The 144,179-nt window shown below is 33.2% G+C and overlaps 1 protein-coding gene and 2 pseudogenes across 1 annotated transcript; 2 read left to right on the top strand and 1 right to left on the bottom strand.

Annotated features, from left to right (window-relative positions):
* Nucleotides 1-81,106: 81,106 nt before the first annotated feature.
* LOC149568472 (putative anthocyanidin reductase) lies at nt 81,107-82,996 on the top strand. The gene is made up of 5 exons (XM_089816732.1): nt 81,107-81,221; nt 81,307-81,476; nt 82,058-82,427; nt 82,517-82,730; nt 82,828-82,996. The coding sequence occupies exons 1-5, from the start codon at nt 81,107-81,109 to the stop codon at nt 82,994-82,996; spliced, it is 1,038 nt and encodes a 345-aa protein (XP_089672858.1).
* Nucleotides 82,997-85,613: 2,617 nt separating this feature from the next.
* Nucleotides 85,614-98,417, bottom strand: LOC149568471 (type IV inositol polyphosphate 5-phosphatase 9-like; annotated as a pseudogene).
* A 4,522-nt stretch (nt 98,418-102,939) lies between these two features.
* Nucleotides 102,940-136,702, top strand: LOC149568470 (putative anthocyanidin reductase; annotated as a pseudogene).
* The last annotated feature ends 7,477 nt before the right edge of the window (nt 136,703-144,179 follow it).

Genomic DNA, 144,179 nt, shown 5'->3' with positions numbered 1-144,179 from the left:
TGCGAACTAGTAGTCGTAGAGTGCTGAAAATTTAGATCCCACTCTCAACTCTCTATTCCCAAGAAAGAATAAAATTCTAAGAGAGATATACCATGAAAAAAGGTATCAGGAAGATTATAATGAGACTGTAAATTTTGCATTATTTTCTCATAGTGATCCAATTTATTTTGAGGAAGCTGTGAAGGAAGAGAAATGGAGTAATGCCATAGATGAGGAAATAGATACTATTGAAAGAAATAAGACATGGGAGTTAACTACGTTGCCTCCCAAGAAGTAGTCAATTGGAGAGAAATGGGTTTACAAGACAATGTGCAATGCTAAAGAAAAATAGATAAGCATAAGGAACACTTAGTGGTCAAGGGATACAAGCAAAAATATGAAAGATATTATGATGAGACATATGTCTTAGTTGTAAGAATGGAAACTATGCATGTTGTCACAACAATTGTTGCACAACACAAATGGAACGTATATCAAATGGATGTGAAGTCCACCTTCTTGAATGATGTATTGAATGAAGAGGTTTATATGGAGTAGCCACTTGGTTATAAAGTTGTAGGTGAAGAATACCATGTGTATAGATTGAAGAGAGCTCTTTATAGAATTGAGAAAGCTCCGTGGGCATGGTACAACAAGATTGACACATATTTGATGAGAAATGAATTCAAAAAAAGTGACGGTAAGCCCACTCTTCACATCAAGGTAGAAAATGGTAAAGTCTTGATTGTTTTCTTGTATGTCGATGATGTAATATTCACTAGAAATGATAATTTTCTAATTTTTGAGTTCAAAGAAGCCATGAGGAATGAATTTCAAATGACAGACCTAGGCCTCTTGAAGTATTTTCTAGGCATAGAAGTAAAAAAAATGCATGATGGTATCTTCATCTCTTAAGAAAAATATGCAAGGTAGATTTTAAAGATATTTAAAATGCAAAATTGTAAGGCATCTTCAACACCAATAGTAGTATATCTAAAGTTGAACAAGGAAGATTGTAACAAAAGTGTAAAACCAACACTATACAAGAGTATGGTAGGAAGCTTGATGTATTTGATAGCAACTCGACCTAACCCAATGCATACATTAAGTTTGATTTGTAGATTTATTCAAACACCAAAGAATTCCCATTTGCAAGTAGGAAAGAGAATCCTAAGGTATGTGAATCATACCAAGGGATTTGGGATTGTGTATATTGTAGATAATCATTTTAAGTTGGTCGGTTACAATGATAGTGATTGAGCTAGAAGTTTAGATAATAGGAAGAGAACTTCCAAATAGATGTTCCATATGGGATCAGGTACAATTTCATGGGCATCCAAGATGCAACCTATTGTTTCTCAATCTACAAAAAAGGTTGAATACATGGCAGTGAATATAGAAACATGTCAAGCTATTTAGTTAAGGAGGATATTGATAGATTTGAATGAAAGACAAGAGGATGGAACCATAATCTTTTGTGAAAACATCTCCTCAATTGCACTCTCTAAGAATCTAATCTTCCATAGGAGAAGCAATTACATTGATATCAAATATCACTTCAACAGAGAGTTAGTGGAGAATGGAGATATCAAAATGGAATTTCACAAGTGTGAGCAGAAGCTAGTAGACATTTTTACAAAGCCTTTGGGAATTGCAACTTCTATGCACCTAAGAAAGAGTCTTGGTGTAGTTCATTTGGATCAAGAGTGATCCTTTTTTTGTTTGACTTGGTAGGTGAGTTTGAATTTCAAATGATAGGGAAAACATTTTGCAGTAAGACAAAAGGAATGAATCTCATTTATGTTGGAAATCTGATTGAAAAGATCACTATCAAAGAGGGGGATTGATGCAAAGAAGGAAGAAGAATGATAAAGAATGTTTTCATTATTTTGCTATTGATGTCAAAGCTACTATCTGTTGGAATGATAATTTCTTATAAGATCCAATTATTATAACTTAGTTGATTGATGAAGAAAATTTTATCAACAAGATGTAACAAGAATACCTAAGGGAAAGGTTGAGTTATGGTTTTGTAATGAAGCACAAGGATCAGTTAAGACATTGGTAAAATGATGTATTGATCATATACTTGAAGATACAGAGGTTGGCCCCACTTAGAAATAGTTAAAGAATGAGTTGTAACAAGGATGTCTTTGAAGTATAACTAAGTTCATTAGTGAGTGCCGAACAAGCTAGTTGGAGCCAAGAAATTTTTAGTTAGTGCCGAGCAAAAGCAGAATCTAGTATGAGGCAAGTAATATAGAAGGAGTCGAGTAAACTTCAGTTGCTAAGCATGTTCAGGTGTCGAGCATCAAAAAAACTTAGTGGATGTTGAGTGAATCCATAGTAGGTATTGAGAATTAGTAAAGCATAGTTGATGCCAAGTAACATACTATGTCCTAAGCACCAAAATTTTAATAGTGTTGAGCTACTACATTATTAGAAAAGTAAAAGATTTTCCAAATCTAAGTTGACAAAATTGTTACCTTGAATTTTTTGAACTAGATGGAGGATAAGGATGATGAACTGGTGGCATAGAATTTTATGTAAACCATTTTTGAGGAAATTATTGCTAGTCTCTAGCAATTGTATCAGTTAGGGTAAAATCCTATGGACTTAGGTTGGTTTAACAACCATTTGTAAATCTTTTAATAGGGTGACATTCCAAGTGAATGTTCTAAAGTCCTCTAACTGGGCCCACTTCTAACAAGGTAGTTAAATCCTTTAACCAAGTTAAATTTAATAGTGTGTTGTAGCCTTTAATAGGGTAGGCCTTTCATAGGGCATCACTTCAAAAGAGTGAGTATTGAGTAGCATGTTACCAATGGTTCTTTAAAAATTGGGTTTCCACATAAATCACTATGTTATGAGCTAATCTTTCATGTGTTATGCTTGCATGTTGATTTATAGTAACTTACTAAATAGAAAAATTTAAGTTTGGATAAATGAATAGGCTGATGAGCACACTTTATTTGATGATAAAAATTTATTAGGACATTTGGACCTTGAATAATTGATTTACCTCCCCTCTCAATTATTGTAAAGAATTTCTAACAATTGGTATTAGAGCCATCTATAGCTTTATTTTAAAAGTACTAGAAGTAGGAAGATCAAGATCAAGATAGAAGTTCCCAAGCTCAACAGAGATAACTTCACTACATGGAAAATTCTAATGAAGCTACACCTTGGATCAATAGGTGATTATACAAAAACCTCAATTGAAGTGGAAAATGTAGATCCATCTGGAGCCCTTACTATAGATGATTTGAACAAAAGGAAGGAGCATAATTACGTAATGCTTGAAATTGCCTATCACTCAACTATATTGAATTTGATGACGTCAAAGAATGTGACTTTACATTCAAGATGTGGAAAGCCTTGTTATATATCTATGGAGTAGATCAAAATGTTCAAAGAGAAAAAAGGGAAAGCCTCAGAGGAAATTTTGATGACATGAGAATGGAGGAAGTTGAGAATGCTTCTTAATATGCTTCTAGAATGAAAGAAGTGGTAAATGCAATAAGAAGTCTAGGTGGTCATTTGGAAGAAGATACTATCAATAGAAAATATTTAAGAACCCTGCTCCCCATCTATGCTATTAGAGTTTCAACCATCCAAGAACTAAGGTGTGTACAAGGAAACACACTAACTTTTGAAGGAATAGTGGGAATACTTACTACATTTGAGCTATCCAACTTTGATAACTACAGACCTGGGAATCTTGAATCTTCTTTCAAGGGCAAGCTTCCATTAAAAGATATTGAGGATGTAAAATCAAAGAAGAAGAGTAGAAAAGGAAAACATGCATCCAGTGATAGCAGCATAGATGAGGAAGATGTGGATTAATTGGAAGCATTATTGGCCAAAAGATTTCACAGAGGAAAAGGTAAATTAAAAGGTAAATTGCCTATTATTTGTTTTAATTGCAATGAAGTAGGACATATTGCTACAAGGTATACATAGAAGAAGAACTTCAAAGAAGGAAATAAGTACAAAGACAAAAGAGATGATGATAGCAGAGATTACAAGGACAAAGACAAAATATAGTACATTATTGAAGAGGATTAGATGTAGTCTATGTAGCCATGAAGGATGAATTAGATGAAGATAATGTAACAAGATTGGTAACCTATGGGAACAAAAATGACAAGTGGATGCTCACATCACATGACATGAGATAAAAGTAAGTGTATTACCTTTGCCCAATATGATGGAAATAGTGTTAGATTTGGTAATGATGCTCCATGTCAAGTCAAAGGAAAATGTTCCATTAAGCTTATAGAGAAAATTTCATGTGATAATGCATACTAATTTGAAGGTTTCAACTATAATTTGTTGAGTGTATCATAGTTAGGCAATATAGGTTGCAAAGTAGAATATGGAAACAAAATTGCCAAGGTCTATGACACTAATGGAAAAATGATAGGATAAGGTGAACAAACTAGGAATAACTTGTTTTACCTAGATATAGAAGAAGCAACCTATCTTATTGTAAAACTTGATGATGTGTGGCTATGTAACAAAAGATTATGTCATGTTAACTTTGACAGTCTGATTAGCATCAGCAAAAAGAATAAAGTCAAAAGTTTGTCTAAGTTGAAGAAGCCTGAAAATATAATGTGCAAACTGTCAACTAGGAAAGATGACTAAGTAAAGTTTCAAAAGAAAAACCTACACTTCCAAAGAAGTATTTAAGCTAGTCCAAACAGACCTATGTAGCCCAATAGAAGTGAAAAGCTACCAAGCAGATAGATACATAATGCTAATTGTAGATGACTATTCCAAGATGATGACTATCATGTTTTTGAAGCAAAAATCTGATGTAGTCCAAATGTTTAAGTGGTATTTAGCTAGAGTTGAAAAGGAAATAGGAAAGAGTCTAAAGTGCTTAAGATTAGACAGAGGAGGAGAGTTTACATCAAAATAATTTGAGATAGTTTTCAATGATAAAAGAATCAAAAGACAAACATCAACACCAAGAACTCCACCTCATAATGGAATTGCAAAAAGAAGGAATAGATCAGCAATAAACTATGCTAGAACATTGATGATGGATAAAAATATTGCTCTCAAATACTAGAGAGAAGCTGTAAGTACTATTGTTTACACCCTGAATCGAGTACAAGTCAAGAAAGCTACAAATGCAACACCTTTTGAACTATGGTATGGTCACTCACCCAATGTAAAACATTTCAAAGTATTTGGTTGTAAATGCTATATTCTTAAAGACAATAGAAATGGCAAGTTTGATGCAAAAAATGATGAAGGTATATTCCTTGGATAGTGAGCCACTAGAAGCAAAGCATATAAGTGTTTGAATAATAACACCCAAAAGACTGTGGAAAGTGAAAATATAAATTTTGATGAGCATGCAGAAGTCCAAGTTGATGAATCTAGGAAACTTAAAGATTATAGATCTTTTATATACTTCTATGAAGGAATGCCTAGTAAAGATCAAGCTACCAATCAAGTTGGGAATTAAGAACAAGTTACAGTATTAACCGAGTCACAACTAGTGAATGTCGAGCTACATTCGAAAGCCAAGTTACAGAATGAAGAAATTGAACACTCTAAATCTTGAAAATAGTACATATGAAAGAGAAGGAGAAATTTCAGAAAGAGAAGTGCAAAGTAACTCTGAAGCTGAAGAACCAAACATGGAAAGAAGGGAAAAACCAAGACCATCCAAGTATGTGAGAAGACATCACCCTGTAGAGTAAATCATTGGTGACAAGGATGCCTAACCAATGACAAGGAATATACTAAGGAATGAATCATGTCTACTGAACAAGATTAAACTAGAAATAGTGAAAGATGCACTGGAAGATGACAATTGTCATAAAGCTATGGAAGAGGAGATAGATTAGATTGAGAAGAATAAAACTTGGACACTAGTTACTAGACCAGCTGACAAGAATGTAATTTGTACCAAATGAGTATTTAGAAACAAGCTTGACAAGAATGGTAAGATCACAAGAAATAAGTCCAGAGTAGTTGGCAAAGGTTATGCGCAAGAAGAAGGTTTTGATTATGGGGAAACATTTTTCCCTATTGCAAGAATGGAAGGAGTTAGAACATTACTTACATATGTTGCTTACAAAGGTTTCAAGGTCTATCAGATGGATGTCAAGCCTATTTCTCTGAATGGCATACGGGAAGAGGAAGTCTATATAGAACAAACAGAGGGATTTTTTGATGACAACAATAAGGATATGGTTTGCAAACTGTATAAAGCACTCTATAGTTTCAAGCAAGCACCTAGAGCATGGTATGAGAGACTTCACAAATATCTTGTGAAGATAGGATTTGAGAGAATAGATGACAAAAATAACCTATATATCAAGGTAGAAAAAGGTAAACATATTCTAATATCTAAAATCTTTGTTGATTATATAATATTTGGAGGAAAAGATGTTCTATGCAAAGATTTTGCTGATCAAATGAAATATGAGTTTGAGATGTCAATGTTTGGGAAAATTAAATTCTTTTGTGGATTGTAAGTACATCAATTGAATCATGGCATATTTATGACCCAATCAAAATATATCAAGGAGATACTCAAGACACTTTTCTTAGAAGATTCAAAATCAATCAGCACACCAATGGTAACAGGACATAAGTTATCAAAGAATGACAAGTTAGCTGAAGTAAATCAAACAATGTACAAATTAATGATTTTAAAGTTGTAGTATGTTTTACATAGTAGACCAAACATTGCATTAGCTATTGGAATAGTGACAAGATTTTTTGCGAATCCAAGAGAGAATCATCTAATGGTAGTAAAGAGAATGCTGAGGTATCTAAAAGGTACTGATGAGTTTGGATTGTATTACAAGAGGAGTGAAAAGTTTGTGCAGACTGGGGAGGAAATATTGATGGAAAAAAAAAGCACCAGTGGAGGAGCACTTTTCTTAGGTAAAATATTGATCACATGGACTAGAAAAAAGAAAATTTGTACCTCATAGTCTACAACTGAAGCTGAGTATGCTGCAGCTACTATAAACTGCACTAATATTGTATGGATCAAAAATCTATTGCAAGGTATGAAGGAAGAGGTAACTGAACCTGTGATACTTTATTGTGATAACATAGGTGCTATCAACATATCAAAGAATCTTGTGATGCATGCCAAAACAAAGAATATTATAATTAAGTATCATTATATAAGAGAATTATTAGAAGACAAGCAAGTGAGAATGGAATATGATAATTCAAAGGAATAGATTGCTGATATCTTTACAAAAGCACTACCTAAAGATGCATTTGAATATCTTAGAGGTAAGTTAGTGGTGATACCCCCTATAGCTATTTGAAGAAAAAGAAATATTGCCCTACATCAAATGAGTTAATTGTTGACATACTACAAATTGATGCAGAGGATATTTACTTTAGGATCATGCTTGATGTAATTAAAGTGTTGAAGTTCCAAATCAATCATAAGTAAGGTGACAAAGTGAGAAATTGGAGTATCTACAAATAATACACTTGCATGATAAGATGCTAAGATAATAAGTCTTTTGCATTGTTGTCAAAGAGAGAGAAATAGAAAAAATTAGTCACTAACATTTAGTTGGATAAAGGGAGAAGTAGCAAGAAATTGATCAAATCTATAGGATCAAATGGATAAAATGAGAAGTAGTTGATAATAGTGAAGGAGAAAATGATCAATGCATATAGAGGGAGAGATAATGAAAGAGGGAGTTAAAAGTAGCATTAGATAAAAGTAAAGAAAGGAAAGAAAAAGAAAACAATAGCTAAGAGGGAGAAGAAGAAGTAAAATAATCAGGATAATAGATCAAAGAGGGAGATGTGAAAATTGATGGTAACACATTTTTCTTTTTTGGCATTTGATTTATTGTTTTGACTTGGTTAGCATTTTGATAACCTAGTTGATCAGTTTGGTTTGCCAACAATGCCAAAGAGGGAGATTGTTGGAAATCTAATTGAAAAGATCACTTTCAAAGAGGGAAATTGTTGCAAAGAAGGAAGAAGGATGATAAAAAAATGTTTTGAATCATTCTTTTTCCATTGATGTCAAACCTGGTATCTACTCAAATGAAAATTTCTTATAAAACCCAAGTACTATCACTTAGTTTATTGATGAAAAGGATCTAATCAACAAGATGTAACAAGAGTACCTAAGGAAAATGTTGAGTTATAGTTTTGTAATGAAGCACAAGGATTACTTAAGACATTGGTAAAATGATGTATTCATAATATACTTGAAGATACAGAGGTTGGCCACACTTAGAAATAGTGGAAGAATGAGTTGTAACAAGGATGTTTGCAAAGCTTAACTAAGCTCATTAGTGAGTGTTGAGAAAGCTAGTTAAAGCCAAGCAAATTTTTTGTTAGTGTTGAGCAAAAGCAGAATCTTGTTCTTTAGTGTGGAGCCTGATCAATCCCCAAGTGGGAGATTATTAATATTGTGATGAATGATAAGGAAAGTATTATACATACTTCATAAATTATTTGGGGCTCAGGGCATCACCCAAAAAGAAAAAAATTGGACCCTATTTTATTGGGATTTTGGGCCGGCATATAATTATTAGTTATAACTCTAAAGTGGTAAAAATACTTGTATAAACTAGGGCCCAATTTTATTTTTTAGGATGATGCCCTGATCCCCAAAGAATTTATGAAGTATGTACAGTACTTTCCTGATTAGTCACCATAATCTTAACAATCTCCCACTTGGAGACTAATCCTATAGCTATGTTGCTACTCCATGAGGCTCCTAGTAGATCAAACTACCCTAGACTCTACTATTCTTTTATTCATGTTGAGTCTAGAAGATCAACCAAAGCTGAAAGCGAGTTCAACTTCTCCCTTGTTACTACCTTTATCAACATATATTTTGGATTATTGTTTGTTTGTATATTCTCTAGCTTTAACTATCCATCCTCCAAAATTGACCAAATGAAATGGCATTACAATTGTATTTGTTTGGTCTTTGAACGTAGAGCTAAATTCTTTGCAAGATGAATGGCACCCTAACTATCTATGAACAAATAATTATCCTTTTGAGGATGTTCCAATTCTTCTAAGAAGAACTAAAGCCATATCATCTCCTTGGCTACCTCTATAGTAGCAACATACTCTATCTCTATAGTGGATAGAGCATTATTCTTCTATAACCTAAAAAACTAGCTCATAGTTGTCCCAACAACAATAAAGACATAATCTATAGTAGTCTTCCTAGTATCAATATCCCTTGCCAAATCGAAGTCAACATAGCCCTATAAACCAATAGTAGAGCCCCCAAAATGTAAACACTTATTGGATGTTCCTCTCAAATATCTGAGAATCCATTTGACTACATTCCAATGCTCAATTCCTAAATGACTCATATACCTGCTAACAACTCCCACTGCATGTACCATATCTATCTTGGTACATACCATAGCATACATCAAGCTTCTGATAGCTAAAGCACAGGGTACCTTGGACATCTTATCCTCCTCTTCTTGTGTCTTGGGTCACATCTCCTTAGTTAACTTCAAACAACAAGATAAAGGTGTGCTAACAACTTTAACATTCTCCATAGAGAAATGTTACAACACCTTTTCCACATAATCAGCTTGAGATAGCATCAATGTTCTATTTTTCCTATCTCTACAAATCTTCATACCAAGAATTTGTTTTTCTTCCCCCAAATCCTTCATAGAAAATGCATGTGCTAACTGGCATTTTAGTCTCTTAATATGATCTATGTTAGACCCAGCTACAAGCATATCATCAACATATAAACTTAAAATAATGTTGCTATCATCATCCAACCTCTTAAAATAAATAAAATGACTAAATGACACCTTCTATAGCCATGCTCATGCATAAACTTTTCAAATTTTAGATACCATTTCCAAGGTGCTTACTTCAAGCCATACTTAACTTTTCTAAGGAAATAAATCGATACTTTTCTATTTGCATCATCAATAAATGTAACATAATAATGAGAGCCTCAAAGGGAGGATACCTAAGCTGGTCAACATACATTGGTATGCACAAGCTCTAATTTCTCCTTTTTGTTTTCCTTCCCTGTCTTTACAGAACTCACTCTCTTTTGTTTTCCATACACACAACATTCATAAAAATCCATATTAATAGATTTTAGACCTAGTAAAAATTTCTTTGAATGAAGTACTTTCATACCTTTCTCACTCATAAGCCAAATTCTATTGTGCCATAACATTGTATCAAAACCTATAGCAACTATTTGTTCTCCCTGCTCAACTGTAGTAATTGTTCCTAAACATTCATTTTTCTTTGAAATAATCAAAGTAGAAGGAATAATATAACCTATACAAAGATATAAGGTGCCTACTTTCATACCTTTTGCTACTACAAGAGAACCTTTTGAAACCTTCCAATTTTTATCATTAAAAGTAACTACACAACCCTCATTAGTGAGTTTCCCTACTGAAATTAAATTCCTACTTAGCCTTGGAACATGTCTTACCTCATGTAGCAGCCAATGATTCTCATTTTGCAGCTTAATCTTAACTTTTCCCTTTCCAACAATCTAATAGGGTTCATTATCCCCCAAATAAACAAGTCCAAAATCCCCTTGGACATAATTAATGAAATAGCCTCTATGAGATGTAGCATGAAATGAAGCACTAGAATCTATAACCCAGGAATCATCAACACTTTCTAAAGATAGAAGCAAAGCATCCTCTTCAGATTTGTTACTTACCACATTTGCCTCATTGTCTCCATCTAGTTTATCTCCTTCATTTTTCATTTAATTCCAACAATCTTTCTTTTTGTGCCCTAGTTTCCCATAGTACTAGTAGTTTTTTGGTCCTCTTCATCGAGACTTCCTACCCTTTGACTTTCCTCTTGATTTCCCATGATTTCTAGAATTACTTCATCTCTCAATTCTTCTACCTCAACTTTGTGTGTTCAAAGAACTTCTAGATGTAGATCCACCTGAGGATTTCCTACAATTTTCCTTACTCAAAATAACACTAATCACATCATCATATTTTAGGGTACTAGATCAAGGAACATAATTACTCATAGTAATTACCAAGCCATTCTAGATTTTAGGCAAAGAACACAAAATCAAGAGAGCTCTAATTCCTTCATCAAAATTGACACCCACAGAAGATAAATGACTAGTAATAGTATTAAGCTCATTTAAATGGTCTGTAATAGATCCACCTTCTACCATTTTCATATTAAATAAAAATTTCATGAAAAATACCTTGTTTGAAGAAGAGGGCTTTTCATACAATGTCACTAGGGTTTTCATCAACTCTTTTTTTGTCTTTGCTTTTGTAATATTAAATGCCACTGATGGTACCAAGCATAATTGAATGCTTTCAAGTGCCTTTCTATCTAAAAGATCCCATTCATCATTTGACTTAGATCCCTAATTCTTGGTTTTTCCTTCCAATGACTTCCATAAATCCTTCTGATACAGATAGTTTTCCATTTGCATCTTCCATAACTAGACGTTCTACCCATTAAACCTGTCAACCCTTAGCTTACCCTTGTCTACCATCAGTCCCACTTGACCATGAGACTCCCACTCAACCATGAGAGTTTCCTACAGAGGATAACTTAAAAAAATAACCTGGCTCTGATACCACTTGTTAGGATTAAACCATAGATAGAAATAACAATTACATGCATATTCAACCAACACCAAAAAATAATAGATCACATAGAAAAGAATGCAAGACACCAAGATTTAACATGGTTCACCCAATCCCTGGGTTACATCAACCAAATAGAAAGTATGATATTTTTATGATCCAGTTATTACAACCTGATTACAATCTGTAATCTCTTATAGCTCATTACCACTACAAGAACCAATCTCACATCACAACTATGAAACAATCTCTAACCCTAAGCTCTTTTGTACAAGTATTTTTACTACTTTAGGGTTATAATTAATAATTACATGTCAACCAAAAATCCCAATAAAATAGGGCCCAAATTTATTTTTTGGTGAGCACCTAGGAATTTATGAAGTATATATAGTACTTTCCTCATTAGTCACCACAATCTTAACAAATCTAGTGTGAGTCAAGTAATATAGAAGGAGCTAAGTAAACTTTAGGTGTTATGCATGTTCAGATGTTGAGCATCAGAAAAATTTAGTGGATGCTAAGTGAATCCATAGTAGGTGTTGTGCATCAGTAAAATGTAGTTGATGTCGAGTAATACAATATGTGCTAAGCACTAGAATTTCAATAGTGTTGAGTTGCTACATTATTGGACAAGCCAATGATTTGCCAGATCTGAGCTAAAAAAGTTGTTACCTTGAATTTTGTGAACCAAACAAAGGATAAGGATGATGAGCTGGTGGGAAAAAAAATTATGTAAACTATTTTTTAGTGAATTCTAATGGATTCTTCAAGATGTTTCTAGAAGGAACAAGATATGGGTTAGATTCAATGAATCCTACCTAATCCATTTGAACTAAAATTAAAGGAGGGAAGAATCAAGCAAGAAAAGCAATTCCAAACTTCTATTTAAGGAGTCATAGGCTAGGAAGCAAGAGTTGCTGGGGTGCCAAAATTGTGAAGTGGTTAAAGGGTCTCAAGGAGAAGGCATCAATGATATGGAAGAATAGAGCACAAAGACTCTACTTCAATAAGTGGATAGAAAGAGGATTGCACTGGTACATTGAGCAAGGAGACTCAAGGAGAAAAATCTTGAAAGGAGGACAAGCTATCAATGTCAAAGAGACTAAAAGCTAGGAAAATTTGGAAGACTTGAACAGAGACCTGAAATCTACAAGATAAGTTGTAAACTGCAATCAGTTCAAAACCCCTTATTCTTACTCTCTAGCAATTGTATCAATTAGGGTAAAATCCTATGGACTTAGGTTGGTTTAACAACCATTTATAAATTATTTAAAAGGCTGACATTCCAAGTGAATGTTCTAAAGTCCTCTAACTAGACCCACTTGTAACAAGGTGGTCAAATCCTCTAACCAAGTCACATTTAATAGTGTGTTGTAGCCTTTAATAGGACATGTCTTTCATAGAGCATCATTTCAGAAGAGTGAGAATTGAGTAGCATGTTACTAGTGGTTTTTTCCAAATTGGGTTTCCATGTAAATCACTTTGTTATGTGTTGATCTTTCATGTGTTATGCTTGCATGTTGATTTACAATAACTTGCTAAGTAGAAAATTTTAAGCTTGGATAAATAAATAGGTTGATGGGCACACTTTATTTGATGATAAAGTTTTATTAGGACATTTGGACTGTGAATAACTAATTCACCCCCCATCTCAATTATTCTAAAGAATTTCAAACAATTCATTCGATTAGTTAGAAAGACCAAAGAGTGAAGAGAAGAGAAGAAGATCAAAACATTAGAGCAAAGGAAGAGTATTTAAAACAAAGATTAGACGATAGGAAGAAGGTTCACTTTTAGTTTTTGCATTAGCACATGTTGAACCTCCTTGTCATTTTGTAAGTTCATATTGATTTTTCCTATGAAGCATTGATTGCTCTAGGTATCATTGTATGTAGCCATTGGAGCTATAAGTTTATGTTTAAAGTTTTATCAGTTTAAAGTTGAAGCTGAATGCTCCTAGATTTTGTAGTAGTTTAACCTAGTTGAATAGAATGCAATCAAGTAGCCATACAAATCTTTGTTTGTCTCCTCTTTATTCCTCATTGCATGGTATTTCATATTTGATAAGGTTCATTATTATGCTCTCTGTATTTTAATGGTGAAAATTTTTAGATAGAAAGTCTGTTGTTAGAATGCTCAGTTCACTCTCGAACAGAGCCCACTTGGCTATTATGCTAGTTGCATGTTGAACCTAGCAAGATCCAACTCCCTTTTTTTTACTGAGCTCACTTAGCATCCTCTGTGCCAAGCTCCACCTTGTTGCAATGACCAAGCTTAATTGACATCCATATTGCTAAGCTCACTTGACATATATTGTGGTGAATTTCCCTTTCTTGTAGAGCTCACTTGGCTCATTTGTGTGCTAAGCTAACTTGGCACCGTCTCCTTATCACTCGCACCCTCTTTTGTCAAGAAAAATTGTCACTCAACACCTTTAGTTACTGAAAAAACTTTTAAGGTTTGTGATTTATTTTTCACAAATAGTTGCTGGAAATTGAATTTGAAATATTAAATTTTGATTGGAAGTAATGGACATTTTTTCTCTATCATATTACAAACAAATTAATGAATTTATTCTTTTTCTCTTTTGACTATTTGGAGGGTTGTAATTTTTATTTCACTTTATGATTTGGATCATAAAGAATATAAGGAAAGTCTTATTGTAGAGTGATTTTTTGGCATCTTATAATATCTTCATTACTAGATTTTAACAGTGTAGTGTGTTTCCTAAGTTTTTTTTGCCTACTTGAAATTGAGTTTGATGCATAACCTCATAGAATTCTCACAAACTCTAAATGCATAGTGCAATAAGTACCTTGCACAACTTAAACATTTAGTTGTTATCATTACAAATTCATAATATTTTGAAAAGACACTTAGACAATAGTGATATTTTATCTAATATATTGCACACAATAAGTCAAACCTTAATAGTCATTTTATCAAATGTTTGACTTGTTTCCTTTGCATAGCCCCAAAAAAAATGCTCATTAACTATCTAAAAACTATAAGAAAGACTCTGATTATACAATAAAGATGATTTTCAAAGAAAATAATGCAAACTTTCTTCCACATTGTGCTACCACTAGGAGAAGATGGAATATAATTTAATTGTGAGAAATTTGGCACCTACTATTGCTCTTTTTATAGTAGAACACTTAGTAGTTATGTTTTGGGTGTTTCATTCTTTGGGGTGAGATAATTAAAGTATTTGGACAATTCATTCATTTCTAACATGAAGTAGAATATAGCTCCGTGTATGATCATCACAACTTCTTGTTGGAAATACAATAGGAAAGTAAACTCTGGGGGGGGACGCTGAATAAGCACTTAAAATTTTCAACCTCAAAAACATTTAACACACATTCATCTCACAATCTATGCATATAAATTTAAATACCAAATTAAGCATATACATCCATAGCATGAAAGTAAAAAAATCAACACATGTATGACACAAGATATTTGGTTACCTAGAAATCCTTCAAGGAGAAGGAAAAATTGGGGTCGGGATAACACCCACAAATCTTCACTACTATAATAATCAAGTGCATCTAATGAAGGTTACAATGTTTTGATCATGAAACATGATCTAGCCTATGAAAGGTCTACCCTGTTAAATGCTCACAAGATTGTTAGATCTTACCCTATTAAAGGATTTCAACACTATATTAGAACGTGTACCTCATAAAAGGACTTGAACTTAAAATGAAGTAGGCACCTTGTTAAAGGATCAAAAACAACCTGTCAAGACTACTCTATTGAAAGAATTAACTGATTCACCTATTAGAATGTTTTAACAATAATCCTTTGGTTAGCACTCAGTTGCTTGATGTCAGATCACCTCTTTTCCAATGTGTACTTGATCCTTTTTGATTAAATGTATATTTGCTATCTTTTGATTCCTTTCCTCTGTTCGTCTCTTAACAGATTCTACAATGTATCTGAAATTATATCTCCTTAGTCACCATGAATGTTGTATTTGTGCATAAAAACTTCTCTCCTCTCTCCTTACAATATTCATAAAAATTTTAGGATTTTTCATCCTTAAGAAGACCTAGGTGACTTAGGGTTAGGTATGAATCAACGATTGTGATTCACTCATATTTCTATGTAATCCTTCCCTTTCTCTAAGTGGATGCATTTAATGCACAAAGATTCAAAATTAATATCCATCCTTATCATCTAGGATCATAAAAAAATCCTTAAGTTGGAGCAAAAAAGGTTTACATACAAGTTTGTGCCAATTCAAATAATTATGTCAAAACTATATAACATGGGACTTGAAGTCCCTAATGCTCATCATCAACTGCAACTTCAATGTTGTAACTTGGCCTCTAAATGAATCAACATCCATTGATCACTTGGAATCTAAATAAATCAACACATACTATCTACTCACCTCTTGAGTGACTTGACACTTACTAGTTACTCAACACATACTAAATATCCATCACTCAGTATATACTATCTGACAACTTATGCTCAACATGTATTACTTGTTTGACATGAACAAATTAAATGACTTAAGTATATTGTAAATCATATGTCAAAACCAATATGAGATTAATAATTTCCCCCTTTTACATGAGTGGCAAAAATACTCAGTCATGCATGAATAACTCTAGCCTTTGAAGCATAACTCAGATAATATCCTACTACATACAAAATTTCAAAACTTTAAAATTTTGCAAAAAATTATGACTCATTAGTCATACCTCAAAATTCAATAACTCTACCTGAGTTGATTGTGTTCTTTTTATCTAAACCAAAATCATTCCTCCTACTGATTGGATTTGCATAAGCTAATCTATGTACTTTGTTTCTAACATTGACTCCACTTTTCTCAAAAATAGTGGCTTGCCTCAAAAATATTATCTCCTCCATTATCTCCCCCATATTTATTTCTCCCCCTTTTGGACATTGATGTCAAAGGGTTATACAATTATACTATGTTTGTCCAAAAAAATTTTGTAGACCTCAAGCATAATTTTCAAAGCAACATCCCAACTGTCACAAGCTACCTCCTATGATTTGATTTGGATGTCTAGCTTTGCAATAAGGTGTACTAAGCCTTCATGAATAAAAATATGTAGATCTTTATTCATAAGTATTTCTACAAAGGATAGTTCCTTGTGCAATATCTCCATATGTGGAGTTAGGATAGACTAGATGTTGACCAATTTATCCTTAATTTTTGCTTCATCTATATGTAGAATTGTTAACTGACTCTAGGAGTTTAAGAGATTCCAAATAAAATTTCAATTGGGCTGGAGACCTTGGTAGAGTTATACCAGATGACTACATATGACTCTCCGAATACATTATGTGGCTTCTGATTTCCTGTGTGAAGAGTGTTGGATTGCACAATTTCATGTATAAAGAGAAAATATTCTCTAATACCTTCTTCACATTGTCAATTTTGGTTGCTAACTCAATAGGTATGATAGTGCAATAACACTTGATATCTTTTCATTGACCTTATTTTGGAATTTCTTTTAGATTATTCAAGTAATTTCACATTTTACTCCAAGTCTGTGTCATTAACATTCTCAACTAATGTGATTAGCTTCACTATGATAAGGTTGCTTTCTTCTGGTGTTGGTAGGTCAAATGCATCAAGAAAAAGTTTCTTGATATCTAACAAAGCTTGCTTTTACCTATGCTCCCTTCTAAGTAGTTCTTGTTACCTTTTCCTTACAAGAGGATCTTGTAGTTTGCCAATCTATTCAATAGTGATGGTTTCAAGATTGAACTTTTGTAAAGCAATCACTTTATCCAAGTTCACATCATCAAATGATGTAACTTTTGCTACCTTGGATGTGCTTGGACTTGGCCTTGATAATTGTAAAGGTATAGTTTCTATGATTAGACTATGAAGAGCTTGACATGGAGTAGTAGTAGATTCTTACAAAGTTGCCAGTGTTTGTATTGCAAGTTGTTCCTTAGGTTTTGTAATCAAATGTGGCTCTTCAGTCCTATCTTGTGCTTACTCTACATTCTCATTTGTACCTTAATCTTGTGTCATACATGTAGGAGTAGCATCCTATCCTTTTTGTGCTTGAGTTCCTCAATTATGTTCTATTTCATTTTATTGCTCTCTAGTTGTCTCACCCTTGTCATTTTCTTTGACCTTTTCATGTCCTAAGACTAGAGTACTTTGCACCAATTTACTGACAGTTGTCTCCTTCCTTTAATATACCACAATACATAATGTAGTTTGTACCATGGTGAATTGAGGAGGGTCCATAGATGTCTCTTTTATCTAAACTTCCACCCCTATAGATGCCTTTTCTACCTTCTCAATCTCATCAACACTTACTAGAATAGGATTTTCACAAAGTTTGGCCTGGGTAGTGGATTCTACCAGTATCTTCTTCAATTCTTCCTCTGTAAGGGGATTGATGTTCTGAGTGATAGTATAAGAAACATCCTTTATCTTTACAATATGAATGTATGTATTCAACTCATGTTGAGGACTAGAATTTGACACTAGTGTATATAATACACTCTATTATGTCTATTGCTCATCCTTAACTAGTGCCTATGTATCTAAATGTGTCCCAATTCCTTCTTCATGTGGAAATGTCTTAGTGTCAACTATGTTAACCTTAGTTACTTGTTTTTCATCTTTGTCCTCACCTACCTTAATAGGTGTTTTCATTTTTTCCTTGGGTGTTGTTAAACCATATAATGACTTCCACAACTATGTGGTCTATAGTACAACATCCTCAATATTATTTTCTAATATGTTGAACATCATGTATTCTTCTCAATAACTTAATTTACCTCACTCCTCATGGTTTAAGGTTGATCAAGGGTTGGAAACACTATTACTCTATATATAATCTTCTTTGTGATCTTTACATATCCATTATCCAATCATATAGAACTATCATGAATTCTTCTTAGAACTATCTTTATCCATTCTATTCTAAAGACATTAGGGAAATTAAGGGCATAGGTTAACCCTTGTCTCTCTACAATTTTTATTTCATCTTTCAATGCTCCATTTTCACATAGTTTCATGTAGGTTTCTCTACTTTCCATGTCACCTATGATACCCACCTTGTATGTGTAGCAACATCTCACTTCTTGAATCATTAGAACTTGTGGTGGTATCATCAATAATGCACTAGATGGATCTTACTTCTTAAAAATATTAGGGATACCTCTAAATTTTGGTTGTATGATCTCATTGCTTATCAGTTGTATATTTAAAACATTTTTACCCTCTTTAACCTTAGGAGCTAAACAACTAGACACCATTATGAAAACCTAGGGTTTGTAAAAATTCAAATTATGTAGCTTGGCACACAATAAATACCTTTGTAATTCTATCAAGATGATGCCGAGAAACTATTCAATCCTATTTGCAAATGATTGGAATGATCTCTTCAATTCACCTTTCACTCTTCATGCTCCACTTCAAATTCAAATGATGTCAAATAAGTAGAAATTGATCATATAGACCTTAAAACCTCATATTTAGTGCTCAATTCTTGCATAGTTGTTAGCTTGGATTTACTATAAATTTCAACTCACTCAGCGTCCATGAGGTTTCGTTTATGCTCAGCAACCACTATGTGCTTAGTCAACACTATCACCTTTGATAGCTTGACATCAACTAACATTTTAGTCAACAATCATAGTAAAAATTTCATGCTCGATAGTGACATGAAAACTGACAAAAATTTAAGATTTCTTATAGGTTATAATCAACATCTTGCATCTTTCTTCATGCAACTATAATATTTTCAAAACTAAATCCTTGGAACTGATGTATAGTATATTTTACCATCTAAAATTGATGTGCTACAATCTTCCTTTCTTTTTGATGTCTTGTTCATTTCATCTTTGACATTTTGAACATCTCCCTTTCCTTTGCCATGTTTTAACTCATTGCTTGGTGACTTTGACCTTGTTGGATAATTCTTGCCTATGTGACTCGTCTTTCAACAACTAAAATATGTAGTTTGAGTCAACCATCTTTCATAGTCACTTTTGAAGTGTGTTCTTATGCAATTTTTAGCAACATGTTTATACTCTTGGCAATAGTGACAACTATAGCTATTATTATAATCTAAGAGTTTCCATTATGCTTTAACTCTTTCTACTTGGTTGATGATCATTTAGGTTTGGATCTACACTCATATGCTCTATGTCCATAATTTTGATAAGTATAGCAATATCCTTCAAATATTTGTGTTCTTGTGGTCTTGGTTCTGCATTCATGTACTTGATGTCTTTTTTTGTTATATTTGTGGCAATGACGAGCATGAACTTCTTCTTAGGATTCTGATTTGCAGTCTTGCTCCTATAAACATTGGCAGAATGACTTATCTTACCACAATTATTACAAGTAGATTTGGAGTTCTTACCATTTTTACTTCTTTCTTCACCACTTTTGGATGATTCTCCTTCTTTAGTACTAGTGTAGCCCAATCCAAATTACACTAGTACTAAAGAAGGAGAATCATCCAAAAGTGGTGAAGAAAGAAGTAACAATGGTAAGAACTCCAAATCTACTTGTAATAATTGTGGTAAGATAGGTCATACTGCAAATTAGAATCCTAAGAAGAAGTTCATGCTTGTCATTGCCAAAAATATAACAAAAAAAGACATCAAGTACATGAATGTAGAACCAAGACCACAAGCACAGAAATATTTGAAGGATATTGCTATACTTATCAAAAGTATGGACATAGACCATATGAGTGCAGATCCAAGTCACTATTGGATCTAAGAGATCTCATCAATTGCTCAAAGTACTTGATGGCTTCATTGTGTTTGTTGAAACTTTTAGCAAACTCATTTTCTCTTTTTTTATCATTTATCAACTGTTCATGCTACAACTTCAGTATTGTGATCTCAATATCCTTTGCATTCATTTCATGATTTTTAATTTTCATTTGACTCAAAGTTTCCAATTTCATGTTAGCAATCTTATTTACCGATGATGTTCTCTCTTCTAGTCTATTGGTCAAAATAATTTTGTCATCTTCAATCATGACTTTGTCCTCTTTAGCTTTCTTCTTTTGCTTAGTCACCTCACATAGCAATATTGATTGGACTTCTTGTTCTCTCTTAAGATTTCTCACCTCTTTAGTTAGGGCTCCATTCTTTTCCATCACATCAACAACTACTACATCAAATTTATTGGTGTGTCTATTTGAAAACAATTTAGTTGTGTCAATTTCTCAATAATGTGTGTCATTCTCTTCAATAGTTATTTCCTTCCTTCTCTTCAGCAATCACTTTAGCCTTTAACTCATTTCTTGGTTCATTTAGTTGATGTAGTGCAAGTTGTATTTCAATCTTCTAATTCTCAATAGTCTTTCCCAACTTCTAGACTTCAATTTCCATGATCTTTCCTCAAAGCTGAAAAGCTTTATTTCAAGAGCACTCAAATTTGATACCAATTGTTAGAAATACAATAGGAAAGTAAACTCTAAGAGGAGGTGTGGGGGGTGAATCAGCATTTAAAACTTTCAACCTCAAAAGTGTTCACCACACATCGATCTCACAATCTATGCATATAAACTAAAATAGAAAATTAAGCATATATATCCATAGCATGAAAGTAAAACATTTGACACATGTATGACACAAGATATTTGGTTATCCAGAAACCCTCCAAGGAGAAGGTAAAAATGAGGTGGGGATGACACCCACAAATCTTCACTACTACAGTAAGAAAGTATATAAATGAAGGTTACAATGTTTTGATCATGAAACATGATCTACCCTATGAAAGGTCTGCCCTATTAAAGGCTTACAATATTGTTAGATCTTACCCTACTAAAGGATTTCAACACCCTATTAAAGGTAGATTCTGAAAATAGAACCAAACTAGAAGCTAGGTCAAAGAAATGTGTATTTGTTGGATATGGCATTAATGAATTTGGTTATAGGCTTTAGGATTTTGAAAATCATAAAATTGTAAGAACTAGGGATGTTATATTTAATGAGAAAGTGTTGTACAAAGATTTGTTGTAGCAACATGAGAAGGAAGAAGATGATTATGTAGTACTAGATGATACTCCAAAAGCTAATGTTCTAGCCATTCCTTATGATGTGCAAAAACTACAACAAAAAATACCACACACACCAGTGAATGTTGGTTGGTCAACAAGGAAAATTAGACCTCCAAAAATATTTTCTCCCTCTTTGTATTTTACTTTACTTACTGATGCTGGTGACCCTAAATGTTATGATGAAGTTGTGTAGGTGGATACTAAGATTTAGTGGGAGTCTACAATGAAAGATGAAATGGACTCTTTGGTAAAGAATAAGACATGAGATTTTTGCAACTTGCCTGTAGGTTAAAAGGCTTTATAGAATAAGTGGGTTTATAGGTTAAAATAAAAGGAAGGAGGTAAGAAAAGATTTAAAGCTAGGTTTGTTATAAAAGGATTTGCACATAAAAAGGGCATTGATTTTGATGAGATATTTTCTCTTGTTCTTAAAATGAATCCTATCCGTATTGTTTTAAGTCTTGTGGCTACTGAAGACTTGCATTTAGAGCCACTTGATGTTAAAAGGGCCTTCCTTCATGGTGATTAGGATGAAGAAATATATATGGCTTAGCCACAGAGATTTGATGTCTAAGCTAAGGAGAACTTAATGTGCAAATTGAAGAAAGATTTATATAGCTTGAAGCAAGAATCTCAGCAATGATATTTGAAATTTGATAGGTTTATGCATGAGCATGGCTATAGTAGGTATCATTTACATCATTGTGTTTATTTTAAGAGGTTGGATGATGATAACTACATTATTTTATGTTTATATAGTGATGATATGCTTGTAGGTGGGTCTAACATGGATAATATTAAGGGGCTGAAATTCTTGTTAGCACATGCATTTTCTATGAAGGATCTGGGAGCAGAAAAACAAATCCTTGGTATGAAGATTTGTAGAGCTAGGAAGAACAAAACATTTATTCTATCTCAAGCTGATTATGTGGAGAAGGTGTTGCAACATTTCTCTATGGAGAATGATAAAGCTATCAGCACACTTTTATCTACTCACTTGAAGTTGACTAAGGAGATGTTTCCCAAGACACATAAAGAGGAGGATAAGATGTCTATGGCACCCTATGCTTTAGTTGTAGGAAGCTTGATGTATGCTATGGTATGTACTGGGCCAAATATTGCACATGTAGTGGGAGTTGTTAGTAGGTATATAAGTCATCAAGGAATTGAGCATTGGAATGCAGCCAAATGGATTCTTAGATATCTAAGAGGAACATCCAATGAGTGTTTACATTTTGGGGGCTCTACTATTGATTTATAGGGCTATGTTGACTCAGATTTGGTATGGGATATTGATACTAGGTGGAGTACTATACGTTATGTCTTTACTATTGGTGGGGTAGCTATGAGCTGGTTTTCTAGGTTACAAAAGATTAATGCTCTATCCTCTATAGAGGCAGAGTATGTTGCTACTACAGAGGTAGCTAAGGAGGTGATATGGATTCAATTATTCTTAGAAGAATTGGGACATCCTCAAAAGGATAATTATTTGTTCTTAGATAGTTAGAGTGTCATTCATCTTGCAAAGAATTCAGCTCTATATTCAAAGACCAAACACATACCGTTGTGGTAGCATTTCATTAGGTTAGTTTTGGAGGATGGACAGTTAAAGCTAGAGAAGATACATACAAATGAAAATCTAGCAGATATGTTGACAAAGGTAGTAACAAGAGAGAATTTGAACTCACCTTCAGCTTTGGTTGGTCATCTAGACTGAACATGAATAAAAGAAGAGTAGAGTCCAAGGTGGTTTGATCCAGTGGGAGCCTCATGGAGTAGTGGCATAGCTATAGGATTAGTCTCCAAGTAGGAGATTTTTTTTAGTGTGGAGCCTGATCAATCCCCAAGTGGGAGATTGCTAAGATTGTGGTGACTGATCAAGAAAGTACTGTACATACCTCATAAATTCTTGGGGCTTAGGGCATCGTCTTGAAAAAAACTTTGGGCCCTATTTTATACAAGTATGTTTACTTCTTTAGTGTTATAATTAATAATTACATGTCAGCCCAAAATTCCAATAAAATAGGGCCCAAAAATAATTTTTTAGGATGATGCCCTAAGCCCCAAAGAATTTATGAAGTATGTATAGTACGTTCCTAATCAGTCATCACAATCTTAACAATCTCCCACTTGGGGACTAATCAGGCTCCACACTAAACAACAAGATTTTGCTTTTTCTCGACACTAACTAAAAAATTTCTCAGCTCCAACTAGCTTGCTCAGCACTCACTAATAAACTTTGTTAAGCTTTGTAGACATCCTTGTTATAACTCATTCTTCCACTATTTCTAGGTCTGGCTAACCTCTATATCTTCAAGTATATTATCAATACATCATTTTACTAATGTCTTAAATGATCCTTGTGCCTCATTAAAAACCCATAACTCAACATTTCCCTTAGGTACTCTTGTTACATCTTGTTGATTAAATCCTCTTCATCGATCAACTAAGTGATAGTACTTGGATCTTATAAGCAATTTTTATTCAAGAAGATAGCAAGTTTGACATAAATTGGAAAAATAATGATTGAAAATATTCATTATCATCCTTCTTCCTTGTTTGCAACAATCTCCCTCTTTGATAGTGATATTTTCAAATAGATTTCCAACAATCTCCCTCTTTGGCATTGATGGTAAACCAAATTGATCAACCAAGTTATCAAAATGCCAGCTAGGTTAAAACGATAAATCAAATGTCAAAAAAAAAAAAATGTTACCATTAGTTTTCACATCTCCCTCTCTAATCTATTATCCTAATTATTTTACTTCTGCTTCTCCCTCTTAACTATTTTTTCCTTTTTCTTTCCTTTCTCTACTTTGATCTAATGCTACTTTTAATCCCCTCTTTCATTATCTCTCCCTCTATATGCATTGATCATTTTCTCCTTCACTGTTATCAGCTACTTCTCATTCTATCCATTTGATCCTATAGATTTGATCAATTTTTTGCTACTTCTCCCTTTATCCAACTGAATGTTGGTGATTAGTTCTATTATTTCTCCCTCTTTGACAAAAATTCCAAAGACATATAATCTTAGCATCTTATCATACAAGTGTAGCATTTGTAGGTACTCCAATTTCTCCCTTTTTCACCTTACTTGTGATGGATTTGGAACTTTAGCACTTTAATTATTTCAAGCATGATCCTAAATTAAATATCCTCTACATCAATTTGTAGTATGTCAACAAGTAACTCATTTGATGTAGGGTAATCTTTCTTTTGCTTCAAATAGCTTGGGATAGGGGTATCACCCCTAACTTACGTCTAAGATATTCAAATGCATCTTTAGGTAGTGCTTTTGTAAAGATATCAGTAATATGTTGCTTTGAACTATCATATTCCATTCTCACTTTCTTGTCTTCCACCAATTCTCTTACATAATGATACTTAATTGAAATATTATTTGTTTTGGCATGCATCACACTATTCTTTGATATGTTGATAGCACCTATGTTATCACAATAAAGTATCACAAGTTCAGTTACCTCTTCCTTCATACCTTGCAACAAATGTTTGATCCATACAATATTAGTGTAGTTTCTAGTAGTTGCAACATACTATGCTTTAATTGTGGACTGTGAGGTACAACTTTTCTTTTTGCTGGTCCATGTGATCAGTCTTTTACATAAGAAAAGTACTCCTCCACTGGTGTTTTTTCTATCATCAATATCTCCTTCTCAATCTGCATTAGTGTAGACTCTTAACTCAAACTTTTCACTCCTCTTGTAATACAATCTAAAGTCATTAATTCATTTTAGATATTGCAGTATTCTCTTTACTACCATCAGATGATTCTCTCTTGGATTTGTAGAAAATCTTGCCACTATTTCAATAGCTAATGCAATGTCTAGTCTTCTATGTACAACATACTACAAATTTTCAATCATTGATTTGTAGATTGTCTGATTTACTTTAGTTGACTCATCATTCTTGGATAACTTATGTCTTATTATTATTGGTGTGCTAACTGATTTTGAATCTTCGAGGCCAAATTTCTTGAGTATCTCCTTGATATATTGATGGGGACACAAGCCAAGAACAGAATGAACACAATAGAAAAGGGAAATTGTATTAACTAAAAAATAAGCTAGTACATTCAGTGCAGAGAAAATAAACTTCAAAACATGCCCTAAGAGCTTACAATAGCATAAATGTGGAGATAATTTCTCCTTTCAGTACCTCCTCTCAAACTCCACTCTGAACTACCTTTTACAATGCCAAGAATCTCCTTAAATAGACCTCAAAGGGTTAAGGACTAGGAATACATTCTAGAAGGTGCTAGTAGGCATCCACCAATCAAATAGAAGGCTCTAGAAGCTGCATTAGAAGTCAGTGCAAATCTAGAAGAATCCAGAAATGGTAACCAAACTTTCTGGAGGCATAACTTTTGAACTGTAGCTCCGATTGACGAACTGTTTACATTTTCGAAAAGCTATCAAAGCTCTCTATAGCCCTATGGACAAGTTTTTCACATCCCCCTTTTTTGGCCCTTTTTGAGGTCATTTAATGCCCCTAACTTGACTTTGAAGCATTCTTAGGAGGTCTCCAAAACCCAAAAAATTGTAATAACTTTCAAACCGTGGGGCCTTTTGACTTGATTCTTTTTCTGGAATGTTCTAAATCACAATTACATTCATCTGGCCAATTCACACCTTCTAGTTTACCAAAATGATGGCCCAATTACATGCTCCTATTTTTTAAAGATTTTCTAGCACACTAATAGTGGGACTGTGAGAGTTGGAACCTTTATTTGACCCAAATGGGTGTCCAAAAATGAAAACACATGAAACAGAAACTAAGTCTAAGTACATTTTTTTGGGTGACACAGGATTGCCCTTATACCTCTGGAGGTTCCTGCATTAGACACCCAGGGTAGATTGAAAAGTGACCCTGTCACTTTATGAATGGTAGAGGAAATCCCAAATGGGAAATCTTAGCTGCTAAAATCCAAGTTGAGTCCTTGATTGGTCATCCTTTCCATTTGACCAAATACTCTTCATCCTGCCTATTTCTGGTACTCCTACCCACATGATGATCTAGAATGTCTTCTATCTCCTCCTTCTTAGAAGTAGGAATTGGACATGGCTCTAACACCAGCTCCTCATCTGCACCATCATCATGATACTCTGTTAAATCTGCAATGTTGAAAATAGGAGAAATGTGAATACCATTTGACAGCTCCACCTCTTATGCATTTCTTGAGTCATGTTTCTTCAAAATTTTGCAGGGGCCAAATTTCTTCATTTTCAGCTTGTTACAGTATCGGCTAGAAATATTTCTTTTTGTAAGTGTACCATGAGTAGATCCCCTACTTGGAATTCCTTATGTCTTCTCCTTTGATCAGCCCTAGCTTTATACTCTTGATTCATCTTGGTAATGTGTGTCTGAACCTCCTCATGTAGACGCTTGATATGTTCAGAAAATTCTTCCACTTTAGCACTTGTCCTCTCCCCTTGCTCTATCTTCCTCAATTCTGGTGTAGTCATTGGGCTATTCCCATATACAATTTGGAATGGTGATTTTCCAGTACTCTTATTTATAGAGTTATTGTAAGAAAACTTTGCTTGTGGTAGAATCAAATCCCATCCCTTGGGCTTATCCCCAACTAAATATCTCAGTAAATTGCCCAGACTTCTATTTACCACTTCTGTTTGGCTGTCAGTCTGCGGGTGATGCGTGGAACTAAATTTTAGGTCTGTTCTCAACTTCTTCCACAATGTCCTCCAGAAATACCCCACAAATTTAGTATCTTTGTCAGAAACTATACTCCTTGGAAGTCCATGTAGTCTTACCACCTCTTTGAAAAATAAGTCAGCAATATGGACAACATCATGAGTTTTGTGGCATGGAATGAAATGTGTCATTTTGGAGAACCTATCAACCACCATGAATACTGAGTTATTAGCCCTTTGTGTCTTTGGAAATCCAAGAACAAAATCCATACTTATGTCCTCCCATGGCCTTGATGGAACAGGCAATGGCTAATATAGGCCAGTATTGTGACTAAACCCCTTGGCAACTTGACAAACCTGGCAACTCTGTACAAACTTCTTCACATCCTGTGAAATTTGAGGCCAAAAATAATGTTCTCTAAGAATGGAAATGGACTTATCTTGACCAAAATGTCATGCCATCCCTCCACTGTGTTTCTCCTTAATCAGATTTTCCCTCATGGAGCTCCTTGGAATGCACAATTGACTACCCTTGAACAACATGCCATCCTGAATAAAATAGTCTAACCACTTGGTTCTATCTATAGAAACAGGTTCTTTACAAGCTTTCCATGCTTTAGCAAAATCAGGATCCTCGAGGTACAAATTCTTGAGTTCATCAAACTCAACTACTTCAACCTGCATTACTGTAAGCAACAACTGTCTCCTACTTAGTGCATCTGCAACCCTATTAGATTTTCCACTTCTATGCTTCAACACAAATGTATAACTCTGCAAGAACTCTACCCACTTCATATGCCTCTGATTCAATTTACCTTGGCTATTTAGGTACTGTAATGCCTGATGATCAGTATACAAAAAAAATTCTTTTGGCAATAAATAATGCCTCCATTTCTTTAAGGCCTGAACTATTGCATAGAACTCTTGATCATAAACAGAATACTTCTTCTTTGCATCATTCAATTTTTCACTAAAATATGCAATAGGCTTACCTTCTTGGCTTAATACAACCCCAATAGCACTACCACTGGCATCACAATCCACCTAAAAAACCTTTCTAAAATCTGGAAGTGGCAACACAGGTTGTTCTGTTGCCTTCTTCTTTAGCAATTCAAAACTTCTCGCAGCTACTGTAGTCCATTTGAACTCTTTTCTATCCCCTCTTATTGTATCCGTTAAGGGTGCACATATGCCACTGAAATTCTTAATAAACTTCCTGCAAAAAATAACAAGACCATGAAATGATCTTACCTCAGTAGTAGACCTTGGAGTAGGCCATTCCAAGATGGCTTTTCCCTTCTCTGGATCCATTTTGAGACCTTCGGGTGATATAACAAACCCCAAATAGACTAACTCCCTTTTTGCAAAGATACACTTCTTCAAATTAATTAACAGTTTCTCTTCCCTTAGCCTTTCAAGGATACTACAAATATGCAGTAAATGTTCTTCCAAAGTCTTGCTAAAAATTAAAATATCATCCAAATAGACAATAATAAATTTTCCCAAGAACTTCTTAAGTACCTCATTCATGAGCCGCATGAAGGTGCTTGGGGCATTCGTCAATCCAAAGGGCATGACTAACCACTCATAAAGACCTTCTTTGGTCTTGAAGGTTGTTTTCCACTCATCTCCTTCTCGAATCTGTATCTGATGATAGCCACTCTTGAGATCTATCTTTGTGAAGTACTGAGCTCCACTCAAGCAGTCCATAAGATCATCCATCCTTGGCAAAGGAAACCAATAATTGATGGTTATCCTATTTATAGCTTGAGAATCTATACACATCCTCCACTCTCCATCCTTCTTTGGTGCGAGTACTGTAGGTACTGCACATGGACTCAGGCTCTCTTAAATCAAGCCCTTCTTCAACAGCTCCTGAACCTGTCTATTTAGCTCCTCTGTTTCAGCAGGAGTCATCCTGTGAGTAGCCTTGTTAGGCAAACTAGCTCCTAGAATCATATCTATCTATTGACTGATTTGCCTTACTGGTAGCAATCCATCTAGAACATTATCAGAGATAATATCTCCACATTCCCCTAGTAAATCTAAAACTTCAAGTGGTATTTTACTACTACCTTCTTTATCTTTCCTAGAAATCAAAGCATAGCACATATTCTGATGTTTCATGCCATCTAAAAACTTCCTTTCATCAACAAGACAAATCCTAGCACTGCTACATACCTTTTCACCTTCCTTTTTCATGGGTTTCAATTTGTGGCAAACTCCATCCTTTGTTAGAGAGTATGTGTTTGCATGTCCATCATGTACTGCATGTCTATCAAATTGCCATGGTCTACCCAACAATAGATGGAAAACATCCATCAGAATAACATCATAGAGAACTTCATCATGGTAACTCCCAATTTTGAATTTTACTAAAAATTGTTCACTTACCAGGACCTTATGATCATCTTTTACCAAAGCAATATGATAGGGCTGGGGATGTTTCTCCCTCTTGAGCTTCAACTTAGAGACCATCTCTTCTAATACCAAGTTATCAGTGCTACCACCATCAATGATCATATCACAACATTTATCCTCACACTTGCATCTAGTACGGAACAAACTCCTTGGTTATCCTAGTTCAATCTCACCACTTAGTAGGAATCTTTCATTTACCAAGGTCTCTCCTCTTTCTGCATCCTTTAAATGTGATGATTGTGCATCCTCATCCACATGAGCAACCCTAGCTTGGCCCTCAGCTCTCCTATCTATCCTTCGTTATCATTGAGGGCATTCAAAGGCACAATGACCTTCTTCATTGCAATGGAAATAGGTACCATGGAAGCCACCTCTTCCTTGTCCATGTCCTCTACCTCTTCCTCTCTAATTTCCAAAGTCTTGATCATGGGAGCAGTTGAAACTCTCATTCCTCTAGTTCCTGCTAGTACCCACATCTTCATTTTTCTTTTGGGTTTCATTGCAGCCTCCAGATGATCTACCACTTCCCCTTCCTCCTTGACCGTGCTCTCTTTTTCTTCCTTCAAACCTTTTATTCAGCTTTGCTTCAACTCGTAGGGCAAACTAGTATGCCTCTTCAATGCTGGTCATTCTTACCAGACTTAATTCCTCCTGAATGCTAGGTCGCAACCCATTGATATAACGAGAAACTTTCTCCTTATTTGCTTTTGCATGCCCTACTCTAATCAAGAGTCGGTAAAATTCCTCTATATATTCTTGGACTGATCTTCCTGCTTGCTTTAACCCATGCATCTTCTTAAACAAATCAAGCTTGTAGTCCACAGGAATGAACTGCTTCTTCAATTTGTCCACCATGCGATCCCATCTTGTGATCTTCTCCTTTCCTCTTCAGTTTCTTTCCAATTGAACCTCTGGCCACCATATTTTGGCATGGCCTTTTAGTTTTTTCTTTGCAAACTTAACCCTATCTGGGTCCTTGATATCCTCATACTCAAAGTATTCTTCCAATTCATTGATCCAATCGATCAACTCATCTGGTTTCAAATTTCCTGAAAATACACCCACTTCAATTGTGGGTCTTTTTCCAAACTTTGTAATGGCCCTAAAAATCCTTTCCTCTGCATGATTTAGAACTTCCCCATTAAATTCCCCTTTTGGTCCCATTTCTTCTTCTTCATTTTCGTCCTCACTGTCGTCACATGTGGCAACATTTGCTCCTCTACGGAGCTCCTCTTGTAATGCTTGTACCTACCTTTGGAGGGCTCTAACCTCCTCAAGATTAATAGCTCTGGCCCTTCCACCACATTCTCTTTGTGGAGGCATCTTCTAACTTGAACTCACAACCACACAGTCTTGGTGCAAACTACCTCACAGTCGGCGCTCTATCTACACACTCAGGAAAACCAGCCTTGATACTACTTGATGGAGACACAAGCCAAGAACAAAATGGACACAACAGAAAAGGGAAATTGTATTAACTAAAAAATAAGCTAGTACATTTAGTATAGAGAAAATAAACTTCAAAACATGCCCTAAGGGCTTACAATAGCATAAATGTGGAGATAATTTCTCCTTTCAATACCTCCTCTCAAACTCCACTCCGAAATGCCTTATACAATGCTAGGAATCTGCTTAAATAGACCCATAGGGTTAAGGACTAGGAATACATTCTAGAAGGTGCTAGTAGGCATCCACTGAACAAATAGAAGGCTCCAGAAGCTACGTTAGAAGTTGGCACAAATCTAGAAGAATTTAGAAAAGGTAACCAAACTTCCGGGAGGCATAACTTTTGAACCGTAGCTTCGATTGATGAACCGTTTACATTTTTGAAAAGCTCTCAAAGTGCTCTATGGCCTTATTTACAAGTTTTGCTCATCCCCCATTTTTTGGCCCTTTTCAAGGTCATTTAATGCCCCTAACTTGACTTTGAAGCATTCTTAGGAGGTCTTTAAAACCTGAAAAATTGCAATAACTTTCAAACCGTGGGGCCTTTTGACTTGATTCTTTTTATGGAATGTTCTAAATCACAATTACATTCATCTGGCCAATTCACATCTTCTAGTTTACCAAAATGATGGCCCAATTACATGCTCCTATTTTTTTGAGATTTTCTAGCACACCGATAGTGGGACTGTGAGAGTTGGAACCTTTATTTGACCCAAATGGGTGTCCAAAAATGAAAACACATGAAATAGAAAATAAGTCTAAGTACATTTTTTTGGGTGACACAGGATTTCCCTTATACCTCTGGATGCTCCTACATAATATATTTTTATTGGGTCACAAATATTCCATGCTTCAATTAATGTACTTGCAATCCAACAAAGAATTTTATTTGTGTAAACATTGATAACTCAAACTCATATTTCATTTGATCAACAAAATCTTTGCATAGAACATCTTTTCCTCCAAATAATATATCATCAACAAAAATTTCAGATATCATAATATCTTTAACTTTTTTTGCCTTGATATATAGTTTGTTGTTGTCATCTATTCTCTCAAATCCTATCTTCACAAGATATTTGTGAATTCATTCATACCATGATCTAGGTGCCTGCTTCAATTATAGAGAGCTTTATGTAGTTTGCAAACCATATCCTTGTTGTCATCATCAACAAATCCCTCTGGTTGTTCTATGTAGACTTCCTCTTCTAGTATACCATTTAGAAAAGTAGACTTGACATCTAGCTGATAGACCTTGAAACCTTTGTAAGCAGCATATGCAAGTAATGTTTTGATTCCTTTCATTCTTGCAATAGGGGCAAATGTTTCCCCATAATCTAGTCCTTTTTCTTATGCATAACCTTTGCAAACTACTCTGGACTTGTTTCTTGTGATCTCACCATTCTCATCAAGCTTGTTTCTAAATACCCATTTGGTACTAATCACATTCTTGTCAGCTGGTCTAGGAACTAGGGTCCAATTTTTGTTCTTCTCAATCTGATCTATCTCCTCTTCCATAGCTTTATGCCAATTGTCATCTTCCAGTGCATCTTTCACTATTTTGGGTTCAAATCTTGCTCAACAGACATGATTCACTCCTTATTCTATTCCTTTTCATTGGTCTAGCATCCTTGTTACCAATGATTTTTTTTGTGGGGTGATGTCTTCTCACATACCTGGATAGTCTTTGTTTTGTCCTTCTTTCCATGTTTAATTCTTCAACTTTAGAGTCACCTTGCACTTCTCTTTCTGAAATTTCTTCTTCTCTTTCATGTGTACTATTTTTAAAATTAGAGTGTGCATTTTCTTCATTCTATAACTTGGCTTTTGAATGTAGCTCAACATTCACTAGTTGTGATGCAATTCATACTATAACTTGTTCCTAATTCCCAACTTGACTGGCAGCTTCAGCTTTAGTAGGCATTCCTTTATAGAAGTATACAAAAGATCTATAATCTTATGTTTTGTTGTATTCATCATCTTGGACTTCTGCATGCTCATCAAAATTTATATTTTCACTTTCCACAATCTTTTGGGTGTTAGTATTCAAACACTTATATGCTTTGCTTCTAGTGGAGTATCCAAGGAATATGCCTTCATCACTTTTTGCATCGGACTTGCCATTTCTAGTGTCTTTAAGAATATAGTATTTACAACCAAATACTTTGAAATGTTTTACATTAGGTGAGTGACCATATCATAGTTCAAAAGGTGTTGCATTCAAACCTTTCTTGACTTGTACTCGATTCAAGGTGTAAATAGCAGTACTTACAACTTCTCTCCAATATTTGAGAGCAACATTTTTCTCCATCATCAATGTTCTAGCATAGTCTATCACTAATCTATTCCTTCTTTCTGCAATGCCATTCTAAGGTGGAGTTCTTGGTGTTGATGTTTGTCTTGATTCCATTATCATTGCAAAATGTCTCAAATTCTTTTGATGTAAATTCTCCTCCTCTATCTAATCTTAAAAACTTCAAACTCTTTCCTATTTCCTTCTCAACTCTAGCCATATACCACTTAAACATTTGAAATGCATCAAATTTTTGACACTCGTCATCGTAGAATAGTCATCTACAAATAACATTGTGTATCTATCTCCTTGGTAGCTTTGCACTTCTATATGGCCACATAGGTCTATATAGACTAGCTCTAATACTTCTTTGGAAGTGTAGGTTTTTCTTTTGAAACTTGACTTAGTCATCTTTCCTAGTTGACTTTGTTTGCACATTATATTTTTAGGCTTCTTCAACTTAGGAAAACCTCTGACTTTCTTCTTTTTGTTGATGCTAATCAGATTTTCAAAGTTAATATGACATAATATTTTGTGTCATAGCCACATATCATCAAGTTTTACAATAAGACAGATTGCATCTTCCATATCTAGGTAAAACAAGTTACTCCTAGTTTGTTCACCTTTTCCTATCGATTTTCCATCAGTGTCATAGATCTTGATAGTTTTTTTTTCCAAATTCTACTTTGCAACCTATATTGCCTAACTATGATACACTTTACAAATTATAGTTCAAACCTTTAACATAGTATACATTATCACATGAAATTTTCTCTGTAAGTTTAATGGAACCTTTTCCTTTGATTTGACATGGAGCATCATTACCAAATCTAACATTATTTCCAAACTAGATAAAGGTAATAAACTTTCTTTTGTCTCCTATCATGTGATGTGAGCATCCACTATCTATGATCCACTTGTCACTTTTGTTCACACAGGTTATCAATGCTATTGCTTCATCTTCATTTGATTCATCCTTCATGGCTACATAGACTACTCCATCATCATTTTCATCAGAATTCTCTTCAATAATGTAGCATATTTTTCCTTTGTCCTTGTAATCTATACTATCATAATCTCTTTTGTTTTTGTACTTATTTCCTTCTTTGAAGTTCTTCTATGTACACCTTGCAACAATATGTCCTACTTTATTGCAATTAAAACAAATTATAGGCAATTTACCTTTGCCTCTATGAAATCTTTTGGCTACTAATGCTTCCAATTGATCCACATCTTCCTCATCTGTACTGTTTTCATTGGATGCATGTTTTCTTTTCTACTCTTCTTCTTTGATTTTACCTCCTTAGTATATTTTAATGTCAACTTGGCCTTGAAAGTATATTAAAGATTCTTAAGTGTGTAGTTATCAAAGTTGGACAACTCAAATACAATATGTCTCCCCACTATTCCTTCAAAGGTTAATGTGTTTCTTGGTACACACCTTAGTTCTTGGATGGTTGAAACTATAATAGCATAGATGGGGAGTAGGGTTCTTAAATATTTTCTATTGACAATATCTTCTTCCAAATGACCACCTAGACTTCTTACTACACTTACAACTTCTTTCATTCTGGAGGCATATTGAGCAACATTCTCACATTCCTCCATTCTCATGTCATCAAAATTTCCTCTTAGGCTTTCCCTTTTTTCTCTTTGAACATTTTGATCTCCTCCATAATTATCTATCAAGGCTTACAACATCTTGAATGTAGAGTCATATCCTTTGATGCCATCAAATTCAACATAGTTGAGTGTAGAGGCAATCTCCAACATTGACTAATTATACTCCTTCCTTTTGTTCAAATCATCTATAGTAAGGGCTCCAGCTAGATCTAAATGTTCCACTTCAATTGAGGTTTTTTCATAATCACCTATTGATCCAAGGTGTAGCATCATTAGACTTTTCCATGTAGTGAAGTTATCTCTATTGAGCTTGGGAACTTCTCTCTTGGACATCTTGATCTTCCTGCTTCTAGTACCTTTAAACTAAATCAATAGATGGCTCTAATACCAATTGTTAGAAATGCCTTAGAATAACTGTGAGGGGGGGTGAATCAATTATTCAAGGTTCAAATTTCCTAATAAAATTTTATCATCAAATAAAGTATGCCCATCAACCAATTCATTTATCTAAGCTTAAACTTTTCTACTTAGCAAGTCACTATAAATCAACATACATGCATAAAAAATGAAAAGATCAACTCATAACACAATGATTTATGTGGAAACTCAATTTGAAAAAAATCACTAGTAACATGCTACTCAATTCTCACTCTTCTAAAGTGATGCCCTATGAAAGGCTTTCCCTGATAAAGGCTACAACACACTATTAAATGTGACCTAGTTAAAGGATTTAACCACCTTGTTAGAAGTGGGCCTAGTTAGAGGACTTTAGAACATTCACTTGGAACGTCACCATGTTAAAGGATTTACAAATGGTTGTTAAACCAACCTAAGTCCATAGGATTTTATCCTAACTGATACAATTTCTAGAGAGTAACAATAAGGGGTTTTGACCTAATTGCAAGTTACAAATTATCTTGTAGATTTTTGGTCCCTATTTAGCTCTTCTCAATTTTCTTGGCTTTCAATCTCTTCAACTCTAATAGATTTTCCTTCTTTCAAGCTTTGTCTCCTTGAGTCTCCTTTCTCAATGTACCAACGCAATCCTCTTTCTAACCACTTATCAAAGCAGAGTCTCTGTGCTCTATTCTTCCTTCTCCTTGATGCCTTCTTCTTAACACCCTTCAACCACTTCACAATTTTGGTACCCCAAAAACTCTTGCTTCTTGGCCTATGACTCCTTAAATAGAAATCTAGAATTACTTTTCCTGCTTGATTCTTCCCTCCTTTAATTTTAGTTGGAAAGGATTAGGTAGGATTCATTGAATATAACCCATATCTTGTTCCTTCTAGAAACATCTTGAAGAATCCATTGGAATTTTCTCAAAAATGGTTTACATAAAATTTTGTGCCACAAGATCATCATCCTTATCCTCCATCTAGTTCACAAAATTCAAGGTAACAACTTTTTTGGCTTGAATTTGGTGAATCTTTGACTTTTCCAATAATGCAATAGCTCAACACTATTGAAATTTTGATGCTCAATACATACTTTGTTACTTGGCATCAACTATGTTTTGTTGATGCTTGACACCTACTGTGGATTCACTCAGCATCCACTAAGTTTTTCTGATGCTCAACACCTAAAGTTTACTTGTCTCCTTCTGTATCACTTGGCTCATACTAAATTATGCTTTTTCTCAACACTAACTAAAATTTTTCTTGGCTCCAGCTAGCTTGCTCAACACTCACTAATGAACTTAGTTAAGCTTTGTAGACATCCTTGTTACAACTCATTCTTCTACTATTTCTAAGCGGGGCCAACCTCTGTATCTTCAAGTATATTAACAATAAATCATTTTACCAATTTTTTAACTAAGCCTTGTGCTTCATTACAAAACCATAACTCAACCTTTCCCTTACATACTATTGCTACATCTCGTTGATTAAATCCTCTTCATCAATCAACTAAGTTATAGTACTTGGATCTTATAAGCAATTGTCATTCTAGTAGATAACAAGTTTGACATCAATGGCAAAACAATGATTGAAAACATTATTTATTATCTTTCTTCCTTTTTTGAAACAATCTCCCTCTTTGACAATGATCTTTTCAATCAGATTCCAAACATGAATGAGATTCATTCCTTTTGTCTTACTGCAAATTTTTTTTTCTCTCATTTGAAATTCAAACTCACCTATTGAGTCAAATGAAGAAGCACCACTCTTGATCCAAATCAACTAGACCAAGACTCTTTCTTAGGTACACAAAAGTTGCAATGCCCAAAGGTTTTGTAAAAATGTCTACTAGCTTTTGTTTGCACTTGTGAAATTCCATTTTGATATCTCCATTCTCTACCAACTCTCTATTGAAGTGATTTGATATCAATGTGCTTGCTTCTCCCATGAAAGATTAGATTCTTAGATAGTGCAATTGAGGAGATGTTTTCACAAATGATTGTGATTCCATCCTCTTGCCTTTCATTCAAATCTGTCAATATCCTCCTTAACTAAATAGCTTGACATGTTGCTATATTCATTGCTATGTATTCAGCCTTTGTTGTAGATTGAGAAACAATAGGTTGCTTCTTGAATGCCCATAAAATTGTACCTGATTCCATATGGAACATGTATTTGGAATTGCTCTTCCTATTATCTAAACTTCTAGCCCAATCACTATCATTGTAAACAACCAACTAAAAATGATTATCTACAATATACACAATCCCAAATCCCTTGGTATGATTCACATACCTTAGGATTCTCTTTCCCACTTGCATCATGTTAGGTCAAGTTGCTATCAAACACATCAAGCTTCCAACCATACTCTTGTATAGTGTTGGATTCACACTTTTGTTACAATCTTCCTTGTTCAACTTTAGACATACTACTATTGTTGTTGGGGTTGCCTTACTATTTTTCATTTTAAATCTCTTTAAAATTTTCCTTGTATATTTTTCTTAAGAGATGGAGATGCCATCATGCATTTTTTTTACTTCTATGCCTAGAAAATACTTCAAGAGGCCTAGGTCTATCATTTCAAATTTATTCTTCATGGCTTCTTTGAACTCAAAAATTAGGAAATTATCATTTCTAGTGAAGATTAAGTCATCAACATACAAGACAACAATCAACACTTTACCATTTTCTACCTTGATGTAAAGAGTGCCCTCACCATCACTTTTTCTAAATTCATTTCTCATCAAATATGATTCAATCTTGTTGTACCAAGCTTATGGAGCTTGCTTGATCCCATAAAGAGCTCTCTTCAATCTATACATTTTATATTCTTCACCTGCATCTTCATACCCAGGTGGCTACTCCCCATGAACCTCTTCTTTCAATACATCATTCAAGAAGGTGAACTTCACATCCATTTGATATACCTTTTGTTTGTGTTGAGTTACAATTGCTATGACAACATGGACAGTTTCCATTCTTACAACCAAGGCCTATGTCTCATCATAATCTCTTCCATACTATTGCTTGTACCTCTTGACCACTAAGTGCTCCTTATGCCTATCTATTTTTCTTTTAGCACTGCACTTGATCTTGTAAACCCATTCCTCTCCAATTACTTGCTTCTTGGGAGGCAACATAGTTAACTCCCATGTCTTATTTCTTTCAATAGCATCTATTTCCTCATCCATGGCATTACTCCATTTCTCTTCCTTCACAGCTTCATCAAAATAAATTGGATCACTATGAGAAAATAATGAAAAACCTACACTCTCATTATCATCCTCCTCATACCTTTCTTCATAGTATATCTCTCTTTCAATTTTAGTCTTTCTTGGGAATAGAGAGTCGAGAGGGATTTGAATTTTCAGTACTACTGCTACTACTAGTTTTCATACTAGCTTGGGGCTATCTTGAAGTGCTTGGAGTTGTCACTCAACATATAAGGGGTTGCTTTCATTTCTTCCTTTCTGTGCAATTATCCATGTTGGTTTCTCCATCGTCCTACTCAACATCAATGCCTTCCTCTTCCTCATCAATACTTAGCACTTTTCTTGAAGTTCTCAAAGATACATCAGTCGAGCCATCCCATGACTAATTTTCAAGAAACTCCACATCTCTTGAAATGATGATCTTCTTGGTGATAGGATTATACAATCTATAAGCCTTTAATTTCAAGATATAACCTATGAAGATACACTTTACACCTTTTTCATCTATCATATTCCTTTATTCCTTTGGCACATATGCATATACTCCACATTTGAACACTCTCCAGTGCTCAACTATTCACCTATTCCTTGACAAAGCCTTAAGAGGAATCTTGTCATGAACTAACTTTATAGGACACTTGTTGATCAAATATACTGCTATTGCTATAGGTTTTTACCAATATTTAGTTAGGATCCCTTTTGCTTTCATCATGCTTATAGTAATTTGAACAATGGTCCTATTTTTCCTCTCAACCACTCCATTTTGTTGTGAAGTATAACTAGCTATAAGTTGTTTCTTTATGCCATTCTACCTAGAAAAAATTAAAAACATATTGGAAGTATTATCCCCTCCTCTATCCAATCTAATGATTTTTACATATTGTTCACATTCTTTTTTAGCCAAGACTTTAAATTCAACAAATTTATCAAATGCTTTAGATTTTCTCTTCAAAAAATACACCCATGACCTATGACTGAAATCATCTATTAATGTCATAAAATAAGTACTCCCTCCAATAGAAGTAGTTTTCATAGGGATTGCTAAATTAGAATGCAACAATTCTAATGGTGCTCTAGCCCTTCCAAAATTTCTAGGATTAAAGAAAAGGCTATGTTGCTTACCCAAAATACAAGCCTCACACCATATGAATCTATGCTTGGAAAACCATCTAAAATTCTTTTCTTGGACAAAAAATTTAAACCAACATGGCCAAGATGTCCATACCTAGGATGCCAAAGCTTGGAGGAGTCTTCAATCATGCTCCTAAGAGCTGATTATTGATGTACTATTGTACATGCATGCTTGGGAGGTGCAAAACTAACTTGAGAAGAGAAGCATGTCTTTATCCTTAAAGGGAACATTCAGTTCTTTTTGATTTGGATTGCTACAATTAATATATTGCTCCAATCCTTGGCATGAATGACACACTTTTCATTTTCCATCAACATATTATAACCATTTTAAATGATTTTTCCAACACACATCAAATTGTGCTTCATATCAAGGGAAAAATCCACATTTTGTATCTCCTTCTTCTCACCTTGCTTGGTGTGGACCATGATTGATTCTTTTCCCACTATGGGAGTGGTTCTATTATTTCCCATCTTAATTTTAGACTTAAAATTCTTATCAATGAAAGAAAATAAAATTTCATTACCACTCATGTGGTTGCTACAACCACTGTTTAGGTACCATACATTAGGGTTTCCTTCTTCACCAGTGTTACATAGTTGTGGGATTTTTTGCATTTCCCATGTTCTCATCAACCACATTTACATTCTTATTTGACTGATCACCCAACTTCTTCCAGAATTCACTAGCATAATGCCCATACTTATGACAATAGTATAATTTTACATTCCTCTTATTGGAGTTGTAATTCTTCTTACCTCCTCTAGAGTTGTTCTAAGATTTGTTTGCTCCCTCTTGGTTGCTTGTTCATCTTAAGCTTTTTGCACCAGAATTTATTTGACCATTCCTCCCATGACCTATACTTCTTGAGCTTCTACCAAAGCCATTTCTTCCTCTCCCCTTGCCTCTTGAATTCTCTTATGCCTTGAAGAACTGCTCTTGGGAATTTTTTGTTGATTAGTTGATCTGATGCTCATGGGTTTGAAGAGTTCTCATTAAACTCATCCATGGTCAATGTGGTGAGGTCTTTTGCTTATCCAATGGTCATAACAAGGTTTTCATATTTTTGAGGTAAACTCCTCAATATCTTTTCCACAATATTCTACTCTTCATAATCTTCTTCATTTGATTTGAGCTAGTTTATTAAAGTGGAGATTCTTGAGCTAAAATTTGCAATAGGTTCATTGTCCTTCATCCAGTTCTCAAAATCCCTTCTAATCATCAATAGCTTCAATACTCTAACCTTATCAATCCCCTTGAATTTCATCTCAAGGATGTCCCATGCCTCCTATTGTTTCCACAATGCACGCTTTATTTCACCTAGAAATGGGGACCCCCCCTACTTTATTTTTTGGCCTTCTGAAACCCTAATCCAGGGTCAAAGTCTATTATAGGGTTTTGTCTAGTGTCCTTGGTAAACTATGGGTCCTGACTAGAAAAATCAATTTTTTTAAAATTAGGACTTAGAGGAGATAATTCTTTTTGCAAAGAAAAAAGGTGCACTAGCACACCTCCCTAGCCATGCTAGTGCATCAAAGCATGTGGAAAAGGCATCACCACTTCGTGATACACAATAGCACAACACCAAGTGGTGTGTTGGGTCTCGAGTCTATATAAACCGGGGACCCCCACCCTCCTCCTCACTTGTTATTTTTTCTTCCTCTAGCTCTCCTTGTTGTAGCACCATAATAGTAGAGGTGCACATCACCCCATCACTACCTCCCACTACCTACATTGAAATAATGAAAGAATGTTAAAAAACCTATAAAGGTGTGCACCAGTGCACCTCCTTAGGTGCATTTTTGTGCACCTTTTTGTTTCATTAAAAAATTATAAAAACTTGTTTAAAAGAGAAAAAAAATGAATCAGATGTGTAGTAGCACACCTAACTAGGTGCATTGCTATGCATCCTTACATGAAAACATATTTTCTTCATGCAAAGTCTTCATTTCAGTCTGCATCAATGCACCCCATGAGGTGCAATGTTGAGCACCCTATCTATTAATATTTTACACAATAAAAGGTGCACCTATCAGGTGTGGCTGATGCACCCATTTTTGTAAAAAAGGGTCATAGAGTTAGATTTTTAATGTTTTCAAGAAGATTAGGGTTTTGTGATAGGGTTTAGGTTTATTGATTTTTCTTCAACATTGAACTAATGGACATCATTTTGATGCAGATTCAATGGCTTCCTCATCATTTTCCCTTGTTGTAAAGATGGTACCAAAGTTCATAGTATTCAAGTTTTAACCTGTGCTTTGACCAAGTCAGAATTTTAAGATTACTACTCAAAAATCTAGGATATTGGATTGGGTCATATAGATTTGGGTGTATTCTTGACATTGTGCAACAAACCCATAGAAAAATCACTAATGATATTCACTCTAATCCACTCTAGACTAGTTAATGTAGCATCACATCTAGTTTTAGTGTAGTCCTTGGAATTGGTCATGACACTAGTAGAGAAATATGTTCCCAAAGAAAGGATCTTAAAGAGCATAACTAAAGAGATCCTCCTAGATCTCTAACCCTACAATATATAGAAGGTGTTCCATCTTTGAAGGGCAGATCAATTTATCAAATTAACTTATCACCAAGCTAAGAGATGGTAGAGGGAACATATTGATGAACCTTCTAAAATCATATAGTCATCATACCTCATTGAGAAGAGTCTTCTAGGGTGGAAAGTAGGCAAATTTGACATCACAAGAGGATATATGAAGGAAAATATCAGATATTCAATCAAGACGACAAAGATGCCATTCAATTGGGCTTCCATTCTTAGTAAGAACTTGGGCAAGTAGCTAGTGGCAGTGAAGAATAACAAAAAAAATTACATGACATCATACTTGGTGTACTTGTTAGTTGCAAGGGCAATATATTATACAGGGCTCTATAAGAAGGGTAGTTGGAAAGATGCCAATGCATGGCCATACATAGTATATCTTCAGCTAGTAAAAAGGAAGCTTCAAGAGCATAGCAAGGAGTAAAGGATAGTAAATGATGCTTTCATATTCACAATTATATGGTTCATCAAAGATGATAATGCAAAGAGGATGTTAGAAGGGGCAATAGCTAATATTTTAGAAGTTGGAGCCTAATACATCCTATACCAAACATTTACATATTTGAGGGTAGAAGGTACAACTATCAATCCTAAGATACTCCCTAGGTATCCTTGTGATAGGCTTATACTATTGGAGATTGCTTAACAAATCTCATTTACATATGATAGAGTACAAAGGCAACATAAAATGATTTGGGTGTGGCCTATTTCTATAGGACCATTTAGTGTAGATCAAATACAAGACATTCCATCTTTTAAGTGTGAATGGGATCAATATCCCTTAGAAGTATATAATTCTCCATGGCTCTATTTTGATAACATTAGAAGAGTGCAACATCTAACTAGTAAGACATTTTAGCATGAGGATGCAATTGAGGATCACTAGATGAATGTAGTGGATGACTATGATATTCGCATAAGGGATTATTGTACGATGAATCTATACTTGGTAGAAAGTGCTTTAAAGATGATGATGTCATTAAATATTGTACAACTAGATATGAAGGATCTGGTCAATCCATTATTCTGTAGGGACAAGATTGGTGCTAGACCTATTATGGATGCCAAGATTGACAAAGAAGAGAATTTAGACATTAATCACAAGGTGAAGCACATCATCAAATTGATAAAGGATTGGATCAAAGATCTTTCAAACTTGATCCAATTACTCAAAAAGTGGTCTTTCATGCTCAAGCCCTCCTAGCTAAAGGTGAGGAGCTAAGGTCATAGTGCCTACATTTACAGTCCAATCATGAGTGAGACCCAAGATAGTACACCAACTTGATAGACCAATTGGGTATTATAGGACTCAGAATGGTAAAGGTAAAGGAAAGAGGAAGAGGACTTCTCAACAAACCAAGGCTAAAAAGAAAGTGAGTGAAGCTCCTCCATAGACAAGAGAAAAATATGTGCAAGTATCAGAGAATGTGGAAGTTGTACGAGCTCAAGACAGTCCTCAAGTGTCACCCATTGAGCAAGGCCAAGGAGAAGTTGAAAATGAAGTACCGAAAGTACCTTAACAAGAGGTACAAAGCCACCCTTCTTCTCCTAAGAAAAGAAAGATTAAGACTCCTATTAAGAGAAGACAAAAGGTTATCAAGAGATTGATTCCTTTCCCCTTCAGTCTGTGAATCTATCTTGGAAGAAGCAAAAGTAGAGGATAATGAGGTCAAAGAGAATAATCTACCTTTGAACCAGAGGACTTGTCTTACAAGATCCATGGAGTTAGAAAGGAAAAGAAGCTCCACCATCACACCTCCATCTATTCCCGAGCAACCCATTTAGACTACAACATCAGAATATGAAATGCAATAGTGGATAGATGAGTAGGATGTGGAGGCCACTGATGTTAGATGTTGATTTTATGCTTGTGGGCACTTAGTTGGTGGGAGACAAAATCAAAGATACCCCAATCAATCAACCTCAATAAGAGGATTGGATTCATTTTCCAACTAATCCATAGGGTCTTGAAGTAGCCCCACCATCCCTAGTGCAAGTCATATTTTGCGTAGATAAGGGATCGACTACTCCTCTTCCTCCAAAAAATAAAGAAGAATAAGTACAAGAAGGACAAGAGGAAGAGCCAAGGACACATGAATGAGCAACATCAACAAGCTACCCTTGACATAGAGGTGAGAACTATGGACTCCATAGATACAAACACTCCTAGTATGTATCTCTCACAAAACAAGGAGACTTCATAGAGGAGTGATAAGGGGAAGACTATAGCTAAAAAAACTCCTTCATCCTCAAAAGGAAAATCCCTAGTAGAGCATATCTCAAGATAGTTGAGAAAAGAAGTAATAAGAAATAAGGAGCCAAAATTCACCATTAAAGAGGAGGATAGAATGGAATTAATTGAAGTTCTAAGGAAACCTGAGTCACCACCAAAGGATGCATGGGCATTAGCCTTTATCATGACTGATCAAAACTAGGACTATTTGGCATACCTGACTATCCCTCCTCTACATAGAGATGTCAAAGAATTTAATCCAAGGGATTATTAGATCAAGTAGATCATGCTTGGGAAACCTACCTTAGATACTACTAAGTTGATGGTTATAATAAGAATTAAATAAGTGTTTAGGAGCTTAGAGCAAGATGGGGTGAAATTGATCACACTTCAAAGGTAAAATGATATCCTAAAAGTATATTTGAGTGAAGTTGTTGGTCCCTTAGACCCTGAACACCCTAAGGAGACCTTGAACATAGCATTGGAAAGAAGGAATATGGGTATGATATAGTCAAAAAAAAATTTAGAGTTTTTCAATAGTGCAGAGAAAGTTTTGAGGAAAAGGGTGTACAAATTATACAAGGGAATCTAAAGATGTTACACATTATGCAAGAGAATACAGATAGGCTAGTCATCATTTTGAATCAAGATTTTGGTTTAATGGATGAAGTACATACCTATGGCAAATATTTACAAGAATTATAGTCTATCAAATGACAAAGGTATCAGATGTTGATAGAGGTATATACTATTGAGGAATTAGATAAGATTGATTATTGGATTGAAAGGATTGCAAATGGTAATAAATTGATGGAGACATTACATGTAGAGATTGATAGGCTCAAGGATCAAACCCAAGAGAAAATTTGGGTAGCTGAGAAGCATTATAGTGATGCGTGTTTACACATTTTTGAGGATGATGGATGGGAGAAATTAATAAAAGTAGAAGTAGTAGTAGAACAATTCTAGAAAACTTTTGAGGAAGCTACCAATGATGATGATATCAGGCACAATTTTAGAATAGAAGAAGCCTTATTAAAGGTGGATGTAAAACTTGGAGATTTTGAAGAGAATTTAATTGATGTGGGAAACTACAAGCAGAAAGTAAAAGATAAATATGATTTCTTAGATTTTCTAGATGCAACTTAAGCCACTAAGATCATTGAGAAATTCAAGGGCAAATACCTAGACATAGCTCTGTATAAAGGGGAACAAAGTCCAGAAGCAAGAGTTTCAATTTTGACACTTAGTGAATTTTTGCATATTTTGGAACCTACTTCTTAGGTGCACTAGTGTACTAATGTGCTAGTGCGCTAGGTTTGGAGGTACACTTTTTTGGAGGTTTGTGACAAGTTTTAAAGAATTTAGAGCTGACAATTAACTACTAGTTCTAAATTTAGATCTTTCCATGCATTGGAAATACATTCTAATAGCATTTTAACTCTGATAGATGCCTAGTGAAGATGGAGTTTCTATTTTTGGCACTTCTACACACTCCTACATCAACTAAAAGCTTTCTCTTTCTTATTTTCTTGTGCTTTCTATGTTTTATGACATTTAAATGCTCATGCATCTGATTAATGATATAAATATGGATGGAGTCCTACTTAGCACCAATTAGATAGTAATTTTGTACATAAATAGATTTGTTTTATTAGCTTATAAGCATATATTTGCATAAAGATATCTCTCACTCTCAACAAAAGTTGAGGAGAACATTTCTTATAAATTCAAGAATTTAATATGTAATTAGGGCTGCCATTATTCTGATGCAATAATATATATTATTGTTACTTACATTTGGAGTGTAGTGATTCTTGCCTAAATTTGTTATATTTTATGGATATATGTTCATGGAATTTAATTGAGACAATAGTTTTATTGCATTGTTTTGGTTGTGTGATCTTTCAATCCTAGTGCTTTCTATGGGTCTACAAATTCCACTGACATACTTAGTTTGAGAAGAGATCATCATAATGTTCCTGCATAGCTTTTTGTCTTGCATGAGCGCACTTTTTGTGGCATTGTGATTTGATGAAAAGTGAAACATCTTATGGTTATGAAATCCCCATTGATGATTGCATTAGTAGAATTAAGGAAGAATTTTTCATATTATCATTGGTTACCCATCGATCTTTTCAAAATCTTAACTCAAAAACTTGTTATTTTCATGGCTTATGTCCATTAGGATTTAGTTTTCATGTTATTTGATTAAATTTCTTGTTTCCCTATCTTCTATATTTTTTTACTAACCCCTTGGTTAAATTAGGAATTCATATATTTGCATTGTTAGATTGCATTCATCATAGAAAACAAAAAAACAAAAAAAAAATATATATATATATATATATATATTTTTTTTTTTGAGAGAGCAAGCAGATTCAAAATCTTATCTGAATTGTTTAGAACCAACAAAGGTTTCCCCATGAACATTCACATTTAACTTTAGCTTAGTGGATTGTAGTAGGTCACAAAATGACCCAAAACCTTAGATTTTATCCTTAAATTAACTTTTCAATAGTGGAGTTTGAAAGGATTCCTACCATTAAGCATCATGCAAAATGACAAATCAACACCTCCTTTGAGTAATTTTCTATTGCAATCTTAGGAAAGACTGTCTCTGTCAAAGCTGCCTCAACCAAACTTAATGCTTTTGCATTCTTTCTCCTTGACTCTTTCATTTGAGTCTTCTATGGGTTTTTAAGGGTAGCATGTAGTGCTAGGACTGTAATATCATTGAACCATTGATCACAAATTCCCACAAGTCATTAGCTACCATTATGGTTTTCATCTTCTCTGCCCATGTATCATAATTTTGTCCATTAAAGGATGATGTCTACTACCATATCTTTCTTGCATTTTCTTCCATGTCAAATATACCCAAAAAATAAATGCCCTAACTCACTATGGATGTGGGGCCTCAAAGCTCTGATACCATGTGAAAAATAAATCATAAACCTTTAAAATTTTCTCAATAACTAGAGGTGTCAAGTGATAGTTTTTTTCGATACAAGAGGGTGTTGAGTGACATAGAGATGGTATTGAGTTAGCTCAACACATGAAGGAGTTGAGTGAGCTTGGCAACAAAGGGAAATTTGGCACAATATATGTCGAATTAGCTCGATAGTATGGATTTTGAGTAAGCTCAGTCATAGTAGCAAGGTGGAGCTTGACACAAAGGATGTTAAGTGAGCTTGGTCAACAAAAGGGAACTGGACCTTGGCAGAATCAACATGCAATCAACATAATGACCAAGTGAGCTCAGTTAAAGAGTGAACTAAGATTTCTAACAATAGACTTTCTGTCTGAAATTTTTCACCATTAGCACATAGAGAGCATAAAAAAAAACTTCTCAAATATAAAATATCATGCAATGAATAATAGAGAGGAGACAAAAAAAGATTTTTATTCCTTTTTTCCTTTTTTTCTATTCAACTAGGTTAAACTATTACAAAATTTGGGAGCATTCAACTTAAACCAAAAAGTACTAAAACTCCAAACTAATAAAACTTTAAAATTAAACTTACAACTCAAATAGCTACATACAATGATGCCTGAAGCAATCGCTGCCTCACAAGACAGGTCAATATCAACTTACAAAATGAAAAGGAGATTTAACATGTGTTTTTGAAAATACTAAAAGTGAACCTTCTTTCTGTCCTCTGATCATTTTTTTGAATATTCTTCCTCTAATCTGATTTGTTGATCTTCTTCTCTTCTCTTCACTCTCTAGTCTCTCTAACTGATTGAACAAATGAGATTCATTCCTTTTGACTTATTGCAAAATTGTTTCAGTCTCATTTAAAATTTAAACTCTGGGTAGAAACAATTTGTAGTAATATTCATTTTACTTAGCCAACATAGCACAAATTTTTACAATGGATATCTAAAAGAATGATAGAGTAAGAAGGATGGGGTGAAGTGAGATTATGGGGCTTGATATACCCCTACAAGAAGATCACATATTTCCATACTTGACACATCCATCTCAATTGTGGGTGCATGCCAATTTTAGTCACCTAAAGGTCACATCATTTGGAAAACCCCGATGGAAACTATGCTTCCAAGTGAAAGTGAGGGATTTTGGTAGTTGAACCCAATAGTTTCTAAAAGCTTTGATTGGTCATGAGAAGCAAAAAGATTCTATGAATTAATTGGGAATTTCAGGTTTTCATTGTAAGAAACATATCGTATCATAGATTTGAAGAAATTTAAATTCATAAATTTAATAGGGTAAACTCATATAGAGGCATATGAAGTGTGTGTATTTCTCTACAACTAGATTCCCTATTCTATGGATTAAAATGATTTAATTCTACTTGTTAGGAAAAAAGTTGTGGAAGATTTTCTAAGAATGGATAGCAAAGAGCAGCTAGGGGGTTGTCTTTGTCTTCAATCATATAACTCAATGGAACTAGATCTAAGCTTAAAAATTTTACATTAACCAAAGTTTTGACTAAATAAAATCCTCATACATGTTGCAAATCTAATTGAAAAGATCATTATTGAACAAAAGGGATTGTTTGAAAAGAGGGAGTTTGTTGATGAAGAATGTTTTCAATCATTGTTTTGTCATTGATGTCAAACCTACTATTTGTTGGAATGATAACTACTTATAAGATCCAAGTACTATCACTTAGTTGATTGATGAAGAGGATTTAATCAACAAGATGTAACAATAGAACCTAAGGGAAAGGTTGAGTTATAGTTTTGTAATGAAGTAAAAGGATCAATTAAGACAATGATAAAGTGATGTATTGACAATATACTTGACGATACAGAGGTTGGCCACACTTAGAAACATTGGAAGAATAAGTTGTAACGAAGCTATCTGCAAAGCTTGACTAATTTTGTTAGTAGGTGCCAAGCAAGCTAGTTCATGCTGAGAAAATTTTTGGTTAGTGCTAAGAAAATGCAAAATTGTGTGTGTGGAGTGAAACAATAGGAGCCCAGTAAGTTTAGGGGTCAAGAAAAGTAAAAGGTGTCGAGCATCAGTAAAATTTAGTGGACGCTGAGTGAATCCATAGTAGGTGTTGAGCACGAGTAAAACGTAGTTGGTGCTAAGTAACATAGTATGAACCGAGCACCAAAATTTCAATAGTTTCGAGCTACTGCATTATTTGAGAAATTAAAGATTAGCCAGATCTGAATTGACAAGTTTGTTACCTTGAATTTTGTGAACTAGATGGAGGATAAAGATGATGAGATGGTGGTACAGAATTTTAGGTAAACCATTTTTTAGCAAATTCAAGAGGATCCTTCATTATGTTTCTAGAAGAAACAAGTTATGGGTTAGATTCATTGAATCCTACCTAATCCATTCGAACTAAAATTAAAGGCGAGAAGATTTGAATAGGAAAAGGGATTTCAAACTTCTATTTAAGGAGTCACAGGGAAAGAAACTAGAGTTGTTGGGTTAAACTGGTTGAAGTGCATCAAGGAGAAGACATCAAGAGAAGGAAGAATAGAGCATAGAGACTCTACCTTGATAAATGGTTAGATAGAAGATTGCACTGGTACATCAAGCATGGAGACTCAAGGAGATAAATCTTGAAAGGAGGTCAAACTATTAGAGCTATAGAGACTAAAAGTCAATAAATGTTATGAGTTGAATTATGATATGAAATCTGTAAGTTAAGTTGGGAGCTGTATCAGGTCAAAAGCCCTTGTTGCTCTATAACAATTGTATCAGTTAGGGTAAAATCCTTTGGACTTAGGCTAGTTTATGAGCCATTTCTAAATCCTTTAATAGGGTGGTATTCCAAATGAATGTTCTAATGTACTCTAACTAGGCCCACTTCTAATAGGGTGGTTAAATCCTTTAACTAGGTTACATTTAACAGTGTGTTGTAGCCTTTAATAGGGTAGGCCTTTCATAGGACATCACTTCAGAAGAGTGAGAATTGAGTAGTATGTTAGTGGCGGTGTTTCCCAAATTGGGTTTCCACATTAATTATTGTGTTATGTGTTGATTGTTCATGTGTTATTCTTGCATGATGATATTCAATAACTTGCAAAGTAGGAAAGTTTAAGATTGGATGAATGAATAGTTAAATGGGCTCACTATACTGAATAAAAAGTTTTATTTGGACATTTGGACCTTGAATAACTAATTCACCCCCTTGTCAGTTACTCTAAAACATTTCTAACAATCGATATTAAAGCCATCTACTAACTTAGTTTAAAGGTATTAGAAGTATGAAGATCAAGATGTCGAAGAGAGAAGTTCCCAATCTCAACAGAGACAACTTCACTACATGGAAAAAGTTAATGCAATTGCATCTTGGATCGATAAGTGACCATACACAAACCTCAATTGAAGTAGAACATGTTGATCTAGCTATACCCACTATAGAAGATATGAAGAAAAAGAAAGAACATAATCAAGCAATGCTGGAGATTGTCTTTTCCCTCAACTATGTTGAATTTGATGACATCAAGGGATGTGACTCTACATTCAAAATGTTGAAAGTCTTGATCAATATCTATGGAGGAGATCAGAATGTTCAAAGAGAAAAAGAGAAAGCCTTAGAGGAAAGTTTGATAACATGAAAATGAAGGAAGGTGAGAATGTTGCTCAATGTGCCCCTAGAATGGAAGTAGTAAGTGTAGTAAGAAGTTTGGGTGGTCATTTAGAAGATGACACTATTAATAGAAAATTCTTAAGAACATTGCTCCCCATGTATGTTATTAGAGCTTCAGCAATGATACAAGAATTAAGATGTGTACCAAGAAACACAGTAACTTTTGAAGGAATAGTAGGAAGACTCATTGCATTTGAGTTGTCCAACTTTGATAACTACAAACTTGAGAATCTTGAATCTACTTTCAAGGCCAAGATATAATTGAAAGACATTGAGGAGGTGAAGCAAAAGAAGAAGAGAAAGGTAAAATATGCAACTGGTGATAGCAGCATAGATGAAGATGATGTGGAACAACTGGAAGCACTATTGGCTTGAAGATTTCATAGAGGCAAAGGTAAATTTAAAGGTAAGATACCTATTATTTTCTTGAATTGCAATGAAGTATGACATATTGCTGCAAGATGCACATAGAAAGTTAACAATAGAGAAGGCAACAAGAATAAGAATAGAAGAGAAGATGATAACAGAGATTACAAAGAAAAAGGCAAAAAGTGCTACATTGTTGAAGAAGAAGATTCTGATGAAAATGATGAAGAGGTAGTCTATGTATCCATGAAAGATGAGGCAAAAACACTAGTAACCTGTGTGACTGAAAATGACAAGTGGATCATAGAAAATGGATTCTCACATCACATGATAGGGGACAGAAGAAAAGGATACCAAACTAGGAGTAGTCTATTGTACCTAGATATGGAAGATGCAACCTATCTTATTGTAAAATTTGATGATGTGTGGCTATGGCATAAAAGGCTTTGCCATGTCAACTTTGATAATCTAATTAGAATTAGAAAAAAGAAAAGAAAAAAGTTAGAGGTCTGCCTAAGTTGAAGAAGCCAAAAAATACAATGTGCATACAATGTCAGCTAGGAAAGATGACTAAGTCAAGTTTCAAAAGAAAAGCCTACACTTGAAAAGAAGTACCACAGTTAGTGCATGCTAATTTATGTGGCCCAATAGAAGTACAAAGCTACCAAGCAGACAGATACATAATGTTGTTTGTGGATAACTACTCTAGGATGATAATTGTCATATTCTTAAAACAAAAATCTAATATATTTCAAATGTTTAAATGGTATTTGGCTAGGGTTGAGAAGGAAATAGGGAAGAGTTTGAAGTGCCTAAAATTAGATAGAGGAGGAGAGTTCATATCAAAAGAATTTGAGACATTTTGCAATGATAGAAGAATCAAAAGACAAACATCAACACCTAGAACTCCCCCCACAAAATGGCATTATAGAGAGAAGGAATAGATCAATGATAGACTGTGTCAGAACATCAATGATGGAGAAAAATGTTTCTCTAAAGTACTAGAGAGAAGATGTAAGTGCTATAGTGTACACCTAAAATCGAGTTCAAGTCAAGAAAGGTACAAATGCAACACCTTTTGAATTAGGGTATGGTCACTCACCCAATATAAAATATTTCAAAGTGTTTGGTTCTAAATGCTATTTCTAGAAATAACAAGTTTGATTCAGAGAGTGATGAAGGCATATTCCTTGGATACTCCACTAGAAGTAAGGAATATAAGTGTTTGAATACTATTTTCACTAACAAGATTGTGGAGAGTGAAAATGTAAATTTTGATGAGCATGCAGAAGTTCAAGATTACGAATCTAGGAAACTAGAAGATTATAGATTTTTTGTGTAAATTTATGAAGGAATGCCTACTAAAGATGAAACTGCCAATCAAGTTGGGAATCAACAACAAGTTTTTGTATTAGATGAGTTACAACTAGTGAATGTTGAGTTGCATTCAAAAGCCAAGTTATAGAATGAAGAAAATGCACATTTTGAATCTAAAATCAGTACACAAGAAAGAGATGATGAAATACCAAAGAGAGATCTGCACAGTGACTCTAAAGCTAAAGGATCAAATATAGAAAGAAGGATTGAACCAAGACTATCCAAATATGTGAGAAGACATCACCCTACAAAACAAATCATTGGTGAAGGAAGCAAGACTAATGACAAGAAACAAACTAAGAAATGAATCATGTTTGTTGAGCAAGATTAAGCCCAAAATAGTGAAAGATGCACTACAAGATGATAATTGGCATAAAGCTATGGAAGAAGAAACAGATTAGATAGAGAAGGAAAAAACCTAGATCTTAGTTCCTAGACTAGATGATAAGAATGTGATTGGTACTAAATGGGTATTTAGGAACAATTAAGATGAAAATGGTGAGATCACAAGAAACAAGGTCAGACTAGTTTGTAAAGGTTGTGCACAAGAAGAAGGACTGGACTATGGAAAAATATTATCCCCTATTGCAAGGATGGAAGGAGTGAGAAAACTGCTTACATTTGCTACTTATAAAGGTTTTAAAGTCTACCAAATAGATGTAAAGTCTATTTTTCTAAATGGTATACTAAAAGACGAAGTTTATATAGAACAACTAGAGGGATTTATTGATGACAACAACAAGGATATGGGTTATAAACTGCATAAAGCACTTTATGGTTCAAAGAAAGCACCTAGAGTATGGCATGAGAGACTTCACAAATGTCTTGTGAACATAGGATTTGAGAGAAAAGATGACAACAACAACCTTTATATCAAGGAAAAGAAAAGGAAAAGACATTTTGATATCTAAAATCTTTATTGATGATATAATATTTGGAAGAAAAGATGTCCTATGCAAAAATTTTGCTGATCGGATGAAACATGAGTTTGAAATGTCAATGTTTGGATAACTTAAATTCTTTGTTGGATTGTAAGTACAACAACTAAAGCATGGAATATTTGTGACTCAATCAAAATACATCAAAGAGATACTCAAGACATTGGGCTTAGAAGATTCAAAACTAGTCAATACACTAATGGTAATAGGACATAAGTTATGCAAGAATGATGAGTCAGCTTAAGTAAATCAAATAATGTACAGATCAATGATTGGAAAGTTGCAGTATGTTGTGCATAGTAGACTAGACATTGCATTAGCTATTGGAATAGTAATAGGATTTTCCACAAATCCAAGAGAAAATCATCTTATGGTAGTAAAAAAAATATTGAGGTACCTAAAAGGAAAAGATGACTTTGGCTTATATTACAAGAGGAGTGAAAAGTTTGAGTTGAGAGCCTACATTGATGTAGACTAGGGAGGTAATATAGATGACAGAAAAAGCACCAGTGGAGGAGCACTTTTCTTAGGTAAAAGATTGGTCACTTGGACTAGCAAAAGGAAAAGTTGTACCTCATAGTCCATAGTAGAAACTGAGTATGTTTTTGTTGCTATCAATTGCACCAATATTATATGGATCAAACATCTCTTGCAAGGTATGAATGAAGAAGTGATTGAACCTATGATACTCTATTGTGATAACACAAGTGTCATCAACATATCAAAGAATCCTATGATACATGCCAAAATAAAGCATATTGCAATTAAGTATCACTATGTAAGATAATTGATGGAAGACAAGAGAGGATGGAATATGTCAGCTCAAAGGAACAAATTGTTGACATCTTTACAAAAGCATTACCTAAAGATGCATTTCTATATCTTAGAGGTAAGTTTGGGGTGATACCCCTATCCAAGGCTATCTAAGCAACAACAAGATTGTCCTACATCAAATTAGTTGATTGATGAAATATTACAAATTGATGTAGAGGATACTTACTTTAGGATTTTTCTTGAAGTAATCAAAGTACTAAAATTCCAAACAAGTCACAAGTAAGGTGATAGAGAGAGAAAATTAGAGTTCCTACAAATGCTATACTTGTATGGCAAGATCCTAGAATAATACATGTTAAGAATTGTTTTCAATGAGAGAGAAATAGAAAAAATTGACCAAATATATAGAATCAAATGGACAAAGGGAAAAGTAGCTGATACTAGAATAGCAAAAACTAATCAATGCATGTAGAGGGAGAAATGGCACATTTAAAAGAACAAAATGTAAGAGGGAGAAATAGTAGTTAAGAAGAGAAGAATTGATAAAAGAGGTAAGCTATAGAAAAGAGGGAGCCATACCTGAACTGATCAGACATGTAGAGGAAGAAGAAATAGTAGAAAGGAAAGAGAAAGGAAACAACCACTAAGAGGGAGAACTAGAAGCAAACAAATCAAGATAGTAGGTCAGAGAGGCAGATGTGAAAATTGATGGTAATACAATTTATTTTTCGCATTTGATTTACTATTTTAACCTAGTTAGCATCACTTGGTTGATCAGTTTGGTTTGACATCAATGCCAAAGAGAGAGATTGTTGGAAATCTGATTGAAAAGATCATTATTGAAGAAAAGGGATTGTTTGCAAAGAGGGAGTTTGTTGATAAAGAATGTTTTCAATCATTGCTTTTTCACTAATGTCAAACTTGCTATTTGCTAAAATGATAACTGCTTATAATATCCAAGTACTATCACTTAGTTGATTGTTGAAGAGGATTTAATCAACAAGATGTAACAAAAGCACCTAAGGGAAAGGTTGAGTTATGGTTTTGTAATGAAGTACAAGGATCAATTAAGACAATGATAAAGTAACATATTGACAATATACTTGAAGATAAAAAGGTTGGCCACACTTAGAAACACTAGAAGAATAAGTTGTAACCAAGCTATCTACAAAGCTTGACTAAGTTCATTAGTAGGTGTTGAGCACGCTAGTTCATGCCAAGAAATTTTTTAGTTAGTGTCAAGAAAATGAAAAATCTCATGTGTGTTGAGTGATCCAATAGGAGTTGAATAAGTTTAGGTGCCAAGAAAAGTAACAAGTGCCCAACATCAATAAAATTTAGTGAATGCCAAGTGAATCCACAGTAGGTACTAAATATCAATAAAACATAGTTGGTGCCAAGTATCATAGTATGAGTCAAGCATTAGAATTTCAATAGTGCCGAGCTACTACATTATTTGAGAAGTCAAACATTAGCCAAATCTAAGTTGACAGGTTTATTACCTTGAATTTTGTGAACTAGATGGAGGATAAGGATGATGAGTTGGTGGCATAGAATTTTAGGTAAACCATTTTTGAGAGAATTCTGTAGGATTCTTCATGATGTTTCTAGAATAAATAAGATATGGGTTAGATTCATTAAATCCTACCTAATTCACTCAAACTAAAATTAAAAGTGAGAAGATTCAAGTGGCAAATGGGATTTCATACTTCTATTTAAGGAGTCATAGGCTAAGAAGCTAGAGTTGTTGGGTCAAAGTGGTTGAAGGGTGTTAAGGAGAAGACATCAAGAGTAAGAAGAATAGAACACAGAGACTATACTTCGATAAGTGGTCAGATAAAAGATTTCACTAGTACATCAAGCATGGAGACTCAAGGAGACAAAGCTTCAAAGTAGGACAAGCTATCAGAGCTATAGAGACTAAAAGCCAGGTAATGTTATGACCTGAATTATGATCTAAAATCTCCAAGTTAAGTTGTGAGTTGTATCAGGTCAAAATCCCTTGATGTTATTCTCTAATAATTGTATCTGTTATGATAAAATCCTATGGACTTAGGATGGTTTAAATCCTTTAACAGGGTGGCATTCCAAGTGAATGTTCTAAAGTCCTCTAACTAGGCCCACTTCTAATAGGGTAGTTAAATCCTTTAACTAGATCACATTTAACAGTGTGTTGTAGCCTTTAATAGGGAATCACTTCAGAAGAGTGAGAATTGAGTAGCATGTTACTAGTGGTTTTTCCCAAATTGGGTTTCCACATAATTCACTATGTTATGTATTGATTGTTCATGTGTTATTCTTGCATGATGATTTTCAGTAACTTGCAAAGTAGGAAAGTTTAAGCTTGGATTAATGAATAGTTAAATGGGCTCACTATACTGATTAAAAAGTTTTATTTGGACATTTGGACCTTGAATAACTAATTCACCCCCCCTTCCCCCCCCCCCCCTCTCAATTATTTTGAAGCATTTCTAACAATACACTCATCCAACTTCTTAAGAAGATTGAAATGTCTTTATTTTCCATGTTTTTCTGCCTCATGTTGCTTCCAAAGTCTTCTTTTCTACAATATATTTGGAAATTAAAATAAATTTCTATTTAGCTATTATGTCAAATAGTTGATTGATATATAGAAAAAAATTCCCAAATTTTAATAGACTCATTTGATAATTTTTATTCGATGCATTGTATAACTAGAATGTGAATAAAATTTATGTTGATTAAAAAAAAAATTCAAGTATGGGTTGTTGGGAATAGATTGAAAAGATCATTGAAGGAGGGAGATTGTCGAAGAAGACTATGTGTTTCAATCATTGTTTTGTTAATGATGTCAAACCTACTATCTTCTGGTAGGACAAATACTTATAAGATTTAAATAATATCACTTATTTGATTGATGAAGAGGAATTATAAAAAGATGTAACAATAACACCTAGAGGAAAGGTTGAGTTATACTTATGTAATGAAGTAAAAGAATTAGTTAAGATAGTGATGACATGATGTATTCATAATCTACTTAAGGTTACAAAGGTTGGTTACACTAAGAAAGATTAGAAGAACAAGCTACACAAAGTTTGTCTACCAAGATTGACCAAGTGGATATTAGATGTTGAACAAAGTCAATGCAAGCCAAGAAAAAAATTAGTTAGAGCTAAGTAAAAGTTCATTCTAGTATATGTTGAGTAGAATAGTGGATGATGAGTAAAGTTTAGTTAATGTCAAGCACCAGTAAACTTTAGTTCATTCCGAATAATTTCATAGTGGATGCCAAGAAACATAGTAAATGCCAAGCATCAAAAGCTAGATAATGTCAAGATGCTATATTATTTAAAAGATAATGAACTTGATGAATATGAGTTGACAATTTTGTTTTCTTGGATTGTGTGAATCAAGTGGAAGTAAGGTTGATGAGCTAGTGGTGTAGACTTCAAGATAAACCATTTTTTTGTGAATTTAAAGTGGATTCTAGGAGAAGTTTCTCAAAGAGATATGTAATGTGGGGTAGATACATTGTATCTGACCTAATCCATCTTAACTCTAAATTGGATGATGGAGAATAAGAATCAAAATATATTAATCTCCTATTTATAGGAATGGTGGGTCATAAAACAATGTTGTCATCTATGAGAACCTAAGGGAGACAAGGAGTCAAGGGTTTTGCTTCATCAAGTAATCTAAGAGAAGAGTCTACAATGGCATGTTATGAAAGAAGGCTTAAGGAGATAAATGATTCAAGAGTAAACAATAAATTAGAGCTACAGAGTATAAAGGCCAAGAAAAATTAAGGATTGAACATGGATCTCTAATCTACAAATGAATTTGTAAGTTGTATTAGATCAAGCCTTATTGTTACTCTCTAACAATTGTATCACTCTAGGGTAAATCCTTTGGATTAAGATTGACCTAACAACTATTTATAAATTTTTTAACTGGGTGACATTCCAAGTGAATGGTCTAAAGTCCTCTAACAAGGGTAGTAATTGAAATCCTTTAACAGTGTCACATTTAACAATGTGTAGTGTAACCTTTAATAGGGTTGGCCTTTCATAGGGCATCACTTCAGAAGAGTGAAAAGAGTAGAATGTTACTGGTGGTTTTTTCCAAATTGGGTTTCCACATAAATTGTTGTGTTAAGTGTGTTGATGAATCTATTATGTTTCATATTTACATTTCTCCAAGTTGATTTGACAATAACCTACAAGTTTTAAGTAATTTCATAATCTTATGGATGCATGCACGAGTATAAATATTTTATGGGTTCAATAAGCTATGAAATTTTTTATTTATACATATAGACCTTGGATAACTAATTCAACCCCCTAGTTATTTTAAATTATTCCAACAACTGGTATCAAAGCCCTCTGCTTAAGATGACTAGTTTGAAGGTACTAGAAGTACAAAGATCAAGATGTGAAAAAGTGAAGTACCCAAGTTGATTAGAGATATCTTTCTTCTATGGAATAGTTTGATGAAGCTACACCTTGGAGGACTTGGAGATCATGCACAATTTGTCATTTTTGTTGAGCATGTTGATCCTACTAGAGCCCTAGCTTCTAAAGAAATGAAGAAGATGAAAGAACGCAACAAGGAAATGCTAGAGATTGCTTCTACCCTAAATTATACTGAATTTGATGATATCAAAAGTCTTGAAAATGCAAAGAAAATGTGGGTTTCCCTAACCACTATCTATGGAGGAAATGCAAATGTTTTAAGAGCCAAAGTTGATAGTCTTAAAGGTAAGTTTGATGATATGAGAATAGAAGAACGTGAAAATATTGCTCAATATGTTGAAAGGATAAAGAAGTTTTTAATGCAATAAGAGGAGCTGCTGGTAATAAAGATGATGATACTACACTAAGAAAAGTTTTAATAAAATTATTGCCTATATATGAGATTAGAGTTTTTACAATTCAAGAATTGAGATGCATACCAAGGAATAAACTATCACTTGAAGGTCAAATAGGTAGACTCACTACTTTTGAACTATCTAACTTTGATAATTACAAACCTAAAAAGATTAAATCTTCTTTCAAAGCTAAAGTATCATTAAAGGAACCTAATGAGAAGAAGAAGTAGAAAAGGAAGAAGTATGTGTCTAGTGACAGTGATACAGATGTGGTGACAAGTATAAAAGTATAAAGAAGAAGAAATATAGAGGTGGTGACAAGTATAAAAGTAGAAGAGATGAAGATAGCAAGGATTACAAAGACAAAGGCAAGAAGTCTTGCTACATTGCTAAAGAGGAAACAAAGGATGATTCTTGTGAATATGATTATAAAGTGGTGTATGTTGTAATGAAGAAAAAGTTTGATGAAGATGAGGCAACTACACTTGTAACTTGTATGAACAAGAATGATAGATGGATCATTGATAGTGGGTGTTCACATCACATGACTATAGACAAAAGTAAGTTCATTACCCTGAATTATTGTGATAGAAATAGTGTAAGATTTGGTAATAATGTACCATGTTTGATAAAAGAAAAAGTTTCTATCAAAATCATGGATAAGAATTTATGTGATAATGCTTACTATGTTGAAGGACTTAACTATAATTTTTTGAGTGTTTCACAGTTAAATAATTTGGGATGTAAGGTTGAGTTTGAAAAGAAGATTGCTAAGATATATGAAATTTATAGAAAATTGATTGGAAAGGGTTATCAAACTAGAAGTAATCTATTCTATCTTGATATAGAGGATGCTACTTGTTTTGTTGTAAAATTTGATGATGTATGGCTATGGCACAAGAGGTTATGTCATGTTAACTTTGATAACTTGGTTAGTATCAGTAACATGAAGAAAGTTACAGGTTTTCCTAAGTTGAAGAAGCCTAATAATGTAATTTGTGAACAATGTCAGTCAGACAAAATGACTAAGTAAAGTTTTAAGAATAAAACTTATATCTCTAAAGGAATACTAGATAGTGTTCATACTAACTTGTGTGGATCAATTAATCTGGAAAGTTACAAAAGAGATAAGTATATTATGTTGCTTGTTGATGACTATTCTAGGATGATGACAATTATGTTTTTGAAATATAAATATGATGCTTTCCAAATGTTTAAGTGGTACTTAGCAAGAGTTGAAAAGGAAATAGGTAAAAGTCTGAAGTGTTTGAGATCTAATTATGGAGAATTCACTTCAAATTAGTTTGAGATATTTTGTAATGATAGCGGAATTAAAAGACACGCATGTGCCCCTAAAATCCCTCTACAAAATGGGAAACATATCTATAATGGATTATGCTAGAACAATTATGATTGAGAAGAATATTGCTTTGTAATACTAGACAATAGCTATAAGTATAGTTGTCGATACCTTGAACCATGTGCAAATCAAGAAAGGTACTCATTCAATACCTTTTGAACTAAGGTATGGATACTCACTGAATATAAAATACTTTAAGTTATTGGGAAGTAAATCTTACATTCATAAAGATTTGAGGAATGGTAAAGTTGATGCAAAAAGTGAAGAAGGCATATTCCTAAGATATTCAACAAGAAGTAAATCTTATAATTGTTTGATTACTAACACTAACAAAATTGTGTAAAGTACAAGTATAAATTTTGATGAATATATAGAAGTATATGAGGCTAAACCTATGAAAGAAATAGAGGAATACAAATCATTTGTATACCTTCATGAAGGTATGCCTACTGAAGAAGATGTTGTAAATCAAGCTACAAACCAAAAACAAGTTCAATAACTATCGAGTCACACCCATGAATGTCGAGTTGCCTTCAAGAACCAAGCTAAATTTAGATATTGAGTTACAAAATGAATTCAATGTAAATTTTGATTCTAAGATTAGTATACATCGAAGTGATGTTGAACTACTTGACAAAAATGCATAGAGTGATTCAAAAGCTGAAAGATAAAATGAAGAAACAAGAGTTGAGCCAAGGTTGTCTAAATATTTTAAGAGACATCATCTTGCTACAAAAATAATTAGAGATAAACATGCTAGACCAATGATAAGAAATAGTTTGAGAAGTGATACATGTTTTCTAAGCATGAAGGAACCCAAATCAATAAGAGATGCATTAGAAGATGTTGACTGGAGTAAAGCAATTGAAGAAGAGATTGAACAAATAGAGAAAAACAAAACATGGAGTCTAGTTCCTAGACCAGAAGACAAAAATGTGATTGGTACCAAGTGAGTATTCTAAAACAAGCTAGATGAAAATGGTGAAGTCACAAGGAACAAAGAAAGACTAGTTTGTAAGGGATATGTAGAAGAAGAAGGAATTAACTATGGAGAGACATTCGCCCATTTTGCTAGATTGGAAGCAGTAAGAACTCTACTTGCTTATTTTGCATACAAAGGTTTCAAATTTTATCAAATGGATTTAAATATGCATTTCTAAACAGAATATTAGAGGAAGAAGTTTACATAGAATAGCCAAAAGGTTTTTTTGATATTAGTAATAAGAATATGGTATGTGGACTACAAAAAGCTCTATATGGTTTGAAGCAAGCACCAAGAGCATGGTATGAGAGACTTCATATTAATCTTGTATAGATTGGATTTGAAAAGACTAATGATAACAACATTCTATACATGAAGATAGAGAAAGGCAGAGGTATTTTGTTATCTGAAATATTTGTTAATGATATCATATATGGAAGTCAAGATGCTTTATGTAAGGATTTTGCAAATCAAATGAGGCAAGAATTTGATATATCTATGTTTGGAGAGATCAAGTTCTTTGTAGGTTTGTAAGTATATTGGATAAAATATGGTATATAGATCATTCAGTCAAAGTATGTCAAAAAAATACTGAATTCGTTTTGGATTGGAGGATTCCAAACTAGTAAGTATACCTATGGTGATAGGACATAAGTTGTCAAAAAATGATGATTCAACTAAGGTGAATCAAACATTGTAGATGTCTATGATTGAAAAATTGCAATATGTAGTACATAACATACCTGACATTGCATTATCTATAGGGATAGTTGAAATATTCTCTACTAATCCTAGCGAGAATCATTTGTGAAGAGAGTAACGAGATACCTAAAATGAACATAAGAGTTTTCTCTATACTAAAAGAAGAATGAGAAATTTGAATTGAGAGCCTACACTAATTCTGATTTGGGCTGGAAAAATTGATGACAAAAATAGCACCAAACGAGGAGCATTTTTCTTAGGCAAGAGATTAGTTACATGGACTAGCAAGAGACAAAACTGTGCCTCAAAATCTTCTACTAAAGTTGAATATGTTGTTGAGCTACTATAAATTATACAAACATTATATCAATCAAAATCTACTCAAAGGAATGAAGGAAGAGATAAAGAACTAGTGATACTTTATTGTTATTATAAAGTTGTTATCAATATATCAAAGAATCCAGTGATGCACACAAACAGTAAGCATATTGCAATCAAGTATCATTACTTGAGAGAGTTAGTTCAAGACAAAGAGGTGAATATAGAATATGTTAACACAAAGGAGAAAAATGTTGATATCTTCACAAAAGTATTACCTATGGATGCTCATGAGTATCTAAGAGGTAAACTAAGGGCGATACCCCAATCAAAGGTCATTTAAGTAACAAGAGGATTTCCCTTTTATCAAACAAGTTGATGTTCATATGTTACAAATTGATGTGGTGGATCTTACTTTAGGAGTTGTCTAAAGTAATCAAAGAGCTAAAACTTTAAATCAGTCACAAGCAAGGTGATAGAGGGAGAAAACTAAAGTAACTAAAAAGCTTATATCTACATGTTTAAAGATGAAAAGTCTTTAGCATCATTGTCAAAGAGGGAGATAATATTTTTGATCAATAATATGATTACTAATCAAGTGAGATAATTGTTGATATTTCTAATCAAAGTGAGGGAGATCAAGAAAGAGTGAGAAATACAAGAAAGAAGGAGAAATCCTAATCTACCTAGTAAGAGGAAGACACAAAAAAATTGGAAGGAGTTATAAGAAAGAATTTTGAAACCTAATCAAAAGATGGATATTGTTGATAGAGGGAGAGATTTCAGTACAAGGAATTATTTTCTTTTTGGTATTGTCTTAGTGTTTTAACCTAATTGGTTTGGTTGAACAAAGGTGTTTACCATTTGGTTGATTTGGTTGATTAGTTTGGTTTTCCATCAATGTCAAGGAAAAGATCATTGAAAGAGGGAGATTTTTGAAGAAGAGTATGTGTTTCAATCATTGTTTTGTCATTGATGTCAAACCTACTATTTGATGGAGAGGATTTGACCAAAACATTTAACAATAGCACCTAGAGGAAAGGTTGAGTTATGATTATGTAAAGAAGTACAAGAAGTAGTTTAGATAGAAATGACATGATGTGTTGATAATCTACTTAAGGTTACAAAGCCTGGTTACACTAAGAAAGTTTAGAAGAACAAGTTACACAAAGTTTGTCTCCCAAGCTTGACCGAGTGGGTAGTAGGTGCCAAGCAAAGTCAGTGCAAGCTATGCAAAAAATTAGTTGGAGCCAAGTAAAAGTTCATTCTAGTGTACTCTAAGTAGAACAATGGATGTCGAGTAAAGTTTAGTTGATGCTGAGAACTAGTAAACTTTAGTTCGTGCCAAGTAATTTCATAGTGGATGTTTAGCAATGTAGTTTATGTCGAGCTACTACATTATTTGAAATATTGTGAACTTGATGAATTTGAGCTGACAAGTTTGTTTTGTTGGATTATGTGAACTAGGTGGAAGATAAGGTTGATGAGTTGGTGGCACAAACGTCAGGATAAACTATTTTTAGGGAAATTCAAAGTTGATTCTAGGAGAATTTTCTAGAAGAGATATGGAATGTGGGGTAGATACATTGTATCCTACGTAATGAATCTTATCCCTAAATTGGATGATGGAGAATGAGCAGAAAAATATCTTAATTTATTATTTATAGAAATGGTTGGTCATGAAGCAAGGTTGTCATGTGTGAGAACCTAAGGGAGATAAGGAGTCAAGGGTTTTGCTTCATCAAGTGATCTAAGAGAATATTCTACAATGGCATGTTAAGTAAGAAAACATAAGGAGTTGAATGCTTGAAGGGTGAACAAGCTATCAAAGCTGTAAAATATGAAGGTCAACCAAAACTGACGACTAAATAGAGATTTGTAATCTACAAATGAAGTTGTAAATTGTATCAGATCAAGCCTTACTATTATTCTCTAATAATTATATCAGTCTATAGTAAATCCTTTGGATTAAGGTTGACCTAACAATCATTTGTAAATCCTTTAACCAAGTGACATTTCAAGTGAATGGTCTAAAGTTCTCTAACAAGGCTCACTTCTAATAGGGTGATTGAAATCCTTTAATAGGGTTACATTTAAAATTGTGTATTGTAACTTTTAATAGGGTTGGCCTTTCATAGGGCATCATTTCAGAAGAGTAAAAGAGTAGCATGTTACTAGTGGTTTTTCCCAAATTGGGTTTCCATGTAAATCATTGTGTAAAGTGCATTAATGAATCTGTTATGTTTCATGTTTACATTTCTGTAAGTTGATTTGACAATAAACTACACATTTTAAGTGATTTCATATACTTATGGATGCATGCATAAGTATAATGTTTTATGGGTTCACTAAGCTGTGAAAAGTTTTATTTATACATTTGGACCACGGATAACCGATTCACCTCCCCACCCCCCCTCTCAATTATTCTAAAGTATTCCAACATGGATATGGAAGCATGAGAAAAATTCCTTTTACATGAAATTTTATAATGATTCAATGTTTACAAGAAACCTAAAACTCATATATAATTTTGAGCATATACAAGTTAATAATAAAATAATATCCCTAAATTGTAACTGGAAAGCTCTACCAAAATGAGCTGAAATTTCTCTCCTTGATTATTTCACAATATAGAACATAACGAGTCTTCCTAACAACATCATATCCAATAAAATTTGGGTTAGAGTCTTTTTTAAAATGGGGAATGAGAATAAAGTAATATGTTAATCACTAGTTTGTGCTCCTCATTTCAAGATAACCTTTTCTATTGCATGTTCTTAATATATTAGTGAATAAACATGTAAATAAAATTATCCCATGTAAGTGTTCTTCAATTTTCAAGATTGAATATTCAAAGGTCTAATTCATCTTTCTTTATATGGAGAATTAGGACAAAAGAATCTGTATAGCAATAGTTTGCAAGCCCTTCAAAGATAAATAGAAACAAGGACTTCAATGCAACAAATTGAAAATCTATTATTGTCTAGCTTCCACATATATAATTATATAAATGCAAACATGTTGAATGGGAATGGTAGATGATTACAAATAAGCTATATACAAGTGTGCTCATTTAAAAGTTGACTAAGAATTTATTATTTCTATGAACAAATCAATACTAATTCAAAATCCATGATCTATAGACCTAGAATGCATATGGTAAATCTAAATCTTAAAAAAACTAATGTCAAACTAGAATTAAGGGGAAGATGATAATTAAAAGAGGGTATAATACTAGCCATTGTAGTGAGTCCAAACCCAAGCTTAACAATTCTCTTATCATGAATTATTTTTGAAGATTCATAAAAAATAGTTATTGTCTTTCTATTGCAAACACTTGATCCCCAATTTAATAATAAAGTAGGTTAAGTGAGTAACTAACATGCATACATACATCTAATAATATTATAATAAAATTAACAAAAAAGATACTAGACAATAAAATATTGTCAATATAGCAGCATTTTCCCTTGTAGCTAAAATGTTTCTATAGTTTAATAAAGCCTAAAGCTTAGTTGAATATTACTTGCATATAAATATAAGATATCATATATTCATAGTTATAAAAATCTATTTTCCTTCTAACTTGAACAAACAATAAAAAATAATATACATTTTAATATAAATTCCTTTTATTTCACAAAAAATTATGATATTGCTACAGAAAATTAATAGTATAGTTTTTGAGTCAAACTCATTGACCCATATTTCATGATTAAATCGCATGGACCATGCTCACAATAGATATAAGAGGGGAACATTCAATGTGGTAACCATAATGATATTAACATGGAGCAGAGAAATTGTGAGCCACATTGTAGGGATCACCCTGTGCTACCACCATACTTGCTAATATAAGAAAATCATCACAATCAAAATCATTTCCAATGCGTAGTCATCAAGCTAAGTTGTTGCCTTCTAGATTTTCATTCTTTCATATATATTTTCCAAAAATTATACTCAATTTTGAAAAGATTCTTGAAGCATATGAAATAGTATACATTGTAATAGCAGTCAACTATCTAAGAAAAATAGCATGGGACCATTTTAAAAGGCAAAAATCATGTATATACAATGCATATTGATGTAAAAAGAACTTGGGACCAAATTTCTTAAATTTTCTATTGTATTTATTCTTTTAAATAGATTAGATCATCTGACTAATACTCTGACTAACATTATCCTTATATAGTCATTTGTGTTGAAACCTATGTAGATATTATGGTAATGATAAAACTAAATGTAAAAGTTGAGATTCTACTATCAAATATATTATCAATTTTGAAAGTTCTCCCTTGTGAGATAATTCTTAGCCATGTTACTTTGTAACTTGGATATTACATAGTTTAGAATATCTTATATTTTACTTTTGTATTACAAGAATGTAAAATTAATAGACAATTACTACAACCTCTCTTCAGATCATGGATTTGATGTAATATTTTGAGTAAATTGTCTTTGTTCTATAGATTCATTTACCAATTTCTTCTAAATTTTAAATGTAATTCCCTATAATCAAAATTTAGGCTATAATCATTGCATAGTCTTAGCAAAATATATAGGAAATTTAATTGATATGAAAGATAGATACTAAAGCATGTTAATGGAAGTTTAGCCATTAGAACAAGATAATTGAGATCACTCATGTAAATAATAATTGTATGGTACACTCTTTTAAATTGGACCAATGGTGTTTGTCTTATCATGTTTTATCTTCTATATTTGCATGCACCAATGACATTAGGAGCTTGTATTATTATGTTAAGAGTTTTCTAAATGTAAAGACAACATTTAATCATAATTAGTTTTTACTTCTAGTAAGGTACAACATTGAACTTCTCTAAGTGTATCTACTTTTGAAAAAGAAAAAGTTTTATTCAAATTCCAAAAGTATCCATGATATGAATAATACATTGACCTTCAAATAAAAGGCACCAAGGTTGGTAAATCAATATAGGTAAATGGGTTTTAAATTGAAAAATACTTCAAAGCTATAACTAAATTATATTTGTAAGGATATAAATTTTATAGAATTTAATTAAATTATGTGGTGAGTGTTACAATAATTAAGAATCTAGGTTACAAATGTGGCAGCTCAAGTTTGAGTTGTTGGCACCAAGACTTTAGTTTAATTGTAGTTTTGTCATAAAGTTCTATTTTGAACAAATAATTAACTGTAGATTTGTCTCTTAGATCCAATTTTCTATCTAGAGTAGTCCACTTGTCTATTACTATTTTTGTGTTGTCGAATCCTCCTAGCATGTTGTCAAACTCTTAGTAGTTTGTTGTCAAATAATTTTATAATATTTTAGGAATATATGTTGTTCATTCATCTATATAAATAGGCTTCCATTATTCAGTAACATCATCTTTCTTATTCTTCTTCTCTTATCTATTTTTTGCTTGTGTATTTCATCTCCTTTTTCAATATGGTATCAAAGCAGAGTTTGAGATTCATTTTGTGGTATTTTAAAAATCCTTTGGAGTATTAAAGATATAATATGTTTGCAAAAAAGGAGATTCTACGAGTAATATCAGCTAGTATGCTAATATCATTGGTTTTGTTTTGAAAGAGTACTCATTGTGATAGTACTCTCAAGTGTAAAAATTAATGTGGTAAAAATTTCTTGTTAGTTTTCTATTGATCTTTGATGGCCAATTGTAAGAATTTGGCTTAGGTCAGAATTCACCCAAGAACTAAAGAACTCAACACAAGCACACAGTAGACCAAAATTGATAGAGTATGATCAGAATGATGATATTCATTCAATAACTAGATTCAAGAGTACACTAGGAGTGCCTGAATATAAAGGCCTTAGGAGAGCTTCTAGAATGCATAGAAGTCAGCATCATGATATGTCATACAACTAGGCACATGTCCACCAGATATGGATTATCCTCCATTAAGAATGGGATTAAGTGCAATGATGTGAGGATAAGCCTACAATGGTGTAGCACACAAATCAGTGGTGTAGACAACATGTGCTAAATAAGGAGTGCGGATAACTGTGTTGTCAACATGACAACTCAGTGAATGATGCATACTCCTGTGTTGTAGACACCATGTGCATAATTAGAGTTGCGTAACTTAATGAGAGTACACAAAATCCTAAGTGTCTCACCTAAAATAATAGTAAAATAATGCAAAATAATTAAATAATGCATTAACCTAAGTAAAACTTAAGTAAGTGTAATAAGTGAATACTTATTTACACCAACACCCCCCTTTAAGTGCAACTTAGGTGAATGCCCTTAAGCTTATGAAATCTAGGATGATATGCAGAATGGGTCTCAGTGACCAGGCCATGTTAGGTACCCATGTCCATAATGATATGCAATCTCCCATAAAGTGGGGAAAGAGGGAAAACCTCATGGGAAAAACCCTCCCCCAAAAAGAGAGATAAATAAGGATGCATGGATGGATGAAGTAATCAAGACCCCCCCATTATGACATACATCTAGTATATACATAAGAGAATGATGAGAAGAGGAAAAGAGATAGGATGGGTCCCCCCCCCCCAAAGCAAAATGCTGAACAGTGACTGCTCTGATGAAGAAGTTGATCAAAGACTGCAGAATGGTGTTCCTCCCCTTAGGAAGAAACAATGCCAAGGGTACAAATGAGACACTTCTACTATGTGTGGAGAGAATCCCATGGATAAGTGATGTCTTTGAAACCTACTCATTTGGCTGAAGAACCTGTTCCAAAGAATTGTCTATCTCTACAACTGGTGAAGAACCCTATTACAATTGTTGATCATAAGTATCCACAATCACTTCAACCTGTGAGGATTGATCATGTAGAGAATGAACAAGAGAGTCAGATGGAGCTCTTGTGGCAACTAAAGAAGGTAATTCTACATCAAGAAGAAGAGGCAGATCATGAATACTATCCCCCAAATCTATCCACTGAACCTATATCTGGAAGACTGAATCTACCCTGCTATGTTGGACCTATCACTGTGGCGATGTATGCATGTGGACTGAACTAATGAAGTGACCTCTCACTGTATCTGTCAATAGAACCCTACGTGTTTGAATCTATTGAAGCACTATCATTGGTGTCACTATCAGTATCCACACTATATGATGTGCGAAGAGGAGTAGAGGACAAGGTAGATGAACTTTGCTCAAAATATACTTCCTTCTCCACAAATATCTGATGTGTCTCAGGATCTAGAAGTCTATATGCCTTCACACAATCTTCATAACCAATAAAGGTACAAGGTCGAGATGAATGTGCCTTGTAATCCCTGGAGATCTCTTTGCCCATGGAGGACAACCAAAGACTCTAAAGTGTGTCACAATAGGTTTTCTACTACACCATTCCTCAAAAGGAGTCATGGGAAAAACCCTCCCCCAAAAAGAGAGATAAAGAAGGATGCATGAATGGATGGAGTAATTAAGACCCCCCCATTATGACATACATCCAATATATACATGGTATCAGAGCTGAGGGAGATTCTCATCACATAGTTGTTTGAGACCATTAATGCTTCAACACCTCAACACTATTTCAGAGGATCCGTAGAAATTGGGAGCATCTAGAGCCTATCCTCCATTAAGCATGAGATTAAGTGCGATAATGTAAGGATAAGCCTACAATGGTGTAGCATGCAAATCAATGGAGTAGACAACATGTGTTAAATAAGGAGTGCAGATAACTGTGTTGTCATCATGACAACTCAGTGAATGATGTATACTCCTGTGTTGTAGACACCATGTGCATTATTAGAGTTGTGTAACTCAATGAGAGTTCACAAACTCCTAAGCGTCTCACCTAAAATAATAATAAACTAATGAAAAATAATTAAATAATGCATTAACCTAAGTAAAACTTAAGTAAGTGTAATAAGTAAATACTTATTTACACCAACACCCCCCCTTAAGTGCAACTTAGGGGAATGCCCTTAAGCTTACAAAATCTAGGATGAAATGCAATATGGGTCTCAACTACTAGGCCATATTAGGTACCCATGTACATAATGATATGAAATCTCTCATAAAGTGAAGAAAGAGGAAAAACCTCATGAGAAAAACCCTCCCCCAAAAAGAGCGATAAAGGATGATGCATGAATGGATGGAGTAATCAAGACCCCCCCATTATGACATACATCCAATATATACAAAAGAGAATGATGAGAGGAGGAAGAGAGATAGGATGAACTCCCCCCCAAAAAGAAGAATGTCGAATAGTGACTACTCCAATGAAGAAGCTAATCCAGGACTACAAAATGGTGTTCCTCCCCTTAGGAAGAAACAATGCCAAGGGTACAAATGAGGTGCTTCCATTGTGTGTGGAAAGAATCCCATGGATAAGTGATGTCTCTAAAACCTGCTCAACTAGTTGAAGAACCTATCCCAAAGAACTGTCTGTCTCTACAATTGATGAAGAACCCTACTACAATTGCTGATCATAAGTATCCACAATCACTTCAACCTGGGAGGATTGATCATGTAGAGAATGAACAAGAGAGTTAGATTGAGCTCTCGTGACAACTGAAGAAGGTATTTTTGCATCAGGAAGAAGAGGCAGATCATGAATACTATCCCCCAAATCTATCATTGAACCTGTATCTGGAAGACTGAATGTACCCTATTGTTCTGGACCTATCACTGTGGTGATGCATGCATGTGGACTAAACTGATGAAGTGACCTCTCACTGTATCTGTCGATAGAACCCCACATGTCTGAATCTGTTGAAGCACTATCGCTGGAATCACTATCCGTATCCACACTATATGATGTGCGAAGAGGAGTAGAGGACAAGCTTGGAGAACTTTCCTCAAAATATACATCCTTCTTCACAAATATCTGATGTGTCTCAGGATCTAGAATTCTATATGCCTTCACATTGTCTTCATAACCAATGAAGGTACAAGGTTGAGATGTCTATGCCTTGCATCCCCTAGAAGATGCCTTTGCCCATGCAGGACAACCAAAGACTCTGAAGTGTGTCACAATAGGTTTTCTACCGCACCATGCCTTAAAAGGAGTTTTTCCATCTAAGGTTGGATGAGGAGAACGATTAATAATGTGAGTGGCACTAGAGATTGCTTCGACTTCTAATGATGGATCTAGAAACTTGGCATGAATCATGCAACTTGCCATAGACTTAAGAGTGTGAATCCTCAAAGATGCAACATTTGTCTTATGCAGACTAAATGCTGAAGGGGTCTGAAGATCAATGCCCTCATGTCTACAATAGTCCTTAAGTCTTCTGGTCACATACATTGTTCCATTATCCATTCGAAGTACTTTGATGGCTTTCCTAGATTTCCATTCTACATGAGCCTTGAAGTCTAGAAACTTGTCCAACACTTCATTCTTGTTATGTAGAAAGTAGACCCAAGTGAACCTTGAAAAGTCATCAACTAAGGTGAGTATGTAGCGACCTTGGCTGAATGCAAAAGGACTTGCTAATACCATGTGAACCATCTGTAGAACACTTGTTGCTGTAGAAGACTTCCCTCTTTATAACTTCCCCTTTGGATGCATATCCACTGAATCTGTTGAACATTCACCCTTAGAAAAGTTGATTTGAGGTAGACCTTTCACCATGTGGTATGTGCAAAGTTGCTGAAGGTAGCGGTAGTCAAGATGACCATACCGCTCATGCCATAATTGCATGTTTGAATTGGATTGTGATAACAAGGCTTTGTAAGAAGACTTGGGTACAAAATGTGAGAAAGAGTACAACCTCTTGCGATCATTCACTTTCCCAACTACAACCAAGGAATTATCTTTAAGACTGTGCACTTGAACCAAGTCTGGAAGGAACTCAACTCTATGTCCATCTCTAAAGTGAGTGACTTGGTAGATTGATAGGAGATTCAAACTTAGGTTTGGAACATAAAGAACCTCTTGAAACTCTCCATTTTCCGTATCCACATTTCCTTTTCCTTCAACTTCCATTTTGCTATCATTCCCTATGAAGATGTGTTGTACCTTTGAGTGATTCATTGAAGAAAAAACCTCCTTTGAAGAACCCATGTGATATGAGGCACCTAAGTCAAATATCCATTCTTTTGAAGAGTTTGCATTTGCCATGAATGCTTGCCATTTTCCCTTTGAATCTAAAGAAGACCCTTTATCCTTATAAGCATTAGGCAATGGAACATTATGTTTCTTCATGATGTTGGTCAATTCATCAATCTTTCGGAGATAACACTCATGCTCTTCATGACCCACTTTTTTGCAATAAGCACACTTCTTCTTCTTCTTCTTATTGTTGTCCCCTTTCTTGTTGGAATTTGAGGACTTGCCTTGTTGATTGGATTGTGGTGTTGTCTTTTATGCATCCTCAGATTTACTATTCCATTTCTTCTTACCCTTTCCTTTATTTGAAGATTGTCCAACTAAATGTTGAGAACCCTCATTGTTGGCCACCAATGCTTTAGACTGAGGTGATTTGAGAATCCCCATTAATTTCAACTTCTTTTCTTCATCACCCAACAGTTTAGCATATTCATCAAAAGTGACTTTCTTATAGGCAAACCCTAAGGTAGTCTTTGAGGTGTTAAAAGAAGATACAAATGTGGAATATTCTGATGGCAGCTTGTTATGGATGAGATAGATCAGTCTGTCATCTTTAATAACACTCCCACAACCAGTAAGCTTTGTCCTTAATTCATTCACCTTAATGATGAAGTCCTGTATTGAGTCATATGACTTAAGATCTAAGGAAACAAGCTCATCTTCAATTTTGAACACATCCTCTTCAAACACTTTCTCATAAAGGCTTTTGAAGGTATCCCAAGCTTCCTTGGATGTAGTACATTTCTTGATTTGATACATGATTTTATCATCTACCCCCAAACATATATCACCTAGAAGTTTCCTATCCATGGCTACCCAATTTGAAATATCACTTGCAAAAATATTATCACCTACTAGTTTAGGAAGAGTACCATCTAAAAATTGTGAAACTCGATTATGCATTAAGTGGTACAACATTTTGATTGATCACGAAGCATAGTTATGAGGAGTTAATTTAGAAAACTTAAAGCTGCCCATAATGCAAAAAATGAAAGAAACATGTAGAAAAGAAAGAACACAACACCAAGAACACCCCCCCTTTTCACTAAATCAAGAAACCCCCCAAAATAGATGCTTTGGGCACTTTATCAGTAGTGCGATTACAATAGCCCACTTGCCAATTTTGGCCTTCGTGGACTTCTAATTTTTCTTGTTACAACCTCTTAATAGAGTGCAAATCTGAAACTTTACAATGTGCTACAATTTTGAAGCATTACAAAGCAAAGAAGGACCCTATTGCTGAAAGTGACAATTTTGTCCAGACAACACTACAATTTTATGCCAGATCTGGAAAGTAGACAAAAAAATACGCACTTTCAAAAAAAATTGAACCTATTTTCGACTCTAGATGTGCCCATACAGAGCATTTGAAGTTGCAAAATGTAGGATTATGGAGGTATAGTCACCAAAAAATGCAAATTTTGAACAATCCGTGAACCAAAACAAAAAAATAGCTACACCATTGAAACTTTCAAAAAATTTTACCCAATTTCAAAAAAAAATGCACTTGATTTGGAGTTTGAAAATCAAAGTTATGGCCTCTTGAAGTCGGACTGCAAAATTGAAAATCAATTTGGTGAGGGGTTGCACCAGCAGAAGATGGGGTTAAATTTGATGATCATACGACCATTGCTGCAGTTCTAATATGCCTAAAATGATGTCCAGATGAGCATCAAATTTAAAACAGTAAAATGATGATGTCAGCAAAACTCTGGCCCAATGGATGACATGGCAGATGACTAGATGAACCATACCATACAGAATGCACAAAAATGTATGGATGGATCCCATCATGTTTGGTGATGTGGCCCTTAGTCATTGTCTGCATGTCAGCTCGTGTGTCCATCGTGGACTGCTGATTGTGCAGTGACTCTCTACTGATTGTGCAGGTTGACGTGGCTTGTGGGCAAATGAAATTACACATCGTGTGTTCTACGGATTGGAGAGAGCCTAATGTGAGGCTTCGTGTTGAGATGCCATGTGGCGTCTGGCGCTGATTGAGCTAGCAGTACTTCACGGGGGCGGGATCTATTTTAAACCTCCATTCGCCAAATTTTTTAGCGGAGAATGCAGCAGCCAAAGTGCCTGCTCTCTCTCTCTTTGGTCTACTGTGTGCTTGTGTTTGAGTTCTTAGTTCCTTGGTGAATTTTTCCCTTAGGCAAATTCTTACATGGTATCAAAGCCAAGGGAGATTCTCATCACATACCCGTTCGAGACTATTCATGCTTCAAGACCTCGACATGAATTCTAAGGATCTGCAAAAATTGGGAGCGTCTAGAGCCAAATCTAACCTCACCGTTGCATCCGGAGCATCGATTCGATGAAGATCGACTATAAACTTGCCTATATTAGTTGAAAGTTGATCGTGAGGCAATTATTTTTTGCAAATCGAAACCTAGAGGCCCCGATTTGCAATTTAGGTATGATCATTTCATTGCTCTGATACCATGTAAGAATTTTGCTTAGGCCAGAATTCACCCAAGGACTAAAGAACTCAACACAAGAACACAGTAGACGAAAATAGATAGAGTATGATCAGAATGAAAATATTCATTCAATAACTGGATTCAAGAGTACACTAGGAGTGCCTGAATATAAAGGCCTCAGGAGAGCTTCTAGAATGCATAGAAGTCAGCATCACAATATGTCATACAACCAAGCACATGTCCACCAGACATGGATTATCCTCCATTAAACACAAGATTACGTGCGATGATGTGAGGATAAGCCTACAATGGTGTAGCACGCAAATCAGTGGTGTAGACAACATGTGCTAAATAAGGAGTGCAGATAACTGTGTTGTCAACATGACAAATTAGTGAATGATGCATACTCCTATGTTGTAGACACCATGTGCATAATTAGAGTTGCATAACTCAATGAGAGTACACAAACTCCTAAGTGTCTCACCTAAAATAATAATAAAATAATGCCAAATAATTAAATAATGCATTAACCTAAGTAAAACTTAAGTAAGTGTAATAATTAAATACTTATTTACACCAACACCAATCTTGTAGATTCTTATGTAGTTGAATAAAATAGGTTAGATAGTGCCAATTATGTTAATTGGAAATTCAAGATGTAGACTCGAAAGAGGCCAAGCCTAAAACACCACTAGCTCTTATCCAAGATTGGGAGAAAAAAGAAATAAATGCTAAGATCCTCTTGTGCATGTCAATAAAAGACTCATTTATACCTCACACAAGAGAATACTACTTCAAGTGGTACATGGTCAACTTTCAAATTTTTGTATGAGATAATAAATTCAAACAATTTTTTTTAAAGAGAAAATTATTGTCTATTAAAATGGAAGTAAATTTAAGTATTAGTGAATTTCAATCAAAATTTAATGAATTAAGGGATAAGTTAGATAATTTGGTAAACAACTATCTAGTAATGATCGAGTAATTGTCACTTTGAATAGACTCATTAGTGAATGTCATGTTTTTATTACTCATTTGGTTGTAAGAGAAAATACACTTTCTTTCTAGAACTTGGAAGGTAACCTTCTACAAGAAGAAGAAAGAAAGACATATATGGATAACAGATTTCAAAGTTTAGACTTAGCTTCAATGGTGAAAGACAACAAGCCATATAAAGGAAAACAACAGAAGGATAAGATGACACAAAGTAGTTCGAATTAAACTTATAAAGTCAATATGCTCACTTGTCAAGAAATGAAGAAAAGATAGTAGCTTATCAAAAGTGTTGAAGCAATTTACACCATTAGTGACTCGAGCGAAGAGCTAGGCAACCAACCCAATAGAAAATAGCCAAGGAAGTAGGATAAACAAATTTTGACAAGTAAACAACCTATGAGATTAAGTTTTCATCCATGGAGCCAAGCTAATATTTCAAATATAAAATATAGCCAAACATGTAAGTTTCAAACTAGGGACACAATATGCCTAAGTAAAGACACCCCTATTGAGTTAGGATGCACTAAAAGTTCATATTTTACAAGTGACTGACACAGGCAATAGATTTCAAAAGATTAAGAAATACAAGTTCAAAAAATAATATCATGCGATAGTTTACAAACTATGAGTGTGATAGAATAAGATAGTGCAATAGTTCATTAGACACGGTATAACCAAGCAAATAAATTTTAATGATAATGCCAGAAGTATAATATGATACTTCTTAGAAATGAAGTGTCATAGAAGTACAACAAAGCCCTAATATCTTGTGACTTAGCGCCTAAAATACCTATGCTTTGACTCAATTTTTTTTCATTTTAGTAGAATTAGAGTGTTTTAAATTTGTAACAAAAATGTAGTATTTTGAAAGTAATTTGTTGCACAAAAATACATCTTCAATAAATTGAACAAGAGGCAAAGCAACTATGCCAACACAAATACTAGGGGGGGGGGTGGGTTTCAAAGTAAAAATCCTATGAAGACTACCATCATGTCTATGTTCAATACATTTCCATAAGTCTAGCACAAATAAAAAAACACACCAAGCAATATCTACCAAAAGGTCACAATTTGTTATTCAATACCTTAGCCCAAATTGATGCCTTGTTACCTCACACAAAGTTTTGACCCACAATAGTTATTGGCTTTGTCATGGAAGTGTTATTAAGAAAGCCAGAGAGAAAGATATGGTGAGTGTAAGATCTTGGGGTGATCTAGGTAGTCCACTAGGATTGATCCTTGCACCAAGATATTGTGTGGCTGAAAAAGTTGGCCCCTAAATCCTAGATTGTCTAGCAAGGCCCCTGTTTGTAAAACCCCTCTTGCACCTGATATAGGACAATGACCTCACAACCATAAGAGTACCTCAAGAGAATCCACCTAGTTATTTTCTCAGGGTTCCAAAATCACAAATAATCTTACTAAGCAAGAGGTTTCTGATTATAGTGGATCAAGTTAGTTGCATTTTGTTTGTTCCCACTTTAGGCCATTCCTATTGGTATCATTCCACCAATAGAAAGCCCTCTAAAGGTATGAATCTCACTAGGATATTTTAACAAAATGGACCTACTCCAAGGAGGTCAAGAGCATACTCTCCTATGCCCAAATATTTTCCTCAAACATGTTAAGTGAGTTATAAAACCATTGAAGAGTATCCCACCCATTTTTGTGATTCAATGAAGGGTCGAGATTTCTTATTTACTTAGAAGTTAAAGAGAATACTCTCCTACCAACAATAAACCCTTAATTGTGAGTTTTTACATGCCTAATGAAAAGAAAAAAATAGTTTAATGTTGCACGTATGATTGAAAGAAGACACACAAAACTCTAGGATATATGCTTAGCCTCTTTTCTATCATTAGTGTAGTGCATTAACCAAAAGTGTTCTTTTTTTTCTTAACTTAGGTAGCCCTACAAACAATATTAGTAGCCCTTTTTCCACAAATTTTTGTTTCATACTCTTCTCCATTTGATTTGAGTTGGTCTATCAAACTAGAGATTCTTGAGCTAAAATCTACAATAGGTTCATTATCCTTCATTACAAGGTTCTCAAACTCCCTTCTAATCATCTATAGTTTCACTACTTAAAATTTACCAGTTCCTTTGAAGTTTTCCTCAAGCATATCCTATGCTTCCTTTGAATAGTTAGCTACTAATATCTTAGGAAAAATGGTTTTTTTCATGGCTTCCTTAGTCAAACTTAACGCTTTTACATCACTTATTCTTTTGATAGTTAGTGAGGGGAGCATACTGTGTTGGGTTAGTTACATCAATAAATCCATTCACCACAAACTCCCACAAGTCATTTGCAACCATAATGGTTCTCATTTTCTTTGTCCAAGTGTCATAATGTTGTCTATTAAAGATGGCGGCTTCTACCATGTCTCCTACACAACAAGGTCAAACACCTACAATCACAAGGATGTGGGGCCTTATAATTATAATACCATGTAAAAACATTTAGAAATTTCTACCAACTTGGGAGATGATTAACCAATAGAGGACACTGAGCTTGGGAAGAACAAGGAGCGAAATGACAACAAGGAGTGTCAAGTTAACTCGGCACCTATAGTGACCGAGTATGCTCAGTCAATATTGGGACATGGTGGACACTAAGTCGAGTTAACTTGATTAACAAAGGAAGGGAGTAAGCTTAGACAACTCGGTCAAGTAAGGACCAAGTGAGCTTAGTTAACATAGTGACCAAGTAAACTTGGTCAACACTACTAGATGGAATACTCGGTCAACACACAACTAGGACAAAGGACCGAGTTAGGATTGGAACTCGATTTTTCAATGGGACCAAGCAAGAATGAACAACTTGGTTTGCAAGGGATTGAGCGAGAAGACAACCAACTAATAGTCTAGTTTATCCACCATTAAAACACAAAGACAAGAGCATAGACTTGTAACTCTATTTTGCACAAATACCAAATACAATGCCAAATAGATAGAAATGGAGGCAATTGCAAGAATACAATGAGCTAGATATAGATAAATATGCTTGTTTGCTTTCTATTTTAGAAATGATTCCACCTATTACTGATCTCAGAGTGTATGGCTTCAAACTAGAACCAAAACACATTAAACTACTACTCCTATTGATAAATTAAACTTGCAGCTATAAAGGGTTGCATACAATAAAGGCTAGGAAGAATCACTACTTCAACATGACAACATTCACTTGCAGAATATAGAAAGAGATGTGACTTTGCTACTACAAGCTCTATTATTCCTTTGTTGTTGCTGCTTTGCAACTTTCTCCTTCTGCTCTCCCCTCTCTCCCTAACTTCTCTATCTTATGAAAATGAAGACATTCCATCCTATTTGTCTCCACACACAAAAAATTTCCCTCTCATTTCAAATTTGAACTTACCTACCAAGATAAATGCTTTGCTAGGTAGATGAGCGATTAGCTCAAGGGGCAAAATAATAGTATAATATTTCAATAGGAAGCATGTCATTTTTTCCAATATTTGTATTTGGAAAAGTCCTAAATTTGAAGGCATTCATAAGGACCAAAGGATATACATGGAAGAAATTTGCACTTAATATATGCACGGGTGGTTGCCGACAATTTCCACTAAAATGGGTTCCTCTTAGCCTGTGTCCAAACAATAGCAGAAGATTCAACAGAGAATGAAATATTCCTGCAACCTTACAGAGGAGAAGATGAGGACTGGCATGCCTAAGTCGAGCAACATTCATTTGGGCCAGATTTTCAAATGCAATAAATACAATACCATTGAACACCTCCTACCTCATATGGTTGCAACAATGTTATTTCCTAATATCTGTACGCAACGCTTGTGAATTTAGCAGGAGAGAACTTGTAATTTCTGACAGCAAGTAAATTTTTTAATGACAATACCATGGTAGAGGCGGTCCAAAAGTAAAGGTGGGATTTATTGATGCCCATCGTACACCTGCAAAAGCCAACCTATTTTTCCCACCTCCATGCAGAAGCCAACCCAACAGCAGTCTTCTTACAAAGATTGTGTGCTGGAAAATAGTTCCTTTTTTGGCTCCAGGAAAAATGAATTTTATCAATAAGAAAAACTTTAAATTATTGGAAAATTATTTTTCATAAATATTATTGCCAAAATCTTTTGTTTATACTGTTCATGGACGCTTTTTAAGGAGAAGATTAATACCTATAATCTACCTGAAAAAATAAGTCTGCTGTCTGCTGCCTATAAGGCTGGACTAATAATTGAAAGCTATACAAATCTACATTATTAGGCAGTGATATAACTCTTTTGGGTATGCATGGGCACGAGACGCCATCGATAGTACATGGAATGACGTCTTTGTCATTCCGTAAATCCTACTGGAACAACGGAACAACACTGTAAAAAATACCATTGCCCCGACTAACAGATTGTCTGTGCTCTCTGTTTGGGTTCTTTTTAAAACCGTTTATAGTCAAAGAGAACTGCTACCGAAAATAATACCGAAACCGAAACGTGTGAGGGCCCGACAGCATGGTTCAGCGGGTCAATTAAGGGACCTCTTTTCCATTCCTATTCTCTCTCTAAATCTGCCTTTAAATGAAGAAACGACAGAATGGCACGGCATGAGAGACAGATTACGTATTTCCTTCATGAATCGCGTGGTACGAATCGCTTTATCAATTTGTCAAATACGTTAACATTCGATACAATTGCGTGGCAATGTTCTGAGCACATGCTTCGATTCCCAACAACTACTGTTTTGAACAATATTTCTCTGCCTCTTCCTCCCAAATATTCTGCATTTCAATTTTCTTGAAGCAGGAATATAATGGTTGACGAAGGTAATCAGACTGTTAAACGAGTGTGTGTCACTGGAGCAGGGGGATACATCGGATCATGGCTAGAAAGAGGCTACACCGTCAACGCAACCCTAAGAAACCCAGGTATAAATTTGCTCTTGAATATAACTTTATATTTAAGAGCTGTATATCAGATTGTCCCAGTTGTATATGGGTTGATGATATGCAGGGGGTGAAACAAAATCAGGGCCCTTGTTGAAGCTGCCCGCGGCAGAGGAAGAAAGGTTTAAGCTCTTTAAAGCTGATCTGTGTTTAGAGGGTAGTTTCGATTCAGCAGTGGAGGGTTGTCATGGAGTTTTTCATGTGGCAGGTCCCATGGATTTTACAAAACCTAAGCTGGTAAGCACATGGAAAGACTCTTATCACTTGTCTCTATTTAAGTGTTCATTTATATTTTCTATAAAATGATTCTCATCACTTGAGCCTATTTAAATATTTATTTATTTCTTTAAAAAAATTATTGAGTTTGACTCAAAATCTTGTACAGTTAAATTTTGATACTAGTATTACAATTTAGTATATTGTGTAAATGATGAGCTTAAATGGTTTGCAAGACACAACACTTGCTCAAAGTTCTACAAATGAAGCTTCAATTACAGTTAAATCAATACTTGCTCATGGTTTTATAAATGACATTTCATGTAGAGTTAAGAATGTTCTAGTTAGAGAAGTATTCACATGTATAACTTTTTGGAAAGTATGTAGACTTTACCACTGTGAGCATCACTGAGAAACAATGTGTACTAAGTTCTTTTTTATTTTTATATGAGATAGATTTGTTAGAAGTGTTAATCATAAAATATGAGATAATGAATTTGATACAGAATACTACACAATTTGTAGAATCCTCATAACAATATTAAAATTTGACTTCTTATGGAAAACTATCTTCCACTTTCAAATAGATTGTTGTTTTGAAGGATGATTTTGTTGTACCTCCTGTTAATGGAGTACAGAATGTTATGAGAGCCTGCGTAAGAGCTAAATCTGTTCGACGTATAGTTTTCACTTCATCAATTTCAGCTGCTTCTCCGATGAACGACAAGGGGGAATTCAGCCAAACATACCTTGATGAAAGTTGTTGGAGTCCCCTGCATTTTTTTGAATCTCCAACAAATAATTCAGCTTGGTACATAATAGCCAAGACATTGGCAGAACAAGAAGCGCTTAAATATGGGCATAATAATGGCATTGAGGTGGTGAGCATCCCACCAGGTCTGGCGTTTGGGCCTTGGCTTCCAACTACTAGTGTTTTAACATCTGCTCAGACAATATTAGCTCTCATTGGAGGTATACATATCTGCGTGTTTAACTCTAGTTTTTGTATGAAATATATATTGATGGTTCTCTAGAGCTCTAATTTGACAGTCCTTTTACAGGAAGTGATGCATTTTACAAATTTCTTCAGTTTTGCGAGTTTGTATTGGGATCTGTACCAATTGTTCATATTGAGGATGCGTGCAATGCCCACATATTTTTGATGGAACATATCAGTCCTGAAACTCGCTATGTTTGTGTATCTGATTCTTTGAGTCTCAAGTCTCTCAAGGATTTCCTTGGTAAACACTATGCACAACTCGAGAATTATATCAAGTAAACTATTTTCACCTCAATCTTATAGAATATTTGAGTGGCTAACATAAACTTTAAGTGCAAGAATTTTATATTATTCCAATTCTATTTTGTACAGGTTGGATGAGGATGGTGAAGTTGAGAGATACCTCCCAGTTTCTTCTAAGAAATTGTTGGATATGGGTTTCTCGTACAAGTATCATTTACCAGAAGCTTTCAAGGAGACCATGGAGTGCGTCGTAAAAACTGGACTGTTGAAGCTTAACGAGCAAGTTGTAATTTTATAAGATTGCTAATGGATTGTTACTTTTCCTGTAACTAAAAGTTTAGTAGTCTGCAGTCATTTTATATTCCAATGTCTTATTTTACCAATCATATAAAACCCTAATTTCAACCACAAAACTAAGCATATTTACCAATCTATCCCCAATTTGAGTCCTAAACCTTTTAATAATTAAATCCTAATCCTAACAGTACAACCCTTACCTAAGACTATGTTAAGACTATGTTTGGACTCATATTTAGGACAGTTGTTTCACCTCGACACGTGTCTGGTTCCTTATATAATTGGTCCCAGGTCATTTGTGATAGAACTTGAAATGAAGTAATTATTAGTGAGTCATATTATCTTCTATGACATTACGTCCATTATAGTATAGATAAATTTATCATGTAATTATTTAAAACATGCATATTATTACTTTGTGGGTATATGTATTTTACAATGGCTATAATATATTATGTGAGAATTATATATATCATATTTGTATTGTTTATATTTTTCTTAAATCAATATGATTGTTTAATTTGATAAATTAAATAATATCTTACATATAAATATTAATCAAATTAAATAAAATTCAATAATGATTTAAATATTATTTTTGGTTTAATTTTTATAAGAAATTATCTTTGGTGGCTAGATCTTATCACAGGTAAACATCATTTATGATGTTTCTAACATATTAAAAAATATTAGAGTAATAATATTTTTTATATTTAGTCTCAATAATACAAATTTTAAAATTTTTTTTCCATACCATTTTAGCCATGTCACCACTTTTGTAATCCTTCAAGAAGCTTCCCTCCAATCCCTTTATAAAGTAACTCTTAGGTTTTCATAGGCATGTGACTTGGATCATTTTACTTGTATCGGGAGTGCCATTGGGAGTTTCACTTGTTCACCATTTTGAAATTATAAGATCTTCCCTATTTGGCTTGTTAAGTTTTGATGGATTCTAGTCCTACCATATTCTTCTTGTTGGTATGCTTTAATTGGATCAAGAACATCTAGAGAACCATTTTTTTTTGTAGATGTAATGTTAATTTGAGTGAGAAAATGAAAATTTTCTCTTGTAGAAAATCTCTATCTATATAAGATCTATTCAATGGCTTGTTTGGAAGCATCATTTGCACATTACTACATTATAGAATAAATGATAAAAAGAGAGTGTGAGAAGAGTATATGGAGAAGGAAAGGTTTAGATAGATCTAGTGAGGGGAGAGACTTTTAGATTATTAAAATTTAAGTAGGTTATGATGGACACAAAACCTGATTATTTTTCATGCTTAGAAATGGGTTGGTAAAGGGCTCTAAGGCTTGAAAGCCAATTTTTCCTTTGTTTTAATCATTTTTTATCTACTTAATCCTCATTAGGTTTACAAATGATCAAGTGGGTATTCATGAAATTACCACCATAATCTCATACATCTTCTAATATTTCTAAGAATATTTAAAAAAAATTTAGTTAGATAACATTAACATTGTGAAATATAACTTTTGATAACTTCTTATCTACTTGAGGAATTGCAAAATAAATTACATATTATTGTTCTATACATGAACTCATACATTTTTAAAAATAAGATATTGCATTTCTACTTATGTTGATGCATGTAATTCCCAACACACCAAGGGGTACCAGATTTTAAGGATATGGTCATGTTGGTAAACAGATTTGTCATTGTGATAGTTACTTCTGAAATAGACCCTGTTTGCCCTGTGAACAGTGACAACTATGCCAACAGTTGTAGAGATTGAAACTGATCATTACCATATTACAATCTTTCTCTATGTTTGAAATTGATCATTACCATATTACAATCTTTCTCTATGTTTGAGAGGGGAAGCTCCCTCATATGATGAGTGTATTTGATTTTTTCACATAAATTAATTAAAACTTAAAGGTTAAAGAGAAAGCTACTGATGATGAATGCACCAAATGACTTCACAACTTTCTTGAACAACTTAAACCACATAAGAATGATCAAGAACTATACTTGAAGGTTAGCATTCACTCAGTGATGATTCAGTCATTCATTAACATCTACACCATACTATGAAAACATTAATTACAACTAGAATCGAAGAAAAGAGAATACAAAATACATGTTCCTTTATTTCCTTGCACCAAGAACATAAGAAGAAATTGATTACAAAGACAAGCTCTATATGTACTTTTAAAAAATTGTCTTATCATCTAAAACATAACTGTTCCCTTATTCCAAATTCCAAAAAGTCCCCTATTACATTGAGATTTATGAATTTATAGCTATTCTAGCATAACCAATCTTTCAGGTTCATAACTACCTCAAAAGTTAAAGTTTTGAATTTAGAATGCTTTTGAAAACTGACTCTAACTCTAACTCATATGAATAAAAACTCTAGATCCTAACTCTATTTACAATAAGTGGCATGCCACTTTCCACCATAGAACACACGTTCTTCAACAATCGTAAATTCCTTTGACAATTTGTAATCTTACCAATTCCAATGGCCTATGCCTTTGTCACTTACATTTACATTTATGTATTTCTCATCGCTAAGCATCAAATTATGCATATGAGATTAAACTTTACACCTGCTTGCTGCATTTACAAGAGCTTCTTATAACTTTATCAATACTATTCAAGCCTGTAGATGCCATTATGTTTGTAGATGTCCAACCATTTAGCCTCCATTTCATTGAATATTGGAACGAGGTCCTTCATGACCTCAACTTTCACAGCTGCACCAATCTCATGCTGACAACTTTGTGTGAAGGGGGCAGGAAGATTCACAATATCTGGAGAAAGCAAGTTTTGGACTTCCATTAATTTAATGGAGAGCCTAACACTCTTTTCCACTTTTTGTTTGCAAAGCACATCAACTGTTGATGTAAATATAGCAGAAACGAACCTATGATCTGAAAGCTTGTACTCTGGTCATTCATATGATATTTTTTCTAGGTCCATTTCAATACCAAAGGATCCGGTCACACCAAGCCGGAATAGGACGTTTTTCTCCTACCATGTTTTGTGATGCATCGTGGTGATTAGAATTGGGAATGTACTTGTAAGTTGAGGCAAAATTTGTAATGCCTTCCTTCTACTTTTGAAATATCTGTCCTGCTTTTTGCTCAGCTTTGAGCTCGTCATTTAATAAAAGTGTTGTCCAATCTGTTTTCTCAATAAGATGTCTTTCCTTTTCATTACATAGTGTAATCCGATAATTCAAGTCTCCAAACCATATTTTTCCATCATGTCCCATAATGGTGCGTGGAGAGAGGATAGTGCAACTGCGAGGGAAACTAATCCGTTTAAAGTATTTCTGCAGTGTCAGAATTTTTGCGAAACTCATCGCCTTCCTTGTGACCCGAAGCCAAGTGTACGCACACAGAATAAAAGCTACTTTGGTGAACCCTTAAGCTAATAGATATGGATCCCTTATTGCGTAGGTAACCCATGATACCACAACCAACGCAAGATAGTCTAATGTTGCCATGTTTTGTCTTATATCAACTATAGAAAAGACACTCCAGCATTAATGTGATGGGCGTGACTGTTTAACATATTCTGTCAAATAGTTGGCAAGCTGAACGCACATCCTTTACCAATTCTAGTGATGGAACAAATGATAAGTTTGACTTGCTTCAATGGTTTGTAGAAGCTTGCGTCCATGAAGATTTGTTCTTTAATCAAAATTTTCAGTGTTTGATTCACATCAATCTGTATTTTTGGTTTCTTTGTGACTTGATGAGCTAACTCAGGATCACCGAGACCACCTATTGCTTGACGTGTCTTCAGAATTTGCATCAATGGTTAAGGCAAAGTGTCGATGTGCAATTGTACTGAGTCATTATTTCTGGAAGTTTTTGTACTCGCTGCATTTTTCAAATGGCTGGCATGCCACATATGAATCGCCTATCCATTCTGCATTGCAAGTCTATCAGTTGGTATACTGAACCTTCATTAGGCATTTTATCGTATAGTTGGATGCTTTTTCTTCTTTAATGTCGTTCCATTGTGAATCTTAGGAGTTGATCTCGGTGTTCGCAGAAGCCATCAAACAGTGATATTCTAGCATCTCATACGTATATCTACGTGCTATCTCCATGACTGATCTGCAAGTGCCAAGAAGTGCCTATAATATACCTTGTAAGAATTACACTTCTCTAGATAGAACCAATCTTTCAATTATATCTGTGAACTTTATTTTGTTTTTAAAGTTGGAGTTTGGGTTAAGATTAGATTGAAAAGTTAGAGTATGTTTAGTATAGGGAGAGAGAAGGTTTTTAGTACATGGTGAGAGAAAAATTTTAGTACATCGAGAGAGGTATCTAAACTTGAACTTCTTTCTAGAAGTTTTAGTACGTAGAGAGAGGTAGTACGTGGAGAGGTAGATTTTTAGTATGTGGAGAGAGGTAGTACATGGAGAGAGAGGGCTTTTTGAATAGTGGGGAATTAATCTCTCTCTGTCTCTCTCTAAAATTTATTTAACTAACCCGCATACTAAAATATTTGGGTAACTGGTCACTCCAATTTTTTTTTTAGAAATTACCTAATAGAAAATTATGGAAAAACACACAACTACTAAACCTATTTCTTACCCACCATCCTAGCATTTGGTTTTTCAAATTACTAAATCTAACTATATTTTTTGTTTAGTAGTCCATTTAAAAATAATAATTAATACTTTAAAAACCTAATTTAGATTACTAAAATTATTTTTTAATCAGTAAATGACAATAGAAAATTTTATTAATTTATAAAGATATTTTCAAATGTTTGCCCTATTATCATTCTAGACTAGAACCATGTGCATACAAATAGAAGAGAGAATAAGATCCTCCAATACATAAGTAATGAGGACATACCACTAAGTTACATATGCCAATCAGATGTATGAGCATGCATACCACCTATTACATTACCTCAAAGAGAGGTCTTGGGTAGGAAAAAAACAAGAAGAGTTGTGTGGATAAATCTAAGTTGGACAAGATCCTTCTAGTATAGCTGGGAGATCTTAGAAGACTCTTCCTATTTTGTTCCAACTTGTTAAAAGAAAAAAAAAAAAGGAAATGGATTGAACAAATTATGGGCCTATGGAAGGAGCAACTCAATGCAACACTTAGTATAGTTAGCCACATCTAAATTTGAAGGCTTTCCACCCTTAAGAGAAAATGAGACATGAACTATAAAACTAAAAGAAAACATATACAAGAAATAAGATAGTTCCCAAATCATTCAAAACTCCATAATCTAATGCTCACATGGAGAGGGAGAAAAAGTAATAGGTTAAAAATAATGCTAAAAAATAATTGATCCACATAGAAGCTATTCAAAAACTAATTCATAAATATTACAACCCCTTTAAAACTGAGCTAAAATAAAAAGTTCCCTAAAAGGGCATAGGGATCACACTCTAAAATTATAAAGGAATACTATAAGGAACTTGATATACTATTAACAACTGCCATTAACAATATGGAGGACATAAATTATTTTTTGGGAGAGAGAGAAGGGGAAGATTTCCTATGCCATAAAATAATCATTAGATTAGTTTGTATTTCAAGAAGCTAAGTAACAAAAAATAATTTAGAATAGAGCATCTATGATTTTATCTACAAGATGTCCATACTTTCTCAACCTTCTATGAAGTAGTCATAATACTAAAAGAAAATGCAAACCATCCATAGGTTAAGGATTACTATTTATTTGATAACAAGGAAGAACTCAAACCTAGCCCAAGCTATGAAGGCCAAAGTCATGAAGCACCATTTGGGGGGGGAGGAGGAATAAATAATATAGTAGCGTAATTAAGGTGTATTGGAGATGGGAGAGAAATTGACATCGTAGGGTTTAGGGTGTCATAATCTATAGGTATTTAAGGTTAGGGAGGGTAAATACAAGGGTGGAAGGGAAAGCTACAATAGGAGGAATTATAAGGAGGCCAACATTATGACCAAAAAATTATTCAAAGGGTACCATTCATAAAGGGTAGTTTGTAGTGCCTTGTCAAAATCTAGATTTATAAATTAGCCATAGATATTTAAAACATAAATTACTTATGAAAGCATAACCAATCATAATTAAATCCAAATAAAATATGGTCATTATCTAGTAGAGTACTAATAAAACTAAGGATTATATGTAAGATGAATATTTTAAGAATATGTAAAATTTCTAAGAGTAAAGATAGTCATGATCAATAAAGGTCTCAAAAACTTGAACAAAACTAAAGAAAATTCTCTATACACCTTCCTAAGAACTATTAGTCTTCCTTAGTGGAAGACTCTACATCATAGCCACTATCATTTAGGAGGTTGTCAAATATACATGATACATAGAAAGAACCATCAATTCAACCTAAATAAGGGGAGCCACATATTGAATTCCTCCACAATTTTGATAATAAGGATGGGATGGACCTCTACAACTCTATCAATTATGTCAAAGTCTCCTCACTTGGGGATACACAATTCATCATCTATATCATCTTGAATAAGCTCAAGATCCACCACTAGATACTCTTTAAAAAGGTTGCATCATTGGTCCATTATACATCTTTTATAGTTACCTTCATGTAGGATAGTTTCCATGAACATAGCTATTATCTTTTTATTAGATTTTTTCCTCTCAATAAGTTTGAAAATCACTACCTACAATCTTGCTCCTAGCTTGAATGATCAAAGTATGAGAAGTGTTCATCATTAATCTAAGCCTTCTCTTAGTAATGGGCCCCAATAAGGGTAAAATTGTATTCCCAATGTTAATGGGGATATTGATGTCCATATTTGCAAAGATGAAGACAATTTTGAAAGAGTTGTAGGAAATATTAGTTAAAAAACTCCCCCAGTAGTGTGTCCATGGTTTGGGTCAAAATAAAGAGTGGAGTATGGTAGAAAAGTTGAAGTTATAGAAAATAGTGATGCTAAGGCTAAAACAAGAAGGGTTGCACACTTCTAGGTACCTTTATTATTTAGGGAGTGAATAATGGATGAAAGAAAATATCGCTATGATACGTATATATTGGGGAAATAATGACATGCAAAAAAGGATAAATTAAAGAGATGACGAAGTTGGGGAAGACTAAGAACAATGATGTTAATGAAAGGAAGGTGAGGGGATCTAGGGATATATAAAACATGTAATAATTAAAGGTCCAAATTAGAGTGGTTTTTTTTCTAAGAGCATTCAGGATGATCTTGGGGTTAGCATCTATCGTCAAATTATCAATATTGAGGCATTTGCAAGCCCTTAGTTGCTCTACTAGAGGTTCTATTTTTCACATGTTTAGTAGTAATCTTAATGGGTTTGGCCAATTCTCCATACATCTTACCACTACTATCATGAATGATGCAACCAATGCATCCTTGTTCTAGATTACTCCTAGAGGCTCCATTAAAATTTAGTTTATGCCAAGGTGGGAATAAAATTACTAGAATTCTTATTATTTAACCATCCTCTAACTTTGTAGAATGACTTTCAAATGTCACACCAAGACTATAATATTGCAATTTAATGAGTAAGTTATAATTTTTAAAAGTTTTTTAATGAATTGTTACTTTCTAGTGGACTTACACTTTACTCATAGCTAAAAGGAAACACCCTTAAGTGAATTATAGTTATTTAGGGTAATCTAGTTCATTTAAGTTTGTGTGTCTTATTTTTCCAATCAACTGATAATATTTGAGGTTTGAAAGTGAGAAAGATATCATATTCCAATTCAATGAATTTATTTTAAAATTAAAATAAATTATAATTGTTATAATTGTTTTAAAATTACATTAATGAAAACTTTAAAATAAAGAATCAATGACATTAAAATTTTGATTTATCATTTTTTAAAAATTTCTTTGTCTTTTAATGAAATATATTAATTTAAGATGAAATGAAAGTTATAATTTTAAAATCAAAAGGTCAAAAGACAAATGTTCAAAATAAAATTATAGTTTTAAAATAAAATAAAATTATAAATTTAATAAATTATTATTATTATCGAGTAAAATATGTATTTCTATAGTGGTTTTTTAATGTAATTAAAAATTAAATTAAGCTAAATTTAATATTAATGAGAAAACATCAACACAACAATATCATATACATTCAAATATTATAGAAATTTTTTCCAAAAGTAGTTATCTATTACATTACATTGGATAAAAGGTATGATAGGGCTCAAAAATAGTATTTTATACCATTAAATGATTTCAAACACAAAATTAGGGTTTTCTTTCCATTTTAATTTCTTTTTTCTTTGGCAGATAACATAAAGGAATTTGAGGAGAAACAAAAAAATAATGCATTCTCCATGAAGGGTTAATGAGACTGAGTTTTGAGTTTATGATGGGTCATGTTAAGGAGACTCTTTCAAGGTCTGTTTTAGTTGAAAGTTGAAAAAATACCTAAAAATCTTGGTAGTAATCAAGGTGGAGGCAAGTAGTTGATTACAAAGTTAAGGAAAGGGAAAATGGAGTCCATGAAAAGGACAAGAAGAATGTAAATTATAAAGAAATTATAACTGATTCCAAAGATGCTAGTGAGGAAAACTTGAATAGTTTGAAAATGAAGGTGGATGCTGAGAGTAATTATGATGGTGGACTAGTTGAAAATTTATTCAAATAACCTAGTACACGCATCTCCTTGTTTCTTTTTATTCAAAGGTAGTGCAAGATAGGTTGTGGAAAGAGGATGTGGGTGTCAAAATGTTGATATAGTTAAGAAAATGAGGAATTTGATAAAGAAGTCAAATGGTTAAAATCATTTGAAAAAAAAGCATCCATGATGTGTTTATTAAAGTAGATAATTCACCACTAAAAGAATCCTCTTAAAAAATGTAAGAAAACAATGAGAAAATAGAGAAAGAATATTCCCAGCCAATTTGGTTGATTTGAACAAGGTCAATGTAAAATTATTGAAGGATGATCTTAAAATGATGGGCATTCATCCTCCTCTTGGAATGCTCCAAATTGTGAAGGCAATCTCCATGTATACCTTAAGAATAGAGTTCAATGAACTTTTAAAACCACAAAAATGATCCATTTTAATTATAGAGCTCTAAATGCACAAATGGAAGAAGTTGCAAATAAGATGAATGAGAGCCTTGAGATTGGTGCCATTGGGTATGATATGGAGGAGAATAATTTCTTGCACAAGTTGGTATATAGAATTGAGAACCTAGAAAGAACTACTAATACCATGGTGAATAGTTACCAAATAAGTTTTGGAGGCCTCAGTGTTGAGAGAGTATGAATAAAATTGTAGGTAATATTGATTTGAATATAGACAAAATAATGGTGCTAGACCTAGATGAATCTAAGGGTGCAAATTAGTCTCTTCATAAGACAAGAACTACATCTACATTTAACAATATATTCTAACCTTTAACATGGTTGGCTCCTCATAGAGCTCACTTTAGAAGAGTGAAAATTGGTAGCATGTTACTAGTGGTTTTTCCCAAACTGAGTTTCCATGTTAAATCTTTGTGTACAAATTGTGTGATCGAATTTGTGATATTTCATGTTTCCAATTTTGCAAAGTTCATTTGACCTAGGATAACAATATATAAAGGTTTGAGACATTGGATGACCTAATCAATACATGCATATAGTTGCTAAGTATTGAAAAAAAAAATTGTACATTTGGACCCTGGATAATTGATTCCCTCCCTCCTCTTAGTTATTCTAAATTATTCCAACATGACAAAAAAGCACCAGTGGTGAGTATCCTTTCTTGGAGGAAGATAGATTTCTTGGCTAAGAAAGAAAAAATATTATATTTCATAGAGTACAGCTAAGGCATAGTATGTAGCAAAAGAAAATAATTGTACTCAAGTCTTGTTGATGAGCTAGATGCTAAAGGATATTGGGATAGAATTCTCAAAACGTGTTGTAATATATTTTGATAACACAAGTATAGTAAGTATGTATAAGAATCATGTATTTCATTATAAGACTAAGCATATATCTATTAAGTACCATGTTTTGAGAGAGAAAGTAGTAGAAAAAGAAATTAGATTGGAGTATATTAGTACTAAAGATCATATTGTAGATATCCTTAAAAATCCCTTACCTAAAGATACATTTGATTACTTGAGAGGTATGCTAGGGATTATGCCCTTTCCAAATTTAGAGTAGATGATATAGTGATTGCATCAGTCCAGTGGTACATAGCACTATTGTTTGACTAGACTGAATGTTGATGCTTCATGTATGGGGCAATACCTAAGATGAGTAGAGTCATTAAGGACTCTTAATAATTGGTCTTGAATAGGGTCTTTGGATACTTGATCTGGTTAAAGACTTAGAGCAATGGATTGATATAATGAGGCCATTTTCATTGATGTTAATGGGGAGATACCTACATAAAAAAATACTCTAGTTGAATGAGGGAGAGATAGTTGAACATATATGTATTAGGGAGATTTTGAAAGGTTCATGTAAGTAAGGAGAAGAAATATATCTATGGGGAGATATGCATTATGAAGAACTATGTTGTATGGGGGAGAAGTTGAGAGTTGTTTAAATTTTTGAACAAATGATCATAATCCTAGAAGATGAAAAAATAGCAGTGTTCTAGAGGATTTTAAATTTGATTGATGAAGATGATTTGAAAAGATGAGGAAAACAATAACAATAGAGTATTGTTTCTTATTCTTGGAACTTAGATTTTTTTAATCTATGTTGTCATCAATGCAAAAGGGGGAGATTGTTAGCAAGAATGTTGATAGTATTCCTTTTGGGGAGGATATCCTAAGCATTGCTAGAACACTTGGGGAGATTGTTATCGTGATTGGATATTGCATTCATGATTGTGTTTGTCATTGTTGTCAACATAGTAGTAATTATGTGAAGACTAGCATAGTAGTAAATATAGATCATGATTGTATGGATAAAGTTTTTATTATCAAGTGATACACAATTAAAGACATATTCCACACTATGTATTGATGATAGTGTTAAGTGCATGTAACATAAGTTGAAGACATGCAAAAGTTGTAAGTGATTTATAGAGAGCAGTGCAAAAACACAATACATGATAAGTAGTTTTTGATGATCATATTATATCTTCTAATAGGTATTAAATTTGGAGATGTATAGTTGTATAATGATAGAGGATATTTTATTGATGATGTCAGCAAGTGCGAAAGCCCTAAAGTTGCACGCGTGAGATTTTGTATAGATTGTTATTCAACAGTGCTATTGTAATTACAAAATAATTAATTATCTTATTATAAGATTTAAATTGGGAAAGACTCAAGGAAAAATCAAGGGATTATTTTGATGATATGGTATAAAGGAAATTATTTCCCTTATTTGTAAAATTTAATGGAGTATGCAAAGTGATCAAGGAAGTGTGAACAATAGCAGATTGTTTGGTAAATCCAAGTAAGTGATCCAAGGGATTATTGGATGTAAAGTTTGTGATCTAATATCAAGATCAGAAGTTGTAGAAGTATGGTTGACTAGACAAAAAAAGAGGAAAGAGCACTAGAGTTTAATTCTATTATTCTACAACAAATAATAGGTCATTTGGACAATGGGTTCATTGGTCTTGCCCCTAAAGTTGTTTGGATAGTGGGTACATCTTCCTTGTACAACTCCCAACTGAGTTGGAATCTCCTAATAGGGATTCAAAGTCTCCTAACAAGGACTGATATGTACTATTTATGTTTTTATTGACTCCTAACAGGGCCCATTCTCTAACAAGGAACATTTATATTAGTACAACATCTTGTGGGTGTCATCCACACCATGATTTTCCCTCTGATCAAGGGCTTCCCTAGCTAACATATGTGGTGTTATTGTGCATGAGTATCTTGTTGTGTTTTCTCATTATATTTCTTATATGGTTAATAATTAATAAGGTTGGTAATTTTAGTAATAGTTGGATAACTGATTCACCCACCCCACTAATGATGGATTACATAATAGCCAAGACATTGGATAACTATATATTGTAACACTTTCTCCTATGATTCAATATTTGTTTCCATACCCTTTGAGTCTTCATTCCAGGAATTCTTGTGATCTATAGTCTCCAATAAATCCCATGATATGTCAACAAAACCACTGAACATTGTTCCTTTAAATCATTATGGAATTTTTTGTTGTGAAGATGTTCATTTTATTTATTATTTTATATCTCTATTTCTCAAATCCATAACATAAATCATTGAACCTTATAAGTGTACATAGTTACACTTGCTTCATGTCATAGCACATGTTGAAACTTCAGATTCAATGCTAATTGGAACCATAGATCAATCATATAAGAAATTGTGTTGAATACAACCAATAAATCAATGAGATAGGTAAACACATTCCAATTCTTACTAAATTTTATCCATGAGATATAATAAAAGGAACCTTGTCATGTTTTACCTTTAATAAAAATGCTTACGTTTGGATTAAAGTTTTTTGCATTGAGTTGAAATGATTGTAACACTTAAGGGAAAGTATTTTCATAAAAATATATGAAGACTAGTGTTAGTAACTGAAGCCTATGCATCACTTCTTGTGTTTATTCAAGTTAATCAATTTTTCCTGAGTATTTGGTGTTGATTTCTTATGGAGGGGTGTAATGTGGCATATGTAAGGGTGGGGATAGATGCATTATACATTATTTTCTCTCAACCTATTAGATTCTAAAGATAGGACTCATTATGCTCTCTCTCTCTCTCTCTCTCTCTCTCTCTCTCTCTCTCTCTCTCTCTCTCTCTCTCTCTCTCTCTCTCTCGTTCTCTCTCATAATGTTGACATATTCAATGTTTGGCCAAGTGATTTATCTATTGTAATTAAGTGTGATGTTTTTTACATGAAGCATATGTGTGTGACTATGCTTATTTTTGTCTCACATATGAGTAGATTTGCTTTAATTAAAATAAATTTGCATGTGCATAGATATGTTATGATTTTTATTTCACTACATATGAGTAGATGTGTAGTGTTCTTTTCTTTTCCCTGCCACATTCTATGATTAGGCTACTAGGCACATGGTTATATATAGTAAGTTTCACTACTACACCAAATCCATCCAATCCATCTTGTTCTATGAAGCTAGCTTCTCATGCTAGGGTCAGGTAATTCTTCATGTCAAGAGGAATCCTAGTGTAGTAAAAAATCTATTGTTAGTGATGTAAAACTGCTTGGGCCAGACTTTCATCTCAGATAGTAGATGGATAATGCCTGATAGCATTTGAGATTAGATACACTGAAGGACACATTTCAAGATTGAGTAAGCTATCTCATGGTTTTTTACCTTCATCTTGATGATGAATATGGTGATGTACAATTGATGTAATTTTGAAAACTGAATAATGTAATCATAGAGATTGGGAAGTATGTTTGATTATACTTGTAATGAGAATTCAATGGATGTTGGATGTGTAGATCATCACCATAGACATTATAGTGTTATAGTAGATGATAAACGAATGAATATTGTTTAAGTTTAATTATTTAACAATGAATGAGTTATTTTGACTTTTCAACTTTATCATAATTGGTTATTTTCTTGTTGTTTTTGCATTTGTGTGATGTGGCATTTCATTAGTGGGACATGGTTTTTACAATACCATATCTTATCTATTAAGTACAAGTCATGCCAAGTCTGCATAAGATGGAAAAATGCATTTATTTATTAAGGGAACAAAAAGAAAATCAAAGTCTTTGACATCATGTTTCATATAAATTACAAAAAAAAAAGTTGTAAGCTTGCACTATTCTTAGTTAAAACTTGTAAGTGTAAATAATTAATTATTATTACACTTTACTTAATTTTACTTAGGAATATGCATAGTCATATGAGTTATCTTGGTGACAACATAGGAGTTAGAAAATTATTAGAGCACATGGTGTCTACAACATCTCTTTATGAGATACACCTATGTAAACTTATCCTCTCATCATTGCACAAACTCCTGTGCTTAATGGAGGATAATCCACCTTTGGTGGACATGTGTTGAGTTATAATCCTTATCTCTTGTTTTACTTCTAGACATATAATTTTTCCTTGTATACAGGCATCCTCTATGATGTATTCATCCAATTATCTAATTATCTGATATCCATTCTCATTTGATAATCATTAGTCTCTCTTGTGCCATCTATTGAGCTTGTTGATCTTGGTGTTGAATTATTTCCTTATGAAAATTCTTACATGGTATCAAAGCTATACCAATTCTTACATGGTATTAGAGTTATACCAAATTCTCATGTGGTATCAAAGCCATAGGAGTTTCCTTACATAGCCATTGGAGAGATTTTTTTTGCATGTCAAGATTGAAGCTTGCTAGTGCAAATCAGATATTGGCATCACATTTAGAAGGTCAATAAAACCCTTATATTGACTTTTGTTTCAAAAAAATCAGATAGCTAAGGTGAAATATAGAGTCATTTGATTTTTGGAGGTGTGACGACAGTGATTCAGGAAAAATAATTATAGAGGTGATTTTCAAACAACGATATCTTCCTCATACGAACTCCTTTTTAAAGCAATTTTTTTGTTTTCTAATAGAATTTTGTGATCTACACATTGCTGCAGGTTATTTGAAATCTTTGTTCCTGAGTTTTTCTTAAAATCACAAATCCTAATTTTTACAACTTCAGAGGCTTCATTCGAGCTCATCTAGACACATATTTAGGTGCTATTATTTTTAAAGTGCTTAATTTTTTGTCTACTTTCTAGATCTAGTATCAGTTTGGAGTAATTTTGAGTAGACATAGTAATTTCAAATTTTGGCCTATTGGCACTTGTAACTAATTAGATCCTTGAGAGGTCTTTTGTTTTATCTTTTTGAATCTGATATAGCTTCATTTTGTTGTTGTAACCATCAAATTTAGAAGTCCACTTACACCCTAAATTGGCAAGTGGCCATTGTAATCGCACTAAATATAAATTGCCCATTAGGGGGGGTTTCTTTAATTTTTTTTGTATTTTGGGGGTGCATACATTATTTGATCTGATGGATTCATATCAAAAGTGTCACTTTGGTTTAAGATTAAAATTGACAAAAATGAATTATCAGAAATGGAGTGCTTTGACAATTGATCATTTAAGAGAAAATAAGGAAGTGTTTCCTTATCTATATTTGAAGATATTTCCACCTAATACTAATTAGGGACATCTTTCTCTTCTTCTTCACTTTATGTATAACAATATGAGTAAAGAATCTTTTGCTCCTCTTAGTAAGGCAAGTATTCCTCATGACATTTGGATGTGTCTTTGGGAAGCGCATGAAGATCCATGAGTCCCTCCATTACTAGCGGACATTCTACCTCCAGTCACTCTAGCTATGGTACCTACAACTCCAATTGAGATCATACCTCCCAATGGTCTTGTTGCTTCTACTGATCCGGTTCTAGCCACAAATGCTCCCAATTCAGAGTAGTAGGAAACACCATGTCTTCCTATTTCACCTTCATGGGATGGCTTCCTTCTAGACATTATAGTGTTGTTTGTGGAGTCTTACATTGAAGATGTGGGAAACATTATTGATGATATCCATTTTCTCTATTTTGAGGACAATTCTTCTTCACTTGTTGAGAGGGAACAGTCTAATCATCAACTACTTGATTTTTCTTTAGAGAATGACATAATTGTGGACACTTCTTTTCAGCAGTTGGAGGAGGACTATTTTACTTCAAAGGAGACATATTAGTCCTTGGAGATTGTATTCTAGTTTCCTTAGACATCATATCTTTTGAGGATTCTTCCTACTAGTTAGGGAGCTTTCTCTACTACACCTATGGAACTAATTCTTCCTACAAGGAGGAACATCATTTAGTTTTCATGGTGTAGCTTCTTCAGTCATCAAGGAGCTTCTTTCATAGTTGTGCATTCATCATTGATGGGAGGTTACATTGCTTCTCTTCACATATCTTCCTATAAGTATGATTCCTTGTCTTTGGAGTTTGATTCACTTTCATACATGGACATGTTACCTTCTTTTCCACCTTCTTTTGGGAATCCACTAGATTGGCTTGTGTAATCCACATTCATCAAGGACTTGTCAACATATGAGTAGATGTCAGAGGCCACATCCATAGCATATTGCATATGGATTCCTCGTTCATCTTTCTATCCATAATGGGAAATAAACTTGCACCTATACTTGGTGTATCTTCTTCCTAAAGGGAGAAACATCTTATTTAGGCATCGGATACTTTTTTGTCTTCATGACATCCTTGTAGGAGATTATTCAATATGAGCGGATACCATCATGTATTTTTTCTTATGGGGGATATATTCTTGTACATACATGTTGTATGTCATACTAGGGGGTCTTGATTACTCCATCCTTGCATGCATCTTTTATTTCTTCATCTCTCCTTTTGGAGGAGGTTTTTCCCATGAGGTTTTCCCTCTTTCTCCATTTTCAGAGAAATTTGCATTGCATTGTATGTAGAGCATTGCATTTGTACATGGGTACCTAAGATGGCCTAATAGTTGGGACCCACATTGCATCTTGCATTTAGCTTTGTGAGCTTGAGTGCATTACCCTATGTTGCACTTAATGGGGGGTGTTAGTGTAAATAATTAATTATTATTACACTTTACTCAAGTTTACTTAGGAATATGCTTAGTCATATGAGTTGTCCTGGTGTCAACATAGGAGCTAGCAACATATTAGAGAAGATGGTGTCTACAACATCTCTTTATGAGGTACACCTATGTAAACTTATCCTCTCATCACACAAAATCATGTGCTCAATGGAGGATAATCCACCTTTGTTGGACATGTGCTGAGTTGTAGTCCGTATCTCTTGTGTGACTTCTAGACATATTGGTTGCCCTTATATATAGGCACCCTCTATGATGTATTCATCTAATTATCCAATTATCTGATATCCATTCTCATTTCATCATCATTAGTTTCTCTTGTGATATCTATTGAGCTTCTTGATCTTGATGTTGAATTATTGCCTTAGGAAAACTCTTACATGGTATCAGAGCTATACTAAATTCTTACAAAACTTAATACTAGTTTTGTCGTTAGCCTACACGTAAATAGTTGAAATCTATAGTGAAATGCATTTTGAGTTTACCTTAATTATATGTGAGCTAAACAATATAATTCTAATACAATTATAAGTATCAAATCTTTAAGGGTGAATAATCCAATTTAGGCAGTAGAGACCATATGACAATTGAAATCAAGGGGAAATGGTGAATGGAATTATGCAATTTAAACCCATCAAGTTCAAATTCATACATCATCTTGTCAAAATTTAAAATTGCTTTATTTAATTTGGGTCCTAGGCAAAGGTGTCTAGAGAAAAATATTGAATGAGACAGAAACTAACAATTTGATGATGTTTGGTGCCCTAGTTATAGCTTTAAAATCTATTAAAATCACTCTTTGCATCTCTACTTGGTAACACCCAAAAGAAATTACGACTAGTTCATAATATATGTGAAGAAGCTTAAGGTTTATTACAAAATAGGCTGACTAAGATACCATGGAAATGGTGGTGGAATAGAAAATACAAAATGTTCTAGATAAGAAGCTTCCAAAACTGGGGCCAATGAATGTTTTTAATTTTTTTTCATGGTTATGTTTTGAGAAATTATATATTTATTCAAAGGAAAAATGATTATTTTCCTTGTTATCATTCATCAATAATTAGAAAAGATAATTTTAGATTATTAAAAATATATATCAGTGGTCTATTATATTGTATATGAAAATTGAATACTATATTTTTATTTATTTATTAACTAAATCATATGAAAAAAATAGACTAAAGGAATGGACAAGCAATCTAGGAATGCATAAGTAATTTGTCTATGACATGTCTATGGAAGGAATTAATAAAAGGGAAGCCTCATAAAAAAGGGAAATTAGTCACCCCATTAATAAGGAAAATATATAAAAAATGATTGAAAATTGGATAGTGTCAAGAGGATAGGAATTAATAAGTCTAGAAGGTATGAAAAAGGGGGAATTAAAAAGGTAAAATGGATTGGCTAGGTGAAAAGGTAATAAGGTGGGGAATCCCTTATAAAAATGAGTAAATACACAAATATTAGGTGCAAAATTAAGTAAAGGAAAAATAATAGTAGCATAATATAGTATAATTAATTTTGACACATTATTAAGGGAGATTTCTAGGAATAAATATTTTATCTTTTAAATGAAATCATTATTTCTATGGGTGCATATCCTTTAAATGAAATTATTAATTTTTATGGGTGTATATCTTACAAGAGCTTGTAAATTCTTGAAGAAAACATATATTTGATATATTTTCAAGTATAGAATATATTCCAAATCATCCCTAGTGTACCCTATTCCAAACCCCAAGTTGGAATCAGAAGAAATAAAAGAAAGAGTCCAAAAGAGGACATTACATTTTGCTCCTAAAAATGTATCTTTTGACTGAGCCTAGAGTGCTTACAATCAATATTGTTCAATTTACATAGGGCACAAGTCAAATTATTCATATTAGAGAGTGCACATGTGTAAATGATATATAAAATTATTAAGATATTTAAATAGAATATATGCTTAAATACAATTTGAATAAAAAAATTACGATATGAAAAAATTATAAACACATTAAATGAAAATGCATATTTATTTTTTAAATCATTTAATCTCTTTCAAATCTAAAAAGTGTACTATACATCAAATTTTCTAGGGATGAGTCTAAAAAATAGATTTCATATATATTTTTTATCAAGTTAGATTGGGAAAAAATTAGTTGTAAATGAATATTACCAAAGATTCAAAACTATATTTCTAATTTTTTAATTTAAATTTTTATTGGATGTACCAAAACAATGGTTGTAATGATTATGTACACAATAAAAGATATAATTGAAACAATTAGATGTACCAAAGAAGTAATAACTACTCATAAAAAAAAAGAACAATATGAAAATGAATCAATTAGGTCCAACAATATGAATCAAGAATGGGATCAAACACTTAGTTATGGATGGCTAATTATGACATCATATTTGTAATAATTTGCACATCATATTGTTTGTCATCTTCCTATGTTTTGAGATAAAACATTTAAAGGAGTGATGACATACTACTAGAGCTATGCATTATACAATGTATTTAGATGGATGCAATTGTCTACATGTGACACCCATCTATTTATTAGTTATATTAGACCATGGGAAAGACTTTTTTTTTTTTTTCTCTCTAATTTGATTAGATCTTCATTTGGACCATATTTCTATTTTATAAGAAGGAAGGTAATTATTAATATAAGGGTATGTATTAAGTATAATGTATTTGAGATCTTTTGGATTTATAGCGTGGAGTGACCTCTTCTACTAGACAATATTGTATGCTATTGTCTTATCTAAAAGATTTCATAACAAATGCAACACAAGGAGCGCGTGCAGTCTTAAGAGATATAGTCACATGATGGAGCCAAATACAACCACGTTTCGTATGGGATTTGCACGTGCTACATACCATGTTGATAATCGAAGCCTACACACGAAAGATGACTTGCACTTTCAATCCCTTTCACAATTGAAATTTTGGCAAATTCAAAATCAAAATTGAAGAGACTATACTTGTCCTTCTCGATCACCACCTCTAAAGAGTGGGTGCATCTTTAATAAAGCACCTCCTCATTAACCTCAAAAACTGAATTCAAATTAAAGTATAGTCGTAACTGTTACTTGGACAGTTTAGAGTCACAGAAGTACGACCGAAACGGAAACGTGTGAGGGCCCGACAGCAAGGTTGAGCAGGTCAATTAAGGGACCTCTTTCCCATTCTTGTTCTCATTCTAAATCTGCTTTGAAATGAAAAAACGACAGAATGGCACGGCATGACAGACAGCTTGATCAATTTGTCAAATACGTAAACATTCGATACAATTGCGTGGCAATGTTCTGAGCACATGCCTCGATTACCAATAATGACTGTTTGTTAAGTTTTTCTCTGCCTCTTCCTCCCAAATACTCTACATTTCAATTTTCTTGAAGCAGGAATATAATGGCTGACGAAGGTAACCAGACTGTTAAACGAGTGTGTGTCACTGGAGCGACGGGATACATCGGATCATGGTTGGTGAAAATCTGTTAGAAAGGGGCTACACCGTCAACGCAACCCTAAGAAACGCAGATATAAATTTGTTCTTAAATATAACTTTATGTTTAAGAGTTATGGATTAGATTGTTCCATTTGTATATTGGTTGATGATATGGAGGGGACGAAACAAAATCAGGGCCCTTGTTGAAGCTGCCCGGGGCAGTGGAAGAAAGGCTTAAGCTCTTCAAAGCTGATCTGTGTTTAGAGGGTAGTTTCGATTCAGCAGTGGAAGGTTGTCATGGAGTTTTTCATGTGGCAGGTCCCATGGAGTTTACAAAACCTAATCTGGTAAGCACATGAAAAGACTCTTATCACTTGCCTCTATTTAAGTGTTCATTTATTTTTTCTATAAAATCATTCTCATCACTTGGCCTATTTAAATATTTATTTATTTCTTAAAAAAAATTGTTGAGTTTGACTCAAAATCTTGTACGATCAAATTTTGATAGTAATATCACAATTTAATCTATTGTGCAAGCCCATCCGATGGGCTTAAGGAGTATTCTAAGTGATGGGCTTAAGGAGTATTCTAATGACTGGTTAGCAAGGCACAACACTTTACTCAAGGTTTTACAAATGAAATTTTAAGTAGAGTAGATTTAACTCTTTCAAAAGAGACAACACTTCTCACGATTTTACAAATGACATTCTAAGTAGAGTGGATTTAATCATAGAGGAAACTCTATAGTTAAGAGTGCCCTAGGTAGAGAAGTACACAAGTACACAGATGTATAACTTTCTGGAAAGTTCCTACAATTCACTCCTGTGAACATCACCTAGAAGCAATATGTACTAAGTTCTTTTTAATTTTCATGAGAGATGGGTTTGTTAGAAGTACTAATCATAAAACATGATGCAATGAATTTGATGCAGATACTACACAATTTTCAGAATAATGATAACAATATTATAATTTAACTTAGTATGAAAAAATATCTCCCACGTACAAATAGATTGTTGTTTTGAAGGATGATACTTACAAATAGATTGTTGTTTTGCAGGATGATTTTGTTGTACCTGCTGTAAGTGGAGTACACAATGTTACGAGAGCCTGCGTAAGAGCTAAATCTGTTCGACGTGTAGTTTTCACTTCATCAATTGCAGCTGCTTCTCCAATGAACGACAAGGGGGAATTCACCCAAACATACCTTGATGAAAGTTGTTGGAGTCCCCTGCATTTTCTTGAATCTCTAACAAATAATTCAGCTTGGTACATACTAGCCAAGACATTGGCAGAACAAGAAGCGCTTAAATATGGGCTTAATAATGGCATTGAGGTCGTGAGCATCCTACCAGGTCTGGTGATTGGGCCTTGGCTTCCAACTACTAGTGTTTTAACATCTGCTCAGACAATATTAGCTCTCATTGGAGGTATATCTACGTGTTTAACTCTACTTTTTGTATGCAATTGATCCTTCTCCATAGTTCTCATTTGACAGTCCTTTTACAGGAAGTGATGCATTTTACAAATTTCTTAAGTTTTGCGAGTTTGTATTGGGATCTGTACCAATTGTTCATATTGAGGATGCGTCCAATGCCCACATATTTTTGATGGAACATATCAGTCCTGAAACTCGCTATGTTTGTGTATCTGATTCTTTGAGTGTCAATTCTCTCAAAGATTTCCTTGTTGAACACTATGCACAACTCGAGAATTCTATTAAGTAAACTATTTTCACCTCAATTTTGTAGACTATTTGAGTGGCTAAGATAAACTTTAAGTACAAGGATTTCTTATTTTTCTAAGATAAACTTTAAGAGCAAGAATTTTATATTTTTCCAATTCTATTTTGTACAGGTTGGACGAGGATGATGGAGTTGAGAGATACCTCCCAGTTTCTTCTAAGAAATTGTTGGACATGGGTTTTTCCTACAAGTATCATTACGAGAAGCTTTCGAGGAGAGCACGGAATGCGTTGTAAAAAACGGACTGTTGAAGCTTAAGGAGTGAGCTGTAATTTTATAAGATTGTTATGGATTGTTAACTTCAGATCGACTTACGTATTCCTGTAACTAAAAGGGAACAACTTTTAGTAGTTTGCAGTCATTTTAGCATTCCAATTATTTTAAGTTCAGATGTCTAATTTTACCAATCAATCGAAACATACCATATTTCCTGTTCAATTAAATTTTATGAAAAATATTTAACTTGTTTCGAAATCTAATTAATAGAGACTTTAAAAAAAGTAGTTAAAAAACGAAATTGATTAATTCACTTTTTATTAATTATTTTTTTGCTTTTTTTTTTATGAATACACCTTTCCTATTAATTAAATATTAAAGATTCATTCTTATTTTAAGATCAAATATTGTTTATAATTTCAAAGTGGAACAACAAATACAAAATGTTTGAAATAAACTTATATATTTGAATGAAAATAAAAATTAGCAATGATATTTAATGTGTAATGAGAAGATATTGAAAGTCAATTATGGGGAAAAAATGGGCTTATTTTTATACTTATATTTAGTGCAATTAGTAGATATCTAGTGAATTTTGTTTAAAAGTTAATTTTTTAATACCCTTACCTAAGGCTATATTTGGACTCATATTTAGGACCATTGTTTGACCTTGACACATGTGTGTGGCTCCTTATGTAATTGGTCCCACATCTTTTCTATAGAAGTTGATTTGAAGTAATTACTAGTGAGTATAATTATCTTCTACAACATTATGTACATTGTAGTTTAGATAAATTTATCATGTAATTATTTAAAACATGCCTATTATTACTTTGTTGGTGTATGTATTTTACAATGGATATAATATATTATAGGAGAATTATATATATTATGTTTGTATTGCTTCAATTTTCTATCTATAGATCTAATGAGGCCAATGATGGATTACCAACATTAAATTAATATAATTATTTAATTTGATTAATTATTAAATATGTCATATATAAATATTAATCAAATTAAATTAAAATTTTGATAATGATTTATATTATTATGTAGGAGTTTACTCTTGGTGGCTAGATCTTACCATAGGTAAAGGCCATTATTGATGTCCCTAGAATCATTAAAAATATTAGAGTAATAATATTTTTATATTTGGTCTCAATAATAAATTTATTTGTTCTTATTTTTCATAGCATGTTAGCCATGTGACAACTTTTGTAATCCTTCAAGAAGCTTCCCTCAAAGCCCTCTATAAGGTCAATCTTAGGTTGTCATATGTATGTGAATTGGATTATTCTATTTGTATTGTGAGTGCCATTGGAAGTTTCACTTTTTCACCATTTTGAAAGTATAAGACTTTCCCTATTTGTCTTGTTTAGTTTTGATGGGTTCCAGTCCTACCCTATTCTTCTTGTTGGTATACTTTAATTAGATCAAGTAAACCTAGAGAACCATCTTTTTTTGTAGATGGAATGCTTATTTGAGTGAGAAAATGGAAATTCTCTCTTGTGGAAAATTTCTAACTCTCTAACATTTGATGTTCATCTATTTGATGGCTTGTTTGGAAGCATCATTCACACATTACCACATTATAGATGGGCAGAGAGGAAGAGAAGAAGAAGGGAGAGAATAAATGATAAAAGGAGAGTGCAAGAAGAGTATACAGAGAAAGAAAGGGTTAGATAGAGAATGCATAAGTAGAGAGAGGTACACACACACACACACACACACACACACACACACACACACACACACACACACACACACACACAGATGAATCAAGTATGAGTGTAGGATAATAGGAATGCAGTTACATCTTCATAATGTGCTCATTTGTAAAATAATTATTGCATGCTTTTAGATCTCCAAAATCTGATCTTATTTTGGAAGATGCTCAGATTCTTAAAATTCAAGTAGGTTATGATGGACACAAAAACCTTATTATGTTTCACACTTAGAAATGGATTGGTGAAGGACTCTAAGGCTTGAAAACCAATTTTTCGTCCATTTTAGTCACTTTACATGTTTTTTTATCTTCCAACATCAATTCTCTACTTAATCCCCATTTAATCCCCATCAGGCTTGTAGATGATCAAGTGAGTATCTCTTAAATTACTACCATAATCTCATACATCTTCTCATATTTCTAAGAATATAATTTTTAAAAAAAAAATAGATAACATTAACATTGTGAAATTTAATTTTCTTTGGCAATTTCTTAACACACAAACATATGTCTACCATTTTTTTAATAACTTCTTAGATCAAGCTTGAAGAATTAAAAAGTAAATTACATATTATTTTTTTGTACATGAACTTACACACTTTTATAAATACAATATTGCATTTCCCATTATGTTGATGCATTTTATTCCCAACACTCAGTCACTACCAGATTTTTTGGATATGGTCATTGAACAAATTTATTAAAAAAGGTACTGAATAGAGAATTATGGAAAACATGCAACTTCTAAATCTATTTCCTACCTACCATCTACCATATGGTTTTTAAAAATACTAAATCTAACTATATCTTTTGTTGAGTACACAAAAAATATATGTATGCTAAAAATAAACCAAGAATATTTTTTTTACGTATGTAGGGTTTGACCCTCTTAAAATTATGCATTTTTTTTTTAAATACTATTAAAACCTAATTCAATTAGTAAAATTATTTTTTTAATAAATAAATGGAAATAGCCAATTTTATTAATTTATAAAGATATTTACAAATGTTTACCCTATTCAAATTGCATGCACTAGAAAAAATAATAGGAAAATAAAATCCTTAGTGTCACTTGAGACTAGAATCCTATTAATACAAAGGGAGGAGGGAAGGAGATCCTCCAATACATAATTAATGAGGCCATACAATCAAATTACATATACAAATCAGATGGATGGGGATGCATACCACCAGTTACATTACCTCAAAGAGAGGTCTTGCATAGGAAAAGACAAACTTGCATCATAGATAAATAACAAGAGTTGTATTGTTAAATATAAGTTGGACAAGATCCTTCTAGTATAACTGGGGAGATTTTCAAAGACTCTTCCTATTTTGTCCCAACTTGTTAAAACAAAACAACAAAAGAAATAGTTCAAACAAATTATGGACCTATGGAAGGAGCAATTCAGTTAGAAACAATTAGTATAGTTAGCCACATCTAAATTTGGAGGTTGACCACCCTTTAGAGAACATGTGACATGAACTGAGAAACTAAAAGAAAACATATGCAAAAAATCAACTAGTTCCCAAGTCATTAAAAATTCCATAGTCTAATGCTCACATGCAGAGGAGGAAGAGTAACAGGTTAGAAATAATAATAAATTTTATCTAATCCACATAGAATCCATTCAAAAACTAAATCATAAATATTGTCACCCCTTTAGAATAGAGATGAAATAATAAGTTCACTAAAAGGGAAAAGGGATCTCACTCTAAAATAATAAAGGAATACCATAAGGAACTAGGCACTCTATAAATAGTTGGTATTAAAAATATGCACAAGGGAAATTATTTATGGGGAGTGAGAGAAGGTGAAGATTTCCTATGCCATAAAATAAACATTAGATTAGTTTGTATTTCAAGAAGCTAAGAAGATATAATGTGGAATAGACTACTCATGATTTTATCTAGAAGAATATGTTCACACTTGCTTAATCTACTATGAAAAATTATAATAGTGAAAGAAAATGAAAACCATCCATAAGTTAAGGATTACTATTTATTTGATAACAAGGAAGAACCCAAACCTAGCCCAAGCTATGAAGGCTAAAGTCACGAAGCACCCATGTGGGGGAGGAGGAGGAATAATGAATAAAGTAGCATAATTAAGGTGCATGGGAGATGGGAGAGAAATTGACATCATAGGGTTTAGGGTGTCATAATTTCTATATATTTAAGGTTAGGGAGGGGAAATATAGGGGTGGAAGGGAAAGCTACAAATGCCTTAACATAAGGAATTATAAGGAGGCCAATGTTATAACCCAAAATTCATTCAAAGGGTACCATTCATAAAGGCTAGTTTTTAATGCCTCATCAAAATCTAGATTTCTAAATTTGTCATAAATATAAAACATAAATAAATTACTTATGAAAATATAATCAATCATAGTTAAATCCAAATATAATAGAACCATTATCTAGTAGAGTACCAATGAAACAAAGGATTATATGTAAGATGAAAGTCTTAAGAATATTGTAAGAGTATGTAAAAGTTCTAAGAGTAAAGATAGTCATGATCGATAAAGGTCTCAAAAGATTAAACAAAACTAAAAAAAAATCCCTATACACATTCTAAGCACTATTAGTCTTCCTCAGTGGAAGAGTCTACTTCATAGTCACTATCATTGACCATATCAATACCCATAAACCACAATAAACCATACCATTTAAGAGGTTGTCAAATATACATGATACTTAGAAAGAACTACCAATTCAACATAATTAAGGGGAGACACATTGAATTCCTCCACATTTTTTTATAATAAGGATGGGATGGACCTCTATAACTCTATCAATGATTCCAAAGTAACTTCACTTTGGGATGCACACATCATCAACTATATTGGCCAGAATAAGCTCAAGATCTAGAACCAGATGCTCTTTAAAAAGGCTACATTATAGGTCCAATATAGATCTTTTGTCACCACCCTCATGTAGGATAGTTTCCATGAACATAGCTATTAACTTTGTAATAGATTTTGTCATCTCAATAAGTATGAAAACTAACTACCTAAAATCTTCCTCATAGCTTAAACGATCAAAGTATGAGAAGTGTTCATTAGTAATCTAAGCCTTCTCGTAGGGTCCATTCGGTTTGTAGAATTTAAAAAACCTAGATTTCTACAAACCTTGGTTTAGCCAAATCAAGTTTTTTCAAATCTTCATTCTGATTTTTGGGATTTTACTTGAACCATTTATTTCATTTGAAAGATGCATGTGAAGACACAATTTTATGTGTAAGCTTGGAGTTGAAGGAAAATTTCAGAAAGTAGTCCAATCCATTGTTTTTACACTCCTTATGAAACATAACTAGGTTTTGACTTTCAATTCCTACTTGCTAGTAGGAACTTGGGAAGCTTGGTTTTGAGGAAAAATTGGAAGTTTGATATGCTAATTCTATTTTGCCAATTTTGAAACAAATGCAAAAAAATTCAAATCTGGATATTGAAAAAGCCAATTCCTATCATCTTACAAGAACCAAACGGACCCTTAGTAATGGGCCCCAATAAGGGTAAAATTGTATTCCCAGTTTTAATCTAAATATTGATGTTCATATTCACAATGATGAAGATAATTTTGAAAGAGTTGCAAGAAATATAAGTGTAAAAACTCCCCCAATAGTGTGTCAATGGTCTGGGTCAAAATAAAGAGTCAAGTATGGTAGAAAAGTGAGAGTTTTAGAAAATAATGATGACAAGGCCAATAAGAAGGGTTACACACTTCTAGGTACCTTTACTATTTTTATTTAGGGAGTTAATTATGGATGAAAGAAAATATGACCATGCTATATCTCTATTGGGGAAATGATGACAAGAGAAAAGGGATAAGTTGAACAGTTGATGAGCTTGGGGAAGAGTAAGAACAATGATGTTAATGAAAGAAAGGTGATGGGATCTAGGGATAGATAAAACAAGTGATAATTAAAGGGAAACATATATATGGGTTCCATTCGTAGTCATTTTTTCCAAGGAATTGACTTTTGAGTTACCTTCTCTATAATTATGAACAATTTTATAAGTAGGAAGTGGTTCAAAGAGCTAGGTCTCCATCAACTCTAGAATTAATGGTCTAAATTTGAGTGGCTTTTTTTTAAGGACATTCAGGATGATCTTGAAGTCACCATTTATCATGAAATTATCAATATTGATGCATTTGCAAGCCCTTAGTCCTACTAGAGATTCTATTTTTGCCACATTTTTAGTAGTAATCCTAATGGGTTTGGCCAATTGGCCATAGACCTTGCCAATACTATCATGAATGATGCAACCAATGCCTCCTTGCCCCAGATTGTCCCTAGAGGCTCCATCAAGATTTAGTTTATGTCTCACGGTGGGGAGGGGGTTTTGCATGGTAAACTTACCACAATTCTTATTATTTACACATCCTCTAATTTTGTTGAATGACCCTCAAATGTCACCCCAAGAGTGTAATATTGGAGCTTAATGAGTAAGTTGTAATTTTTTTAAGTTTGTTAATGAATTTTTTCTTGTTTATGGACTTATATTTTTCTTGTAGCTAAAAGGAGATACCTTTTAGTGAATTCCAATTGTTCAAGGTAATCTAGTTCATTGAAGTTCATGGGTCTTATTCTCCTAGTCAATCGATAATATTTGAGGTTTAAAAGTGAGAAAGATATCATATTCGAGTTCAATGAATATGTTTAAAAATTTATTATCATTATTTTTAAATTAAATTAATAAAAACTTTAAAAATAAAATCAATGAAATTAAAATTTTGATTTATCCGTTTTTGAAAATTTCATTGTGTTTTAATGTAATAATTTAGTTTAAGATTAAATGAAAGATATAATTTTATAATGAAAAGATCAAATGAAAAATGTTCAAAATAGACATATATTTTTAAAATAAAATAAAAATATATATTCATTAAATTATTATTAATATTATTGAATAAAATATGTATTTCTATAATGATTTTTTTTATGTAATTCAAAAATATATTATGATAAATTTAATATTAATGAGAAAATGTCAACACAACAATATCATATACATTCAAAAATTATGGAAATTGGTTCCAAAAGTAGTAATCTATTACATTAATTTGGATAGGAGGTATGATAAAGCTCAAAATTAGCATTTTATATTGTTAAATGATTTCATGCACAAAATTAGTTTTTTCTTTCTTTTTTTAATTTCTTTTTTCTCTTGCACATAACATAAAGGAACTGGAGGATGAACTAACTGAATCCATTCTCCATGAAGAGTTAATCAAACTAATTTTTGAGTTATGATGGATCATGTTAAAGAGACTCTTCTTAGGTCTATTTTGTTTAAAAGTGAAAAAATTTCCCTAAAACTCCTAGTAGTAATAAAGGCAAAGACAAGAAGTTGATTACATAGTTGGGAGAAGGGAAGACGGAGTCTGTGAAAAGGAACAAGCAAAATGTGAATTATAAAGAAATGAGGATTGATTCTAAAGGTGCTAATGAGGAAAATGTGAATAGTTTGGAAACTAATATGGACATTGAGAGTAATTATTCTTGTGGATTGGTTCAAAGTTTATTCAGACAACCTAATACATGGCTCTCCCTATTTGTATTATTTGGAGGAAGTATAAGATAACTTGCAAAAGGAGGATGTGGGTGTTAGAAATGTTGATACTATTAAGGAAGATGAGGATTTTAATAAAGAAGCCCAATGCTTCAAATCCTTTGATAAAAATGTCTCCCATGATGTGTTTATTGAACTAGATAACTCAACAATAAAAGCCTTTCCTTAAGAAATAGAAGAAAAGAATGAGGAAAATAGAGAAAGCATTTTCCTAGTAGCCAATATGGTTGATTTGAATGAGGTCAATCTTAAAGTGTCAAAGGATGATCTCAAAGTAATGGGCATTCAACCTCCTTGAGGAATTCTCTGAATTGTAAAGGCAATCTCCATGTAAACCTTCAAAATAGAAAAAATGAATTTTAAAACCATAAAAAAGCTCAATATTAATTATTGAGCTCTAAATGCAAAAATAGAAGAAGTTACAAATACAATGAATGAGGGGCTTGAGATTGGTGCCACTGGGAATGATACAAAGAAAAAATATTTGTTAGATGGGTTGAGAAATAGAATTGAAAACCTAGAAAGAACTAATAATGCCATGGTCAATAATTACTAAAAGCTTTTGGAGGGCTTAGTGTTGAGAGAGTATGAATAAAATTGTAGGTAACATTGATTTGAATGCAAACAAAATAATGCTACAATAGACCTAGATGAATCTAAGGGTGGAGAAGAGTATCTTTATATGAAAAGAACCATATCTACACCTAGGAAGTTGAAGGAAAGAAATGACGAGTTGATCAAAGAGGATGTCAAAGAAGCCCTAGAAAAGATAAAGGAAATGCAAAATGAGTTAGCTCATGAGCGAACCTAATATTAGGTTAGTTATCTACCTTTCTAGTATTTTTGGCTTTTTAAATCATTATTTTAGGTCTATTGTTTGGTTTTATTGTTGCTTTTGGTCTACGTTTGGTGTTGATTCTGCTGTGGGTTGTTGGTTTTCTAGGGGTGTTGCTTTTCTTTTCCACTATAGTTTGAACTGGTAAAATTTTAAAATATTTTATAATGATTGTTGAGTTTTTAGGTCCTATCTTTAAAATACATGTGTTAACCCTTATTAAAAGAATATCATATACATGGGAGTGTAACATAATTTTTAAAGTGTTACTTAATTTGTCCCTTGTTTCAAATTAGAAAACTTTTTCTATAACATAAAACCACATTCTATAGACTAAATCTCTCTCTCTCTCTCTCTCTCTCTCTCTCTCTCTCTCTCTCTCTCTCTCTCTCTCTCTCTCTCTCTCTCTCTCTCTCTCTCTCTCTCTCTCTCTCTCTCTCTCTCATAGACACATACACACAACATTTGTATTAAAAAAATATAATTTGAGTCATTATTTTTTCTTAAGAATAACCTATTAAGGAAACATGTAATTTATTAGTAGAGTGGAACATACACACATCATTTATATCCCAAAATAATACAAATTTAGTCTTTATTTTCCTAAAAACAACATGCTAAAGAAAAATTCAATTGCTTGTTTTTATTTATTTTTCATGAGGGAAAGAACCAACAAGAAAACTCTCAATCCTTACTGAATACATAAATTACATAATTTTTGGGATAATAGACGACCTTCAATAGAGTGACATGAAAGAGATAGAAACCATCATGGTTAAAATGCCCTTATAATATGGGCTGCGGTCATTTTTCTAAACTATTGCCACCAATCAAATGAACACTTAGAAAAAAGATGGCTTGTAATAAGTATGCAACATAGTGCCTAAATTAAATATATGGTACTTAGCAAGCCTGTCGAAACACAACCAAAAAGAAAAACATAGAAATAGATTCTTAATCAGCCAAAATTTAAGTTGGAAAAGGAAAACATGACATGAACTAGAAGAAAAATCCATAGCTAGTAATCTCAAAAATAAATTAGTCAAAAAAATTAGATCTAGAGAGGAGTGAAATCAAGTACCATACTGACAACGAAAGGGCAATGAGGAAGCCATCAGAAGCCACATTGGAGGACTAGATAGGGATATAATACAACCAATATTTTTTTCATGCAACCCTAATATAGAGTGTACAAATCAAGATATTAATCAACCGATAAGATGATATTTTTCTAACATCGCAAAACAAAGTATGGAAGATGAGTCTAGGAAACTAGCCATTATAAAGAAAAATCAAGCAAATGATGACCTTCTTCAATTGGGACCACATGGAATCCATCCATATCCTCAATATTTTTTAGGTTAGAGAGAGTCGCAATTAATTTAGAACTATCATGTTAGTGGAAAGTCAAGCTACTAAAAAATCATCAGACTTGTGGGCAACAATAGAAAGGACATCAAAGACATGACAATGAGAAGTGTTTTTTTTTTAGGAGCACAAGACTCACATCATACAACTCTAGACCAAGAAAATGGTCAAAGAAGGAAATCCTAACCCAAGATGGTCAAGATGGCCTAAAGCTTGGAGAAAGTTGCAAGACACATTTAAAAGGAAAGTAACTATCCCACATTATGAAATGTGTACTAAAGTGGATGAGTATAGAAAATTCAAATAGACCACTTCAAACTATCTATGATAAGTTTGGACTCCCATTTGTTTTTTAGAGGGTCTCATGAAAACATGCCAGGAACTAGTTTGCCTCCACATCAAAAATCATATTGCTTAGTGAATTGTAGGAGAGTTGTAAATGCCCTAATTTGAGGGCACAATGTGGAGTTGATGATGTAAACAAGATCCTCCCATTATTGAATGAAGTTTGTGATATAAGAGAGAAAGATTAAAGCTAGTTGAGATGGAAAATAAAACCTTATTTTTAGATAGGGTGAGCACATCCTCCTGAATAATGCATTTTATAATGATGAAGTAGAATGGGCACAAGAAGATAAACTCTTGAGCCAGTTAAAAATATGAGATGTGGTCCTCAAATGACCTTTCCCACTCTACATGTTACATTTGGATTCTAAAATTTCTTGTATATTATTCCATATTTAGAGAGAGGAAAATAAAAGCGAGAATGAGTAATACCCAACATGAGTGGGTATAAATGGAAACAAACAAAACAACACTAAAAATGTAGCATGAAGTGTCAAAAAATGTACTTTAACGACCAAGGTGACATGCAGAGATGAAAATGTATTACCCACTATATCATCTTAAAAGGGAAGCACTTCCATGGTAAGAACATTTAGCCCTTCTTAGGGGGCATTTTGGGCATTCATCAAGCTGTCTTGTATTTTCAGCCCTCTTCTCATCTTCTATGCTTGTTTAGGGCTCTATTCGGGCCTTCCTAGGTACTATTTTTCCCTTGTGGCTCATTTTTTATGGGGTCTTAAACCCCTGAGTCAAGGTTGACCTCAACCTTGACCTAGGTCAAAGTTGACCTTGATGTTGACCCAAATCCCCCTTTTTCATTGGAAATTTTTCTAGATGCAGGGAGAGGTTCAAAATTTTATTTTCCCACTTTTGGGTCAACTATTTTGGGTTTCAGAATGACAAATCCTTACATTGCATTTAGTCTGGGTCTATTTCTAGGGGCTACGGCTTAATTATAATTTAATTCTCCTATGTTGACCTCTCTAGAAGTTTGTGCCATAGAATCATATAAAAGGAATCCTTCCTCTCTCATTTTCTATATAGAAGCAAGGAGATAACCACTTTTCATGAGGAGATATCGACTTTTCATGATCAAGCATCTGCCTTCTATTGAATTAAAGCAAGAAAATCAAGTGAGCAATCAATCACCTATTCAAGAATTTGAGTTCTCTATTTAAGATTAAGGATTCAAGCTTTCAAGCCTTTGCAGGGATTTGGTTCAAGCATTGAAGATTCATTAATCAAACCCTAGATCTATCCATCATGGTGGTGTGATCTTCCTTTAAGATCCTTTGTTGATCTTCAACATCTATTCATTCTTCCCTTAAGGTGGATTTTAAGAATACAATCATTGAGGTTTTGATTAACATTATTGAGTCCAAGATTTCATATCAATATACTTGTTTACATTTCAAATACAATTGCATATCTATTGAAAATCATATCTTCATTGTTAGATTTATTTCTACTACTTGCTAGCATTCTCTATTTCAACACCATTGTTGAGGTTGATTCCAAATTGGGGTTTTACCAAGGAAAACCCATAATCCAAAAAAAAATACCATTTTTCTTATAGATATAAGTGATGAGGGACATCAAATATTAATGCAGATTTGAGAAACTTTTTCAACAAACTTTCAAGATCCACAAACATAATTTTCATTGGAGTAGTGCAGGTGAAGGTCAAGAATAAAGGGGTAAGTTCTTATCCCGTATTTAGGTCAAGGTTGACCTAGCTTAGAAAATAAAAATGTTTTTTGGTTTCATAGATCTCAAATTTTTGGTTTAGAAGTGTGGAAATCAACAGTTTCTGAGACTGTTTGATAGGGTTTTTAGCAAATTCTTTTTTGGAGGTAAGTACTTTCATTTCTTCATTTTAATATTATAATTTCCATATTTACATTCCATATCCTTACAATTCAAATCTATGTATAAAAATATGGGTTTAGGTTCTATTTCATGTGCACTAATATAAATCCTATTTAGCCATATTTTTATATCTTACATTTTGGTGAACTTGCAATAGACAACTCTTTCTTTTTGGTGTTAGATATTTTGCTTCCTTTTATGCTCTTTTATTTTAACATTCAAAATAAACAAAAATAAATCTATATATTCTAAAAAATTTAAAAATATTTCTTTCATTTTCTTTTACTATGAAGATTTCTAAGATGCTTCGGTGTGTGGTTATTTTCTTCATTATCCTCCTTTTAGAATCTCTTTGTCATACTTATGATGTTTATGAGAGTATTATCAACTTTATTGTTTTGGTTACTTTTAAATTTTCACTTTCTTATGCTATTATGAGATTGACCAATACTAGTCTTCCTACTTTCAAAGCTTTCGTTAAAGATTTATGTGGAGGACTTATTACTCTTTTGGATTGTGTGAAAAATTTGGTAGATGATACACTATTTCCTAATCTTCCTAATCCTAGAATTCTATACTTACAAATATATTTCCTAACATTCCTAAGCCTCATCCAATTACTAGTATACCTAATTCTCCATCTTTTATCCCTTATTCTTCTCATACTTTTGAGGAGGCTCAAAATATGGTTCTTGATGTAGATGTGAAAGAATTATTAGATTTACCTTCCCCTTCTTATCTGATTTGAAAAGATATTGAAGGGAAGAGAAAATAAACTTCTTCTAAACTTATTATTCCACCATATAAAACTTTTACTCATGAACACAATAAACAATTACCTCCTGTAGAAGCTTTACATGATATTGGTGACTAAACAAGGTTATAGAGGTCAGGGCTTGGTGTTAATGAGCATGGTATTAGGTATCCAACTCATATACCCCCTAAATAAGATATGCATTGTGTTGGTTGTCCACAATCTCAATCCAAGATGGTTGATGTTAATAATCATCCTCCTCTCCATGAATTTCTCCCTACACCTACTTTAGATAACCCTGATATTCATCAAGAGGTGGCTAAAAGGGTGTATATTGAGTTAATGAATTCCAAGAAAGAAATATTTATACCTATGCCAATTGATTCTCTATAAAAATAAAAATTTCCTTTTCATTATTCTAACACACATTTACTTATTGATTGTGTGCATTTTAGGCTATATGTTAGAGAATGAGCTACTTTAGGAATTATATCTTATTCTCATGCAGTTTTAGAGTTCTTTCATAATTTTAATATAGGTGATACCCCTCATTCTGATATAATATAGATCTCTTCTCCTCTTGTCTTTAGACTAGTGGGCAAGAGGTGTATTTTGATTCAATCTCATAGGATCCATTAGGCTTTGAGTTTAATCAATATTCTTTCTATCCTATCTCTCTATGGTTTTGTATTATGTCTGTAGTCATCCATAAACTCTATTACAAATATCTTTTCTAAAAATATTTATTTTGAAATGGTATCCCTTGTCTTCATCACTGGGAACAAGGTTCTTTCTTATTTCTATAAGGATCATCTTTCCTTAGCTTAGTGGCATTTTATTTATCTTGCAATATTATTTCATTATAATAATTGATGTTTTGACTATGGATATTGCTTTCTATGAGAGGTTATTGTCCTAGGTTATCACCTCTTCTTTATTTTGTAAATTATGTTCTTTATAAACTCTTGCCCTTCTTTTAGGGTTAGAGTTTGATTCATTTTGTCAAAGATTTCACTTCCTCTTGATTGCAGGAGGCTTGTTGAATCTTGGGTCCTTTCATTTTTTCTTTGAAAGATCATATTTTATCTAAAGTACTCTTGTATAGCAGGGATCTTGTTGATATGATCTTTTTCTCTTTAGGATCCTTTTTCTATAAGTGATATATCCTTTTCACAATTATCTATGCTCTTGGATGTAGGGGTCAATACCTTTCGCTAAGAACATAGTGTACATTGTTATTACTAGGATATCTCCTTATGTTGTGAAGTAGGTATCCTCTTTTTCTTTCTTATCATGTCTAGTAGATAGCCATGATAAGAATGGGGCCATATATAGGGTCTCCTTTGTAGTGTAGTTATTTATTTATATGCTAAATCCTCTGAAGGTAATGCACATAAGTTGTTAAATCCTAAAGAGACACACATTTTTCATTTCTTCAATATGCTAAATCTGCATAAGGTAACACACATAAGTTTCTAAATGTTGAAGGGATACACATTTATGTTCATAGTGATAAAAGAAGGTGGATCTATGAGTATTCCAGAAGCCATTAGAAGAAGCAATACAGTTTTAATGTACAGTTTTTGGGTGAACAATTGGGTTTTGCTAATTATTGGGCTCTCTCTCCTTGGTGATTCATGGTAAAGTCAGCATCTTACTAGGCAAGGTAATCACTTTCTCTTTTTCTCTCTTTTTACTTTCATGATAGTAGGACTAGATCATGAAGCTATTTTATTTATAGTATTTTTCTTCTCTTTCTTGTGTAATCATTATTATTTTATGTTAGCTTTACAAATATGATATTAGTATAGGAAACATGTTCTTAGCAAGGTTTCCTTTACTAGTTGATTTGGGTTTGTTTTAGTACTAACTGCTCTTTTTGTGTCTTTTAGCTTTGTATTTGTTTATCTTTGTTTTCATGCCCTCATGGATGTATGTCAAGTTAGGATTCTTGGCTTGGGGTCTCATATCCTTAACTAAGTGTTATTCTATATCATTGTGTATCCGCTTAGATCTTTCTTCTCCTTTACCATGAGCATATTTGATTTTCATACTTTTCGTAAAGTGGGGGCTTAATGTATCATCTAAAAATGGAAGAACTTCCATGTTAAGAATGTTTATCCCTTCTTAGGGGATATTTTGGGCCTTCATCAAGTTGTCCCCTATTTTCTTCCTCCTTCTCATTTTCTATGCCTACATAGGGATCTATTTGGGCCTCCTCTGGCATTGTTTTTCCATTGTGGCTAATTTTCTAGAGGTCCTAAACCCTTGGGTCAAGGTTAGCCTTGACCTTGACCTAGGTCAAGATGAATTTGACCCTAGCCTAGATTGAAGTTGACTTCAACCTTGACCTAGGTCTCCCTTTTTCATTAGAAATTTTTTCAGATGTGGGGAGATGTTCAAAAGTTTGTTTTTCAACTTTTGGTTTGACCATTCTAGGCTTTGAAATGGAGAAACCGTAAATTGCATTTAATCTAGGTCCATTTCTATGGGTTAAGGCTTAATTTTAATTTAATTATCCTGTGTCATCCTCTCTAGAAGTTTGTGCCTTAAACTAGTATAAAATGAAGCCTTCGTCTCTCATTTTCTATATAGAAGCAAGGGGATATCCACTTTTCATGAGGATATATTTACTATTCATGATCAAGCATCTACCTTTCATTGAATTTAAGTAGGAAAATCAAGTGAGCAACCAATCACCTATTTGAGAATTCAAGTTCTCCATTGAAGATCAAGGATTCAAGCTTTCAAGTGTTTGAAGGGATTTGGTTCAAGCATTTAGGATTCATCATTCAAACCCTAGATATATCCATCATGGTGGTTTCATCTTCCTTCAAGATCTTTTGTTCATTTTCAAGATCTATTTATTCTTACCTCAAGGTGGATTTCAAGCATACATTCATGGAGGTTTTGATTTACATTATTGAGTCCAAGCTTTCGTATCAACATACTTCTGTAGATTTCAAATATAATTGCATATCTATTGAATATCATAACTTCATTGTTAGGTTTATTTCTACTACTTTCTAGCATTCTCTATTTCAATTCCTTTATTGAGGTTCATTCTAGACCAAAGTTTGACCAAGGAAAACTCCTCATTCAAATAAAAAAACCTTTCTTCTTATAGATAAAGGTGAGGGACAATGAATATTAGTATAGATTTGAGTACCCTTTTTGGAAAAATTTCTAGATCCATGAAGAGAATTTCCATCAGAGTAGTGCAGGACAAGATCATAAGTAAAGGGGTGAGATCTTACCCTAGCTTTGGGTCAAGGTTGACCTTGCGAGAAAATAAAAATATTTATGGGTTTTGTATATCTCATAGTTTTGGTTCAATAATGTGGAAACCAACAGTTTTAAAGACTATTTGACAAGGTTTTCAATAGTTCCTTTTTCGGGGGTAAGTACTTCATTTCTTCATTTTAATATTAGCATTTTCAGATTTATATTCCATCTCCTTATAATTCAAATATATATATAAAAATATGGTTTTAGGGTCTCTTTCATGTTCAATATTCTAAATCATATTAAACCATATTTTTATATCTTACATTGACATGCCAAACTTCAATCTTTTTTGAGAAAGTAAGGAAATTTGTTTTCTCAATCTATACTTTTCATCTATGAGTAGCTTTACATCAATGGAGGGAAAGTGAATAAAGTGATTTCAAGCAAGAAAATCCAAAAAAAAAAAACCAATCTACTTGCAACAAGATATATAATAAATAATTCGTATATAGATGAATAATTAAGCTCATTAAATACCAAAAGATATAGAGATAGGATCAGTCACTCTCCCACAAGGTATTAATTAGGAATAAACTAGTTTAAAGTATGGAAATAACCACTACCAAGGTATTGTGATAATGACCACCGAAAGTAGATGGAAGAAGAAAACTGGTCATTAGCATGAAACTTTAGGCACAAGCAGTAGCAAAACAAAGCATCCAATCATAACTCATAAAAATGAAGCCATCCAATTACAAAATCAAAGTGATATCAAACTAATACCAAATCAATACAAACCCACACTATCCAAGTAGATATCCACTTGAAGGAAAATTTGACAAACAATCGGTTGAGTTGCAAAACATCTATTCTGAAATTATAAAAATAAAGATGATCAGTTACATAAGAAAAGTCGGAAAGAACTAGTACCAGATCAAGGGAGACCTTCTCTATCCAAGGTAATAGTGGCCTAAAGATAAGGATAGTTAAAACTAGTGGGTTAGTGCAAGAAGTTGGGTCTCACTTTTGGCCAAAAAGTGGAAGTGTTTTTCCTTTTTTTGAAATATTTTGTCAATTGATGCAAAAATTTGAGTCATTTAGAGATTAAAAATTTAAAAACTTTAGAAATAAAAATTGTAGTGCCTGAGATCTTCTTTTTGAATATGTAATTTATTTGTATACCCATATGATAGATTATTTTTTTGGTATGGATCTTTAGAAACCACTTTTTAAAAATACCTATTTCAGGACCATACCATGCTTGTGTATGGACACCATAATTTGACACAACTAAATGAATTTTTTTGAATCCTTTTAAATAGACTAAAGATAGATGAGAATATTTTTTTAATTATTAATTTTTAATTGACTATAAAGGTAAATTTTAAAACCTTGGACACCATAATTTGACCAAAATTTCACTTTTCTCAATTTTTTTGAACTTTAAAAGAATTGAATGTAGATTGATGACATATACATTAATTTTTAAAAAATTATGAAATAAAAAAGTTATTAAAGTTTTAGTGAACATTGCTATTTTACATTTAGGCACCACTTTTGATTAAAAAATAATACAAAACTAGTAAATAAAATCATAAAACTATAAAATTTATATTTATGAAATCAAGATAGTTAGAGCTCTAATGGGTTTTTGTTTAATTAAAAACTTTGATTGAGAAGACCCTTTAAAAATTATGGCAAGGCATGAATTTGTCAGTTCAATGCCTTAGCCAAATCTTGAGAGGCCAAGGCATAGGCTTGGTCTTACCAAGCATGTCATAAACCAAAATCTGTGGTAGGAAAAAAAAATCCTACCTCATGTTGTAAGAAATGGGCACTCATTATTTGAATTTCAAAAAAAGGGTACTCATTTTGAAAAATTAAAAGTGGCATGTAAAATCCCCTTTTAAGAAACAAGTACCCATTATTTACTTTTATAAAATGGGTACTTGATTTTTTAAAAATGGGTACTCGATTTTTAAAAAATGGGTAACCAATTTTTTTTAAAAATGGGTGCCCATTTTTTAAAACCGAGTACCCATTTCTAAGAGATGGGTCAGTGCAAGAAGTTGGATCTCACTTTTGGCCAAAAAGTGGAAGTGTTTTTCCTATTTTTGAAATATTTTGTCAATTGATGCCAAAATTTGAGCCATTTAGAGATTAAATATAAAAAAAGCTTCAGAAATAAAAATTGTAGTGCCCAGAATCTTCTTTTTGAATATGTAATTTATTTGTATACCCATACGATAGATTTTTTTTTTGGTATGGATCTTTAAAAATCACTTTTTCAAAATGCCTGTTTCAGGACCATACCACGCTCGTGTACGGACACCATAATTTGACACAAATGAATGAAGTTTTGTGAATCCTTTTAAACAGAGTTACTTGACACACCAAAGATTGATGAGAATATTTTTCTTGAATTTTTTAATAAATATTTTTTTTATTAATTTTTAATTGGCTTTAAAAGAAAATTTTAGAACCTCTTGTGTACGAACACCATAATTTGATCAAAATTTCACTTCTTTAAAAAAAAAAAAAATTTAACTTAAAAAGAATTGAATTTAGATTGATGACATATAAATTAATTTAAGAAAAATATATAATAAAAAAGTTATTAAAGTTTCAGTGAACATTGCTATTTTACATTTAGGTACCACCTTTGATTAATTTAAAAAAAAAAAATAGTAAATAAAATCATAACTCTATAAAATTTATATTTCTGAAATTAGGACAATGAGAGCTATAATGGGTTTTTTTTCGTAAAAAAATTTGATCAAGAAGACCCTCTAAAAATCATGGCAAGGCATGAATTTGTCAGTTCAATGCCTTAGCCAAATCTTGAGAGGCCAAGGCATAGGCTTGGTCTCACCAAGCCTGTCCCAAACCAAAATCCGAGGCAAGAAAAAAAAGTCTCACCTCATGTTGTAAGAAATGGGCACCGTTATTTGAATTTCAAAAAATGGGTACCCATTTTGAAAAGCTAAAAGTGGCATGTAAAATCCGCCGAAAACTTAAAAATTTGAATTTTTCAAAAATGGGTACCCGTATTTTACTTCTAAAAAATGGGTACCCGATTTTTAAAAAATAGGTACCCATTTTTTATTTTTAAAAAATGGGTGCCCGTTTCTTAAAAATTTAAATTTTTTATTTTTTGAGAAACGGGTACCCGTTTTTTGAAAATAAAAAATGGGTACCCGATTTTTAAAAAATAACGGGTGCTCATTTTTTAAATTTAGGGTCGGGCAGCCGAGCCAAAAACGGGTGCCCATTTTTTAAAATCAGGTTCCCATTTCTAAGAGGTCTCATTTCGCGGATTTGACTTTCGCAGAATTGCGACCCAACTTTGTGCATTCACCCAAGTCTCATTCTGTGAATTTGACTTCCGTAGAATTATGACCCAACTTTGTGCATTCACCATAGTCAAACTTGAAGTTATTGAATCTAGTAAAATTTTATTGCACTCAAGGTTTGAAAGAATGTCCACCAGAGGATTACCTTTGTAGAATGTATGAGAAAATGATACTATAGTGAAAGAGCCAAGATGAGCCTAAGCACATTGAACAATGTAGGCATTCCTCTAGCTACCAGTTGACCTATTAATGTAGGCATTCAAAAAAAACTAGTGAATCACCTTCAATTTGGAGATTCTCAATCTTTAGTTTCTTTTCCATGGATAAGCCTTGGAGAAAAGCCTATGCTTCGACTATGTTTTTACTTCTCGGTGGAATGGGATGCACAAGACTCTAATTATCTCCCCCTTATGATCCCTTAAACATGCCTTGATTCTAGACATGCCAAGATTACCATGAGGACATCCATCAAATTTTAGTTTAATAATATTTTCAACTAGCATTGACCATTTAATACCCTTCGTATGCTTGATTGACTAGTAGATAGGCCTATAGATAAGGTTTTATGGAGAGGGGAGATCATCCCACCTATTGGCAAGATTAATGTCCCAAGAGGAGATAACAAGGCACTCTGAAGTACTTCTAGCATGAGAGGAAAAAACCTTAGAAATTGAAGTCTCAATATGTAGCATGACCACATCCAAAGGAGAAGAGACTTTCCTAAAAATATTTATTTCTTTCCCATTAGATAGTCCTATTAGAAAGTAAATTCCACCAAGATAATTGAGGGGGGGGTGGGGGTGTGGGGGCGGGGGGAGTGAATTATTTATCCAATTAAAACAAATTTTATCAACCTTATTAAATCTAAAATATGCAATCAATTAGTTCAACAACCATAGAAAGATCACCATACACAATAACACCTTATTTTTCAATAGAGAAACCCTTCATTAGATGAAAAACCCAATTTGGGATGCTACCTAAAAAATGATGTACTAATATATAATTTCCTTGCAAGAGGATGAATCATATTAGGTAGCAATGAAATACATTTAGTACATATCAATTCCTATTAGGATACTTTAAATTCTTGTGAGGAGATACTAACCTTTTGAGGAGTTGTGCCAAGCTTTTTAGGAGTTGTGGAAGATAGAAGGATCCACTGTCCAAATGGCTTCATTGGCAAGACCACCAAACTCACTATCCAATTGGTTGTAGTAGTATTCCTTTTAGAATAATACCAAATGATCAACTATCCACTAAACCTCACTTCCAAATGTAATCACTTCAATCACTCAGTGTGTGTATGTGATGCACTAGACACTTCTCTAATCTAAATATCAAGTTCACTGGATCTTACATCCAAGTTTGCATACTTGCATTTTATATAATCCCTTAGTTTAGTTATACACAATTTTTAATCCAAACTTACAAATCACAATATCACTCTATTAAAAAAAAGGAAAATATATTTCCTTTATACCAAGTTCTGAAACTAATTATTGAGTCAGCCTTGAGGCCTTCTCAACTTATAATAACAATTAATACATTTTATAGTACATCTATTCATAACTACATAACATTGTCATCTCATAGTCATCACAATTATTCACATGTGCAACCTCAAACTTATCACAGTCAACCAAGCCATCTTCATTATGTCTTCTCCCTCTATACAACTATGCTTAACCAAATTCTATCTCTATTATAATATATAATCCAATTCCCAAAACTACTTCTTATGAAATTTACCAAAAAATTGTCTTTAATAAATTCTGAATAACTATCAACTATCTTCATATTTTTTTCATTCCTTCTTAACCACATAATCAAGATTCTCTATAGAAAATGTTGAAAATTGTGCATAATCACATCTTCAATCCTTGAGTTGTGCAACCTCAATCTCTGTCTTTTGTTATGTAAGTCTTCTTAGAATAACTAGTATGTTAATATCAATAAAAAACACTACCATGAATGCAATATATAATCATACTAATAGTCTCCCTTATGATGGAAAATAAAGCTAGGATACTCCCCCATAGGAATATCATCAATATTCATGCTAACAATCTCCCCCTTTGGTATTGATGGCAACATAGACGAAAAAAATCTAATTCCATGGACTCCCAACATATACCTCTACGGTGACTTCTCAACTATACCATTTCTTTTCAAATCCTCTTCATCGATCAAATTTGAATCTCAAGAACTACTCTTCATCAATGTACTACTCGTCTATTAACTACTTTCCCTCATTGACATCAATGAAAATAACATAATTATGTCAATCTTCTATAAAATATCTTCAACAAGCTCAAGGGTCCAAAGACACTATTAAATACTAGTTAGTAAGAGTCCTTCATGACTTAGCTCAATCATATATGCTCTCCCATAGAGGAAGCATCAAGCATCAAGTCTAGATAAATAATAGTATTTTGTACCACTAGATTGGTGCAATCTCTACATCAACTACTCAAAAGTAAGAAGGGGTATACCTCTCATGTACTCAAATGTATCCGCTGACAGAGGCTTTGCAAATATATCTCATATCCACTCCTTTTTATAGATATACTCCAATATGATCTCCTTCTCTGCAACTTTCTCTTTCAAAAAATAATAGTTAATAGATACAAAATTTTTCTTAGACTGTAACATAAGATTCTTAGACATACTTATTGTATTTATGTTATCACAATGTATGATAATAGTCTCTATAAAATCATCTCAAATTTCCTTCAATATTTACTTCATCCCCATGATCTAATTAAAATTATTCACTGTTGCTACATACCTACTTTTTGTGTTCTCTATGAGATACAATCCTATTTCTTTCTTAAACAAGAAACAAATCTTCCTCCTAAGAAAGATGCTCCACCACTTGTTCTCTTTCTTCTATCCATACTCCCTACCCAATTTACATTAATATATGCACATAAGGTAAAATTATTTGATCTATCATACCATAACCCAAATTTAGGGGTACCTTTCAAACATCTGTAAACTCTTTTTACTAGTGCATAATGTGATTCCTTAGGATAAGCTTGAAATATTGCAAAAGTTCAAATAGGATTAACTATATCTAGTCTTGTGTGAGTCAAGTATTGCAATCCTCCAATCATAGATTTGTACCTCTTCTAATGAACACTAGGTGCCTCATCTTTGATATATAACTTATTAGTAGTTACCATAGGTGTACCAATAGGCTTATGTATTTCCAATCTAAACATTTTCAGTAAGCCTATCAGATACTTCATCCTTGATAAGAAAATACCATCATTATTCTACACAATCTACAAATCCAAGAAATACTTCATCTCACCAAACATGCTTATCTTAAACTCCTTTTACATTTCACCAGCAAATTTCTCACTTTCTTCATCATTACCTCCAAAGATTATATCATCCACAAAAACTTCAACAATAAATAAATCATTCTCAATTTCCTTCAAATACAAGTTACTAGCTGTAGTACCTTCAAAAAATCCCAATTTTTCCAAATATTTATCCAACCTTGCATACCAAAGTCTAGGTGCTCATTTAGTCTAGACTATTCTTGCTTCAATTTACAAGCCATGTCTCCCTCTTTCTTCAAAGGAAAAAGTTCAAAATACTCAATGTAAAATTATTCTTCAAGTTCTCCATTTAGACATGTTGATTTGACACCATCTAAGCTACTTTGAATTTCTTCTTAGCTTCATATGCTAAAAACATTCTAATATCTTATATTCTTGTAATACATACTAATGCTTTCTCACAATCAATACCTTCTTTATGTGAATAACCTTTACATACCAATCTTTCCTTGTTTCTCACAACCTCAACTTGTTTGTTTATCTTATTTTTTAAACTTCATTTATTTACTATATAACATTCTTGTCTCTAGGTCTACGAACCAATTTCCATTTATCATTCTTCTCAATCTAATCTAATTCTTCTCTCATAACTTAAATCCAAAAATTATTTTTACTAGCTTCATCAACACTCTTAGGCTCTACTTGGGAAATCAAACATAGTTCTTCTCTTTGTACCTTATTTCTTGTCATCACTCCTTTGTCTTTGCTACCAATAATGTGATCAGCTAGATGATTATTTATCATATTCCTATTAGGACTCCCTTTCTTAACTTTAACTTTAGCTCTAGGTTCACTCCTTGGTTCTTCTCTATGTTCCACAAAATTAATGTCATTCTACAAATCTATGTTAGTCTCATAAAAAATCTCAACATTCTCTTTGTTAGCATTTGGATTAGTCTTTTCATAAACTTTAACATTTGCACTCTAAACAATTATCTTAGTTCTCTAATTTAAACATTTATATGCTTTACTTTTTAATGAATAACAAAGAAACATTACTTGAAAACTTGTTGAATCAAACTTACCAATATGATCTCCTCTCTTAATGTAACACTTACTTCCAAATATTCTTAAATACTTAACCAATGGTGTGTGTCCAAACCAAAGTTCATAAGTTGTCTTACCAATACCTTATTTGATTTGTACTCTTTTCATTGTATATACTATTGTATTAACTTTATCTCTCTAATATGTTTATGAAACATTATTCTCAAGCATCACAACTCTAGCTACCTCTATAACTAATCTATTTCTCCTCTCTCCCATATCATTCTTCTCAGATGTCTTAGGGTCTTCAAGATATCTTTTAATACTATTGACTATATAAAGACTATTAAACTCATTCAAAGTAAACTCTCCACTGAGCTATTAGATCTTAAGAATTTAATCATCAAAATAGATTCATTTTAAAATCTATTCTTTAACACCTTAAAATTCTTAAATGCTTCATATTTCTCTCTAAAAAATTCTACCAAAATCATCATAGTAAAATCATCAAGAAGAATCATTAAATAGCTTTCACCATATAATTCTATTTTCTTTATAGGAACAATCAAGATTGTGTGTAATATTGCCAATTTCACTAATGTAGAAAACTTCTTGCTTCACAATTTTAGGAAAATATATAATAAGTGTAGTGATCACTTAAATCATAATATTGTCAAAATTTATATGATAAAACCTCTTAGCCACAACCAACTGTTATCAATTTCAACAACCAATAATGTCATCTCAGTATGATTCAACTGAAAAACATTAGCTCTTTACCTTGTACTAATACTAATCATCATAACATATTTATCCTTGATAATGCATGCCATTTCTATCTGCAAGTAATTTCCATTGTCATGTAGCTGTCCAACACTCAAAAGATTATATTGGAAACCATCAATAAAATAAACAATATTATTGTCAGTATTTCCATCATGAGTAATAGATCTTATTTCCTTTATATGATAGGATACATTATTTCATATCTAAATGTTGCTCCATCACAAATGTTGATCTAAACAAATTTGTTCATATCATGAGCCATATAATGTGAACAACCACTATTTATGATCCAATTTGATTTCTTATTTTCCACTTGTGATACTTATACCTTTCCTGCTCTAACTATTTTTCTAGGACTTTCTTTGTTAATTGCAACAAATCCCATTCATCACTTCCATTATCACTTTTACTCAAGAATCTCTCCACACTAGCTTCTAGATCCTCATTATTTGCATAAAGACATTATGTAGTCTTCCTAGGCTTAAAATTCCTCTTATACTTCTTTACTCTTTTGAGAAAATTTCAAGCATAATGATCATACTCATTAGAAGTGCAAAATTTGAATATTTTCTTAGCTTTGGGTTCTCTTCTCACAAGTAATGTAATTATCTTCAATCTTCCCATCTTCTACAAATTTTCCTCTATTGCTACTAGTATGATCTCCACTAATACTCACACTTCTTCATACTATAGGTCAAAAACCCAATGTGCTAAATACAATCTCAACACTACGAAGATCTCTACTTTGTTTCAAACTTATCTCATTTGATTCCAATCTTCGAAGAAGAGTCTCTCTTGTGAGATTTATGTGCAAGGTATAACTTGTTTAATCTTATGCACTATGTGCTTATAAGTAGGTATCAAAGATCTCAAGATCTTCCATACAATTTTATCTTCATCCTTATTCCCATCAAAAGCCTTAATTCATACAAAAATATGTGATATTCTACCAAAATAACTTCTTATATATTCATCTTCTATCATTTTAGCTTCTTGAAAAAACATATCCAATTTAACAATCTAACCTTCTCAACGTGCTTATCACTTTCATAAGTAGATTGAAAAGCAATCCAAATTTAATTTTCCAAATGAAAAGAATTTACCTTTTTGTACTCATTCTTAGTAAGGACTCAAAAAGTGCTTCCCTAGAAAGCATATTGCACACAAATAGTTCTCTCACAAGTTCAGTACATTTCTCAATCTTTTCTTCTTCCACAAATTCTTTCTTATTCTTAGTGATCAACCAATAACCCCAACCCATGCATTCCAAATGTCTCTTTATCTTCTCTTTCCAACTTTCATACATTAAATCCATTAAACTTTAGACTTTCTTTTCTGAAATGACTCACCATAGATCTCCTTAAGTAATTAATCTTTTCCTTGAAGGACCTGGTGGTCTAATAGAAATTGTTAGAAACTAAATTCCACCAAGATAACTAAGGGGGGAGAGGGGTGAATTAGTTATCCAATTAAAATATATTTTATCAAACCTACTAAATCTAAAACATGTGATCAATAAGTGCAACAACCATAACAATATCACCAAACACAATAACACTAGATTTGTTAACTAGGGAAACCCTTGATCACATGGAAAACCTTGGTATTTATGGTACCCACAAAATGATGTACTAATATATAACTTCTTTTCAAGAGGATAGATCTTGTTAGGATTCAATGAAATGCATGCAGTATATATCAGTCCCTATTAGGAGACTTTGAATCCCTATAAGGATAGTCCAACCCTATTAGGAGTTGTGCCAACCGTGTTAAGAGTTCTGGAAGGTAGAAGGACCAATTTTCTAAATAGATTCAAGGGAAAGACCACCAAAATCACTATCTAACTAGCCTTACTAGGGTTCCTTCCAAAATAATACTAAATGATCAATTTTCCACTGACACTCTCTTCCAAATGCAATCACTTCACTTTCTCATTATACATTTGATGCACCAAACACTTCTCCAATCTAAATATCAAGTTTAGTTTATCTTACATCTAAGTTTGCATAATCACATCACATATAATCCCTTAGATTTCTTACTCATAATTCTTAAGCCACAATCACAATTCATAATCTCATTCTATTACAATAGAGGAAACATATTTCCTTTAGATCAAGTCCTCAAACTAATTATTGAGTTAACCTTGAGTCATTGTTAATTTTCAATAAGGATTAATACATGTTACATTATATCATTCATAATTACATAACACTATTGGATCATTTTCCTCACAATTATACATGCATGCAACCTTAGACCTAGCATGATCAACCATTCCATCTTTGTCATATCTTCTTCCTCTATAGAACTCCACTTAACTAGATTCTATCTCTGTTAGGAGATATAATCCAATTACCTAAATTGCTTCTTACGAACTCAACCAAATGTTGTTTTCAATAAATCTTGAATAACTACAACTACCTTCATATTTTTTCATGTATTCTTCACCACATTATAAATATTCTCTGTATAACCTGTGAAAAATTGTGTATGATGATATCTTCAATCCTCAAACTATGTGGCCTCAATCTTTGTCTATTATTCTGCTAGCCTTCTTAGAGTAAATAATATGTTGACCTCAAAAAAAAATACTACCATGAATGCAAATATATTATCATAGTAGTAGAATCCTTAATCTACCAATAATGCTAGGATATTCCTCCATAGTAATATCATTAGCATTCATGCTAGCAGGCCCACACAACAACAACCAAAGTACATATCTAAATGCATGAGTAGAAATAATTGGAAAATAATGTCAGGCATCTTTGAAATATGTCTCATAATATTGAAGATAAATACATGCAAATATTGATTTCCTAAAGTATAATAACTAGAATTATTGTAAAAAATTTCATTGTAGAAGAAGATGATAAGAAATTTCGAACACTGAATTGAGAAGAAGACATTTTAAAGGTTGCACAATGTCTAGTTTAGAGGCTTTATCTCTTGTTAGAATTATTCTCTTTAGTGATAACAAGGATAATCATCCAAATTTTAGCATAATAGAGGCATTCGAAGAAAAATCAAATGCTCTGTACTAGGGCCTACCTCCTTTCCATTTCATGCTATTTGTGCATCCCATATTGATTCATTACCTTTCATCTTTCACTAGAACCCAAATAATAGAGTCCTACTAATTTGACAAAAAAATACTATCTTTGACTAAGGATTAGAAAGAAGCTTGCATTATTTAGGTAGTGGAAGGAGGTAAGGATCTATCCAAACTACCTTCCCTATATAGATTTCCACATGATCTATGTATTCTACTACAAAATTTCCCCAATGAGATTGAAAGGTCTTGATGCACTCAACTTCTAGGAGGGAGGACAATGAGATTGAAGGGTGACTATTCCAAGAATCTTCCTAGAACAATATTTTTCCACCATTGCTAACTTTCCAAGTGATGTATTTTGGAACTATTCATCTTGAGACAACATTGAAGTTCTATATTGTTGAACCATTTAGAGGATCTAGTGTAGTAAAGATCCTTGCAGGATCAAGTGAGTTTATATATTTTTATTGGATAATTTGGCACCATTTATTTTGACGGTGTTCATACAATTTCTAGACCAACTTCCCACCAAACACAATATTTATTTTGGATAGATTTTTGACACCAACCTTGCCTTCATTCTTATCCTAAGCCATTTCCTATAATGAGATATGGGGAATTTTGCATTCACCCTTCATATTAATAGTCCATAGAGAGTCTTCGGTGATTTTCTCAATTTGAGAAATAATTCGAATCAGAGCTTGGAGTATCGAGAAGTATTAATTTTGGATGGCAGAGAGAAAAAATTTAACAAGTAGAATCTTTTCAAAAAGAGATAAACAATAGACTTTTCAATCAAGGGTATGCTTCTTGCTTCTATCAATAACCGACTTCCAATATGTGGCTTTTTTGGGACCCTATTTTGGATTTATTCAATTGCTTATTTGAGTTGATCATATCAAAATTTTATAACTATTTTTTTATTTTTTTTTGCATAATTGTAATTCAATGTATATTCCATTAAATTCAATATATGCCCCCAAGAAGTTTGAAAAAAATATTTTTCTCTTTCTCCTCTTTAATATAGTCTCTTAATGCCTCTTCATAATGTCCTTCCATCACATCATTTAATAACAACTCTTAACTAAATTAATCCAAAAAAAATTCTTTCACATATATAATTGTTCACCCTTTTGCATCATATTTAGATACATTAGAGATGTTTTAAGAAATGACCAAACAAAATATCTCTACTTTTTTAATGGGCATGATAAAGAAAGAAGATGGGGTTCAAGGAGGGAAGACGAGGAGATTGGAGGGAGACCACTGCAAGAGTTTTCCTAGAACAATATTTTTTCAAGATTGTTAACTTTCCAAGTGATTTATTTTGGAACTATTCCTCTTAAGGAAACCATGAAGTTCCATATTGTTGAACTATATAGGGGATCTAGTGTAGTAAAGATCCTTGTGAGATCAAGTGAGTCAAGATATTTCTATTGGATAATTTGGCACCATTTTTCTAAGGGCTTTCATAAAATTTCCAAACCACCTTTGCACCAAGCACCATATTTATTTTTGAAAAATATTTGAGGCCAAGCCTACCTTCATTCTTATCATAAGCCATTTCTTGTAAGGAGATAAGGGGAATTTTGGGTTCACCAACTAATTTTTTCTATATGAATAATTATAGTTATATAAAAATTATGTTAAACATTCATGTTATTTTTCTTCAAATGGAACCATATATTGATACATAATTTATTTTCATATGTTTTACCAAAGGTTCTTTCTTTTGCTTCATATTCGAACTCCTTTTGTTAAAAAAATTGCTCTAGTCCACAAGTTACACAAGTATGAGAACCCCATCTTCTTTCTTTATCGTGACCATTTTTGTCATAGTTAAATCATTTCATTTATATCTTAGAATATCTAGTGTATTAATTTCTTGTAACATCATGTCATATTCCATTTCTAAAATTTTATTATTTGTGTTCAGTCCTTAAATAATGGTCATAAATGTTTTCCTTACATATCTAATTCTTCTAAGTCTCTTGAGACAAATTTTATTTGTGAATGCCATTTCTCATTTCAATTAATATTTTAGGTTAATTATCACTATTAGCCTCAGATAGATGTATCACATTTGCAAGATGATTCAAAAATATATTTATTGTCTTGCAAACCAACACACATAGTGTAGGCTTAGATATAGAGGATTATTTTTCCTTTCTACATAATGTAAGAAATCAATCAAACAAATTAACTTCATCTTTCAATAGGTAAATTTATTTTCACACATTTACTATAACTTGTTACCCACTTGATATGTGTGTGTGTGTGTGCACGTGCGCATATGTATATATACATACATATATATTTATACATGGGTATGTGTAGGATCATGGTCAACTGAACTATGTTCTTAAATGGCAATAAAAAATAACAAATTAGGGTTATGTCAACTTGACGTGCAATTTTCTAATTATATTAAACTTTGTATCAAAAAGTTGAGAGAAAAGAAACTCTAGGAAATTGGATTTAGTTTGTAAACTACTAAGCCTTATCTAAAAAAATAAAAATTGATTGGTCAAAATTTTCAATTTTAATGCAATAATACAAAATTTTGAGGACAAAAATAAGAACTAGATGTATGTTTTGTTGGAGTTGAGGAAAGCCAACTCCGAAGACGCCCAAGATCACCTGTATGCGAACCTGTCAAAGAGAAGCCATAGAAGGGGAGGAGCATGGAGTAAGGGAAAACCCTAAACGGACATGAGAGACAAATGTGCAAACACAATGAAAATGTATTTACAATATGCACAAATGAGATTTTATGATATTACAATGAGAGAGAGCCTGAATATAAAGAGCTCATGGAAGCTTGTAGAACAAGCTGGAAGGTGCTAGGAGATAAGTGTGACAACTAGAAGGGAACAAACTCCCGTGTTGTCAACAACTAACCACTAGATGCATTAAATATAAAAGTATTAAATAAATGCATGACCTAAGTAAGCTTAAGCAAATAGAATAAATAAATAATAATTAATTATTTACTCTAACACCCCCCCCTTAAGTGCAACTTAGGGAAATGCCTTAAGCTCACAAAACTAAGATGAATGCATAATGGGTCCCGGCAACAAGGCCATTTTAGGTACCCAAGTACAATGCAAGAAAATGCAACCTCTATAAATGGGGAAAGAGAGAAAACCACGTGGGAAAAACCCTCCCCCAAAAAGAGGTAAGAACCTAGTGAAGAACTGAAGAAGCCTCCAACTAGAGAAATTGTCCCCTAAAACAGGAACAAGAAGTGATCATGAAGAAGCATCACTAAAGCATGAAGAAGCCACAAAATCTGCCAAACTATTGATCTAAAGAACCTCCATGGAAGAAGAAGGCACAAACTGAGCATGTCTATATGGTAGATGATCCATCTCACCGAAATGCATAGGTAGCCAGCCACTGCAATCGCCTTGTATATAGGATCCACCACTGAATACATAGTTCACACTATCGAACCATCGAACCACGGATGCATTAGAACAATAGCATAACCCCCCCTTAATGTAGATGGGGTGTGATGATAGGCAACTGAGAAGGTGGGCCAAAGTCTCCTGTAGACAAACCAAGAACGAGGAGAGAGGAAAAGAGGTATAGAGACCGATAAAGACACGGTCTAACTGATTCTACATGGGGCTAATGTCGTGGAAGGGACACTCACTTGACAAAGGGAGAATGCCTAAAATAGCAAACAATAATCCCTCCCCTTGGTGCTTTATGAAAAAAGTGCATGTACAACTGACTCAAAACAACATTCATGATTCCCGGAATGCAAAAGTGACACTTTATCTCAGTGTGAAACAAAAAAGTGCTTCAAAATGATAGCTACAATGATCAAAATTGAAAATAAGCTGAACCAAAAGAAAGTACAGCCGAAAAGAAAGCAAACCATGCTAGGAAAACGATCCTCGGGCCTAAAACACTCAAAATATCCATCATATAGCTAAAACGCCAAAACTATGATAGAAAGAGCAGAGGCCAAAAACTAAGGAAAAAGACTATATTTCTGAAAATATGAGAAAACCACCTTTCCAAAAATATAAAGTTTTCAAAAAACTGACATAGGACGCAAAAGATATGCTTGTCAGAGTCAAAAATAGGACTTCAGACTTTAACTGAAAAAACAAGAAATACCAAAATCTCTATCTCAGAACTAGCTTTCCGGCACTTCTTTCAGATTAGAAAAATACCTCCGTATGCAAAAGTTATGGCCAAAAAACCACAAGTAGGTCCAAAACCAAATCAGGAGAGGTGCAAGCAAGACTGATGACATCATGCTGATGTCAGCAAGTCAAGCGATTGAATTTGATGGCCCATCAGTCGTTGTGGTAAAAAAGATGCCACATGGCATCGCCATGTGGCAGGTACGTATGATGACATGGCAGGGGCTACGTGGCGCTCGTGCCACGTGTCATGCGCAGATTGGCTCAAAACGTTGACTGGGCACTAAGCAAAATAGATGACACAGTGCTGGCACTACCACCTATCGCTGATGAAGACTGCGACTGGACATGTGGAGCGCGCTGATTCGAGGCTGAATATCGGTGAATTGAAAACTACCAACTGTCGCTAAGTCGGCATGGCGGTTGGTGGAGGCAGCGGTTTCGGACGGTGCAGACTGGTGGAGGTCAGAACTGGTGTAGACTGGTGGAGGTTAGAACTAGCAAAAATTTGATGCTCCACTGGGAGGAGATGGCCAGGAGACGAGGGCCGCAGAACTGGGGGAGGCACCACCGGTGGTCGCTGCTAGAGGTCGCGCGGCGGTGGCGCGGTGGTGGCCGCTGGGCAGTGCGCCCAAATATATATATTTTTTTAAAAAATCGCCAAGATTGTTCGTACAATCGTACAGAAGGGTCTGCAGGTAAAAAAAAATTTGCCTCCCGGAGCTCTATCTCCAAATTTGACAAGTTTTATATGAATCCTGACTGCAAACGGCCTTGCGAATCCAATGGTGATGTCCGTTTGGGCCCAAAGTGCTCTGAAAATTTGCTGATCCCCCAATTTGAAGAAAAAATGCACAAACAAACTAGGGTTTGTGATTTCAAATCACGGCTTCAAAATTTCTTCAACGAAGCAGCAACAGGAAGGCTCTGATACCATGTTGGAGTTGAGGAAAACCAACTTCGAAGATGCCCAAGATCACCTGCATGCGAACCTGTCAAAGAGAAGCCATAGAAGGGGAGGAGCATGGAGTAAGGGAAAACCCTAAATGGACATGAGAGACAAATGTGCAAACACAATGAAAATGTATTTACAATATGCACAAATGAGATTTTATGATATTACAATGAGAGAGAGCCCGAATATAAAGAGCTCATGGAAGCTTCTAGAACAAGCTGGAAGGTGCTAGGAGATAAGTGTGAAAACTAGAAGGGAACGAACTCCCGTGTTGTCAACAACTAACCACTACATGCATTAAATATAAAAGTATTAAATAAATGCATGACCTAAGTAAGCTTAAGCAAATAGAATAAAATAATAATAATTAATTATTTACTCTAACATGTTTGACCACCTTAATCAAAATCAAATGATATTTTTTAAAATAATATTCTAGATAGAGGAAGTATAGTCATTCTTGGATGTGACACATATTTTTGGGTATTTTTAAATTTTAAATAAATAAATAAATATTTATTAATTTTTTACTTTCATATTTTTGGAAAAAGAACTCTCGTGTTTGACCACCTTAACTAATTCAAAACTCTACAAAATATAATTTATTGATTTCCCTTATAGTGAAAGAAGTATAGACTGTGATGCATCTTTTGGATTTCAAAAATGTTGTACCATTTGAAAGCTATAGTTGTTTTTCAAGCAGTGTGTCAATCAACACTATATACATAACTCCATTAGAAAATACTTAATAATTACTTATTGAACTCATAATTTGACAAACCTTACATTTATGGAAAGCTAAGAGCATTAGATTAAGAAACCCTTTTCATTTCATCAAATTTTGGTAAAAATAAAGTCATCAGCTACATGTTTGAAGTAAAAAACATATAAGAACAAGCAAAAAACACATTTTAGGGATGTTTTTAAAGTTGACCATATAGGGTTGGTATAAAAAGATATAGTAGGCCTTATAAAGGTATTAATTGTCTTCTTTTAGTAAAAGGATGGGTGGGGAAAAAGATGGAATAGATTTTTAAATGCTTTGAGGCATTTTAGAACTACATATTTTTTAGATCACCACTTTTTGACACACTATGATCTATTACATACCCACATATATATGTATACATATGTATCTATACATACATACGTGTGTGTGTGTGTGTGTGTGTGTGTGTGTGTGTGTGTGTGTGTGTGTCTATATATATATACGTATGCATATATGTATATGTATATGTATATACATATACATATACATATATATATGTGTATGTGTGTGTGTGTGTGTGTACATATACATACATGCACGCATGCGCGCACACACACACACATACCCATGTATATATAGATATGTGTATACATATATACATATTTTAATTCAATTTCTTTTAATTCTTGATAGAGTTTATAATATTGAAATACTATTTTTAAATTCTTTTTGTTATATCTTTTGTATAAATTCTTACTTGGACCTTTCAACTACAATGTTTTTTTTATAGAATTGTCTCTTGTACAATATTTTCCACTCTTAAATTGCACCCACTTATATAATATTGATTAAAAGAATATATTAGTCCTTAAATTTTTAATAATATTTGATTTCTAGAATCCATTCTTATTAATACCAAAACCCCTCAACAACATAATGAATTTTGATTAAAAAATCCTCACCCAAGGGTATCATTCACTAATCTATTATTGTAAAAACATTGGTGTGATACAATAAAGAGAACAAACTTACATATGAAATAAATCTAAATCAATTTGTAACAAATGATACATTCATATATAAATTAATAGTGTATTGCACATGTAACCAATTTTTTTTGAATAAACATATGTAACTAAATTCAAAAGAATCACATTGAAATCCTTTGTAGAAAAAAGTTACACATGTCAAAAACAATGTCACTCTTTAAAATTAATGGTTTTGTCAATATAGCAATTTCTTGGGAGAAAAAAATTGAATCAATTCAATTCACAAAAATAAAATCTATTTATAATCTACATTGAAAATCCTAGTCTCTAATTTACTTGATCTTTGAATTTTTAATAGTTCGTATCTCAAACGTATTCTTATCTAGGCCATTTTGAAAAATATATTCTTGAATTTTGTAGAGATTTGATTGCACTCTTGATTTTTGCTCAAAAATAATTTTTTAAAATATCTTATTCCGATGAATAATTTTCTTGTTTAAGTAACATAGTTTCATGTGATATTTGTTTCTTAAGTAAGGTTAGAAAGGAAGGGTGTCTAAACTGCATATTTTCAAAGTAGAATTCTGACTATATGATTGGGAATTTTTCCTTAACTCCAACCTAATGGAAAAATGATCTAAAACAAGAAATGTTGTAGATATCTGAAGATGCAATGTATCCCAAAGTAAACCATGTGGAGGAGAGGAGAAATTGATCTAATTTCTCAACTATGTTATAGAATTGTTTCCTATGATTTGTCCATGTAAACGTACCATTTGTAAGTGGGATGTCCACCAAAGCATTATTCTCAATGAAACTTGCAAAATCAATCACTACTTTGATTAAAGGCAATATTCCCCCTTGCCTCTCCTATAATGATGCAATAGGATTGAAAACACCTTCTAAATATTTTTTGTTAGTGTCTAGAAGATAATGCTTCAAATAGGGCATCCCACAAGATAGCCTTATCTTCTATGGATGTTGAAGCATAAATTTTAAAAAGAGTGAATTCCCAATCAAAGCTTAAAGTTTGATTATTCTACCAGTTTGTATCTTCTAGAATTAGGGAGATTCAAACATTCTTAGTATTAAAGGGGGCACATAAACCATGAGAGGAATCAAGGGAAGGAATAGGAGTCACATTCTAATTCAACCATTTAGCAACTGACTCGTTGAGATTACCCTTAGAGATTTTTGTTTCTTGAAGTAATATTATGTTTGCTCCACTCGAATAAAATTGTTTCTTTATGTGAGAAATTTTGTAATTCATGCCTTTGACATTCAAAGATAAGATCCTTGTTACTTTTGAGGAGTGTTAATGAAAACCTTCGTTAGTCTTTTGATGGGAAAATTCATGTCCAAAGTAGTCTAAATACCTTATTCAAATTTCTCTTTGATTTTAGAGCCTTCAGTTTCCTACCTCTTCTAGTCATGGTAATAATTTTCTATGTAGAAGCCATTGGATTTTGATGAATTCCATAAGATTTGGAATAATGAAACTTACCTTATCCTTCTTCTAGAACTAATTATTTTTTATCAAATTTTCCCAACTATTCAACATTCCTCTGATCATCTCTCTTTCCCACTACTAAATTATCTTCCTATGAACTCCAACACTTATATAACTTCACTAACCTTTTTTTGTTATCTATCAAATTGTCATGAATAGAAATAGAAAGCTCTATAATGATGGTGCTAGGCATTAAATCCATATATTTTCCTAAATAGAATAATCCCATGTCATTTTATGAATCCAACATGTTGGCCCTCATTTTTACTTTGCCTAATTTAAAAAAAAAATTAATGTGGAAATATCTTAAACTATGATGTATAGCTAGGGACTTGTTGTAATGTGTTATCAATCATCTAGTACAAACACTAAATTTGACAAAATTGGCCCATTCCTAGCCCTTAGTGTTTCCATGAGGTTTCTTATATTGGCTTCCTTAGCAAAAAACCCTTATATTAAATCCATGCCCTTTTGAGCTTTTTAAAATTTCAAATACTTCAGAGGATCATATCTTTCTTTAACATTTTGGCATCTTAATGCTAGCTCATAAGATTTTCAAGTATATGACCTGGTGACCAAAGCTGATTGCATAGTTGAAGCTACTCATAAGAATGTAGCATCAATGAATTGTCACAATGAATCAATGAAGTAGTTAAAATTCCTTTTATCACTAAGTCATAAAGGTTAAATATGTAAGCCATCTTTACACCACAATTGATTGAAATTCTTAACCAACCCTCAGTCATGCAGTCGCTTGAATAAAAAAGATAAAATGAATTGTCACAATGACACTCAATGAAGTAGTTAAAATTCCTTTTATCACTAAGTCATAAAGGTTAAATATGTAAGCCATCTTTACACCACAATTGAGTGAAATTCTTAATCAACCCTCAGTCACGCGGTCACTTGAATAAGAAAGATACAATGAATTGTCACAATGACTCAGCAAATTCTTATGTTCACACAGTCGAGGCCTCAAAAGATAAATCTTGATGGATGACCATGATTTCAAGAAATTGGTTAGAAGCTCAATCAAGCCTCAGTTGCACAGTCTCAAATATGATTAGAAAGTTAGAGGGTTGGACTGCGAAGGAATGACCAAGTTAAAATACTTGATATTTTCTTCATTCGCACGATTATGGAAAGAAACTTATATTATACAAGATGAACTATGACTTGACCAAGATATTTATCAAGAAGTTAGAGGTGTTTTTTCATGGGGTCACATGGTTAGAAAGTATATATAGTTTGTAGATTGCGACTTGGTGAAAATTTTAAGAAAGGGCTCTAACGTGGTTGAACAATTGAGCCATGAAGAATGTTTCTAGTTAGCATAAATGTTCCTCACATCATCGCATAAGTTTGAATAGGAAAAATTGTTTAACTTTTGATCATGCAAATAGATATCTTGATAATTAAGTCAAGGCCATCACCGCTTCATGGGTAGTTTGACAATTAATGAATTTTGAGTCACAAATGAGCATAAGGTTTAATCATAGTTGTTAAGGTTCAAGTTTATCACATAATCATAGAGGATTAGTGTTGACCATCTTTCAAAGCTATGATATGGCAAGGGCTTTGTCACATGGTCACATGGGTTTATGTTGAGTTAGACTTTCAAGTCATGAAGGTGCAACTAGCTAACATCTATCATTGTGAACCCCTCTTTCTCTTTAATGATCATGCATGTTTTAGGGTTGTCAATCAGATGGTGATCTATGGTTGGCACTTTCCTAGATTTTGGAGATGCTCAAAGTTTAATAAAAGTGAGAAAGCAAGAGGCAGACGCATGTACCAGTGGTCCTAGACATATTAGGTAGCAATAGTTGAAATTTTTCAAATTGCAAGGTTACATGGAGTTAAGGTTGACCCTGGGTTTCAGTTGTGAAGTTGCAAAATGCAGTTGATCTCATTTTTGTAGGAGTTAATGAGTAATCATGGGTTATGGTAGTGAGAATGTGGTGATCTACAATGTGGCATGATGGGACTAGGATGTTTGGTTGAAATGGACTAATCAAAAGTTGACACATGGTATGCTCTAGGAGGAAAGTATGAAAAGTGAAATGGTATGGTCATTTTTTGAAGGAATATCTGATCAAAAGAGGAAAACTATACTCATTTGATGTTTTTTCATTGAAGGTAATTAAAAAAATCAAAATTGATAAGTTGAAAGCTTCGATAAAATGTTGCGTGCATCTTCGTATGTTAGGAGCTACAGTTAAGAAGTAAAGCTATGATGTTGTGAGACAACATGAGAATGTTAAGGCAAATGGCTAGTGCAACATCAAATGTTAAGTGAAGTAGTTAAGAGATCAAGTGGCTATGTGTGAACAATGAAGAATAGGTTAAGAACAGTAGCTAGTGCAAGATCATAGGGATGAACAAGGTTAGGCTCCAAACCATAGTGAAATAGAAAATAAAAGGAAAGGAGGTGATTTCAATGTCACAAGCCAACTTAGAAATTAAGGTAAAAAGGTTGTGAGGCTGTGAACAACTAATAATGAGCTATTTTGCATGGTCATAGCCATTAGAATGATAAAGGCATAAACTACTACGAAGGCATGATAAAAAGTTAGAATGAAAGGTTTGCAAGTTCACAGATCAGTGTTCTCAACAAGGAAAGAAAGTTGCAATGTTGCAAAAAGATAATGAGGAGACAAGTCTAGCTAATCAAATGGTGAAACATACCTTTCACTTGATAGTTAGTTAAGTTTGACCTTAAGGTGGCAGAAATATTTGATTTAAAATGTAGATTTACAAGCTAGACATGAATAAAATGAAGCTAAAAGATGAACATTGAGTTAATTGCTCGATTTTATATAGCCTCAATGGTGATTAGACTTTTAGACAAAGTAAAGTAGCAGAGAAAATCAGGTAAAATCATATTCATGGAACAACCACCAAGAAATAAGTAAATATTTTGAAGGTGATTGCAGATATTAAGGCTATGCTAGTGGAGTTAGTTAAATAATTTCATAATTAAAGGTAGTAGAGGAAAAATTGATTGAGGTTGAGGACTCTTGCAATAAGTGCCTCTAGTCCAAGCTTTGCAATTACTTCCCCTACTTCTTCGGATGCAAAAAATGTTTGCAATATAACAATATGAAATATCTCTATTTTAGGTAGATTTCTAACATGTGTTCTCTCATCTAAGCTTGTTACAATCCTTTATATGGATTTCTAAGATAAGGAGGAAAAGGGGTTGGTTCGGATTTGCATTTTCTGTAGCTATGATACTAGAACGATGGTTCCAATTCAATGTTGTTATTGTGATACCACCCACTTTTTAACATTTTCTCTATATGAAAAATAGTTGTAATTTTTATAAGAAAATAGATTATATAGTTGTCCATTGTGTATTCTCTAATTTTTGCATGTATTTTATGTATTACTTTCCAAGGAATTAATACAAGGCTTGATTGAAAGTTTCAATCTAAAAATTTTCTCCATCTTCATGGATTTGTAATTTTCTATTGATATATGCATAATGTGCATATTGTCCAGTTGCACCTTGGCTTTGAAGTTTTATGCCATTGCATGTTTTGTTGTTGGGTCAATGGCTCAAGTAAATTGATTGATATGCATTGACAAAATTGCAGGGATTATGGAAGGATCTGATAAGTATGAATTTCATTTCAAAGATACATATTTGTTTGGAAGATGAATGGATACATTAGA

This window comes from Cupressus sempervirens, chromosome 3 (assembly GCF_028749045.1).
Source record: "Cupressus sempervirens isolate cs-2001-9-10 chromosome 3, ASM2874904v1, whole genome shotgun sequence".
NCBI lineage: Eukaryota > Viridiplantae > Streptophyta > Pinopsida > Cupressales > Cupressaceae > Cupressus > Cupressus sempervirens.
Note: the sequence above shows the minus strand (reverse complement) of the source record. Positions and strands in the feature narration are given on the sequence as shown.

Bases quoted from the DNA above. Each gene is read 5' to 3' on its own strand.
- LOC149568472 (XM_089816732.1), top strand. From the start codon at position 81,107: ATGGTTGACGAAGGTAATCAGACTGTTAAACGAGTGTGTGTCACTGGA. The intron at 81,222-81,306 runs GTATAAATTTGC...GATGATATGCAG, and splicing joins CGCAACCCTAAGAAACCCAG to GGGGTGAAACAAAATCAGGG. The intron at 82,428-82,516 runs GTATACATATCT...GTCCTTTTACAG, and splicing joins AATATTAGCTCTCATTGGAG to GAAGTGATGCATTTTACAAA.